This window comes from Equus przewalskii, chromosome 9 (genome assembly GCF_037783145.1).
Source record: "Equus przewalskii isolate Varuska chromosome 9, EquPr2, whole genome shotgun sequence".
Classification (NCBI taxonomy): Eukaryota; Metazoa; Chordata; class Mammalia; order Perissodactyla; family Equidae; genus Equus; species Equus przewalskii.
The window spans coordinates 50,123,459-50,244,919 of record NC_091839.1 but is presented as its reverse complement, the minus strand read 5'-3'; the positions used below and the strand labels follow the sequence as shown (position 1 = coordinate 50,244,919).

General features: G+C 36.6%; 3 protein-coding genes and 1 long non-coding RNA gene across 23 annotated transcripts; 3 read left to right on the top strand and 1 right to left on the bottom strand.

Annotated features, from left to right (window-relative positions):
* Nucleotides 1-2,976: 2,976 nt before the first annotated feature.
* USP45 (ubiquitin specific peptidase 45) lies at nucleotides 2,977-68,561 on the top strand. 8 transcript variants are annotated; one of them, XR_011522001.1, is made up of 19 exons: nucleotides 2,990-3,060; nucleotides 6,743-6,852; nucleotides 10,553-10,725; nucleotides 11,907-12,010; nucleotides 15,855-15,955; nucleotides 28,669-28,811; nucleotides 29,208-29,303; nucleotides 32,956-33,086; nucleotides 40,385-40,472; nucleotides 49,258-49,339; nucleotides 51,192-51,283; nucleotides 52,511-52,567; nucleotides 52,915-53,058; nucleotides 54,345-55,020; nucleotides 56,691-56,788; nucleotides 60,925-61,011; nucleotides 61,206-61,301; nucleotides 64,036-64,189; nucleotides 64,798-68,561. XR_011522001.1 is itself a non-coding variant. In XM_008519415.2 (18 exons), the coding sequence occupies exons 2-18, from the start codon at nucleotides 6,753-6,755 to the stop codon at nucleotides 64,926-64,928; spliced, it is 2,457 nt and encodes an 818-aa protein (XP_008517637.1). In that variant the 5' UTR covers nucleotides 2,977-3,060; nucleotides 6,743-6,752; the 3' UTR covers nucleotides 64,929-68,561. The 8 variants fall into 8 exon arrangements, 6 of the variants coding, with proteins under 6 accessions (XP_008517637.1, XP_070412837.1, XP_070412841.1 ...); XM_008519415.2 differs by lacking the exon at nucleotides 61,206-61,301 and having other exon boundaries at nucleotides 2,977-3,060; XM_070556736.1 differs by lacking the exon at nucleotides 61,206-61,301 and having other exon boundaries at nucleotides 10,556-10,725.
* An 894-nt stretch (nucleotides 68,562-69,455) lies between these two features.
* LOC139073356 (uncharacterized) lies at nucleotides 69,456-74,254 on the bottom strand. Its single transcript, XR_011522005.1, has 2 exons — nucleotides 71,477-74,254; nucleotides 69,456-69,598 (listed from the first exon to the last, which is right to left on the bottom strand). It is a non-coding gene; the product is annotated as an uncharacterized lncRNA (long non-coding RNA).
* On the top strand, nucleotides 74,218-95,206 carry PNISR (PNN interacting serine and arginine rich protein). 8 transcript variants are annotated; one of them, XM_008519411.2, is made up of 13 exons: nucleotides 74,218-75,079; nucleotides 79,777-79,856; nucleotides 81,146-81,260; nucleotides 82,719-82,907; nucleotides 84,284-84,507; nucleotides 86,113-86,284; nucleotides 86,957-87,147; nucleotides 89,061-89,198; nucleotides 90,375-90,474; nucleotides 91,206-91,259; nucleotides 92,332-92,502; nucleotides 93,541-94,627; nucleotides 94,870-95,206. In XM_008519411.2, exons 3-13 carry the CDS (start codon nucleotides 81,173-81,175, stop codon nucleotides 94,898-94,900), a joined length of 2,445 nt encoding a protein of 814 aa, XP_008517633.1. In that variant the 5' UTR covers nucleotides 74,218-75,079; nucleotides 79,777-79,856; nucleotides 81,146-81,172; the 3' UTR covers nucleotides 94,901-95,206. The 8 variants fall into 8 exon arrangements, 6 of the variants coding, with proteins under 6 accessions (XP_008517633.1, XP_008517632.1, XP_070412834.1 ...); XM_008519410.2 differs by having other exon boundaries at nucleotides 93,517-94,627; XM_070556732.1 differs by having other exon boundaries at nucleotides 74,294-75,079; nucleotides 81,141-81,260.
* Nucleotides 95,207-99,057: 3,851 nt separating this feature from the next.
* COQ3 (coenzyme Q3, methyltransferase) lies at nucleotides 99,058-117,187 on the top strand. 6 transcript variants are annotated; one of them, XM_070556744.1, is made up of 10 exons: nucleotides 99,238-99,372; nucleotides 101,820-101,918; nucleotides 103,949-104,376; nucleotides 104,854-104,950; nucleotides 106,320-106,446; nucleotides 108,616-108,768; nucleotides 110,713-110,812; nucleotides 112,510-112,752; nucleotides 115,498-115,657; nucleotides 116,833-117,187. In XM_070556744.1, the coding sequence occupies exons 3-10, from the start codon at nucleotides 104,374-104,376 to the stop codon at nucleotides 117,051-117,053; spliced, it is 1,104 nt and encodes a 367-aa protein (XP_070412845.1). In that variant the 5' UTR covers nucleotides 99,238-99,372; nucleotides 101,820-101,918; nucleotides 103,949-104,373; the 3' UTR covers nucleotides 117,054-117,187. The 6 variants fall into 6 exon arrangements, with proteins under 6 accessions (XP_008517635.1, XP_008517636.1, XP_070412842.1 ...); XM_070556741.1 differs by lacking the exon at nucleotides 103,949-104,376 and having other exon boundaries at nucleotides 99,233-99,372; nucleotides 99,795-101,918; XM_070556742.1 differs by lacking the exon at nucleotides 103,949-104,376 and having other exon boundaries at nucleotides 99,237-99,372.
* The last annotated feature ends 4,274 nt before the right edge of the window (nucleotides 117,188-121,461 follow it).

Sequence of the window (121,461 nt, the reverse complement as noted above, 5' to 3'; positions counted from 1 at the left end):
TCCTTTTGAAGGCTCTATGGGAGAATTTCTTTACTTACCTTTTGCGTCTACTAGAGGCTGCCTGCATTCCTTGGCTAGCGGCCGTTTTCCCCATCTTCAGAGCGAGCAGTTTAGTATCTTGAAAGCTTTCTCCAACTCTGACTTCTGCTTCTGTTGTCATATCTCCTTCTCTTTCTCTGACCCTTCCATCTTCCTTTTATAAGGACTTTTGTGGCTACATTGGGACCGCTCGGATAATTCAGGATAATCTCTCTATCTTAAGATCCTTAATTTAATCATATCTGCAAAGTCCTTTTGCCATGTAAGGTATCATATTCCCAGGTTCTGAGAATTAGAACATCTTTTTTGGAGGGCATTATTCAGCCTACCACATAAAGTTTCTTATTACCTTGTTTTTAATTTATTCTTGACTTAGTTCCCAAGTATAATGAAAGCTGTATTCAACCACATATTGATTCACAGTGAAAAATTAAAAATTAATTTCTAAATGGCATTATTAAAGTATGTGTCCAAGGAAAAATTTCATTAAGCAGTTTTCCATAATTTAATAAAATCACTTCAGATTTCCATATCAATGACATTACTTACAACTGTTTTTCCAAATCATGTGGAGCTTAACCACATCTCTGTGTAATTTCTTTTGTAGATTAACTTTGAACTAAGATGTCATTATATATTGTAGATTCCTGTAGTCTCCATGGCATCCCCAAACTGTTCAGAATATGCCTCATGAACCACAGGTAGTATGGACACTCATATGCAGACAACATACTTAGCCTCAATGAATCACATTTAATCTGATTTACACTTTTGCAAGAGCGTGTGTTACTAAACAATTCTTTTTCCAATGTTCATGACTAAGTGCTTGAGAGATATGTTTCTGTGGGATTTTTCCTTTTTCTGAAAAGACGACTGTGTCCTCCCATACCTAGCACAATGCCAAACTTGGTTAATTTGAGAGTCCTTAGAGCAAAAAAGACCTTGTCGAAAGAGAGTCTTCATCACTGCTCCTTGGACAAGCGTCCAAGTTCTTCCTTCAGAGAGAGTCAGCAAGGCTTACAGTGGGACCAAAGGGAGAGAAATAGTTTAACTCCTCTGGGGAAGTTCTACTAGTGCTGAGTTGATAGGAATCATTAATTCTCAAACAACTCATTTTATTTTTTGCCATAATGCCAGTGAAAGGCAATTGGAAAGAGGAGACCTATCCCATTTCTTTCTAAATCCACTTTAAGCCCCCAGATATTAGAGAAATCAAATGAAGAATTAGGAAATATATTGCCTTTCATGCAACTTTTTTTCAAAAGACTTTCTATCAAAATTTAAAATGAATGTCTGTTGACTCGGCATTTCCACTGGTAATAGTCCATCTGCTGAAAATATTTGCACAGGTACGCAGAGATAAATGCCACACAAACAGGGGACTGATTGGGAAAAAAGGATACATCCATTCACGCCAGTCCTAAACAACTAGTGAAGAGAATGAGGCTAAGGTGGAGATATGTCCAAGGCGTACGAAGCAAAAAAATCAAGCTATAGAATAGAATGTAGACTGTAATCTAATCTGTGTTCCCTTTTAGCAAAACGTAATCATATGAGAATATGGTACAAATTCATATTGCGTGTGCAAAGAAAAAAGACATGCAAACTTGAGCAAATCTAAATAACTTGCATACTAAGTTGTATTGCAGTAAAAGGTTTTTTTTTTTAAATGTATCACATATTGGAATCCAATTTATGGTAAAAAAAAAAAAAGGAGAGGATTGAATTAGAATATGGAAATTTAGGTTCTCTTCCTCATAAAAAAAAATTTAGGAACCATGCAAACTACCATACAATGCTGAAATTTTTCTTGAAAATGACAAAATTCCGGCGCTATCTTCATTTCCAGCAGATGTACCCTTAGCATGAACAAAATCTCCAGAGATGGCAATGTCCATTGCAAAACCTGGCTTAAGTTAGGGAAAACTGTCTAGCACTAAGTTTTTATTTCTGATATTCTTCAAATTTTTTATCTTTTCACTTAATTGAAAGTAAAATTTACTATTTGATGGATTCTTCAAAGGAAGGAAATAATTTTTAAATGGTATCCAGTATGTATATTTTTAATATTATTTAATGTTTAATGTTTAATATTATTGCAAAAACATTTGACAAAATATCAAATGAAAATACAAATTTGCTTACGATCAGCTGTGTATATATTTCAAATAATGCTAAATGTCTTAATTTTACCATCATTGTTCTGCCAGGAAATGTATGGAATACTTTGCTAAGCTGTAGGCTATATATATATCTCTTTTAAATTTTTATCCTGTATTTTTTAAGATACACTGTTTACTGTAAAAGTAATTGATATCTTTTGACTCGTAATCCAGGGGTCTATCCATAGGGTCACACCTGTCCGCTGGCTGAAGAGTTGTGAAACATCGCACCACTTGCAGCGCTTATCCGTAACTAGTGTTGCTTGCGATCTCATCAAACAAAATATTCTCAAATCAACTGCTTTCACTGAACATTTGCAACGTGAAGACCAGTTTAACAGATAATTGAGCTTCGAAGAGGTATAGGTGTAGGTCAAGAAATTTCCTATCTAGTAAGGAAGTGAGAACGACAAGTAAGACAACAGTATTGAAAAAATGAAAGGTAATACATGATGAACACCAGATGTGACTTTATTGAGTGTGGGGAAAGGGAGGAAAGTGGGAAGCTGTCCCGCCAGGCGCCCAGCAACAAGTGGGACTTAATCTCGACTCTGGGAAGACCTGAGCTGCGCACTCCAGGCCACTCCTCGGATCCAATTTGGAGTCCATTGCTATCATTCTAACACGAGCAGGGGCCTATCCAGATCTGCCAAAGTAGATAACGCAGGCGCGCCGCGGGCCGGCCCCGCCCCGTCCACGCCCCACTCCCAGGAGCGCGGCCCCGCGGGGGGTGGTCCTGAACCCGCCAGGACTTGGGGGCGGGCCACGAGGCCCCGCCCATGCCGCCCCGGGACGGCCGCGCAGGCGCAGTCGCTTCTGGTTGTAGACGCGGCGGCCCGGCCCGGCCCGGCCCGGCGGGGTGAGTCGGGGGTTCGCTGCTGGGGTCGCCGCAGAGTCTCCTGCTTCGTTACCGCGAGCCTGGCCCCTTGTGGCGTGACAAACCAGGGAGAGAGGCTCCCTACGCCCCCTCGCCTTCCCGATCCCTGGGGGCGCCGGGCGCTCACCGAGGGCCGCGTGAGCGCGACCGGGGCGGCCCGGTGCCTGATCGGCGGCGGGAGGAGCCGGGGTTGTCGCGGCGGGAAAGGGGACGCCGGGGAGGGGCCCGGGTCCGCCTCATCGTGACCGAGGCGCGGCGGCCCGACACCCTCTGGTGCTGTCTCCTTGCAACTCGTTTTCTCTTCCGAACCTTTGGATGTTTTTGTCAGTGACGGAAGGAAGCGTGTTCTGGCAGCATCGCGTACTTTTAGGTGCTTTGGAGGTCCCAATCCCCATCCACCACTCACTGGCTCCGGGACCTCTGCAAGTCACTTAACCTCTGTGTGTCTCAGTTTCTTCAAGGGTAAAGTGGGGAAAATAATAGTAACCTGTCTCATAAGACGGTTTGAGGATTAAGTGAGTTGGTGTCTTTAAAGTGCTTAGAACCGAGCGTCAGGCACAGCAAAAGTATGTAAGTGCTGTTCATCTTTTTGAGCCCGGCGTTTACAAGGAGAGTTGTGTCCCTCTCCTACCTCCGCCGAAAATAATTCTCAGGAGTCCAAGAGTAGGAGAAAAATACTTTTTCTTTTTTGAGAATATGGGCTTTTGTTTGCATAGTATGTTTAAAAAAAATTAAACATTTCCAAGCAACTTAGTTGCACATCCTGCGTTAGAGAAAAGACATGGTAGAGTAATGCTGAAGTTGAAAATGGAAAAGTTTTGTTTGGGAAACCACGTGAGAAAAATGACCAGAACTTATTTGTGCTGAAAAGGGTTCACATGGGGTCTGAGACTGCTATCCTTAGAAAGGTCAGTTTGCAAGGTTAACCTTTGTTTGGCATCTGGGAACAATATTGTTTATACCAAAGTTACCAGCCGACATCAAAATCCTGGGCCTGGGAGTCTAATGGGCTTCCCTGGGCAGAAAGGTCGCACAGACATTGCTGGATTTTCCTTATTGGGGGAAGAGTGTGCTCTATGTGACCCCTCCTGGGAGGGAGAGAATATAAGGAAGCCTGGGTATGGGTTCCTCCATGGTTTGCCTGTTTCTTTGTCCATTATGGTCAGGCTCTATGTCCATACTACATTGCTGTGATAAACGTTAGCCACGGAGTAGAACTATATGCTGAGTCCTGATGAATCTCCAAATGTAAACTGGTCTTGGAACCCCCTAGACACAATATTGATGATAGAAAGTATTTGAAGCTCTAATAATTGGACTGTTATTTTGTCCTTTTTGGCCTTAAAGGGGAATTGAAAAAGAAAACTGTCCAGATAAGTGATTGCTAGGTGGTGGGTTACTGTCCAAAATGATTCTGTGTGTTTAGACTTACTGCATGTCAGCAGAGTCCCTGGAAATTGACTCCACATTGCTGAGTTAAGTTGGAGTCATTGTTTTTGAAAAAAGGCACAAGTCTTTTACAAATTGCAGGTCAAATACCTGGTTCTTTTTGTTATTCTGCCAGCACTATCTATGTGTTAATGCTCATCTTTATCAAGAATTTCTGTGCAGTCAGGGAGAAAATATCAACAGTTTCTCATGGGCCGTTTTTCCTGGATTCTATTAGTTATGTCTATCTCTTTTCAGAACATCAAGTTAAAATAGTTTGAGGTAATTTTGTAAGTTCGCATGGAAAGATCAGATTTGCCATCTAAGTATGTCTCTTTTCTCTCAATAAAGTAGAAGGCTAGCTTATATTTGGAGGACTGGGAGATGGGGGCGTGGGAGGTTTGGGAGAGCGAAAAAGGTTTCCTGTGGCTGTGTGAGGAGTAGGTCAGCTGACCGGGAGGTAAGAAGATAATGGGGTGTCTTGATCCATTTGAGATTGTGATTATAAATTTAGTGGACCCAATCTGCTCTCTTACGAGACTTTCTCCAGCCTATTTGGAAGTGGATATCCATGGTTAATTCGGTGCATCTTGGATTGGGGTTCTGTTAGAGGCATGATACGGCAGCATTAAGGCTGTGCACACATACTCTCTTCTTTCTGGGTACATGATAAGGTTGCAGTCTTTGTACACCAATCCCCCATGTCTACTCGAAGTTAAATCTGGCCATATGACTTGCTTTGGCTAGTACAAATACGAGCAGACGTGACAGGTGTCACTTCTAAGTGAAGCTTGAAGAACCAGCACTCCATGTGCCACTTCCCCTTCTCCCTGCCCTGCAGTAGTGATCCTGGAAGCACTTGTGGAGATGCAGCCTCTTGTCAGCCTGGGCACTAAAGGAAAACAGGAGTGGCTGATCAAGCAAGTAGGAAGAACTCACAGTTGTGATCAGAGGATAGAATACTTGAATTAGTGATTTTGCAAGGTGGAACTGTAGGGGTAAGTGGGTGAGGAAGTTTGGAGGGAGAAGACAGTGAGAAATAAAATGGTCAAGGAACTCGAGACCTTGTGCATCTCTGTAACCCCGAAGGCCTCAACTGCAGTTTAGTTCATTACCCATGACCCTTGAACTTAAAGAAATGGCCCTTAAGATGGCAAACTCAGAAGCTCCCTTATGTGGAAAATGGTATGACTAAATCAAGATTCAGAATTTATTATTGAATTGAAAGATTCTTCCACCTTGATCAATAAATTATTAGCAAATAAACAAGTAACCATGAAAATTACAGTGTACTTTAGCCATGGAACAGGATGATATTAGATAGGATTTAGGCTAAGCTACTGTACAAGATGGGAAGAAAGGGTAAAGATTAAAAGATACTAAAGTGACGTAACCAATATAAAGTAAAAACCTTGATTGAATCCATCCTGATTCAAAATCAAGTATAGAAGGCACTTTTGGGTCAGCTGAAGAAATTAGAATGTGATGGGATATGAGATGATGTTAGGGAGTTATTGTTACTTTTCTTAGATGTGATTACACAGGAGAATGTCCTTATTCTTAAAAGATACGTGCTCTCTGCAACTTACTTTCAAATAGTTCAGCAAAAACAAACATACCCATATACATGTGTATATAAATGTCTATGTATACATTGTTATTTAGATAGAACAAATATAGCAAAATGTTCTAGATGTGGAATCTAGGTAGTATATAGGTAGTCATTATACGTTCTTTAACCTTTGTGAAAGTTTGAAATTTTTCATAATAAAAAAGTGGGAAAAAACCTGCAAAGAAATGCAATAGCTTAAAAAGATAGAAATTTATTTCTCTTTCAGTAGTGCAGGGCGAGGTCATATAGCACGGGTGGGGTGGCTCTACTGTGCTTGGCACATGGCTTCCATCCCTGGTCCATTGTGACTTTTCGAGATCCTACTATTTCCTAGCTAGGGGAGCACATGAACCAGAAGCAGCACTTACTCCATTAGGCAAACTTTAGTTTTTTCGTTCATCTAGACATCAGATATCTAAGGAGTAGTTGGTAAAAGTCAAATGTAATGTGCCATTTGTATATTAGTTTAATAAAGATTTCTTTGGTTTCAGCTAATGTTCTTCTCTTCTTCCTCCATTGATTTACTAGACCAATTAAAATTGAAGTCATTTCAATGTTAATATGTATTAAAATTTTAATTTTGAGGCTTAAAGTGTATTCATTTTTTTCCCCCAACCTTTTCAGTAAATAACAGATGCGGGTGAAGGAGCCATCCAAAGCTTTACCTGAGAAAGCCAAAAGAAGTAAAAGGCCTACGCTACCTCATGATGAAGACTCTTCAGATGACATTGCTGGTAAATTGTGATGTCTGTCATCCCAACAGCGTTGCAGAAAAGAAATGACAATATATGTTTTTAATTAATAAATCTTATGCTCTTTATTTTTCACCATTTTCTGCATGAACTTGAAAATCAGCTTGTCTAGTTCCAAAAAAATCCTAGTGGTATTTTTAGTGAGACTTTGTTTAGTTTATAAAGTAACTTAGAATTGGCATCCTCGTTGTTCTGTTTCTCATGACCTGTTAAAACCAAGCCTGCCGGCCACTGAGATTGGCAGATGACCCTGGGGAGCTGCCGGCTTCAGGGCTTGCTTTTCTCTTTAGCCTCTTGCCTTCCATTTTGGCCTCTGAGAATTTTCCTTATTTTCTTACCAGTTCAACTCGCCATTTAAAAAGATATTTTCAATATATTATTTCCATTTTTAAGTGTTTTTAACTTGGATATTTTCAGGATAGCTAGATTGCTGTATTGAAGGAAGTGTGAATTATACCTTTAAATATTTGTTCTATTTTGTTATATGGTTTTTTCAGGGATTCTGATTATTCTTATGTTAACTCGCCTTTGCCTGTCTTCCATAGTTATCATTTTTTCTCAAGTCCTCTAAAACTCCTATTTCCTTTTCATTTTGCTTGCTGTTTTCATTTTTATCCTTTACTGTCTTTTCAGCAGTGTCTGTTTCACCTTACGCTCTTTTTGCTTTGCCTTCATTTTTGTGGTTTTATTATTTTTTTCTTCCACTTCTTTGCTGGACTCTGCCGGTCACCTCCTACTGTTTTGCCACTTAATGCTTCTGTTTTGTGCTTTTATTTCATGGCAGTGACTGCTGTGCCATTTGTTTTTCCTTTTCCCTCCTTCCTTTTGCTTATATTAACAGCATAGAATTTGCGACTTTGATTACTCCTTCTTTTTTTTTTTTTTAAAGATTTTATTGTTTCCTTTTTCTCCCCAAAGCCCCCTGGTACATAGTTGTATATTTTTTGTTGTGGGTCCTTCTAGTTGTGGCATGTGGGATGCTGCCTCAGCGTAGTTTGCTGAGCAGTGCCATGTCCACACCCAGGATTCGAACCAACGAAACACTGGGCCGCCTGCAGCGGAGCGCGCAAACTTAACCACTCGGCCACCAGGCCAGCCCCTGATTACTCCTTCTTTGATGTCGGGTTGCTTTTCTTGGGCCAGTTAGTTGTAGAATATTTGTGGAAGCAGGAGGACCAGAGCACTCTTGAGCCCTAAGTGGAGTTTTGAGTTTGAGCTCATTTAGCCCTTACTTATTTCCAACCAACAGGATTATACAGCTCTGGGGTTTTTCAGAATCCAAAGTCTCTCTTCTCAAGTGTGACAGAGACGAGACTGTTTCCTGCAAACATGGCTTGCTTTTTTGTTTCTCCCTCAGTGAATGAGAAATTCCCTTCTTTTACTTCTTCTCAAAACAAAATTGGATGGAGGGGAGCTCCTGCCGCTGTAGCCGATTGAGCACAGAGACTTAGGTTTTGTTCCATGACTGCGAAGCACATGTTGTTCCCTGTGGCATCTATAGCTGCATGTTCTCTCTGTCTCCTTCTGTGGGCTCCCCTGTTTGATCTCCGCTGCTTTGAGGTGGGAGCCCTTCCACTTCGTTTGTGACTTGGGGCTTTAGCTGTTTCCTGGTTTCTCTGAAAATGAACTTTGTATTTTTGTTTCCTGTTCTTGTTGCTCTTAGATAATTTCTGGGAGGAGAAAAGGGGAAGTGTTGATTTTATGTCCCTATTTGTAAACTTTAAGACCTCCTTGTAAATTTTTTGTTAGTATTTAAATGGAAAACATGGAGATTTTTATTGTTTTTGATTTGTTAATGTGAAGCAACTATGGACTTTAGTACATTTTTATACTTTTCTTCAGGACTCTCTACAGGATGTATTTGTCAGATGAAATTTAGACAGTTACATGCTTAAACAAGTTCCAGAAAACTGCCAAAATTTACTTATTAACACAGAAGGAAATTGTTTTACATTCCTCCCCCCCCCAAAAAAAACATCGTGAATACTGCTTAAACTCTGGTTAGCTCTTGTAGGTAAACTTCAAACTTTTAATTTACTTATACTTATAAAAAGTCTACGTGGTTGAGACATTTAAAAGCTAGTAGATTTCATTTAGGGGCTTGGGACCTTTTTATCTTGAGTTCACTTATCTCTGAATTTATTAACAGTTTCAGTTTTATAAGTCTGAATTATAGAATCAGAGAATGGTTAAGTTGTACCCTGGCCAGATCCTACCCCAGAAACGGTAGAAGGTGTGTGGAATGATTTTCCCCTCAGAATTTTAAAATATAAAAACTCCAACAAAGCAGTGACATTTGGTAAGCCATTTCTCGGTCCTGTACCTGCGTAGTCATTTATCAGTCTTCCCCTGAACAGCTCTTTCTTTAATGGCTTGCATCCTTGCTTTTCAAATGTAGGACTTCAGAATGAGTCCTTTTATGACTATTCTTTTAACTTATTCATGGTGTAAAATTAGAAGTTTTAATCTTCCATCAGACTTACATATTATTTTTGTTGAAATTATATTTTACTATAAATAACTTGTCAGAATCATAGTCTTAGTCTTCAGGATGAAATGAAACTAATGCTTAGCCTCTCCCTAGTTAACTAGTAGGTGAAAAGGAGTGCTTTGCATTCGGAAAGGGAGGTGGAGAAGGTTGAAATGTAAACACTCCTGTTTCCCTCTTCAGGTTACTCAGTCTCTTTGTCGTTTGATTTTGGCAGGTAGTTACAGGTTTGGTGTTTGGGATATTTGAGGTGGAGAAATTGAAGTGTTCAGGTATTTGGGAGAAATGGAAGTGTCATTGTGCCCTCGGAAGAAGAATATGGTTATTTGAAGAATCAAAAACAATTTGCTCATTTTGGCCATTTGTCTCCACACAATGGGAATCTGTTATAAAAAATAATTAAAGACCATGCAAAATGGTTGGTATTTGGAAATATTCATTAAGGAGAGTTCTGAGAATTCTTGTTCCTGTAAATTATGCTATTTTTTGTTCTTCTCTCTCCTTCCTCCCGACAATGATGAAAACAGCATCATAGCAGAGCCAGTCGATGTGAAAAGATTTTACGTGTGTATCTTAATGGAAATACATTCAAAATGCTTGACACATAGGAGTAGCTGCTCAGTAAATAATATCCTTTATTTTATTTACTAAATTTTTTATTTTTGAACTAATTTTAGATTCACAGGAAAGTACAAATTATATACAAGGAGGTCTCATTCACCCTTCACCCAACCTCTCCTGATTTAACGTCTTGTATTTCTGTAGTACAATATCAAACCCAAGAAACTGACATTAGAACCATCCTTAGAGCTCATTCAGATTTCACCAGAAATACGTGCACTCGTGTGTGTGTAGCTCTGTGCAGTTTTGTTACATGTGAGCTTTCTATAACCACCACAGTCAGGGTACTTGACTGTACATCACCGTCTGAGTGCTACCCGTTTATAGCCACACCCCCTGCTCCCCATCCATAGCCCCTGGCAACCACTAATTTGTTCTCCACCTCCATAACTGTGTTATTTCACAAATGTTTTATAAATGGAATCGTGCAGTATGTATCCTTTTGAGTTTTGATTTTTGAATGTCTGTGCTTTTTAGTTACAGCATTTTAATGTTATTGTTGACTTTTGCTTACTGATGGTAGCACTTTGGTTTAGCAAAGAAAATGTTCAAATGTTGTTTTGTCTTATTCAGTAGGTTTCACTTGCCAACATGTAAATCTTGCTGTCAGCGTGAATCATGTGAAAAGAGCAATAGCTGAGAATCTGTGGTCAGTTTGCTCAGAATGTTTAAAAGAAAGAAGATTCTATGATGGACAGCCAGTGCTTCTTACTGATGTCTGGTTGTGCCTCAAGTGTGGTTTTCAGGTGAGAAAAGTGTTTTTTTATGTGTGAGTCTGTCTTGAATATTTTCCTTAAATGCCTACTGTGAGTTGGACTATGGGTAATGCTTAGAACTCAAGATAAATTTATTTCATGTTTAGACAGAGCTCTCCAAGCCTGAGATTAGAAATGTTTAAAGTAAAGTAAAAGGTGTGTTATGTTCAGAAAGTAACCATGACTGGTTTATAAATACTTTGAAAGGGACTCCAGCCTATTTACAGTAGTTCTCATATCTGGACCTGCCTTTACCGATTTGTGTTTACTTAGGAAATGGATCCTAGTTTTTTTCATCTTTTTAGATTCATTTCTCTCTCTCTGAAAAAGGATTCTTCTTCTTCTTTTATTTTTGCAAAATAATTTCTCTGAACAGCTTAGAAGCTATTGATACCTATAATAAAGGAATTTTTAAATAAAATCAAAAGTATACACATTTTTTTAAAATAAGAGGAACCTTTATTGTCGTGTGTAGAAAGTCCGGAAGTCGGGCCACTTCAGAATTAATTAATTCAATGGAAACAACATTAAAAACTGAGGTTTCTTCCATTTTTCTGCTGTGCCATCCTCAATGTCATGATTTCAGGATGGCCAAAGATGTTTCATGCATTATGTATCACACAGCAGTCCCCAAAGTTCAGAAAGAGGACAAAAAGTACATCCCTCCCCTGTGTTCTTTTTTAAAATGTGTAAAACTTTCCCAGAAACATCCATTAGACTACCCCTCACGTCACGTGGACTGGAATTGCATCTCATGTCTTTCCTCATGTGGAGAGGGAAATTACTGTGGCTGGGCTGAGTCTCGCCAGTTCTCGTGGGTTGGGTGGAGGTGTGTACAGTATAGGAAATGTGTGGATGGGGGAGGGGCAGTGCCGGCCAGGAGGATGCTCAGTGTCCTGCCATGCTCCCGACAGACCTTGTGTGCATTTTTAAATGAGAGGGAGATGAACTTGGCTCATGATTGTTTTAGGTAAACACTGTATAACAAAAACCAAGTTAGCTTCTTTTTCAAGAAATTGAATTCACTGAGAATCTATATTTCTTTCTGAAACTTTTCCCTCCTACTTGAAATGAAAAACAAAACTTTTTCAGTGTAAGTTTGAGTTACGATTTAAATAATATGAAACAAACTTATACGTAAGTCATACAAATAACATTCTGCTCATCTCTAGGGATGTGGTCAAAGCTCAGAAAGCCAGCATTCATTGAAGCACTTCAAGAGTCAGAGAACGGAGCTTCATTGTATTATAATTAATCTGAGCACATGGACTATATGGTAAGTTAGATTTTGTTAGGACTGGTGTCCGCAACAAAAAAATCTCTTTTTCTTCGAGCTTTACAAGGTAAAATATTTAAAGATGTTATACCAGCCTACGATTTTTAGCCTGAACACAACCTATGGGATAATTTAAGAAAATTAACGTTACACTTGAATATATAATTTAAATAAAAATTCAGTCATCCCTCTACTTTTCTTTAATATTTTCTTTGTACAATAAAGAAAAATTCTCGCTAGTTGATTTTTCATGATGAACTTGCTAATACAGAATCCCAGAGTTCTGGAGGAGGAGGGAGCTTCAAGCAGTCAACTGGTTTGGTGATTGTCTGCAGGGGAGGGGGAAAGCCTGGGCGTATGTAGTTTGTAGAAACTTCTCAGGTAATTCGGCTTCACCCTGGGCGGGAACCAGGTCCAGTTCCCTCATTTTATGTATAAGGACACTGAGTATCCTTTACCTTTTTGTGGTTACAAAGTAGAAATCCAGGCACTAAAGCAAGTCTTTGATTCCCTAGTGTCTTGCCAGTATACCAGACTGCTTCAGTTGTGGAAGTGGACATTGTATCGAAAAGCTTTCCTTCTGTAATTTACAACAAAAATTTTCTAACTGGAATCTACAGACTCGTAGGGTTCCTTGAAGGAATTTTCAGGGGCTTTCAAGTTTTTTTAAAGACAAATATTTTAACTTTGTGTTTTCATTTCAGGGGTCTAAAATTGATGTAAGGATATTTTGGTTTATATCCTCATCTTATGATTTAGTTCAGCCACAGGGTTGGGTGCTTGCTGCATTTGTGTTTTTGTTGTTGTTGGCCCCAAGTAATAGTACTGGGGAGAATGAGGACAGAACAGAGGGGATTTAATAGGTAAGTGATGCATTGAAGCCAAGGGAGAGCGTATGATGCCATAGTGTGGCAGCTCAATGAACATTTCTCTGTAGTCTGAAGAGAGCACTGATCTCAAACTATGGGGAGCATCAGAATCACCAGGAGGGCTTGTTAAAATAGATTGCTGGATCCCAGGCCTAGAGATTCTGATGTAGTAGTTCTGGGGTTAAGCCTAGGAATTTGCATTTCTAACAAGTTCCCAGGTGTTGCCAATGCTGCTGGTCTAGGGACCACAGTTTGAGGACTACTGAAATAGAAAAGGTGGTGGGAGCATTGAGTGTTACCTGGTAGGACAGGCTCATCTCCAGTGAATGTGTGTTGGAACTTCTGTGTAGCTCTTAGGACCATAACTGTGATATGAATCATGATTGAACTTCAGCAAAAAAGCCTTAGCTAGCATCATAAATTAGTCTTGTTAGTTTTAACTTAATTGATTTTGTAATTTTGTTTTTATATTTAATTGTATAATTTTTCTTTCATAGTTATATAGTTACAAAGATGAATTTATTGAGTTTTGTAGTAGATGTATTAGATTTATATTACAATGAAAATAAGTTACATTTGGAGGTCTGTAGAATTACTTTCCTCTTAAAAGGAAGAAATTCAAGTTTGTCATATGCATTTATAGAAATTTAAAGGTTGTGGCTATTTTCTTCTTCCCATCCAATTCTTAAACCTTAAAAAGTTTAACAATTTCAGTAGAAAACTTCAGTGGTTTGGATTAAAGAGAAGGCCAGCCCAAACTAAAGAAAAACGTGAAAAACCTAAAAAAGAAAGACGTATTGTAGATTTGATAATGTAATCATCGCTGACGAAGTGTTGCTAGATGGTGGATTTAATCCTGCTTTAACAGATGAGTATGCACAGTGGTTTCTTCTGACTTCACGTCAGATTCTCACAGGTGGAATTTGAAAAACCCACAGGTGCCAGTGGTCCCCTAGTAGGTCAGGGTTCTGTAGCTTTAATTTCCATAGGTGAGTCTTATGCCTAACTAGTTCGGACACTAACTGCGAAGAGGCACTGATTTAACACTTAAAGTTAACATATACATGAGTGCTTTTAAAGTTCTCAAAAGTTTGTTGAAAGAAGGTTAAACATTTCCCCTGTACTCGTAATACATTACTGATTTGTGAGCCCTCCTGTGTGTCAGTTTCTCATCTGTAAAAGGAACTATACTTCTCTAAAGCTGTTTATTTTTTAAATGATAATACTTTTTTGATTATTGTGAGGAATTAAACGAGAACATGCATGTAAAGCCCTTAGAACAGTGCCTAGCATGTAGTAAATGCTCAATGAAATTTTTTGGCTTTTTCCTAATGGAAACAAGTAGAATTAAGTTATCTTGAACTGTCCTCTTTTCTCCATATTCATTGCCATCATGAGGCTTTTATTTTTGTTTTCTTTTTGTACTCTTAAAGTTGTACAGTATATTTTATAACAAGTAAAAATTAAATTGCAATGTCAGTAAAAATTTCTTGGCATTTCAGTATTTTGCAAATGAGCAATTGTATTTTTATTATTTTTGGTGATAGTTACATCAGTAAATATTGAGCATCTATTATAATGTAAGTCTGGTAACTGTAAATTGTTTAAATTCCATCATGGTCTATTGGAAAAGATGTTTGGGGAGTGTTTTCTTGGACTCGTTTCTTTCACAGATTTATCTATGTATCTGTGTATTTCTGTGTGCAAGTGGTAGAGTGGGCACTCAGTAAATATTTGACTGAATTTTGAGTGCTATTTAGAAAAGGAACCCAAACCTACTTTACAGCCATTGATCCCAGGACTACTAATAGTTATAAGTAAGAAGATTGTGAATATAGAAGGTAGTATTGTTGTAACGCATACATTTATAGAACACAGTCAAACACACATTCTTATTGGATCATTGGATCTCATGAAGATAAAGGAAACAGATAATGATAATATATACAAGAAACCTTTACTAATACTGTATTCACTAATGAGTAAAATTAGTGGAGAGTAGTTTTCTGAAAAAGATGCGCTTTTGAAAATCCTAACACTCTCTTCCCAAATAAGCCCCAAGCAAAATAAACAGTATCTCGTCCAGTCTTCCCCCTCTCTATGATTGGAATCCCCATCGCTTAAGTATTCAAGCCAGAAGCCCGGCAGTTATTTTCTTCCCCTTTTTATCTTATTTTAGTTTTTAACCTTTTAGCAAAAGTAGACAAAATGGTATGGTGAATTCCTCTGTCCCCATCACCCAGCTTTAAACATCACCGACTCACAGCAAGTCTCGTTTCATCTAGACCAGGATTTCTCAAACTCAGCTTTCTGGTCATTTGGGCCGACAATTCTTTGTTGTGAGGGCACTGTCCTTTTCATTGTGGGATGTTTAGAAGCATTCCTGGCCTCTACCCACTGGAGGCCATTGGCAGCTTCCTCAGTTGTGACAACCAAAAATGTCTCCAAACATTGCCAAATGTCCCTCCTGGGGGGCAAAACTGCTCCTGTTTGAGAATCACTGACACACGCATGTGCTTCTCCCTTCCCATGGCAGGTTTTTTTTGACACTTTCCTCTCCCTTATCTTTTCTATCTAATTCATTACTATTTCTACCTGGAAATATATAAAATTGTTCATTTCTCTCCAAATCCACTCCTGCCCTGGTCTGCTTCTATTTCTGATGCCCTCCAATCTGACACTAGTCAGAGTGATGTTTTTAAAACGTAAATTGGGTGATTTCATTACCCTTCTTAAAAACCCCTCGTGGCATTCCATTACACTTAGGGTAAACTACAAAACTTTAATTTGAACGATAAAGCTCTGTATGAACTGTCCCCAGCTTATTTCTCTAGACTTACCTGGTGCCTCACCCTGTGTATCCCCCTTGCCCCATAACTTAAAGACAGAGTGGATAAATACCAACCTTATTACCTGATGTGCAAAATATTGAAGATACTTTCCTAATATTTGCCTAAATTTTATATTTTTTTCAGGTGTTATGAGTGTGATGAAAAATTATCAACGCATTGTAATAAGAAGGTTTTGGCTCAGATAGTTGATTTCCTCCAGAAACATATTTCTAAAACACAAACAAGTAAGTAAAGCAGCTGCTAAAGAAATTTGTATTAAAGAACAATATTTTATATTTCATATAAAGAATTCATGAATTCATAAAGAGTATCTTATATTTTACTGTGACCGCTCAGGACGAGTGCCATGCATTCTTAGGTAGCAATCTTGTGATGTTATCCTGAGTGGTATTTACATAACCAGTAATGAGAAGCTGGAGAGGGTAGTGACTAGACTGTGGGGTTTGGAGTCAAACAGTGCTGAGTTTGAATTTAGGTTCCACCTAAATTACTTACTCTTCATGTGGCTTTTTACTCCTTAGCTTCCTTACTTAAAAACTTAGGATGCTAATTCTATCGTATGGGATTGTTGTGAGGCTTAGAAATGTTTTCTAAAGATTTATAATTTATAAATAGCCTATGTAAAAATACTTGCATGGTGCTGGACACATATTTATGAAATGATATCTATTGCTTGTTACGTAGTTGTACCACAGTTCGGACACTAACTCCCTTGCCTTAGGCTAAGCTTGCAGATTAGGCTCAGTCCCACACGAGATTGCCCTCACTTCAGGGGTGCTCAGGCCTCCCGCATTTCTGACCAACTGGCTGCTGTGTACTCAGGGGTTCCCACTACCCTCCCTACATTCAATAATTTGTTAGAATGACTCACAGAACTCAGGAAAGTGCTATACTTAGAATTACAGTTTTATTACAGCAGAAAAAAAGATGCAAATCAGGACCAGCTAAAAGAAGAGTCACATAGGGCAAGATTTGGGAGGGTCCCAACCATGAAGCTGCTGTGTCTTCTTCCTGTGGAGTCAGGACGCAGCACCTTCCAGCACAGTGATGTGTGACAACACACACAGAGTGTTGTTAAATAGGCCAGCTCACTGGAGCTTTGATGGCCAGAGTTGTTTTGGGGTTTCGTTGCGTTGACATGACTGACTGAATCATTGGCCACACGTTTAACTCAGTCTCCAGCACCCTAACCCTCTAATCACACCGTTGATCTTTCGGGCTCAGCTAGCTCCCATCCTGAGTCATCTCATTAGCATAAACTGTCTAGGGGCCCACGATGAATAAAAAAGACACTTTGTTGTCTTTATTAACATAAACTATCAAGTGTGGTCTGAGGGGCCCACTGTGAATTAAAAAAAACACTCCTGTCACTCTGGAGATCCAAGGATTTAGAGGGTACTTCTCAGGAACTTGAGACAAAGGGCAGCCAAATCCTTTATTATGCAATAGTAATGTATTATATGTTATATACTTTTGTTAATTGTGTGTATTTTATGTTCTATGCTTTTTTTAATTAACATATAAGCAATATGTAATACATGTTAATATAAATTAAGAGTATACTAGGGAAGCAGTTTCTTCATTCAGAAATATTAAGTGCCTGCCACGTGCCAGGTTTCACACTTTATTCTATATGTAGCGGTAAGACAAAAACAGTTTTATCTTGCCCCCTTGGGGTTTAGAGATTAATGGGAGAGACAGACAAAAAATAAGCAAATATATAAGAACTCTGATAAGTGTTACAAAGAAAAAGAGCAGATTGCAGTGGTAGGTGGTAATCTAGTGGTGGCAGTGATAAGAAAGGCCAGTATGGCTGGAGTGTGGTTTGCTGGGAGGGAGTAGAATGAGATGAAGTCAAGAGGTAGGTGGGCAGATCACAAAGGACACTGTAAGGAATTCCATGGTAAGGAATTTTTATTTTACTTGAAGTTAATGGAAGCTATTAAAGTGTTTTAAGCAGGGGAGTAACAGTCATTTCATCTTTTTTTAATAGAGATTACTCTGATTGCTATATGGAGAATGACTCTTGGGGGTTAAGAGTGGAGGCGGGGAGGTCATTAAGAAGGTTAAAGGAGGTTATTGTGTTAGGGCAGGTGCGAGACTAGTAGAGGCACTGGTGGAAAGTGGGTGGATTAGATGTAATGAGTGAAGGAGAGTGGGAGGAATCAAATACAAACCTCAGGATTTTGATTAAGTAGGTGAATGGACATGATAATTTTGAAATGCCTGTGAAGCAGAATTGAACTGCTTAATCGGTGACCTGAGAAACTGAAAAATTACATAAAAATGTGGTTGTCAGTTGTGTTTTGTTTTTTTTTTGAGGAAGATTAGCCCTGAGCTAACATCTGTACCCATCTTCCTCTATTTTATGTGAGATGCCTGCCACAGCATGGCTTGAAAGCCGTGCTAGGTCTGCGCCCAGGATCTGAACCTGTGAACCCTGGGCTGCCAAAGTGGAGCACGTGAACTTAACCGCCAGGCCACCGGGCTGGCCCCAGTCAGTTGTATTGTCCATAGCCCAATATACCATTGTTTTTGTTACCTGTTGCTCTGAGGCAGTAATAGTGAAGAAATTGGAGGAGGAACTAGAAGAGGTAAACTCAGGTTCCTGGACAGCAGAAGAAATGATTAATTTCATCACTCATTCATTTATTTATTCAACAAATATTGAAATCTTACTCTGTCGCAAGCATAATAGTCACAGCTCCAGTTCTTCTCAAATGAACCAGGACAATATGGTGGTAATAGACATTAATACTTCAGGAACAGATGTTGTTCTTAATGCTGTCTCCTGAGAATTGTACATTAAATTTGTTTTGTTGGCCGTAATAAGAATATTCATAGGGAAAATGCCAAGGGTGGCAAAAGTACAATTGTAGAAATTATTTTCTCTGGAATTTTTGCCTTAGAGGTTTCTTGAGGTTAAGAACAAAGCCAGTCTACCTCCATTCAGTGTTACATATTTCTTGAGTATTTGTCATCACGAAGGATGTAAGGTAGGGCACATGGGATGGTGTGGTAGAAAGAGCATGGATTTGAGGCAGGGGGGTCTGGCATTCGAATCTGACTCCTTCCATCACCAGCTCTGTGACCTGGGGCCAATTAGGGTTTGTCTGGGCCTCATTTTCCCCAGCACTTTCTCCCTCTTTCCATGGTGCTTCAGGCAGTAGAGATTGATAAGACAGTTCCTGCCCTAAAGAAGTTTAATATCTTAAAGAGGGTGTGAGATGAAAAAGTAATGATAAGGAAAGCGGAATAGAATTTGTAGTTTGGGCGATGTTCACACCAAGGCCTTCAGCTATTCAAAGAGGGATGTAATGTTCAGTTGAAAGGAACCCAGAAGGAATCATGGCTGAGCTTTCCAGCCGACCCTTGAAGGGTGAGCTTTGGATGGGCAGAGGTGAGAGAGGAAATCGGTTCAGGTGGTGGGAGGCACCAGTGTGAGCTTTAATTGTGTTTATGGAACCATGGGTAGCACCTGGAATCATGGGAAACAGGTTCCTGAGGGAGTTTGAGGCTATGTAGAGCCTTTTTAGGGAGAGACGGTTCCGAGGTCAAGGCTTCCAGAAGTTCTAGGGCAAAATGTCATCATCTTTGTGTTCCAGGCTACAGGATCTCTCAGGCAAGTTTGATTTAAAATAAGATCCCTTGGCATTCTAGACGTACGTTTTTTGGGAAAGTAATCTGCCATGTTCCTTCTTGTATTAGGCTGTAGTATGTTTTTATAAAATAGTTTAAAAATCAAATATGAAAGTTGCTATTGAGGTTTGTAAGAATGCTTGATATGATTATGCAGCTATTTTAAATGATAATTGTGAAGACTGTAGAAATGTAAAAACAAGGGCTGGCCCGGTGGCACAGCAGTTAAGTGCGCGTGTCCGCTTTGGTGGCCCGGGGTTCACTGGTTTGGATCCCGAGTGCGGACATGGTACCGCTTGACAAGACATGCTGTGGTAGGCATCCCACATATAAAGTAGAGGAAGATGGGCACGGATGTTAGCTCAGGACCAGTCTTCCTCAGCAAAAAGAGGAGGATTGGCAGCAGATGTTAGCTCAGGGCTAATCTTCCTCAAAAAAAAAAAGTAAAAACGTATGTATGTATATGGTAATTCAAAAATAATATGAAACCGTATATATTGTGCTTTGGTGGGAAGATAAGAATGATTTAAAATATATATTAATAATTAATAATAATATATTTTACATTAAGTAAAAATAACTCCACTGAGAGGAAAGCTTGTATCTGTACTTTAAATATGTTTTTAAGTTGTGCAGTGGGTGAGCTAATGTCATATCTAATACATCTAGTTCAGTTCTCTGCATAGAATCTGGGCTGCTGCCCCATCCATTCTACAAACAAGTAGTTCCGTGAATCTCAGCTTTTGGTCTCAGTAGCCCTTTAGGTTAGGTAGGTTGGGTAGGCTATAGCTATCGATATTTATCATATTAGAAATTAAAACTAGACAGATTAAAATATTTATTAACTCACTGAAAAAGAGCAATAATTCCATGGCATGTTAACATAAATAACCTATTTTTAGGAAAGATAGCAAAACAACACAAACTTAAGTGACGTTGTTTTACATTTTCACAAATCTCTGTAATGTCTGCTTAATAGAAACAGCTGGATTCTCATCTCTACTTCTGCATTCAATCTGTTGTGGTACCACATGGCGTGTAACTTCTGGAAAACTGCGTTGTATAATTGAGAATGAAGTAAAAAATACAAATAACGTCTTTGGCTTATTATAAAATACTTTTGACCTTCAGGACCCCTGAAAGGAGGAGGGGGTCTTCAGATCCACTTTCAGAACTGCTGAGCCATCCATTTCTGTCTATTTTCTATTTTCAGCCTTACTTGCCCTAAGGCTCAGCTCAAGTCCTACTTCAAGGACACTTTCCCAGTCCTTTGTCTTATCTCTTTCTTCTATGCAGCCTACTTTAGAATTTAATAACACACGGCTTTGTGGTGTTTAGCTTTAGGATCTATATGAGTCTTATTTATAAAACTGTACCTTCCTTGAGGATTGTACCCTGGTTTATATTCTGTTTGATTCTCGTGTGGTCAGGCAGTAAATAATTGCTGAATTGAACTGAAATAGCATGTGACCAGTTTGTACTGAAAAAGTAGACAAGTTTTGCATTTTCACCAAAAAATCCTGAATATTAATGTCAAAATTATTTATTCATTCAGTTTCTAATATATTTGAGTTTCTGCTTTGTGCCATATGATGTGCTAGATATTGGAGATAGAGTAGTGAATGAGACAGGTCTGTTCCTCAGTGCCTGCTATTATTGATGTTTTGGTCCTGTGAGGGATATTGACAAGTCACACTTAATTATAATTGCTTGTTTAAATAGTGCTGTGATGGAGCAAGTACAGGGGTCTATGAGAACACTTTGGAGCAGTGTCTAACCCACCCTGGAGGAGCCAGGACGTTTTATTTATCCTGGAGGAGAAGACATTTAGAGCTGAAGGATATCTAGAAATTAGCTAGGCAAAGAAGGAAGGGGCATGTGTTCCAGGCGGAGGAAATAGCTCATGGACGAGGGAGCTTGGTAAGTTCTGGGAGTTTTATAGGGCTGCAAGGTTGAGTTTTCTGATGTTGAGGGGATGGTGAGAGGTGGGACTCTAGAGGTAAGTAAGAACAGGTATTGAAGGGCCTTGTGAGATGAGAGTCTATCCTACAGGCAGTGAGGAACCACTAATAGATTTGAAGCAGAGAAGTGGGTGATCAGTTTTGTATTTTTGGAAAAATCACTTGACTGTAGTACAGAGTTAGATAGGAATGTCTTTGTGTGATAACTGCCCATTCGTGTGGCATTATCAGTTTGTTACATGACCGAATAAAGATTTCTAAGGCATGTGGCATTTCTAACTCTAACGAGGAGTTAGTGGAGTTTTGAGAATAAACAGGGGAAGCATTTATTATTTGGTTCCAAGGTAGAGGAGTAGAGGAGCAGCAAGTTTTTCCTTTTTACTCACTCTTTAAAGATTAAACTTCTTTTCAGCTGTGGAAATGGGCAAATTACATTACTACTACATGACTGGTTTAGGTAATTGCATTAAACAGTTGAGGGGACCCCAGTGCAGGTTCCCAGAAGAATGCTTACAGCTGTGTAGATTTCACATCTGATGCTAGGATTTGCTTTAAAAAAAAAAACAACCCTCCACATCCTCCCCCTCAGACGCATACCAGAAAACTAAAAACAACAAACAAAATCCCTGTATAATGAAAAGGTCATCTATAACACAAGATTGATAAAGAGCCAGAAAACTTTCTTATGAGACCCACCCAGAAATATGTAATATTAAAAAGTAGGCCAGTGTTCTCTGAAAGGCTTGTCACTCTGATAGTCCTGTAAATGTCGTGTAAGTATTCTATAAACACTTATAGAATACAGGAATTCCTGGTGAAATAATATCATTGAATATTGGTTTGCTTTTTGTGAACTAGATTGATGATTGACAAAACCACATTCTTTTCTAAATCAATAAATTTGTCCCATAATTTTAATAGTGGTGGGGTGCCATTTTCAAGGAGCTTAAAGAGAGCATAAAACATTATATTCTGTTAAATCCATTCTTGGTGTAAAAAGACATGAGTTATGTTGGTTCTTTTAGTTTTGTTAAGTCTAAGTTTGCTGTATCTTTTTTTGAAATAAAGTAAATGGTACTTGGGATCTGAGGATAAATAATATTGTGCCCCTTTACAGTAACAGTTTGAATGTAATGTAATACTTTAACTTTTTTTTAGAGTAATACATTGTTCTGTTATAAAGTGACAGTTGTATCCCTAAGACATTTGCATTTTCAAAAATAGGTACTAGAAATAGTTATTTTCATGTACAAATGTGTTTAGGGACAAAAATATGTTGGACATTTTGAAAACAACTTACTGTTACCTATAGAGATTTAAATCCCAAGTTCCTTATGCGAACTACAGAACATAGAAAATTATTTGAGTGACTATTTTGTCAGTTCTCCCGAAGATGGCACTAACTAGTACCTTTCCAGAAGCATAGGGAGAAGTTAATTGCATACAATGGGTGAGTAGGCGATTAGGTCTTAATTCTTTTGAAAATCCTATGAGAAGGGCTCTTATAAACTATTTTAAAGCTACAAATTCATACACCAAAGACTTCTAGCAGTTGGTTACATCCAGCTTTTGCTTAAGAGTAGTGGCCTTTTCTTTCATATCACCACTAGCATTTCATTAGTGTCTTAAATTATCACACTTATTAACCTTATCCTCCATTATTATACAGACAGAGAGTAGATCATAATAGTTGTGTGTGGATTCTGAAGCCAAACTGCCTGGCTTTGAATCTACTCTCTCTGCCACCAACTAGCTGTGTGCCTGGATTTCATAGTTGTCTCTACAATGGGGATAATTATCAGAGGAGAGAAAGCTCTCAAATTCTTTCTTTAAATCAGCAAACTGCGGAATACTTTCCCCATGCCTATGGGAAACTCGGGGAGTGCCAGTATTCCTCTTCTGGTTGAACTAAGGCAGTTCACAGATGTTTATACCTTTGAGAAAAGAGAGACATTTACTATTACTTCACAACAAGTCTGCTATGGATTGTTTTCAGTTTTTTCCCATGATAAACAAGACTGCATCTCTGTGTACTTGCTCTTTTATTTCCATAGGTTAAATTTTTTGGAATTTCTGGCCAATTTATAAACATATCTTAAATTTTGATAACTGTTCTTAAACTGCTCTCCAGAAAGATTATACAAAGGGTATAGTTGACAAGAGTACCCATTTTTTGGTGTTAATTTTATTTATAGTTTTTTGGGTATTTTTCTTTTTTTGGCAATAGTGAAGTTTTTAATGTCATTGTTGCAGGTCTGTCAATCTTTTCTGTAGTGGTTTTTTAGCCTTTGCGGTCATGCTTTGAAAGTCTTTTGTGCTCCAAGATTATAAAGATATTCACCTAAAGTTTTCTGGTACATTAAGTTTTTGTTTTTGAATATTTATGGTTTAATATCTTTAAGCTTGTTTTAAAAAAGATAATTACAGGATCTTTGTATTGGAGTCATTTTTATGGTAGAAAAATTTGAGGTACTTAAGAATTACTTTTTAGATAGTGTTAGTCTTAGCCAAGTTGTTGAAAACGGTTCTTATTTTTATTTTTCCTTGTTTTTGCTTTGCTGGTGCAAGGCCTAAAGTATGTACAAAACCTATCAGGTCTATACAATTAACCAGCTGTTCTTCGAGTACTCAGATTATACTCTTAAAGGTAAACTACAGAGACATACAAACAGCTTTAAAAATTTTATCTAGAATGCCTGAAGTTTTCTCTCTTTGCATTCTGGGGTTTATGTTATTTTTTTTTACAAAAGTGCAATATCTGACGACAGTCTTGGTAATATAAAGGAGATAAATAAGGTGAGATAGAGTAAATGCGTTTTAAAAAAATAACCTTCTAATCCAAAGATTCTATGATTATTCTCTGTAATTATGGGCATTTTTTTCATGGGTTTGGGGAAAACTTGAGGAGAGCAAAACAAATGATTGATAATCAAAATTGCGTATAGTTTATCTTTTTTTGTTGTTGTTGTTATTGCTGTATCAGCTTTGTCCTTTTAATTGTACCAGGCTTCAAAACATCTTGAAGTTGGGTCCTTCATGAATTTAGTTCTGTGTTTATGAAGGAAGAGTTCTTAAAGTGGATATGACCTAAAATTACTGCCAGATTGAGAAAGCCTTGTTGTCTCTTAAAACAAAATGATCAATAGTCATTCTTCATTAGAAGTAATAAATTGTTTTTTATTTAACACACATACGTGTTTACATGTCAGACACCCTTGTTTTAAACTAGAATCTTAAGCTCAGCTGACAGTTTCTTAGTGAGCAAATGTATGTTTCTAAAAATTTTACTAAAATATGACCATGAATTTAAGGTTTAATATCTCTATGCTGTTCACTGTGTATCAATTCCTTCTACTCTAGTCATAGATCATAAGCAATTAAGTATAAATAATTATAGTGGTTCATATAGTACCTGGCACACAATGGGCATTTGATAAATCAATTGAATTTGAATTGTTACATTTTATAAATGTGCTATTTAGTAAAATGAAAAACTTGCACTGCATTTTTTAAACTCACACTTTAAATAAAACACTTTCAAATAGTTTTTAGAAAATGTCATTCTATTTCCTAGTTAAATTATCTGATCAATTTAATATTCAAGTCTAATAGCTTAATTAATTTTGAATATATTCTCACAGACTTACATGTAAAAGTCAACAAACAGACCCTTGCCACTTGTGTGAAGTGGCTATTTAACCATGAAATAAGCTATTTTTATTGTCATTGCCCTGTGGATACGTTCTTTCTGGCAGTGCTGTCCATATTTGGTGGCTGTGCATGGAGAGCCAGGTGGTGCTGAAAAGCATCGCACAGTGAAGCGTGGATATATCTAGGTTCGACATTTGTCATCCCTTACTGCTGAAGGGAAGGGTAAAATCTGTTTTTCCATATGTTTATGCTTTTTTTTCGCCTGCAGTTTTGTCCAGATGGTCTTATGAACATTGTTTACTTTAGGATGCTATCCCAGATGTTTTGAAAACTGATGAGTAAATGTGGTACACAGATACATAAATCATTTCCATGGTATGGTTTAGAAAATGCTATTCTTATAAGATTGAAATATAATTTATTTCTGGAAGTGTTTTCCCAAATGAATAATAAACATGTATTTATACGTATGTTATATTTTTATATATAGTTTATTTCCCCACCCATTCTTGTTTCTATGTTAATAAGCTAAAAAATATGGCAACGTTTATTAAGAATGTTAACTAAAGGAAATACTTTTGAGGAGTCATATTGGTTCAGGGTTCCATATACCCAAATCTGTAAGAATCTTGCCCTACTTTCTTTTGTAATTCTTCTCATCCTATATAAATTACTGAAGAGAAGTTAGGTAGTAAAATGACAATGGATTTGTAATCAAAAGATTATCATTATGATCTTGGGCAAATCACTTAATCAGTTGGAGACTGAGTTTTGTAAATGTAAATTCACAGTAACAGCCTTGCCCAAAAAGATGGAGTAATGCTTGGATAGAATTACTCTTTCATCTTAAGTCTCATAAAAATCACTAGGAAACCATCTAGTGGCAACAGCTGTAATGAGAGCCTGAACCTGCCAACTTGAGGCTCTAGTTGGGATCTCAGGTATAATTAAGAGATGACTGCTGTCATTTGCACACCCAGCCAGGATCCGGGTGGGACCTCCTCTTGTTTGTGCAGTGCTTCTCAAGCACGGACTGGCTTTTCTCCTTTGCTTTGCCATTCACTTGCAGGTTTGAATACTGTCTGGCCTTTTCCCACTTTTCCTTTTTTCCATGCCTGGCCTCTGCACTTCCAGGACCTTCTCCATTGATTTTTACCAACCTTTGCCCCCAAGCTCTAGTATGCAGTTTAATTCTTATCACTTATTTTAATATCTGGAGGACAAGAAAAGAGGTTTCTCTTGCTAGTTCTTATCTGTGTTTACTGGGAATTCTAGGGTTGGGAGTTAAAAACTACTCTTTAGTATCTGGACAATGGACATCCAGTAACAACAATAATGTTTAAAGAATAAACAAGCAGGAAAAAAGGAAAAAAAGGTAATAGGGTTTATGAAAAAATATTGCATCGCAGGGTAAGAGAAAAGTTGTTAAGACTTGAAAGAGAAATCTTTTCCATGTGATAGGTTTGCTTAATGAAACATCTTAGAAACCACCATTTTTCTTTCTGAGGTAAAATGTTTCCACATGTTAAAAAGAACAGCTAAGAAATTATGAAAGCCACAAAGTCAATATAAAAGGCAAAACTCATATTAGCAGTTCAGAAAATCCAATTCGAAACAAGAGATAAACTTGAGGAAAAAAACCGAGAAAGTACAGAAAATGAATAAAGAGAAGAAAAAAGTGAGAACAGATAAACAATGGACATGAAAGATAGCTCATGAAGATAGGGATTTTGGCACAAATAACAATTTTTGGAGGTCTCTCTGGGCTGTTTTTCACACACATACTGCTTACCATGCCAGGTGCTTTGCAAATAGTAGCTTGTTTAATCCTTATGAAAACCCCATGAGAAAATGTGTTAATTTCCTTTGATTGATACTGGAGCCCCATATCTAGATGGCTTTTCTTTGGCAAAAGTCACAGGTGCCAAGTCAAGCTGTATTTGAACCAACAGGGTGTGCATGACATCAGTCTGCCAGTACCCAAGACTAAAGTTTCTCTTTCTGGTGTTTGTTTTCTGCTCCTGTCCCTGGGAACAGGGCCATCTCTATCCTGTTCATCTCCTCTGATGCCGTTGTGCACAAGGGGGAGTGGGGTGAGGAGGGCATGTCTTAACTTCTTTCCTCTTAAGAACTCATCAGAGACATAGAGGGCTAAAATTGTACTGTATTTGCTGTTTAATCTTGTAGGTTTTCATTTATATTGAATTTTTATTATGTGTGTTCTCCCCAACATCACACTCCTGTGGAAGAAGGAACAGACATAAGAGACATTCTCTGATCTCCATCAGTCTGATTGGAGAGAGAGACAGCCAAATATTTAAAAGTTAATTAGCAATGCAAGGCAGCATATCAGTATTAGATGAATAAAACATACAATTCTGAAGAATTATAAAATGTGAATGTTGAAAGGAATTTAAAAAACATTCAGTTAAAACCAAAAGATTTGAGAACTTGGGAATTTCCTGTCAAACTTCAAGTTATGATGATTCAGAAAGTAGTCTGCTGTTAAATAGATATAGTCAACCATGTCAGTTTATGAATGTTGGGAACTGTTCTTCATTTTCACATTGTCGTTAGACATGATGAACTGATATTTTAATTTGCAAGTCTGCATTAATTATGCAAGTTGTTAAGCCCAAAACATGCACTTATGTACCATACACTTAGGTATTTTACTTTTTATATTATAATATAATTCTGTTAATTTTTTTTTTTTAAAGGAAGATTTTTTTTTTTTTTAAAGATTTTATTTTTCCTTTTTCTCCCCAAAGCCCCCCGGTACATAGTTTCATATTCTTCGTTGTGGGTCCTTCTAGTTGTGGCATGTGGGACGCTGCCTCAGCGTGGTTTGATGAGCAGTGCCGTGTCCGCACCCAGGATTCGAACCAACGAAACACTGGGCCGCCTGCAGCGGAGCGCGCAAACCCAACCACTCGGCCACGGGGCCAGCCCCTCTGTTAATTTTTTTTTAACTTTTTATTTTGACAATTTCAAACCGAGTGAAAAGCTGTAAGAACATTACCAAAAAATTTGCCGCTTTATGGTGATTTTCTAATTCCATCATTTCTTCTGTTCATTAGTTGGCATTCTCTTGTAAGGAAGAGTTTTCTCCCTTTTATTCTCATTTTAAAATCTATTTACTATTGATCCAGACATGTTCATTTTGTTGCGTGAGTAGTGATTTACTAGTGCCCTTCTTTATTTTGATATTGAGATTGGACCGGTGGGAACTTATTCAAAATGATGCCCCTGTATTTTGACATTTCACTTTTTTGAGCACTTATTTTCTGGCACAACAAAAATGTTATAGGCTCATTTGCCTCTTTGCTGCCCTAGGTTTAGAATCAGCCTTTCCTTCAAGGAATCTTCATTCCTTCTAATGAGGAATGGTATTTAGAAACCAAGATCTTGATCTTTTTTCTACTTTATCCTTTAATATTTTTTAATTCATCTGAAATTTATTCTGCAATGTAGTGTGAGATACAGATGTGTATATTAAATGAATTAAAATTATTTGCTTTAGCAGTAAGATACAAAACCAGAGGCATTGTGTTTGTATTCTTGTCCTTCAGGAACACTGATTCACCAGAAAAATCTCATTTAATTTTAAATAAGATATTTAAATTATGTCAGATGATACATACTTAATTTTACATCTCATGTCAGTTATGTTTTCTCTAACTTAGGTGCATTTTCTAGAGTCATAAAACTTTGTGAAGAAAAATGTGAAATAGATGAAAAGATGAAAGCAAGGAAGGGTAGCAGTGGACCGTCTGTAAAAGGAATTACGAATTTAGGAAATACTTGCTTTTTTAATGCAGTCATGCAGGTAAGAGCCATCAGAAAGCTTTGTAAAATGTAAAAGATTATTTTAATTAATTTGTATTTATTGGCACATCTATAGACTGTCAGATGACTGCTAAATGATCATCTAGAAATTTCTCTGTTTTCTTTTTGTTTGTTTCAGGCTATTGTTAGCCACTGTCATACACATACATGTGCCTTTTTTTCTACATTGCATCCGAAAGGTCTTCTCTGTATTTTTCCATGGTTACATCAGTAATAGTGACATTTATTAAATGTGAAATGTGTTCAATTAAATTTTTTAAAACTTTAAAACATTTTTTTGCTATGCTAGATGAAATTTGAAACTTTGAGAGAGTATTTATTCCATAAAATAAGAGGCATATTATAACTGAATCTGAACACTTTTGTTTTTGCTTAGAACTTGGCACAGTCTTACATTCTTACTGAACTGATGAATGAGAGCAAAGAAAATGGTACAAAACTGAAGATTTCTCCTTCCTCAGACTCTCAGCTGGTAAGAAGTGTAACTGTCTGGGTAATCACTCTTTTCAGATGGGCCACTGATGTTGCTGAACTCTCCCTCTCTTTCTCAGAACTATCAACTGTAGATATCAGCTATCTATCTCAGCACGAGAGATGGTAGTCAGAGGATTTGAAAAAAATAGTTCAAAAGCATTTAGTGAAAATAATCAGATTTAAAACTTCTAAAATCATAACTTTAAGATATGTTATTATTCAAACATGTTATGGGTCAAACAATGCAAAAGTTGTGAGGCCGCTTTCAAACAAACATACTAGAAAAAAACAAAAGGGGTTTGACTTTTGTTGAGCAAAATGACTAGGACCTGTTTTGTGGTTACTGGTGACATTTTCTTAAAATAGCATTTGTGTTTTTTAAAGAGAGATTTGTTTTTAATAGTGAGCGTCTAAAGGTTTTTTGGAGCCTAGTCTGATAATGGGTTTTTAAGCTAGTGAGAAATTTAAAAAAGAAGGAAAACAACCTCTAACATTCAGAAGCTGGCCTGGCACCCACAGTTAGGCCCTGTTTTTTCAAACAATCTCACAGAATACCAACCTAGGCTAGGTTACCCTAAGACAGAAATGAGCCAAAGCAAGGCTACTTCATAATTTTGTCTAAACACAGACAAAAACAAGATTACCACTTAGAAAACCCCAAACACCCTCTCTCTTGGCCAAAATAAGTGACTGCTACTTCTTTACTAGTTATAGCTTTATCCTCATTCTAGCCTCCACCTGCTAAAGGTGAGATTTATCGAGATACCCTATCGGAGAGTTAATTACCCCCACTTTTTTCTGACAGCATTCAATCAAGAGCAGAGCTCCACTTCCTTAGACTCTTCCCCCAAATTACCTGATCCTATGTGCATTCTTTCGAATACCCTCTTATTGAGACCGCCTGCCCCCATGTTCCCCATGGCGTGTGTTCTCCCTCAGTGCAACAAGTAATAAACCCACCTTGTTCAACTACAGGTGTGTTCCTGGTGGTCTTTGGCTGGAGGGCGTTGATACTAGTAATAATGATTTTAGTTAGAAATTAATTTAAGTGTGTGTTTCAGAGGGAGAGAGAGTGTATTTATAGCTCATGATCTAGCTTTTCAAAACATATAAGAAAGAGGCCTTCTAAAAATTCTTAGCCAATGTAGTAATTGATTTTTTCTTCCAAGGAGGCAGTTTTGAAGGACAATATTGTTGTATTTTTTTGTTGAAAAGGCGGCCTGTAAACTCAGTGCCTGTTCAGCCCCTTACAGGTTTTATGGTAGATCCCAGTACTCTCTTCTAAAGTGTAGTGAGGTAGTGAAGACTGCTTCAGTAAATGGAAGTTAATGCTTAGTCGTTTGAAAAGATTTCCTATTGAATATGATTGGGTGTTAAGTTTAAGTATTTCACACATGGAGCTGTGTCTCCAGATTACTGTATGGCATTTAGATGTAACTGATCACTTGAGGTTTGTGTCATTCTAAGAGGGAAGTTTTCAAACCCTAGGTCTTAGGTTTTAGGACATACAGTTGACGTAAGCTGTGGGACTGTTGGTGTAGATCACCACTCTTTCAATCTCCAGTTTTACTTTGTCCTTTGTAACCTGTATACCTTTTGTTTTTTTTCCTTACCTTCTTGTGCTGGCTCCAACCACCAGTAACTTGTTGAATAGAAGAGATGAGAGCAGACATTCTTGCCTTAATCCCCAAATTAGAGAAAAAACATTCAGTCTTTCACTGTTATTAAGAATGAAATTACCTAGGTTTTTCATAGATGTCCCTGATAAGGTTGAGGACATTCCCTTCTGTTCCTAGTTTTCTGAGAGTTTCATCATGAATGGATGTTGAATTTTGTCAAGTGCTTTTCCTGCATCTGTTGAGATTATCATGTGGTTTTTCTTTTGTTCTCTGTTAATGTGGTAAATTACCTTGATTTTTTCAAATGTTAAACCTGTCTTGTATTCCTGGGACAAACTCTCCTCAGTTATGATGTATTATTATTCTTATATGTTGCTGGATTCAGTTTGTTAGTATTTATATGCATATCAGCAGTGTGCTTACTTTAAAAAACTTTTTCGTAAACTATTCATAAGAAAAGAGTACCTTGTAAGTGTATAGCTGATTGAATTTTCACGGACTGAACACAATGAACTGAAACTAGCCATCAGTTTGCTCAAGATACAGAACACTACCAGCAGCTGGAAGCCCCCCTCAGGCTCTCTCTGTCCACTCCCTCCCGACCCCACAAGGATAGCCACTAACCTGGTTTCCAACAGGACAGATTAGTTTTACCTGTTTTAATATTGCACATAAATGAAATCATACAATATCACTCTTGTATTTGGCTTCTTTCTGTCAACACGTGTGTATGAGTCATCCGTAAAGCATTCTCATCAGCAAACTTACTTTTGTTTTCACAGTTTAAGTGTGTTTTTAAAAACTAGGGTTATTTACTCAAATTCTGAAGTTTTTTATTTTGTCTAAAAATGCTTTAGTTGGGAGTAGAGGATAGTATACCTTAGTGCTTAGGCTTTGAAACTGCCTTAGATGTTATTTATTTATTTTTTTGGTGAGGGGGATTTGCCCTGAGGTAACATCCAAGGCCAATCCTCCTTTTTTTGCTTGAGGAAGAGTAGCCCTGAGCTAATGTCCGTGCCAGTCGTCCTCCACTTTATATGTGGGAGGCTGCCACAGTATAGCTGGTGAGTGGAGCAGGTCTGTGCCCAGGATCCGAACCTGCGAACCCAGGCCACTGAAGCGGGGCACACAGACCTTTAAGCCCTTGGCCATGGGGCCAGCCCCTTAGATTTTATTTTTGACCCTTGAGGTAACTTTCAATTTACTTAACATAGCAAAAAGCACTTTTGATGTTCAAAAACTATGGAAAATTGTAACTTGTCCTTTCTGTGATTTTAGCCAGATGGTGGATTTTTAAGGATAGTTGGTATGTAATACATATGTAACAGGTATTTCATGAATATGTGAATTAGATAACATATTTGATAGTTACCTTAGAGGATAACATTTTGTAATGTCCGAGAATTATATTTGGGGTCTGTTTTTTATTTGTTTTCTGTAAGAAGAGGGGGTTACTGGTGAAGACAACATTTTAAAAAACAAAACTTTGTGGAGAAAAAAAATTCTAGAATAAAGTGTGTTGATCCTTCACACAATTTCAGCTGCTTTTGCCAAGCTTCATGTGACTCTCCTTTAATGATGGGAGATGATGTACAAATTTTGTGACGTAATATCCAATTCCTTATTTTTTTAGTGAAATATTCAGAGAAGAGAAGTGTTTGGAGTTTTGCTAATAAATATAATTTGTGATTATTTGTGGAGATGTACAAATAGCAAGTGGATGAGTAATTTTACTTTTAGGACCGCACATTAAGGGACAGTTACAAACAACTAAAGATTGGTAATTTCACTCTTCAGCTGATAGTTTCATTTAGTAAAAGGCAGAGGATATGAGAATACCTGTGTTTTTCAAGGTAAGGCATTTGATTCTGTTTTCCATTTTTATATATTCATTTTGTATATGAGGGAATGAAGTTTCTTACTACACTCGAGGCGATTTGGTTGTCATTTTAAACAAAGTATAACTCTTAGATTTTTAATAATATTTTAAAATTTTATATTTCTGACATAGAGTTGATCATGTTTTTAAAGGACCCATTAGTGGTGGAACTTTCAAGCCCCGGACCATTGACCTCAGCCTTGTTCCTGTTTCTTCACAGCATGAAGGAGACTGAAAAAGGACCGCTTTCTCCTAAAGTTCTTTTTAATCAGCTTTGTCAGAAGTGGGTGCATCTACTTTCTTAATATAAATAATCATGAGTTACAAAATCGAATGTATTTATCACTTAATATGAGTAGTTTCAGTCTTTCTCTAACATTACTGTTATTGCCTAGACTACCAAGAGAAAGAATTAACATTTGTTTAGTTGCAGCTCTGTGCTTTTTGTAAATTATATCTCATAATACTCTGAAAAAGAGATTGTTTATCCCTATTTTATGTATAAGGAAACTGAGACTCACAGAAGTTGAGTAGCTTACCTAGCTTCATGGTGACAAAGCCAGGATTCAAACCGGGGTCTGTCCTGGCTCAGAAGCCCATGGGAATACATGAAGTAAGAAAAGTATAGAATTATAAACTAAATGTGCTATAATCACTAATCTAGTTTCCTTGTTTTTAAAGATGAGCTATGAGGCAAATAGAGTTTAAGTGAATTTGTCAAGATATTCCAGTATGTTTAAAAACAAAATCTCTGTGTGCCTGGAAATAAAACACATACCATAAAGGAGCTGACTTGACTTTAGTGCATTAATTTATTCTTTCATCTAGAAAATGGAGAGCTTACTTGGTGACAGGTACTTGCTAGAATCCAGGAGTACACAACGTATAATGTGTTAAAAATGGACCCTGTCATGGAGTGCATAGACTCACACAGTCCACAATTACTAAAATATATAGAAACAAAATTCTTTCAACATAAACTTGTGTTTTTCGGTATCTACAGGCTTTAAAATTCCATTTCAATTCAAGCTAGTTATCCTGTGCCATGTATCATGTCCAATGTAGTATTGTTGACTATAGATACACTGTTGAACAGCAGACCTCTAGAGCGCATTCATCTTGCTTGAATGAAACTTTATGCCCATTGATTAGCAACTCCTCATATCCTCCTCACCCCCGGCAATTACCATTCCACTCTCTGATTCTATGAAGCTGACTCTTTTAGATTCCTTATATAAATGGAATCATGCAGTATTTGTCTTTCTGTGACTGGCTTATTTCACTTAGCATAATGTGCCATGGTATTTTAAATGTAGTCCAAAATATAGAGGGTTTATTATGTTTCACTGGGTTGGCAAATGCTATTTTTTCAAAGCCTGAGGAACAAAAAAGCCCTCAAAATAGTCTCAGACATGGATGCTTCATAGAGTTAAAAAATTTTTAGGACATTATGTGCTTTAGAAATTTCCTTGTGACTCTGCGAAAAATAATTTTGTTTTGTATCATTTCATTCTGGTTTTATAAAGATCTATAAAATTTTTAAAATTATTAAAATAAGTACTCATGGATAAAAATTCAAACTATTATCTGTTATTCTTTTCAAAAGTGATTATGCATACGCAGACATATGCAAATTATTTACAATTTGCTTGTCTTGCTTAATGTATTTTGTACATCTTTCTGTATTAGTACATGTGGATATAACTTATTTGATTTTACATATGTATATATGTGTGTGTATATATGCATGTGTGTATGTGTGTGTACATATTTATAGAATTGTACTTGTGAGAGTACATCTATAGGATAAATGGGATTACTGGATCAAACTATTTGAAAACATTCAAAAATTGCATTTTCTTTTGCTTTATTTTGTTTAAGAAGAGATATACATTTGAAAAAGTGATTTAAAAAAAAAATCAGGTGAAGATTTAAGCTCAGTTGGGTCTGTTTTGGTCTCTGTTCTATAGTGTTGATCTGTGTGTCTCTTCTTACCCCATTACTGCTCTGTCTGTGGTTTCATAGGAAGTCTTGGAATTGGATAGTGTGAGTTCTCGAATTTTCCTCTTTTTTTTTTTCTTTGAACTATTCTAGATTCTTTGCTTTTTTGTATGAATTTTAGAATCAGTTTGTCAACTGAGATTGCATTGAATGTGTAGATCAGTTTGGAGAGAAATGGCATCTTAACAATGTTGCATTTTCCTATGCGTGATTATGACATATCTTTTCAGTTATTTGATTTCTCTCATCAAAGTTTTGTGTGAACAAATCCTGCATATATTTTCTTAGATTTACCTTGAGAATTTCATGTTTTTTAATGCTGTTTATTGTAAATTGGTACTTTTAAAACAATTTCCAATTGTTCATTACTAATTTATGGAAATACAGTTGATTTTTGTATAGTGACCTTGTTTCTTGCTGCCTTGCTCAATTCACTTACTGGTTATAGCAGCTTTATGTAGAATCTTTGGTATTTCCTATGTAGACAATAATGTCATTGGTAAATAAAGACCATTTTATTCCTTCCTTTCCAATCTGTATTCTTTTATATCTTTTTATTACCTTATATCACTGTCAAGGACCTCTAGTATAATGGTGAAGTGTGGAGTGGGCATCCTTGCTTTGTTCTTGATATCAGGGGCAGAGCATGTAGTCTTTCATTCTTAAGTACGATAATAGCTGTAGGTTTTTCATAGATGCCTTTTATCAGGTTGAGGAAATTCTCATTCCTAGTTTCTTCTGAGAGTTCCTATCAAGAATGGGTATTGGTGGGGCCAGCTCGGTGGCTCATTGGTTAAGTTTGCATGTTTCACTTTGGTGGCCCGGGGTTCGCTGGTTCAGATCCTGGATGCAGACATGGCACCACTTGTCAAGCCATGCTGTGGTAGGCATCCCACATATAAAGTAGAGGAAGATGGGCATGGATGTTAGCTCAGGGCTAATCTTCCTTAAAAAAAAAAAAAAGAATAGATATTGGTACACCTTGATTCCTGGCCCACAGAAACCATGAGATAATAAATGCTTGTTACTTTTTAAGAAAAAAGAATGGATATTGGATTTTATCAAATGTTTTTTCTGTATTTATTGAAATAATCATGGCTTTTAAAAAAATCTGTTGAAAACAGTGAATTGTGTTAATGGATGTTCTGAGTAGCTTTAATGAAGTATATTTGACATACAATAAACTGTACATATTTAAAGTGTACTAATGTTTAGTTTTGACATATATGTACAGTTGTGATACCATGGCCACAATCAATATGATGAATCTATTCATTACCCCTAAAAGTTTTCTTGGGCCCGTCTCTGGACTCCCTCCCTTAAGCCTTGGCCCTGGGCTTCTGCCTACCTGTTTGTTGGGGTTTTTTTGTGTGAGGAAGATTGGCCCTGAGCTCACATCTATTGCCAGCCTTCCTCTTTTTGCTTGAGGAAGATTGTCCCTGAGCTGACATCTGTGCCAATCCTCCTCTATTTTGTATGTGGGATGCTGCCATACAGGGTTTGATGAGTGCTGTGTAGGTCCATGCCCAGGATCCTAACCCGTGAACCCTAGGCTACTGAAGCAGAGTGTGCGAACCCAACCACTATGGCACCAGGCTGGCCCCTCCACCCACCTTCTTTTTGTCACTATAGATTAGTTTCCATTTTTTAGAATTCTATATAAATGGAATCATACAACATGTACTCTGTTTTATCTGACTCTTTCACTTGGCCTAATTATTTTGAGATTCATCTGTGTTGTGTTTGCATTGATTGATTTTTCTAAGTTGAACCAATCTCTTGAAGTTTCTGTTATAGTCATATATTGCATAATAAAGTTTCAGTCAATGACAGACCTCATATATGACAGTAGCTCCATAAGATTAGTACCATATAGCCTAGGTGTGTAGTAGGCTATCCCATCTAGGCTTGTGTATGTACACTCTATGATGTTGGCACAATGACGAAATTGTCTAAAGATGCATTTCTCAGAAAGTATTACCGTCATTAAGTGATGCATGACGTAATGGTGATTGTCAGACACTTTGACCACTTGAGATGCTTGTTGGGAGCAAGTTCTTCAACTTTCTTCTGACCTTTTTTTTTTTTAAATACCTTGTTGTTTTGCAGTCGATTCACAAGAAGTTGCAGGAAGAGTACAGAGTTCTTGCGTACCCTTCATCCAGCTTCCCCCAGTGATAGTACCTTACATAACAACAGTGTGTTGTCAAAATCAGGAAATTGACATTAACACAATACCCTCAGTGCTAGTACAGATCTTTTTTGGATTTCATCAGTTTTTACATGCACTTTTCCTTAAAAGGTTCAGAGATGCTGTAGAGTGATTCTGTTTCTCCATTCTCATTCATGCCTGTCTTTTGCTTCCTTTACTCCTTCATGTTGCAAACTAATATTAATGTACTGAGCTTTCTTTGGGTTTCCTCCATGAGGAAATACATATGTATTTCTAGTTTTGTGATATTCTGTGGTGTGTCATGTACCTTAAGGACTGCCACCAAATTCTCAAGATAGAATGAAAGTACAGTGTTATTCCAGTATTCTGGGTATGTTCTTCAGTATTATCTTCTAATTTACTAATTCACTCTTCAACTGGCTATTGTGTTTATCTCTCTTTTATATTTTTTATCTGTGGTTTTGAATTGGCTATCTTCTCAATATCTACATGTTCTTATTGAATTTTTTCCTATTTTTCTTAATATTTAGGCTTTTCTTGGCAGTTATGCCTTTAAGTTTTTAGATATTCTCAACATTTTTATTGTAACGTCTTTTGGACAGTTCTATAAAACTTATTTGGAGTGAAGGATATTCATTTCAGTTTTGATTTTTTTAACATTAGATTACTCTATGTGTTTTATAATATTAGTTTGTAGATGCCTTTGGAGTAGATTTGTTTGTTTGTCCTCCCCTGTCTTTACGGCCTTTCCTGTTTCCTCCATCCCTCGTTGTTTCCCCTGCCACTCCCATCACCTCCTTTCCCATACCCAACTTCTCTCTGTCCCTAAAAATTTTAAGTTTTGAGATAGCCTCACCCCAACTCTCCAGGCTGGCCTTGGAGATCCAGTTCTCTTAATGGTTTATGGTTACTGTGCTGCATAGTTTTGGGGATGTACAGAGTGTGTAGAAGGCTTGGCTCAGCTTCGGGTCCCTAGGCTGTGTCTGTCTTCTGTTGTAGCTTTAGGCAACATTTGCCTAAGGGCTTCCTTTCAGGCTCTTGGTAAGGTCAACCATCCTTATTCAGTGAGCCTGGCTCAGGTTCCTGTCTGAGGTGAAGGACTTTGAGTTTTCTCTGCTCTTCAGGGCTAAACTCTTTCAGACCCAGAGCCCATCAAGTTTGTTTTTTTGTTTCCTACTCTTTTATATTCTATTTTTGCTCTGTAGGATTTATTTTATATTGAGTCCCACTTATGCCTTTTGTTTTCTCTTTTTATATTTTGTTGGTATGTTTGGAGTAAACAAAATTTTTGGATTATCACTGGACGGATTCATCTTCACCCAGAAAACATCTCTACAAATTCTCTCATTTTAAATTTCTTTTCCTTGACATTCTATTCCTACTTTATGAACATGCATACATTTTCCTCTTACAACTTAAGTTTTTGTTTGTTTTTTGCTGAGGAATATTAGCCCTGAACTAACATCTGTGCCAATCCTCTGCTATTTTTTTTGTGTGTGGGACACCTCCACAGTGTGGCTGGTGAGTGGAGTAGGTTCATGCCCAGGATCTGAACCCATGACCCTGGGCTGCGAAAGTGGAGCATGTGGAACTTTAACCACTCACCTACAGGGTCGGGCTCACAACTTGAGATTTTTTTAAAGTTTGCTCCTCTTTTCCACAGTAACATTTTTACTAAGGGACACTTCCTTTGAATGTTTAGTTTTCCCCTTATTTTGAATAGGGTGAGTCTTTTCATATATTTGCGGATTTTTTGCTTTTTATCTTTTAGGTTTGAAGGTCTCTTTTGGTATTGGCAGCTCAGATAGGCTCCTTTAGAGATTCTGTAAGTTGTGATACGATTTTTTCCCCCAGTCCTAGGTAAAAAGAAGCAAGTAAAAAAAAATTTAGGTTTATGAACTTTGCTTCAGTGGTTTAGAAGGTGGGAGGTGCTTTGCGCATGGTTGAGATGGGGCTGTAGGCAGAGACATGGTGGAGATAGTCTCTCCTTGGTTCAGGAATGATTTCCTTCCTGTGTGTCTGCTTGGAAAGCCATAAGCTGTCCCCTCCTACCTGCCACCTCGCTGGTAAGGGTCTCTGAAGGATTTCCATTTCCCCTTCCAGTCTTCTTCCACTTCACTGACCTTCCTTGATACCTACAGCACAGCACGAGTATAGTGTCATACAATTTCTGGGTTTCATGGACTCCAGCTGTGGAGGCCCAAATAGGGTTGGAATTTGTGTCCACCTTGGTTTCTGTCCTCACCTCTGATCTAGGAGGTGGGCACTATCCACTACATACAGAAAGGGAAGCCCACCATGGGAGTAAATGGAAGTGTTCTCAGTCTCAGGCTGCTTTTTGCTTCTTCTTAGGAAGACTGAGTAACTGAAATGAGGGTTCCTGTTACAGGCTAGATTCAGTACTAGTTGAGATAGCTTTTTAGCACCAAGGACTCACAGTAGTGCGTTACTAGAATGACTGTTTGTCATGAGATAAGTAGGAATAATACTTAAAGTACTGGACTAAAGGATCAAAAGACCTGGGTTTATGTCAGTGGCATTTAGCCTGTTCTTCACTTTTGTCAAGTGTAAAATGGAGTTCATATTAAGTTTGAATTCCTTAATAGGAACTGTCGTGTATATCAAATGATGTGTTGCACTGTAAACTTGTCTTGTACTATCATAAGATATTTTTAGTATTTTGGATTGTTTTGACAAAATTCTTTCTTCATCTTAGATCAGAGCACTTTATAAATTTAGTATTTATTGCATGTAAGACAAAAATATTCATTGTAGCTTTGGAGTTTATTGCAGAAAATTTTACTTTTTAAAATTACTGAAATCAACTAAATATTTGCTATGTCATTGTCTTCATGAATAGCACTTGATCCTTTTATTTAATTAATGTGGAGGAAATCTAATTGTCAAATCCTTAAAATAAATACATTCACACAGATCTCAGTTCATAGTTCTTTATTTTAATAGAAGTAATCTCTTGCTTTTCTTTTGGTCATTTAAGGTAGGAAAGTAATAGATCACAGTGGTTTGGGTTTGAATACTGTGATTTTGCTCGCCATGTGGCCTTGCAAATTATTTAAATAACCCCTTTGAGCCCTAATTTATAAGCTGGAGAAAATAGTACATTCTAAGCTTGTTTGAGGATTATGTGACTTAACATGTAAAGCTTAACATATGTCCTGTGCTTGGCATGTAGCAGTTGTTTAATAAATGATAGTCATATTCTCAGTGCACTAAGATCTCATCGTAATTGGAACAGTAATCACATTTTGTCTTTCTACTTAGTAGAAAAAGGACTAAACTGAATCTTTGACTGTGTGTTATTTCAAAGTGATTTTAAATAATAGTAGTATATTTTTAATGGAATGATTGTTCTTTTTTTTTTTTCCTGTTTTGTTTTTAAATCACAGGGCCCCTCGATTTAAAAGTTTCCAACAACAGGACAGTCAGGAGCTTCTGCACTATCTGCTGGATGCAGTGAGGACAGAAGAAACGAAGGTCAGGTTTCTTTTTGTTTGTCCCTCATACTCTTTAAAAGGGGAGTTCAAAACTCAAGGAATTAATTCTACCATAATTTTAATGTACGGTTGAGAAATAATTTGATTTTTTTTCTAACTATTCTATTTATTCTTCCCTTATTTTTTTGCCTCTTCTACTATAAGATTATTTTTTTCACCCTTTTACAACCCCATTGTTCTTAATTAGTTAATACTCTTTGGCTATAAATAACATCAATTCAAACTAGCTTAAATAAAGAAAAGGGAATCTATGAATCCAGGTGAAGGGGGATGTAGCTGGGGATACAGAGACAGGAAGTTTCTCAGGAAGCTTTCTCTTTATTTGTCTGGTTTCTCTGGCTCTCATAGATTTTCTGTGTTCAGCTCTTTGCAGACTGAGTAGTTTCTCTGCTCCTCTGTGTGAATGGTGGCACCTGACCACCGTAGTTTGCACGTTGCAGTTCTGCATATATAAAAACAAAACTGACTGTTTGTGAATCCCAATGCTAAATTCCCAAGGGAGAGAAACTTCATTTTCCCATGGTGGATTAGGATCCACTCAGGGATCAGTCACTTGTGACTAGGGGAGTGGGGTCCCAGCCTCCTGGACCAGGGAATATTTCTGAGAAAACAAGGAATGGCTTATGGACGGGATAGATTCCCCAAACAATGTTTATTGTAATCCTATCCCTTAATTATTTGTTGACTTTAATATTAAATGCAACTTTTTTGGTTGGGTCCTATGTAAATAGGATACAATTTTTCAGAGAGAATGCAAGATATTAAAGATATCAAATATGTAGCACATACCCTCCGTTTTCCCCCTTTCTCAGTCATAGCAGATATTGCTAATCACTCATAACAGTTCTGCTGAGTCTGGATTCAGCCTCAGAATCATTCTCAACATAGTACTATGGACAGCACCTGTCAATCGTACTTGTCATAACAGGCGAAATCCTGTTTTCTGTTCAAAGTGAATACACTTCTCTCCTTTTTTTCTTTTTTTTTTTTTTTTGCTGAGGAAGATTAGTCCTGAGCTAACATCTGTTGCTAATCTTCCTCTTTTTTATTTTGCTTGAGGAAGATTAGCCCTGAGCTAACATCCATGCCAATCTTCCTCTATTTCATACGTGGGTCTCCGCCACAGCATGGCTGATGAGTCATGTAGGTCTGGGCCCAGCATCTGAACTTCTTAGTCTATATATTAATATGTAGTGAAGCAACCATGTGAAAATGATGTGTTCATATGCTTGTGGTAGGTGTTGCTGTGTTACTAGGCAGGGTGGACTCTCCCCTCTCTCCCCTTTTTTCTTTAATCCTACTTTGTTTGAACTGTAACATTGTAGTGTTTCTTTATTCCTAATGGCCAGTTTTCAGTGAAGAGAGTTAGAGTTCTAATTTTTTCTTATAAATTTTCTTAAAGAATGAGTTCATCACTCCCTCCTGCTATCAAACACTGTATATTAATAATCCCATCCTTAATTGGCTGTTTATTGATTTTCATATTAAATTAGTTGAATTCAACTTTTGAAAGTGTTGCTGCTTTTCTGCCATCTCTCTGCTTTTGCATATTTTGATTATGAACCCCACCACCTTCTCTTTAGGTTTATGTCTTTGTCACCTCTCTTAGATTGTGAGTTCCTCAGGGAATGGTGCTGTATCTCTGTATCCCATGGGCCTTGCACATAGCAGGTGCTCAGTGAATGCTTGTTGAATAAGTTGTCTGTGCTTAACCTTTAAATGGACAATTTCTGTTGAGAATTTCAGTTTGGAAGAAAAAAAAATAAAGTCTTTTAAATAAGTTATACCAACTAGTTTCTTGGGGATTTACAATTATTTTGAATATGTTATAATTTGAATAAACTGATAAATTGACAGGATAATACTATATTATATTTTACCTATAATTTGTTTTAAAAAATCAATTAAGATTTATAATTGAGTTTTGGGGCCATTAGCACAATCCCCTTAAACTAATATTTAATCGCATTTTCTTAGATTTAGAAACTGATACTGAAAATTGAGATTCAAACTTAAGTCTTTATGACTCCCAAACTAGTAATCTTTTTAATTCTATACAATACTACTTATTAAAGTTTAGGTTTAATGCTTGGCCATCAGTGACTGGTAGAAATAATATTTTTTAAGCTTGCTATTTAAAATTTAACCATAATTATTTCACTGTTTGAAAAAGTATTAAATCTGCTTCAATAACTGTGATACTCTGGCTGAGGGGGTCAATACAAGGTAGCGTGGTGGGGAGAGAGGCTCTGTCTTCGTGTTATGATTAGTAAATAATTTTGAGTCTTCTGAGCCTATGGATCATATCGGAGTTACTTTAAGATTAATTCAGACTATCCATTGCTTGAATGAATTTTTTTCCCCTATGATTTGCAAGAATATGTTTACTACATGGTGGTCATGTATCATTGTAAATGGAATTAAAAATTACCTCTTTACATTGTTTTTCTCTATTGACATTACAAATAAAACAATAAAATCTATCCCCGTCATTTTTTAAAATTTCACTTCTGTTATTTGATGGCATTCTTTGTTACAATTAAATTATTGTTTTGTCATAATGGTGCTTTGGGATTCACAGTATCTTAAAAACTCAGGCAGTATAGCAGGAGACATTGGCTTTTGAAAGCTCTTATCTGTCTCTATTTGAGGGTTTTAGATGGTGTGGCCAAATTAAATGTCAAGTCTGTGGATCTGTTCAGTCTCGTAGGCAAGGACAGTCGTCCCGGTCAGTTACAGTGAGTAGCCGAGCAGGAGCCGCATTGTCTGGCCTGGGAACTCCACAGCTGTTAATCGTGCTGCTCTTGTGGTTTGTCACTGTCATGTGTTTTTTGATTGAAGAAAGGCTAGAGCATGATGCCCGCCACCAGAGTCTTTTAGTAATGATTAAAAACTACTGACCTCCTTTTATATTGGTTCATTAAAGTCTTTTTCTTATGACTGTAAAGTTGAGGAATATAACATGTTCTTGCTGAATAGGACACTACAGGGATCATTTGTGCAAAAATTGTACATTTTTTATGTGCACAATAAGTAAAATCGAATTTACTGTATGACTTTCTTTCATAGCTAGTCTTTTCAACTTATAAATACGTGTCTCTTCACTTTTTTCTTTTAATTTGAGCTGTCACTAAATTAATATTCCATTTTTATTGTGTTCTCAAAGATATATCACTTTAATACAATATTGGGTAGAATTATTTTAAAGGCAGAATATCTCAGCTAACTTAAACTGTGAGTTTTTTGCATCTTAGGTTTGCAAGAAGTTTAGGTTGGAGATTTGAAATAGTTGAACATTAATACTGCTCATTGATTAATGTGCTACCGTTGTTAGCAGCTCGCTAGCCAAAGTCTATCTTTTTTTTTAAACCTGAATGGTTCAAAGCACAGCTCTTGACAATGAGAGGGTTGTAGATGGACCTAAACCCTTTTTTTTTTTTTTTTACTTAACTTGATGAATTACCTATTAATTAACTCTTTTAACAGTTTAGAGCAGAGAATATAAATTTGTGGCTAGGATACAATAAAAAAGCAAAAGTCTAATAGTTTAAAAATTAATTTAAATGACTTCATTATTTTTGCTGTTTTTAAAGACTGATATCATAGCTTACATTTTAGAATATAGTAAAGGCTTATTAAATCATATGGAAAGTCATGTCTGAATTAGTAAAATGTTCAAATTGTAGAATAAGTTTACAGACTTCTGAGTTGAGTTAGAGGTCTTAATCTTTTGTAGCTAGAGAGGCTATTTTATAGTTATATTAAATGCTTACAGTGAACATTGGTATTTATTGGAATCTTTTGTTTAAGTCCATTAAATATTTCTCTTGTATGCAATTCACACCATTCTAACTTGCTTATTTTAGTTCAATAAATTCTTTTTTCAAGGTATTAAAGCCAATTTTAGCTAAGACAGTGTCTGAATTATATCAGTTTTCAAATTTTTTGAGTGTGAATTGGAGATTATTTCAATGTTTAATAGTTCCTGGGACACATTGTTTTATTTTGATTCCCTTCGCATGTAAGCATATTTCAGGACAGTGTGCCATGGTGGGGATTGCTGTCTGTTTACTTTTATACCACACTTTGTATGTATTTAAGTTTTTGAATCTGGCATTAGCTTTCAAAATAAACTTGAAGATAATAGTGAGTAGTTCTAGGAAATATAATGTGCTGATCATAGGCCAGTTAATACATGAAACTCAATTTCATAATTATTGGGGGAGGGTGTTAAACTTATAAAATGCATCATACATACAAAGAATGTGTACAAATATACATTCAGTTTAAAGCATAATATAAAGAAAAGTCTTTTACTGCTAGCACTCCTCCCTACCACCATCCCAGATTTAAAAAAGTAGAATGTTATTAAGACTGTAGAAGCTACTGTTCCTTTTTTTCCCAAACACTTCTTCCTCATCAGAGGTAACCACTACTTTGACTTTTACAGAAGTAATTTCATTGCTTTTTCTTATGGTTCTGAGAGCCACCTATGTATACTTAAACAATATATTGTTTAGTTTTGCAAAACTGGGTGGCAAGCACAAACCTATTGCCATTATTGGATGAAGGCTCTCAAAAGAAGGTGAGTTGAGAGAACAGCTGAAACATAGTCTGGCTTTGGCTTCCCAGAGTTTACATTAGCTCTTTCTGGGAAGTTAGTAGGCAGGATCATGAATGTGTTCTGAGTTAGGCGTGTCAAAGTCAAAACAACTGGCAGAGGTATAGGAGAGACCGAGTACTAGCTCTGTGGTCCAAAAAGGTTAGAGGCTGCTGTATGTTTTCTGCTTCTGAGTTCATCGTGACCCACCTCATAGCTCTCAGGGTAGGTCAAAGCAGAACAGTTCTAGGGGATAATGTGTATCCCCTGCTGATCCAGACAGCAGGGTATGGGGGGAGAATAAGGACATTTGCAGGTTATTCTCCATACATTCTGTTCTCAGAATAAAATGGCAGTGGGGTTCTTGGTGTTGACCATATGTCTATCTCATAAGTCTCCTTGCTCCAATCTCGGTTGGTTGTCTCCCACATTTGATGCACAGGCATCATTCTTGAATTCCTCCTAACTGTGCTCCTGGGAATTCCTTTGGCCTCTCTTATGTATTGGCCCTACTATTGCCTGTAAACCATGTTGTTGTCTTTCTTGGTTTATGTTCTTTGATGGTGTGTATATTTATATGTATATATATTTTTCCTTTATTGAAAAGGTAGCATATACTATATATACACCTTACTGCACTTTTTTCACTTAACATATCATAGCAATCTTTCCATATCAGAAGATAGGAAACTTCCTTATTTTTTTTAGCTCAGTGTTTTTAACCAGTCCCTTATTGATTATCCCTTATATGTTGTTTCTGGTATTTTTGCTTTTATAAACAATGCTATGATGAATAATATATGTATGTTATTTTGCATGTGTGTAAGTAGATCTGTATAAATACAGAAATGAGATTGCTGGATCAAATGATATATGCATTTGTAATTTTGATAGATATTACCAAGTTGTCCTCCATAGGCATGCAGCTTTCACTTCTATCAGCAACTTACTATAGCCTCACCAAAAAATTATTTTGTTAAACTTTCAAATTTTTCCCAATCTGATATGTAGACAAATGGTATCTCAAGGTAGTTTTAGTGTACATTCTCTCTTTTTGAATGAGGCTGCTATCTTTTCATCTCTTCTTATTCTTTGCCCATTTTTCTCCTGGATTTTGATCCTTTGCTGATTTATAAAGCTTTTTGTGTTCTAGGGAGAGAATACGTTTCCAAGTTTGTCATTTGTGCTTTGATTTTGCTTATAATATGGCAGTGGTTTTTATATAAATAAATTTTTAAACAAGTTTTGTTTCTGAACTTAATCCTTTTTTTTATGGCTTCTGGATATTGAGTCATAAACAGGCATTCTCACTCAAGGTTATAAAAAAATTTCCCCATGTTTTCTTCTAGTACTTTTATGATTCATTTTTAGATTTAAATCTTGATCTATTGATATTTATCCTGTTCCCAGGATATTTCCTTTTTTCCTCTTTGACTGTCCTACAGTTAGCCAAGCTGAATAGTATGCTTTTCCCACTAAATTGGTAGCACTCTAATTATTCTAGCTTTTCATTTGCGTTTATTTCCCAACTTCCCCTTGGTTCTGTTTTCTTATCTGTTTGAGTACTAGGATCATACTTTAAATTATGAAGGTTTTGATGCATTTTAAGAAGTCTAATAGGACCAGCTGTCTCTCACTTCACTTTCCCCCAGAGTTTTCATTGCTATTCTTGTTTATTTTTCCATGTCTAGTTTAGAGCTGATCTTCCCTTCAACCTTTCACATTCAAAAAAAAACCTCAAAAAACCCCAAACTATTGCTATTTTTACTGGAATTATGTTAAATGCATACATTTGAGGGGGAAGATTGGTATGTTTCTAATGTTAGGACCTATCCAAGAACATGATGTGTCTTTCCATTTGATCAAGTTTTCTTTTCTGTCTGTACCAGCAGTATTTTAAAGTTTTCCTCAGTTAGATCTTACACATTTCTTAGATTTATTCCTAGTAATTTTATCTTTTTAGCTGTTATTATAAATGGGGTGTTTACTTCCATATCTTCTAAGTGATTTTTGTTTGTGTGTATGAAGGCTGTTGACTTCATTATATTTATATACCCCATAATAAATTCTCTTATTATTTGTAGTAGTTTTTCATTTCAGTTGGTTTTTTTGGCTTTTCCAAGTAAGAAGTCATATTGTCTGCAAGTAGTTTTATTTCCTTTATAATTTTTATACCTCTGAGATTTATTTTTCTATTAAATACATTGGCTAAAACTTTAATAAAATGGTAAATAATAGTAGTGAATGGGGATATCAAGGGATTTGATATATCATATTAAATCTAGTAATGTGATGGCTTATATTGATAGATTTCCTAATATCTCTGCATTTCTAGAATAAAAAAACCTTCTTAGTCATACTGTTCTATTCTTTTAATGTGCTGCTGTATTCTGTTGCTGATCGTTTATTTAGAAATTTTCATAAGTGATATTGGTGTGTGTTGTGTGCACTCTCTGTCAGCTTCTGGTAGCAATATTATGCTTCAAGAAAATAGTTTGCAGGTGTCCCTTTTCCAATGCCCTGGAACATAGGTTTAGTGGCATTCCTCTGTGAAATTGTTAGGGCCCAGACGTTTTTGTAAGGAGTACTATTTAACAGCGTTCTCCCCCTCACCCCCCATGAAAGCTGGGAGATTTTCTGGGATTAATTTCCTGGAAAATTATCTATTTTTTTTCTGAATTTTCAAATGTAATTACATGAGAGTTGAGCAAAGTGGCTGCTGATCACTTTAAATGTCTTTAATTTTGTTGGTTTCTCTTTTTTCTTAGATGTGATGTATCCTTTTCATCCGTATCTTGATTAAGATTAGCTAGGGGTTTTATTCATACCCCACCTACAGTATCAGCTTTTGATTCCTCTATTAATTCTCTTCAGTTTCTACTTTATTAACTCTTTCCTTCTACTTTTGCTCAGTTTTGAGATCCTTTTTCTAAATTTATAAGTTGGCTGCTTAATTGATTTGTTTTTATTCTTTTCAATTGATTTAAATTTTTAAGGCTGTGAATTTTCTTCCGAACAGTGGGAAGTATCCTGGATTCTGATGTAGTGTTTTTATTATTCTCTGGGAAGTCTGCAGTTTGGGTTTAGTTTCTCTTTGACATAATTTTTTAACAACAGAATTATGTATCATTTTCACACCAGAAAGTCCAAGTCAAACAGTGGTTTCACATATGAACTGGTGAATAAAACTTTACTTTTAAAAAAAATCTTTTGAAGGATAATCAACAAGCTTTCTCCTCACCCCACTGTTAAAATGTGAATTAGAGAAGATTAAATTCATCCACTAATTAGGGGCATAATTAGTGTTAAAGATAATTTATTAGCTTAAATAAGTCTTTGTTCTTAGAATATATAGTTTTATTTCATTCTGAAAGTTTTCTGTGAAGTTGTATCTTTCCTAAAATATACACAAGAGATGTGGAATTGTAAACCTTGTCATTTACTAAGAGCTGCTAAGACTTTAATATATGATCATTATTGACAACTAAATTCAAATAAAATGATAATTAAGATTTGGGGTATTCTTCTTGCTGCGGGCATTAAATGATGTTCTGGACTTTAGTCATATGTGTATATAAATAAAATAATCTACATGGAGGTCACAGTGACAGTTTAATAGCTTCTTGTATATTCAGATTTTCTTCATAGACAAGAAATTGTATATGGTCTATTTGTTGCTTTTTGTCCTGGTTCAGGAATGCATCATTTTAGGAGCAGAGTAGGGGAGAGGGAGGGAGCGAGGAGAGAGGAGAAGAGAAGGGAGGAGAAGGAGGACTTAGTCTAAAGCTGTAAGAACAATGAGCCTGGCTTCTTGCCTTTTGTAGACTGAGGACAAGTCTTTAAACCCAAGAGAGAACCTAAGCATAGGAACTTTGATTCTTATTTGGGGGAGAATTTGGCATTAGAGAATTGTTTACTCATGAAATTTTAGAACTGGAAGAAGGCACGTATTTAATTCTTTAAAACTTTCAATCAATTTATTTTACAGCCTAGGGAACTGAGATCCGGAGTACCTTGCTGTTTGAAAGTCCTCCTGTTGTTAAGAGGATGAGGCTTGAGTTAAGTGTTACTAAACCGACTCTATTCAAAGGAACACAAAATACCGCTTTGAAAGAATCCATTCTGTATCGATTCTTATTAAATTCTTATTAACTTTGTTTTATAGAGAATACAAGCTAGCATTCTAAAAGCATTCAACAACCCAACTACTAAAACAGCTGATGATGAAACTAGAAAAAAAGTCAAAGGTATGTTGAGTGTTTCACTGTTAGAACTTTCTTCTGCAAAAAGTGTTAAAAGTTTCTTTTCAGGGGAAAAAGAACTGAGCATTATGTGAACTTAATTCTCTAGAGTAGTGGCCGTAGAGGGAGGGTGTACTTAACTCCAATGGCTGCAAGATAGTCTAGTGGGTCATAGAAAGAAAACATTAGAATCTATGTGAATTTTTAACAGTAAAACTAAGGGAGACTCGAAGGGTTGTTGACAGTAGCAGCCTCATCTGGAAGTTCATTTTCGTCATAGTGTATCATCTTGAAGTTGACGTGTGCTTGGATAAGTGGATTTATGGATATTATCTAGCTTTAACTGGATAAAATGCTTAAGTGCTCCAAAGATGCCTGCAAAGAAGCCATTTATTGAAGAGAGTGCTAGTGAGTCAAGCTACGTGTCTACTTTACTCTTGGTGTTGACTCTTCATCAGCCAAAATATGAGGCAAAAGCCATGATTATCTAATCAAAGCTGGTCATTTATAATTATCAATATGTAATTGTGGGTTTACATCCTATGTTACTAGCGATTTACCTTGTCCTAAATGTATATTCTGCCTTGAGGTATTAACTAATGATAGTATGAAGTCATCATTTTTAGAAGACATTTAAATATAATATTTGTATTTTATTTTTTCTCTTTACTAACTTCTATTTTTTTGTAGTGTTATGTGTACATACTACATGTCTATAATTTATGAACAGTTATGCATCCATTGTGATTGTATCTGCCAAAACTTATGTACAGTTAAGTGTTCAAGATTTTAAAAAATGTAGATTCTCGACTCTCTGTTCTTTTGTTTTGAGATAGCGCCATCTAGTGCATACTTAGAATAACTGCCTGGGTTTTCTTTCACCTTTTTCCAGTTTTATCTTTTCTATTTTTAATTCCTTGTACGATTTTTCTTAATGAAACATCTTACTTTACCATAATTTATAAACATTTCTAATCACAATTAATAAATGTTTACTGATATATCCAGATGTAAGTCTGCCCTGTCATTCAGTGCTTCAAATAATGTTTTAAAATGATTGTATATGTTGTTTATATGAAATTTGAAGGTAGATACCCAAAAAAGATAGAAGTTTGAAGGAGGAGTGAGTAGGTTTGTTAATACATTTTTCCCCATGGTTTAATATGGAGAATTTCAAACTTCTATTAAAATAGAGAGAATCATACAATGAAGCCCCACGTACCCATTACCCCACCTAAACTACCTTCAGTTCATGCTGTATTATGTTTCGTCTGTCTCCTTCCAACCCTAGATTATTTTGAAGCAAATCATAGCCATAATTTCCTTTGATTTATAAACATTTTCCAAACAGAGTAATTTTAACCTTTTTAATATAACTGAGCAGTTATATATGTAACTATTATTTATTGCCATGTTAATTCTTTACACTAGGCTATGTTTACTTGTCTTTTACTGCTCTGTTGTTTCCATAGTTATGGTCCTGACATCTGTAGCCCTTACAGCATAACCTCCTTTCCCATCCCTCTATCCACCTTTAGGTTGGGCCCAGGGGCTTTAAAGGGTTAATGGGAGCAGTCGACGTGTGGTATGAATAGTGGCTGTTGCTCAACTTCTTTTACCTCTTAAGTTTAAGAAGAGTTTGTTATTTCTTGGAGACTACTGTAGTTGATAGTCACATTTTCTCTGCAGCATTGTAAAGGAGAAAGACATTATAACATCAGATAGTAAAATGTATTAAACGTGGTACTGAACGTCTGCCTTGTTCAGATTTCTTTTGAATCAACAGAAAAAAAGCACGTTACATTGTTAGGTTGATGGTTGACATGTTCTTTTGCATTTAAAAGTGTTATTTTTACAGCATATGGAAGAGAAGGTGTGAAAATGAACTTCATAGATCAGATCTTTGTTGGTGAATTAACTAGCACGGTCATGTGTGAAGAATGTGCAAATGTAGGTAACGTTAGAATTCACTTTAACGTGGAATAGATTACAATCACATTGTTTTTGTTTCCTTTCACATATAATCATCAGCAACTTTTATTTTTGTGACTGATCACAACATAATAGTTTTTGAAAGTCTTTTGAAAATAGATCCTTCAATCCTAGGAAGTAAATTTTTAAGTAAATATGTTACTTTGTTTTTCCTTTCAACATACCCGTGAAGTTCTTTTAGCCTATTTTAATATGCTTGAATGTGTTAGCTATTTGTTTGGATAGAAACGAAAGAGAAACTTCTGTGAAGAGAGTAACTATATTATGTAACTATATATTGCCCTGAAATGTAATTCCAATAGAACTAACTTAATATAGTAACATAATGTATGGTGATCTACCACTTTTCATTTAAAGTTTACATTTATATGACTTGTTGAAGATTTTTTTTTTAAGTAGACAACTCATCTTTGAATTTAATGATAATTTTTATTTTGAATGCTATCTTTAATAACAACTTAAAGTATATATAAATTTTTCTAGGTTTTCAATTGCTTTGTAAGGAATATTTCTGAAAGTGTATGGCTTAGAGTATGATGGGTTTAAACTTGTGTCAGATTTTAATCTGTGTCCATTTTCCTGTGCCAGATTGTGGAGTACCTTTCTATCCTCTCTAGTCCTATAAAGTCAGGATTATATATTATATCTTCTTCTAGCCTGTCATATTGAAGCACAGAATGTGTCAACATGTATGACTTAAATTTCTAGTATATTCAGCATAGACGATTTCTGTCTCACAAGCTAGAGAGTATCTTTTAAAACAGAATTATCCTAAAGAATCCACAAAATACAGTCAAGCTCTCTGACTTTTTTCATGGCTTTTTCTTAACATATCATATTTTATTTAATTTATGACACTAATTTCACCAAAAATATTTATAAATGTTTGTCTTTAATCAATTGTATTAAACACAGTTTATTTTGAAGTTACTTTTAATATTACAGGTTAGTCATATTGACAATATTATAAAATTCAAGTGGGTTGCGTTTATTGACGTTTTGGGATATCTTGTTTGGATGAACAATATGTGCTGCTATATCCAATTAAATCACTTTTTGTTCAGAAACATCTTTTGACTTAAAGTTTTAAGTTGCCTGGGAAGTTTGGTTTCTTTGAGACTTTACAAAACTACATTGTCTATATTATAATTCTAACTGAAGTTCTCAATGTTTTTTTTTTTTAAGATCTCCATGGTGAAAGATCCTTTTATTGATATTTCACTTCCTATAATAGAAGAAAGGGTAAGGAGAAAAAAGCTTCATAATAAATCTTTTGTGAAGGGCATTTATTTATTCATATATTTAGATATTTGTTGAGCATATTGTCAGATACCTGAGAGTCATTATTTTATATATATATAATTGAGTTTGTACAGTGTATTTGATATTGTGTTTGTGTATATGTACATAAAGTATGATATAGTTCTTATTCTTAAGGAATTTAAACTCTTATGCTTTATATTTTGAGAATTAATGGTAAGGAAATTATCTCTATATATTTCAGATGAGATAGAAATTTTAAAAAGTAGATGATATCCAGAATTTATTTCCTAAAAAAGTTTTGTGTTATGTACATGGCATCCATATAGGTTTCAAAACCTGTACTTTTGGGAAGAGTGAGTAAATATAGAAGTTTACAGGAGACAGATAATGGTCAGTACAGTGGCACTTCTACTATAGAACATACTCATCATCCCAGAGCCAACAAGAAGCATCCTTCATCTAAAGAGAAGGTAAGATTATGTGCCTTTGTGAGCATCTGTTATTTTAAACTTTTTATTCAGAAAAATTTCAGAACTATATCAAAAGTAGAGAAGATGTTTAATAAACTCCTCTGTACCAATTTCTCAGCTTCATAATTAGCTCCTGGCTGATCATGTTTTATCTGTATCTATCCCACATTCTCCCTCTCCCCATCATGGATTATTTTGAAATAAATCCCAAACATATCATATACTTCACTGTGTATCTCTAAAAAGATAAATACTCTTTTTAAAGACATAACCACAGTACCATTATCATACCTAAAAATATTAATAACGTCTTAATAGCACCACCATCCAGTCATAATTTACATTTCTGCAGTTGTCTCATAAATATTTGGTTTTTGTTTTTGCTTTTTAAATTGTGTTTGAATTCAGGATCTAAAAAAGATCTATAGATTGCAGTTGATTGCCATGTCTCTTAAATCTTTTAATCTACAGATTCCCCCTCCCCCTTCTTTTTTCCTTTGCAATTTATTTGTTGAAGAAATTATTTTTTTTCAGCCATTTCTCAAATTGCCACATTCAATAGTAATTCATTTTGCTATTGCATCCACATGTTGTTAACAGGTGCCTCTGTCTGCTTTATTTTGTCTCTAAGTTAATTAGATCTAGAGGCCTAATTAGGTTTAAGTTTGATTATTTATTTAACTTTTGGCAAGAAACTTTTCAAGTAGTGGTGTATACTTCCATCAGGGAGGTGTGTGTCATATTGGGTCTCTCTCTTTCCGTGATGTTAGCAGCCATCAATGACCGTTGTCTAGACCCATTATTTCACTAGGGACATACATGGTTGTTGAATTATCCCATATAAATTTAGAGAAATCAATCTGAATTTGCACGTCATTTAAAAAAGCTTTTACATGACATGATGTATGCTAACATGGTAAATTGATATGGTATTAGATTTAACTTATTCTGTTAGAAGGTTCTTTAAGTGGCAAGACTACAGAGAATGTGTGGAGGTTCACACTTGAAAAGCCTCCCGCACAGCGCTGTTCCACAAAAGTCCTTTTACCGTCTCCACAAATCGGTAACCACTATTGTTGGTTTCTTGTGTAAAGGTTTACTTTTAAATTAGGACTATTCGCTAGTTATCTTCTGATGATTGTAGTTCAGTTAGATTTAGGAAATGGATTTCAGAGGTACTAGAAATATATTTGTTTAATAATTGTGGAACATTTAAATAGGACATTGGCATTTATTTTCAGTAAGGTCACGAGATTCTTTTCTCTGAAAACACTGTCAACTTACAGAATCAACTAATTCATGGCAGAAAACATATAAGAAAATTGTCATCTGGAGAAGATAAAGCTGTTGACATCCACTGGAAAAATGAAAACCTTGAAATGGATGGGGATTCTTCAGTGCTGGCAAGCATCGCAAATACTGAATCAACTCTGACTGGAAGCCCTACCGATGGCAGTGAAAAGGAAGCCAGCCATTCTGAAAGTAGTGTTGATGCTGACAGTGAAGCTTCAGAATCTGAAAGTGCTACTAAGCAGACTGTGTTGTTGAGATCCACTGGTGGATACACGGTGCACGCAATGGGACACCTTCACCATGTGTCCACAAGTGAACCACCCACCAGGGAGACTGACAGGGGTCATGAGGGAGTGGCGGAAGCTATGGCTGAACTTCGTTTGAGCAGCACTGTAACTGGCGATAGAGATTTTGAAAAGGAAAATCAGCCACTAAATGTTTCAAATAATTTATGTTTTTCAGAGGGGAAGCATATGGTGTCTCACAGCCCCCAAAATGCTTTTCAGACCCTCTCTCAGAGTTATATAACTACTTCTAAAGAATGTTCAGTTCAGTCCTGTCTCTACCAGTTTACGTCTATGGAATTACTAATGGGAAATAATAAGCTTCTATGTGAGAATTGCACTCTCACAAAGAAACAGAAGTATCAAAAGGAAAGCAGTTCTGCAGGTAAATATTAGCTTAATTTTTTTTCTTTTTTTTTAGTTTTCAATATTCAAGGATTATCTAATAGTCAGTGACTAGTGCATTATAGATCCCAAGTAGAGGAACCTAAGAACCTTGTCTCCATGCTTGAGCTGTTTGGAGTTACAGATTGTCTCATTCATATTTGTACCTCAGCACTGAAGACACTGACTGGACAGAGTAAATTTTCAATAGATTTTTGCTGAAATAAATTGAATAACAGGAAGTATCCATCTCTGCCTTGAAAATGCAAATCCACATAATCTTATTTCAGGGGACTAACTCTCTGAGATCTTTTCAGAAGAAATTTCCCCAAAACTTAACAGTGGTATCAACTAGTGATATTAATGATGAAATTAATGTGCTTACAAATCTCACCAATTTAGTGTAAAGTCATATCATAAGTTATAAGTTTGAAGATTTTAAATAATTCTTTGCTGTAAAGCTAATATAGTAACTATATTTAGTTGACCAGAGAAAAGTGGAAAAAAGAGGGTTTGTCAAGTAAGAAATTTTCAGTGGACCACTAGTCTTGATTAAATCAAGAGAATACTCTGATTCTTAGTGCCTGATTGTTTCAAAATGTAGATTTTATTATTATTCAGGTATGGTGAGGCCAACAGATCAGGAGACAACTGCCACTGAAAAGATACTTTGTTACTCACAGTTCCTAGGAGGAGGGGGCCACTAAGCAATGCCATGCAGGGCCACATGGGGAAGCACCAGGATTGGTCAAGAGGCAGAGGGAGCTGCAGGGGCGGGGGGCGGGGGGGCGGGGAGAACGTGGGCAAGAGCCTTTACTGTGGTTTCCAAGGGAAGGAATGGTCAAGGCAGGGTAAACAGGTTTAGGATTGACTAGTTTCGAATAATTTCAGTGGGCTCTGGGGTATAGGGGCAGTCTCTAGTTGTCTGGTACCTGGCCCGGGTGTGGTTAGGGCAGGTGGATAGTGGCCTAGAGTATAAGAGCCCAAGAAAGGAGGTGGCTGGGGTATGGGCTTTGAATTGGTTGGTTTGCATATGAAAGGCACACTTAAGTTGTTTACTGTCTCGGAATTAGCTAGCCCTGGGAGAGGCTGGCCCTCCAGTGTTAGCAGAGCCCCAGATGTCAAAGCATCAGACTAAAGACATGCTTAATACACTAGTAATTAAAGAAATGTCTAGATGGGAGAAGAAAGAAATACCAACTTACGTTAATCTAAGTTAAATATGCAATTGGCCATATTCAAATCCTATCACAAGTCCTTTGTAACAACTTTTTATTGAAATGCCCCATTATTTTCATAATATGTGATCTCCTTTCACTGCAGTGAGTAATGACCCAATTTTTTCAACTACAAGTATGTTTCTGGTGGTCTTTGACTGGAGGGCATTGACATAAGTCACTACTAGTCCATCTGCTTTCCAGCTTCCAAAATTTACTTGCAAGTGTCACCTCCCCTGTTTTCTGTCCTTCTAAATGTGTGCCTTTTTTAAAAATCCCTTTCATTTCAGTGGGCTTTTGGAAAGGAGTAGAGGCACCCTGTAACCAGAAATCTGATTTCTTTAACTTTTCAAAAATGTGGTATGACACTTTTATGTAAATGTTTACTATATTTTATGGTAGATAATGTATAAAATGGAATTTTACAAGTAAATGTATTTTGTATTTTATGCAGAAAAGAAAGCAGAAGGGGTTTATACAAATGCCAGGAAGCAGTTGCTCATTTCTGCTGTTCCAGCTATCCTAATTCTCCACCTTAAAAGATTCCACCAGGTGAAAGTCCCTGTTGTAGCACTGTAGTAATTTTCATCATAGGTTTTACAGAGCCCTAGATCTTGTAAAATTCTGTCAAGGATTAGATAGTAATTTATTGAATTTAAAAATTTATTATTTACTGCCTTTTCAGCTGTAACAGTTTACAAGACTTTTCTAATTAAATTGTCTAATTCACAATATTTGAAGATTAAGGTGGAAGGAACCCACGTAGGGTGTGTGTGTGTCTGTGTATATGAATGGAAAATAAGACTTATTAAGAATCCTTATTTAGAAGCAGGGAAAGAGCAAAGTACACATAGCTTTCTGAGCTCTCAGGATCCTGATGAGAGGAGTGCATGGGCTGGGCATGGTTGGCTAGGATTAAATGCAGAAAGGGTTGCAAAGCAGGCCCCACCCCTATAGGACTCTACAATGGGAGGGAACCTAAATATTTTTAATGTGACAGGTTTTTCTACAATTATTTATAGGTTTTGTTTTTTTTAAGGTATGCTTTTTGGTGAGGAAGATTGGCCCTGAGCTAACATCTGTTGCCAGTCTTCCTCTTTATCTTTCTCCCTAAAGCCCCAGTAGATAGCTGTATATCCTAATTGTAGGTAATTCTAGTTCTTCTATGTGGGATGCTGCCACAGCATGACTTGATAAGTGCTGTGTAGGTCCCTGCCCAAAATCCAAACCAGTGAACCCTGGGCCACCAAAGTGGAGCACCTGGGCTTAACCACTATGCCACCAGGCTGGCCCCATATTTATAGTTTTCTTTTTCTTTCTTTCTTTCTTTTTTTTTTTTTTTGAGGAAGATTAGCCCTGAGCTAACATCTGCTGCCAATTATCCTCTTTTTGCTGAGGAAGACTGGCTCTGAGCTAACATCTATGCCCATCTTCCTCTATTTTATGTGGGACCTCTGCCACAGCAGCTTGACAAGTGGTATGTAGGTCTGCAGCTGGGATCTGAACCAGTGAACCCTGGGCTGCCGAAGTGAAACATGCAAACTTAACCGCTGTACCACTGGGCTAGACCCCTCCATATTTATAGTTTTAATCCAATGCCTTATCTCATCTTTTTCTTTTCTTCCCCAAAGCCCCAGCACATAGTTGTATATCCTAGTTGTAAGTCATTCTAGTTCTTCTATATGGGATGCCACCACAGCATGGCTTGATGAGCAGTGTGTAGGTCCACACCCAGCATCCGAACCGACGAACCCCAGGCTGCTGAAGCAGAGTGTGTGAACTTAACTACTGGGCAATAGGGCTGGCCCCTCCATTTTTTTTTTTTTTTTTTGCATTTGATAAAATGATTTTAAAGTTTCTCTTGGAATAATGAATAAGTGAAAATATCAAAACATTTTTGAAAAAGAAGTGGTGATTTTTTGATACCAGTTTTAAACTAAAACTATAATAATTAAAACAGTATGGTCAGAATTGTTTATAAATAAAATAGCGTAATTTAAAGCTCTTTATGGTAAAGGAAGAATCTCAAATCAGTTGGGAAGGGAGCTGGATTATTCAGTAAAGGACTTAGAAAAAATAGCTGTTTGAGGAAATAAAAATTTAGAGCTTCCCTTTATACTATGTATCAATACTATTTTCAGATAATTTTTTTAATTGTCTGAAACATTATCAAAAGACCAGAAGAAGACTTCAATGAATGTTAACCTGACCTCTGTGTGGAAAGTTTTCTAAATATAAAACCCGTGAAAGAAATCTTAAGGGAAGATTGAGAGCTTTGGTTATATATCTGCAATATTTCATGTGGGCCACAGATAGGCAGGAAGAGATTTTTCTCTACACCCCCATCCCTGTCCACAGAAAGATTAGATTAAGTTCTTGAGTTTCTATCACCACGGTTATAGAAACTCGGGAATGAAAAGGGCACGGAGAGTAGAAGCAGATGTATCCTGTCTCATTACATCAGAATGTCTAATGGAAGCTGTATGCCTGCAGTGACTCTGTGTGAACAAGATAGGGTCACGCCAGATCTGAGAAACTAATTCCATGATGTACCACAGTTATTTTGTATTTGGTACTTGCATCCCTATTTAGGAACAACTTACAGGAAGAATGAATGCCCTTAAAGGGAAATATTTACAGACATTTTGATCCCGTCTTGCTCTCAAGCTAATGTAATGTCAGCAAAGCCACATTCTCATTCCCAGGGACTTGGAATTATAGGGAGCAGAGTCTCTAAGCAATGTCTCTACTTCTAGTTTTTTAGTGTCCCTTATTTCTCTATAGTAACTTTGGAGCTGTATATCAGAAACATCTACAACACTGAAAAGCAAATCTCAAACAGGCTAGAGATCTTTGTCATGAGTACAGTAAATGATTAATATCCTAAATATGTAAAGAGCTCTCAAAGATCAATAATAAAAATATCAAGACCCTAATAGTAAAATCGTAAAGAACATGCATTGACAATTCATAGAAGAAGTAAAAATTCCAAGAAAGTATGAAAAAAAGTCCATCCTTTCCAGCAAAACAAATGCAAAATAAAATGACAGTGAGATTCCTTTTCTAACCTGTCCAAATTGGCAGAGATCCGGTAGTGTTGATAAGGATGAAATGAAATATAGGCATTCTCATGTGCCAGCAGTGGGAGTGTAAGTTGGTAACGCCTAGGAAGTAATTTAATAATATATATCAAGAACATTAAGTGATGTTTTGAATAAAACATTTTTGAAGACAAGTAATTCCTTTTGGCTAATTCCACTTCTAAGAACCTATTGCAAGGAAATAGAGATATACACAAAAATGTGTATCCCAGTCATTGTAGATTACGTCAGATGTGAGGCCTAGTGTAAGTGTCCAATGTGCCGGACATCAGATTTATATTTTAATGACATGGGGAAAATACTTAGGATATATCATTCAGTTAAAAGAAAAAGAAAAAAAAGTCAGGAGACTGCACATGACCAAATATAAGGCAAGATATTTTCCAAAAATGATCGCCTAGAAAAAGAGATTCATCTTAAATTAAAGCCCATTATGAAGTCTCTACTGTTATGGCATAATTTCTCAACAGCAAAGTCCTGTTTGGGGAGAACGCATTGGCCTGAAATGACCTCACACAGTGCTGATGCTGGATGCTTATAGAGAAAAAAGGAGGCAGACTAATCAAATACAGATCAAATAACTATTCCAGGGAGATGACCTCATCATTTCATGTCAGATAGCCTTCTAAAGATCACTTGGAAAAACAAATCAGTGGTTGGGTATATTTTGGTCAAAAAATAAGGTTTTTTTCTTTAAAGAAAGATAAGAAATAGGCAACAGATCTACAGTAAAATTATGTGATTGGTAAGCAAATGAAAAGACTAGTCATTGAAGTAAGTCATGAAAGCCTCGCATGAAAGGTTGTATCTATTCGTTTTTGTATAGCGAACAGTTCAGATTTAAGTATCTTCTCATTCCAATAGAGTCCTTTTCTGTTTGTGGGTTTCCTATCCAATAACTTTATAGTCTGTCAGCTAGTTTTTATTATCATTACGTAGTGCAAAGTGTACATTTTTCAAGGTCTGCCTTTGGAAATTAAAAATAGAGAAAGAAGTAGAGCTTATTTAGAAGCATACTAAAACATGAGGTTTCATTTTGATTTATAATACATAGCATTTACTTTTATTGATAAAATGATTTGAGTGTTCAGGCTTTTTTCTTTTTAATGAATGAATATCATTGAATTTTAGAACTGAAAAGGACCTAATCTAATTCATGCAGCCCACTTTCTGCCTTGATCTAGATGAGTTTGCCTCGAGTTAACTGTTACTCAGTCATTGAGTCAGGCCTAGAACACCAGGTTCCTGACTCTTTAGTTGAATCTATTTTCATGATAATATGTGTGTCAGTAGCTTAGCTTTTATCACATTGACTTTATTTTTACCTAACTGTTGAAAAGCCACAGTGAAGGTGATTATTATCATATTGTTTGTGGTAAAAATGCCTGTGTAAATGAATGATCTTTGAAATAATAGTTTATGAAACCTAATTAAAAACTTAGTCATATATCAGTTTTGGACTATTCATTAGTCATGTTTTGATATCTATGAAAAAATTAACTTTTAGGATTCCTCTCTTGGTTTTAACTGACAAACATGATTTAAATTAATTGTTGCATTGAAAAATTTTGTTTTGGTCTTTTTAAGGCTGGCTTGAGTCTTCGCAAAGTAAACAGACATGTAGATTTTCCACTGATGCTTGATTTAGCACCATTCTGTTCTGCCACTTGTAAGGTACAGTATATTATTAAGATATTTGACCTGCAAATAATATGCTTAAAAGTATCCTGTGTATTGTTTATTAGGCCATGCTTTTCTTTCTTTAAATAAGCTTCTCTTCTGAAAGGGAATTTTATAGTTAGTGAAGTTAAATCAGTAACGTGGAACATTTGACACACTGAATATGACTTTTGTCCTTTGGGAGACAGAGTAAAGAAAAGTTGAACAGATGTGTAAAGTATGAGGCATGGTGGTCATCAGAGCTGCTTGTAAATGCTACTAGAAGCAGATAGTTGCTGAGAGAGGTAAGCAGATTTTGTGCCCTCTCCTGTTCCTTGTAAATGATGTTCCTAATTAGCAGTAGTTTTAGCATTTATAGAGTTATTTATCTTTTGCAAATCAATATGCTAGTGCATTGTTTTTCTTGCCATTTCCTGTACACTACTGAGAACAGTGCATTTGTCAGCTGAGGATGATACTTTAAAATTGCTAATACTTTCATAATTAGGTATAGAAAGCAGACTGGTTTATAATTGCTTATACTTACATGTAAGAACTGTGTGGGTGAAATCAATGACCTTGTCCTTCTTGAGAGAACCAAACAGTTATGGGATAACATATTGTCCTGTTCATGATTCCTTGTTAGCAGTCTGGGTTTTGTGGTATTAATAGAATGCTTATTGAACTTAATATTTTCAATCCATTGATCAGTCAAAACAAAAATATCTTAAATCCAGGGCTGACCCTGTGGCCTGGTGGTTAGATTACTGTGCTCCACTTTGGCATCCTAATTTGGGACCCAGGGCCTGGACCTTCACCACTGGTTGGTGGCCATGCTGTGGTGGCAACCCACATACAAAATAGAGGAAGACTGGCACAGATGGTAGCTCAGGGCGAATCTTCCTCAAGCAGAAAGAGGAAGATTGGCAACAGATATTAGCTCAGAGTGGATCTGCCTCAGAAAAAAAAAAACCCAGAAAAACTTAAATGCAATTTGTCAGTGAATCCAGTTCATCTGCTGTGGAATACCAGCAATATCTGTCAATTGTTAATACTCAGTATTCATATAATTTGATATTGTGGTAAACAAAATGTAATTTAACAAGCTCTGTATTAAATTTATGAAAACATATTTTTTAAATTATGTATTATGGAGAATTTCCAACATACACAAAAGTAGACCAGTGCAATGATACCCTTCACCCATCACCTAGCCCTAAAACCTTAGATACATGGCCAGTTCTGCGCCATCCACATGCTCATCTACTTCCTCCTCCCATATTACTTTGAAACAAATATCGGACATAATTTCATTCATAAATATTTCTCTGTGAATCTCTAAAAGATAAGAAGCGCTCCCCTCCTTTTTTTTAATATAACCACAATACCACTTTCACACTAAAAAAATTAAGAATTCTTTCATATCATCTAGTTTATGTATTTCCAATTGTCTCATAAATGAAGTTTTTAAAATGAATTAATATCCAAGTAAGGGCTATACATTATGATTGGACAATGTCTCCTTTAATATATGGTTCCCCTCTCCCATCTCTCCCCCTTTGCAGTTTATTTGTTGAAGAAACTGGGTCATCTTTCTGGTAGTTTCCCATAGTTTAGATTTTGGTGATTTTTCCTCTATCCTGTTTATTTCCTACAAATAGGTAGTTGGATCTAGAGAGGCTTGAAGAGATTCAGGTTTGGTATTCCTTTTTTTTTTTTTTTTTTTTTTCTCCTGGTAAGGCTGTTTCATAGGGACTGTTCTGTTCTTTCATCAGGTGCCATATAATGCCAATTATCTTTTTGTGATATTAGCCACCAGTGGTACTCAATGCGAGATCTGTGAGTTCATTAAGAATTACAGGGTAATGATATTCTATCCCTGTCATTCCTTCTTCATTTTTTAGCTAGAATATTTCTACATAAAGAGAAATTCCTTTCATCTATTTAGTTATCTTATGGTATATAGTTCTTATAGAAAAGGTGGAATAAATGCTCTATGCTTTCCCTGCCTCCCTTTTAAACCAGTTTTAAGAATAATGAATTAATTCACTAGCATCCTCAAACTCTGATCAATTAATTTATCATTATGAATTCATGGATTTAAACACATTAGATATGTTTCAATTTATTACACTTTTCTTTTTATTCATGCTCTTAATATATCAGTCTAATGGGTCCATAGTTGGCAATTGAAAGCCTTGTCAGTTGGGCTCCTGGGTTAAATTTTAAATGTAAATTTTTAAAATTTTGTTTAACACTTACATTTGAGTTTGGAACTACATATTTTATGTATCAAATGTACAATACAAGATAAATTCAGACAAGTGTAGCTTTTCTCCATATCCATTCTGTTTTTCTCTCTCCTTCTAAATAACCTTTTAAAAAAACTGGTTTCTTCTGTTATTTTTTAAAATATAAGCAGACAGGTATGTATATATACATCTCCCCTCTTAAATAATCATAGCTTCCAATGCCTACCCTTTTTTCTATCTTATTCTTAACATTATATCCTGGAGATTATTTCATAGCAGTATTTAGAAGCTCTCCATTTTTCAAGCAGTATAATACTCTGTTATATGGATGTTTCAGAGTTTATTCAACCAGTCCCCAGTTTATGAACATTTGGGTCTATTCCAGTTTTTTGATATTATAAATAATTCTACAATTAGTACTGTGTGGTGCATGTCTTTTTACATTTTGTTCATATACCTGTGAGATAGACTCCTAGAAACAGGATTGATAAATCTAAGGGTAATACATATATGACTTAGCTAGATAACATGAGATATCCCTCCACAGGGGCTACGCCCCTTTGCATTCCCACATGCAATGTATATGAGTACTCTTTTCCCCACAGCTCAGCCAAGAGAACACTGTCAAGCTTTTGCATTTTCCCAGTCCAATACATTGGAAGAGTATCTCAGTGTAGTTTGAATATGCATTTCTGTTATTTTAAGCAGGATGTACATTTGACTTAATTTTCCTTACAATAGTATTTCACTCAATATTACTAATTTGGGTTTTTTCTTTGTCTCAAAGAATGTAAATGTGGGAGATAAAGTTCTCTATGGTCTCTATGGTGTAGTGGAACATAGCGGCTCGATGAGAGGAGGCCACTACACCGCTTACGTGAAAGTGAGGACACCCTCCAGGAGATTATTGGAACATATCACTGGGAAGAGAAATGTACCTGGTATGCCATCCTAATTTTGTTTTATTTTTAAAAACGAATTTATTCTTCCTTTTCTGGAAGAGGTAAATTATTTCATGGATACCTCAAGTGGATTCACTTGTTGATGTCAAGTGAGAAATACCTTTAAGAGTACTTAGGTCATCTCAGAGAATCTTAAATATCATAAGACTGTCCCTTCTAGGTGATGTGAAGTGACACACAGTTTTTCAAGATATTAAGTCCTTGTTTATTGCAGTGGAGTAGCATTTTATTTACCAATACCAAAAGTTTTTGAAGATATACCAGGTCCTCAGAATAGACTTGGAGTTGAAAATTTGCTGACTTTGCTTATAGACTAGCAAACTAACTTTATTTTTTCCTTTTCTTTTAGTGAAAATGATTCTTTTCCTTGAACAAATATTTACAAGGCTATCTAATTTTTCACTAGATATTTAAAGTAAAATGATACTAGTACTAATGCTTTGAAAGATTAGTTCATTTAGGTAGGTGTTTAACCCAAGAAGAAACAGACTTATACAATAACATCTGGCACTAGATAAATATAGTTTGTGATGAATATGTTGTTTAAGAACATACTTATAAAATTTTACTTCTTTCTGTTTTGTTAGGTTTGAAAGAACCTGATAGTGAGTCGGCAGGCCAGTGGGTCCATGTTAGTGATACTTATGTGCAGGTGGTTCCAGAATCAAGAGCACTTAGTGCACAAGCGTACCTTCTTTTTTATGAAAGAATATTATAATGATTTGTTAATTATTCATGGTAATGATTATTTAGATCACTTTTATTTAAATGCTGCAGTGGTAACCATAATATGCAATGTGCCTTCGTAGTCTTTTCTCTTCTGTAGGAATAGCATGTCCCTCAAATGCTCCTGAACATTTTTACCATTTTGGTAAATGCTTTTAAAGTAAATTAAATTTACTGAGTGCTTTCAAATGTATATTCTTAAACTAAATGTAAACACATGTTTTTAAAAAATTATTTATCCCTGGAAAAACTAGAATTTACAGCAGTAGAGGAAATTCTTTTATGATGTGGCTTATTATTACAAGCATTCAGAAATGATGCTGACTAAATCAAATGGTTCCTTAAAACAGTGTTTCCCAAACGTGAGTCACATACCACCTTTCTGATCTCATATACATGTATGTATACCTCCTGTGCCATTGTTTACTTATTGTTTTTAACCTTATTTTTTAGCCTTATTTTTTTAACCATAGGCTTGTTTTGAGTATATTCCACATTTTATCTGCTAGTTATATTTTTTCTAATAAATATATAAGTATTAAAAATAAATTGTTCATCTATGTAGCACTCCACTTAAAAAATCATCTCAGGGCTATCCAGTGGTAGACGTGCACTGCTGTGTGGGAAACATTGCTATAACATGTATTTACACAATTGGCATAGTGACCTTGTCTTGTTTTGTATGATTCAACCATATAAAAAGACACCACTGTAACTTCAGTAATACAGGTTTACAAATATTATATTGATTAGCTTATTGCTTTGAGGTTTTGAGAACTAGAAAAATATTGAAATACTTCATCAACATATTATTTACAGCCTATTCTTGGTGGAGTTGAGGATAATTTGCAAATGATTAGCCAAGGTCAAAATATAGTGATAGAGAATTGTAACATGCAGAATTGGTAAGTAGAAGTTGTTCATCCCTATGGGACCATAGGGTATTTTGAGATATAAATTACCAAATTATATTTGTAAATGTTATAGAATTATATTCTAATTATACTTAACAGGGAAAGATAATACATTTTCTAGTTCAGTAGGTCAGTAAATGTTAATCATGTTTTCGGGGTTTTGAGATCACTTTTTCTTTGTCTTCATCAAGCAGTATTAATAAGTTCAAGTGAGTTTAGATTTTATTTTAGGGGCATAAAGTTGGCATTTCTGATTTTCTTTTTAAAGAATTAAATACTAGCAAAAATATGATATCTTTTACTGCTAGAATACAAATTATTAAGCTGCCAAAACTTGGCATGAAAATATTACTACTACTTAGGCTTAAATTTAAAAAAAATAATGGCTACTTCAGTGTCACATTATTGAATCAAAACATGTAACTGCAAGGTTCAAGCATCCTAATCATTAGTTCCAACTAAAGACACTAAAGGCAGATACTGGCTACGTGCCTAGTCCCAGTTCATTCTCTGGGGAAGGAAGGGTAAGAAGCGTGGCTGAAGACAATGTGTGGAAATATTTAACCTTCTTAACACACATGTATATACAACATTTTCAAGGTTACCAGTGCTGCCTTTTGATATGTGAATAAATGGAATTGTGATGAGTGTTAAAAAAGGTAATAACATACAAAATGCAGAGCTTAAAAATATCATTGCACAAATTCTGTTTTTAAGCTGTTGAAATTTCAATAGTAGTATTTTTCTTGATTTTTAACAGTGAAATGATGGAGACACATATCTGTGTAAGTTAATCTGCAAACTCAGGTTTTGTCCTGTGAAAGGTAATTTAAAGTGTTTAATTGTAATCTATTAACACTGAAATTTTCAGTACCAGAGCAGTGAATCTTTTTGAAAAATACTAGTTAAATCTCTTTATTCAAGTCAGACTTCTTGGTAATGACAATTACCGTCCCCTCTCACAACTGTAAATATTACGTCACCTCATTTCTCTCCTAGATAAGATACTATTAAAAGGCATGCACTTTTCACTGGATGGTCACCTGCTTCTTGTTTCATTGATAGATAGATGAAAGAAAGAAAGAGAGAAAGAGAAAGAGGGAAGGGAAGAAAAAAGGAAGGGAAAGAAACAAGAGTATTCTTTTCTGTTGCCTCTTGGCTTATGCTTTACACAGTTATAGTCAGAGACGGCGAGTGATAGTGAGGGCAAGAATCAAGGAAAGTGCCTAGGTCCTCTTTTCACTGATCAGATGCCAGGAAAGGCACCAGTGCTATAGTTATCAAATAGGACATCTTTTAAGCTTTATTCTGAGTACCAGTTAAGAGTGATTTTTTGTTGAGTGAGTGACACATTGTAGCTCCAGATCATTACCTCAGTGCTCAAGGACTGCAGTAGTTTTTATGCTCAACTTCACATTTTCTCATTAAGTCTATATTTATTGAATACCTGCTAAGGGTCAGGCACTATGCTGACATTATTTTAACATGTTTTAAAATGGAGAGGCCTATATAAGTTTTAGACATTATACCAGAAGTAACATGCAAATAAGATACTTTTATTTTCATTTCCACAATGTTAAATGAGCTAATTCTGAAATCTGGTTTTTTTTATGGCCTAGAGTTTATGAATGCTTTTCCATGTCTTCTGGTAATGGAATAAATTTGATTTTTTGGATGCCTAAGAGTTTCCTAAGATAGCTTTCTCTATTACAATAGAGAAAGCATGTTAAGTTACACATGGTCTGCATTTAAATTTTTGTTTTTGACTATTTCCAAAGCACATTTGCAGGGGTACTAAATTGTGAAGCTACTGTAATAACAGTAGTTTCCAGATGACCTCAGGAAACAGGATGAACAGATGAGAATGTTTACAGATCCTCAAAACAACTACATAGTGTTTAGCCAAATGAATTTAAGAAGTAAAACAGAGAAGTTTCTCTAGCTTTATTTAGAAACTGGTTTACAGGGTATGTCTAACCCCAGTTTCCTAGTTTTTCCATATTTAAAATGGTAAAATTTTATTATGTGCCAATTATGTGAATATTTTTGACATATCCAATGTATGTCTATGTTTAAGATTTTGTCATTTAATGTCTTTAAAACTGATGTGAATACCACCTTTTTGGGAGGCCAAGGAGAATGGTTCTTGCTGTCAGTTCTAAGAGCAGTTGATACTTGTTTTCTTGTTTTAAATGTGCCAACAGAACTATTTTACTATAATATATTTAAAAGCTCTTAGCTTGCATGTGTGATGATTTTAGCCAGTGATTTTATACAATAACTGAAAAAATTTTCTCAAAATTAAGCTGTGAAATGTTTCAACTTCATATAATTTTTGTAGTACAAAAGAATATCCTGCCTACTCTTCTTAAATTCATATTCATAATTTATTTGCATGTTAGCTGATCAAATAAGCCTAAACCAAATATGTTATGTGCAATAAAATAAAGCCTTTATATATATCTAGAATATTAAGAAAGACTATTTTTAGATATTTAAAATGTTTTGGTCCATGTAGAAATCATCAAATCTGTTTAAAAGATAGATGACTATATTTTTAATTTTGAGTAACATTGGTTATCATTCCTACTGTTTTATCTTTACTTTTTATTGCAGTGTTTTTAGAAAATAGCTATGTAACTTATTGAGCATTATTTTGATATTACTGTATAAACATGCATAATAAATATTAAATTCTTATTTATGTTTCAGCACTGGTCCTGGAGTTTTTGCAATGCACATTATTAACAGAATATTTCATCTATCAACAGTGTATTTGTTTACTTAGCTATATTCAAAATATCCTTCATATTTTAGAAATTCATTATTTCAGAACAAAAATCTTATTATGGGCCACTTTCACTCAGATTTCAGTATCTACGAAGGATGTGTCTTCATCCTTTCAGATGTGTCTCAAAATGTTCTAGTTATTTAGGCAGGATAATTTATTAGGAAATATTTTGTTTACCTGTTTGTTTCTATTTACCCTCTTTTGGATCATGAAGCTCCTTGAGGTTATGATTAAAGTTATAGACCATGTTTCATTTGTTCAATAATGTGATAAGTATTTATTGAATACCTGCTGTGTAGGTAGGTAAGCATTGGGGATACAGCACTGAAGACAGAAATCTCTTTAAGAAGTGAGGAAATAGACATTCTAAGAAGTGAAGAGTAAGGAAAAGATGTATCAAATGGTAAATGATATGGAGAGAAATCAAGGAACATAACCCACAGAGCCATATAGGAATTAAGGTCCGGGGATGAGGGATGTTCTAGGGATAAAAGGTGTCATGATATTAATCCCGATAGTCCCAAAGGGAAGCTATGAGTGTTGGGGAAAGAGGAAAGTTTTAATTCTGGGGCCCTCTCTTCAACCTGCTAATGGCAATATAGAGGCTGGGAAGGGAAATCTTGACATTTGTATCTTCTCAGAAAAATATATGCCCCAGATTTTTGTATGTAAGTTCAGAGGTTCATGGACCCCCAAAGCCATTTTCACACCTTTTTAAAATTGCACTCAAGCAGAAATATCCAAAATGTGTGTATTCCCATATGTATTAGAATAGGCTGGGTCTTTCTGCAGTAACAAATAACTCCACATCCCAATGACTTAACAGTTTATTTCTTGCTCACCCAGAGTCCACTGTGAGTCCGGGTAGTCTGCAGAGGCAACTGTTTTCCAACTGGTGACTTTGTAATCCAGGCTGATTGTCTTGTGGCTCTATCATTTCAACACCAGGCCTCCTCACTGTGGCAGAGGAAGAGAGCAATAAAAGGTCTGCACCAACAATTAAATTCTTCATCTTGGATGTGTCACCCATGACCCATTGGCCAAAAGTAGTCATCTGGCCCTGCCTACTTGCAGTGAGGGATGGGTAGGATGGATAGGAAAGAGTAAGTGTCCCATGGGCTCAGAAGAAAAAAGAGAATGAGATATGTGAGTGCACTAGAAATTTCTCACAATCTACCCTCGGGTCAGCAAATACTCGGCTCTCTCTCTCTTCTACACATGGAACATAGTGACTCCCTTTTCAAGGGATTCGGCTCCAAAGTCCCATCCAGGCAAAGTTTTATTCTTTAAGACCAGGCTCTTTGGAAGTGCTATGTCAGGTCTGGATATTGCTCCCAGGAACCAAAAGGATGTGTTCTGTTTTCCACACACTTAACATACCATGGTGGAACCATAACCATGATAAACATTGTCCTCCAGAAAGAGGGAGAAAAATGGAGATATTGTCAGGGTCTCTTACCCTGGGCATGGGGAATGTGCCTAGTTTGACCTTTTTTCTCTTCTGTAAGAATTCCCTTCTCCACTGTTCTCTGTGACCCAGACTCCACCCTCTGGAAAGATCTTTTTTTTATTATTATTATCTTCCTTGTCTACATCTGAGTGGCTGTTGAGAAATATGCTATCCTTGGGAGTTGCACAGCTTCCCCCCCCACACCCCATCCCCCGAGAAAGATTAGCTCTGAGCTAACATCTGCCACCAATCCTCCGCCTCTTGCTGAGGAAGATTGGCCCTGAGTGAACATCCGTGCCCATCTTCCTCTGTTTTACACGTGGGAGGCCTGCCACAGAATGGCCTGATAAGCGATGCATAGGTCTGCGCCTGGGATCCGAACGGCGAACCCCAGGCAGCTGAAGCGAGTGCGCAAACTTAACTGCTACACCACTAGGTGGGCCCTGCACAGCTTTTTTTTCCAGTCTGTTTCCTAGATAATTAGGCACTGAAGTTGATTCTTTTTAAAGTATGGAATAATTACAAGTTCCTTTAGGCAAGATTTATGGTTTCTTTTTCAGTACAACTCTTAAAAACTTAGTAGGCTTCTTATCTGTTTCAAGTCAAATTTACATGCTAGTAACCATACCACTTTTTTGAGATAGGTAGTTCTTGGGTTCGCTATATTTCTTTGATTTCCTACTTTCACACCTCTCTCCTGACTTTATGGCAGGTACTTTCTGTCTATAAGCTTTGATGATAGAGCAATCTTCTTAACCACATTTTTATTCTCAGGCATTTTTTTCCCAAGCGAGGAAATTAAAGGTTCTACATCCTTAATTTATCTATTGAAAAGTTTTCCAAAGTAAGTATGAAGTCTACTCCCTTAGTTATGATCTTTGCTGCAAGTCTGAGTTTTAATGATTCTTTGTCACTTAAAGGCTTTCTCAAGTTTATCTCCTATTGCTTGGATTTGAAAAACAGAACTATGTGAGTCTCAGACTTTCTGGTCACCTCTGTTCCCTCATTTCAGCTTTTACAAATCAACCGTTCCTTTCTGAGCTCCATTCTTTCTTGTAATATCTTGCCAAATGCATCCATTAGGCACACAACACGCAGTGTCTTATTTTTCAACCTCTTCCCATAGTTCGAAATTCAAGGTACATTTTCTGCCTCCAGGTTTTCGTGGGTGATACATCAAATGTTTTGCCACTGCATAATGTGAAGTGCCATGTTTCTAGCCTCCAGTGTTAGTTTTCCATGTGTGTGAACCAACCTCTAAGCTAATACCACACATTTTAGGTTCTTTGAGCAGCACCCAAATCCCATTACCACTATCTGTATTTGTCAGGATAGGTTAGGCTTATGCTGTATTAACAAATGACTCTTGAATCTCAGCAGCTTACCTTGTGATCATTGCAATGTCTTTTGCTGATTTGGGGCTCTTTCTGGCCACTCTTTCCCATGAAACAACTCAGTGATCCAGGCTGACAGAGAATTTACCAGTCTGTAGCTGCATTATTGAAACATATGGCCTTCTTGGTCGATGGGACAGTGCATCAGGTCTTGTAAGTTTAGGTCCAGAAATGACAGTCATCACTTAACCCACAGCCCATTGGCTAGAACTAATTCACAAAGTCTTCCCTAACTTTAAGGGGGCTTACAAATACCATCTTCTGTGTGCTCTAAGTTGGTAGAGAATCAGATATTGGTGAACAGGAATCATGTCTGCTACATCACACACATGAATTAAGTACAGAAACAGTAGTTTGAATCATGAAAGACTTTAGGTAAGAATATGCTGGTAGTGAACACACTAGGTTTACCTTACTTTCTCCAGTCTGGCCTAAATGGCCATTACCTGCATAGACTAGTTTGGTCCACTGTTCAATAACTGAAGTAATTGTTATTTTATATCCTTCTTATACTTCATTATATACTCTTGCTACCCGCTAGGAGATGCTTAAGTAACAATATTACTTAAGAATTAAAAGAGTTGTAATTTATAATAACTTGTAGCATATTAGCTTTAAATAATTTTTTAGCCTCCATTGTATTTTGACTGTGGTAAAATATATAACATAAAATTTACCATTATAATCATTTTTAGGTGTACAAATTCCGTGGCATTAAGTACATTCACAATGTTGTACAAAGATCACCATTCATTTCTAGAACTCTTTCCTCATCCCAAACAGAAACTCTGTACCCATTAAATATTTCCCCATCCCCCTTTTTCCTCCAACCCCCAGCAACTGCATTCTATTTTCTGTCTTTATAAATTTGCCTATCCTAGGTACCTCATATCAGTGAAATTATACAGTATCGGTCCTTTTGTGTCTGTCTTTTTTTACTTAGCATAATCTTCTCAAGGTTCATGTTGTAGCATGTATCGGAATTTCATTTTTAAGGCTGAGTAATATTCTACTGTATGTATATACCACAGTTTTAAATAATTTTTATTCTTAAATTTTAAGGCGATATGATATGGAACTTAATAACACTGTAAAGTTTCACATCTTGAGAAGCATACTTCCTAATTCAGTATCTTTTCCACATTTCATTTAACTTTTTTCCATTTTACCTTGAGGATAATGTTTCCATAATAATACAAAGTACTAACTTGAACAGATCCTCTCCATGAATTTTCTGCTTCAAACACTCTGCAAACAGGGGAATTTAATAAAAAATTTAACTTACAGAGTCCCCTGATTGTTAGTTATAAGCAGCAGACTGCCAAGACTGGCAAGATGCTGGCTGCTACAGCACTTTCGGGTCAAGGAGCAGGATGACCAGACTGTAGCAGATCATGTGCAGGACAGCTGCTCAAAAAGACACTCAGCCACAATGACACGTTCTATGAAAGTTTGTTGTTGAAATAGTATACATGCCTGTTGTCTCCTTCATGTCATAATGTTCAGGGAAATCCTAGACGACAGTGGTGATGGAAAGGGAAATGGGACTGTATAACTCGTTTCCTGGCCTGGCAAACAGTGATTGCTGAGATTGTCTCGTTAAACTGGCACAAGGAACAAAACGTGAGGCATTTAATAATTCTCTCCATTTGGCAACAGGGTTCCAAAATGACTGGCCTCTACTGGGGTCATTATTGTTCAAAATATTAACTCAATTGTTTGATGAACGCAAAAATTTCTGTGTGCTACGCAGTTTGCTGGCCAGTCGGAGAGCAGAGACCAGGAAAAAAAACCCTACCAAAAAATTGCTTCAACTTTATGGGGGGGAAAAAAGCAAACGATTACAAGATGATTATAGGAAGTAGGAACGTATGCAAGTTTCACTGAGGTAATCAGGTTTAACAGAGAAAACAGAATGTTTCTCTGATCAGACTGTTGTTCAGAGAAATAAACTTGAAAATCAGGCCCTATGCAAAAAACTTGGAAAACGAAGAAAATCACGAAGCAAAATCCGAGATAACCACTGATAACATGTGATATATATGTCCTTCTAATTTTTGTTCCATAAAGTGATCTAAAAAATCATATTACACTGTTGTGCAGTCTTTTTTGGTGCTGAATAGAAATGAGGGAAAGGGTCAAAGGAACGGAACTTTCCTCTGCCTCCAGTAGGTGCTTCATGCAATCACGTCATGGTGTTGCCGGGTGCAGTTGGTGAACATTTCTCCCAAGAGGAAGTTTTATTTCGAGGGCCACTTGGATTTGACGCCCCGCCGAACTTCAGCTATTGAGGACTTTCCTCTAATGCTGATGCAGAAGTATGTGTTTTAAGTGTTTTTTCAAGGAAGATTTAATTTCATGCAAACGGCATCTATCTTCTCACATCTATTTGTATTTATCTTCTTTATCCATCTAGCTATACTCTTACTGTTGTATTTCTACTATAACTTGCTACTTGCTTTGCACAATCCCCAAGTAAACAATTTAGATACTTGGTGTATTCTTTCTTCAGTCACGCAAAAGTTTCATGTTACTCTCTAGAAGGGCACTTTCCAAGATTTAGTTGAGAAATAAATACTGTATCTTTGGAGCATTGTTGTTTTCCTTGTAACTTGTAGCTCTTAGCCTGGAAATCGATACTTTTAATACTTGAACCCGGTTCATATTAAAACACCGTGGAATCCAAGTATTCTACTCGAAGAATTGCATTGCCTAGATCCTTTCGGGAGGCCATCTTGTAGTTGAGAAAAGGAGCAGCCGGACGGGAACTGAACTTACCCGCCACTTTTCCCTAAAGGTCACGGGAAAGAACGAAATACCGGGACTGGCGGGGTGAGGTACAGCTGAGCAAGTGTTCCCTGAAGGGGGCGCGATGCTTTGAGGTTAACAAAGAGCGACAGCTGCCAGGTCAGCTAAGGTCTCCGCTATCACTGCCATCTAGACTTGCCGCCTGCCTGACGTCCGGTCTCCCGAAGCGGAGCCCAGCGCGGCGCTCAGGGAGACGCAGCCTGCAACCTTCCAGACCTTCCCACCAGAGACTCTGGTTTGCCTGAACTGCCGCTGCGGGCGCACCGAGCGCCCGCCAGAGTTGGTTCCGTTTGACCCATGGGCCCCTCCATAGTCTGAAAGTAGCGCCGCGAACTCAGCCCGCTTTTTCCGAAAGCATTCTTAGGGAAGAACATACCTCCCCTTGCAGGAGGATCACGCCTGGAGGGCGCTGGGTACAGAACACTTAAGCTCTTGGCTTTCTGCCCGCTGTAAAGATGAAACTGGGTCGGGCATAGCGCTGGCAGCAGCAAGACGTAAAGTACAGGAATGTTCAGACACTCGCTTGGTGGTCATTACAAAGTGGAGGTGGGTTTGCCCATAACAAACATGGCGTGGAAAGACGTTAACCGGGTACAGTCACGTGCTCGAACACCAGGATGGGGGACAGTATGGCTTCAGATGACAAGCGGATGTTATTATTATTCACTTCCGGGTGAGACCACTCAGGCGCCATCTTGTCTTGTTCGTGAAGAAGTGGAAGCATCGGAAGGGTTGGAGAGGTATTACAGGAACGGTGGCGACAACGGTGTTCCGGAACCAGAGTGGGTAAGTGGTAGAGAACAATTACGCGCGGGGACTTGCCGGGCCACTACAGCCTTCTTGGTTTCCGTGGCGAAGGTAACATAACTGAAACACGTAGGCTGCGTACGCCGCTTGGCGCGACTGCTGAAACCTCGTTTCCTTAAAGCGGCGGCGTCCGCCGGACTTGGTGAATCTGAGCGGTGCTCTCGGTGAAAAGAAAATGTTCTTATTAAAGAGAGTGCTCGTGACCCCTTGCTCCAACTATGAGAGTTTCCTCTCGAATGAGAAGGGACTAATTGTTGGGCTCCTGACCGGCCGTTAAGCACTGCGCGTGCGCAGTGGGAACCCCCGTATGGGGTGGGGGTGCAGGGGGCCCGAGGAGGTGGGGGCCGGGACCTGGGCCTTATGCGCCGTACGCCTCCTACTACGCAGGCGCAGCTAAGGGCCAATGCATCCTGTTAACCACAGTTAGGTTCCTAGTTTGTATTTTTGTTGTGTTTTTATTCAGTGATGAACATTATGTGTTAAGTTTCACGAAGGAACGAGGTAGCATCCAGTATTTAGGTTGTATTATCCTGTGGTGGATATTGTCATGTGAATATTTTGGGCGCTTGACAAATTTTGATTCTCGGTGGTTAATTCAGGGAAGAGTAAAATAAACTTGGAGTTTCTGATTGGAGTGCAGCAAGGCAAAAGCAACGAAAACAAACCAGGACACTAAAGACTCACCTGTGGGACTGCTCTGTAAGGTGTCGTGGTGCTATAGGGAAAGTAACAGTAAGTCAGTTTCCTTAAGATGTTCTTGAGACTGTATTTAAAAACTTTTTATTAATAGACTATTTTTTTAGAAGAGTTTGATTTACAGCAAAATTGAGCAGATAGTACAGAGTTGTCGGATAAACCTCACACACACACCTTACACACACGCAGTTTCTCCTGTTATTAACATAAAGTTAGTATGGTATATTTGTTACAATTTATGGACCAATATTGACATATTATTATTAAATAAAGTCCATAGTTTACTCACATTTCCTAAGTTTTAACCTAATGTCCTTTTCCCCTTCCAGGATCCCATTTAGGGTACCATATGACATTTAGTTGTCATGTGTCCTTAGTCTTCTCGTAGTTGGTGACAAATTCTCAGGCTTTCCTTGATTTTGATGACTGTGACAGGCTGAATTATGTCCCTCCAAAATTCCCATGTTGAAGCCCTAACTTCAGTACTTCAGAATGTGACTGTATTTGGACATTGGGTCGTTAGGGTAGGTCCTAATCCATTATGACTGGTGTCTTTATACGAGGAGAAATCAGGACACAGAGGGGACACCATGGAAAGGCAAGGAGGAGACAGCTGTCTACAAGCCAGGGAGAGAGGCCTCAGAATGAAACCAACGCTCCTGACATTTTGATCTTGGATTTCTAGCCTTTAGAACTATGAGGAAATAAATTTCTGTTGTTTAAGCTACCCAGTCTGTGGGACTTTGTCGTGGCAGCCCTAGCAAACTGCTACAGTGACCTTGATAGTTCTGAGCACTGGTCAGGTATATTGTAGGGTGTCCTGCTATTGGAAGTTCTCTACTATTTTTCTCATTATAAAACTGGTATTAAGGGTTTTAGGGAGGAAGATCACAGAGGTAAAGTGCCTTTTTCATCACATCCTATCAGGGGTACATGCTGTGAACGTGACTTATCACGTTGATACTGACGTCGATCACCTGCTTGAGCTATTTTCAGGTTTCTCTACTGTAAAGTTACTCTGCCCTACCCACCCCCTCCTTTCCATACTGCGCTCATTGGAAGGAAGTCCCTTTGCACAGTCCACACTTCAGGAGTGGAGAGTTCTGCTCTCCCTCCTTTAGGGTGGAGTATCTGCATAATTTATTTGGAAGTCTTCTGCATGGGAGATTTGTCTCTTCCCTCCCTTTTATTTAATCATTTATATTAGTATGAACTCATAGATGTTTATGGCATAATTTATGTGATAATCCAATATAGTCATCCCTTGGTATCCGAGGGGGATTGGTTCCAGGACCCCCACAGATAATATAATCTGCAGATGCTCAAGTCCATTAGTCCAACCGTCCATATCTCCCAGATTTATCCAACAGCAGATGGTAAATATTAGTATGTCCGTGATCCGCAGTTGCTTCAGTTTGCAGATGTGGAACCCGAGGGGAGGGAGGGCTGGCTGTACTACTTTGTTTTGTTGCTCAAGTTGTTCCAGCTTTGGATGTTAGGACCCCTTTCCAGTTGTCTGCTGTGCCCCTTTGACTTGCCCCCATCCTTTTTTGAGCACTTTTTTACTTCCTGGTACTGCAAGATGCTCCAGGCTCATATTGTATATTTCTTACCTCAGTTCTAAGAATCAGCTATTTCTCTAAAGATTCCTTTTTTGGGTGAATGGTGTTAGAACCAAAGTATGTGTGCTTGGGGTGTCATTTCCTTTAGACTCTCTCTCTACATTTATTTTTCAGTTATCACCTTTTTTTGATGTCTATAACCAACGTATCCAATTCTCCAGTATTTTTTTAATACCTAGCTTGAGCTACAAGCTGCAGAGTATTTCATTATACACTAAAATGCATGTCACATCAAGTAGTAAAGTTTTTTACCATATTTCAAATGAGTATAAGACTCACTTTTACTAGTGCCATTTAGGTGCCATTTCCACCTAACCTGAAGTGAGCAAATGAATTGTTTTTGACGTTGAAGTCAGTCCCCTGGTGTATGGGACTGAAATGGCAGGGGAGAAGAGGATTATTGCATTTTGTGGTTTCTAAACTGTTTGATGTGAGAAACATTTCACTACGTGCATCAAAGAATGGGTGTATTTCTTTCTCTTTGATTTTGCAATTGATCCTTCAGGACTTTAAAACAAACACTGCATTCTCATCCTCATTCATCTCTTTGCCACACAGTCTATGAGATGACTTTTACAAATGTTAATGATTGTCATTTAAGCAAGTAATTTTAAGACCCTCAAAGCAAGGAATGTTCTAATATAGAGTTGTCTAAGAAATGGATAAGATAAACGATGGTCTATGGTCATTACTGGTTGTGTTAGTTTCTTAGGGATACTGTAACAAATTACCACAGAGTGGCCTAAAACAACAGAAATTTATTCTTTCACAGTTCTCCAGGCTAGAAGTCTGAAATAAAGTTTTCAGCAGGGCCATGCTCTGCTGCGCTCCCGCTCTCGGGTTCTCTCTCTCTGCTCCAGGGGAGGAGGCTTCCTTGCTGTTTCCCAGCTCCTGGTGGTTCCCAGCAATCTTTGGCTTTCCTTGGCTGTAGACACATCACTCCAGTTTCTGCTTCTGTGGTCACGTGGCCTTGTCTCTGTGTGTGTGTGTGTGTGTATGTGTCTTCTTATAAGGACACCAGTTGTATTGGATTAGGACCCACCATAATCGAGTATGACCACAGTTTAACTTGAATACATGTTTAACTTGAGTACATCTGCAGAGATCGTATTTCCAAAGCCTTGGTGGTGATATTGACCACTATTTATTGAAGCTTCCTGTGCTGAGTTTTCATATGTTTCTCATTTAATTTTCACAATAACTCTATGACGTAGACACTTATTATATCCTCCATTTTACAGATGAGAAAACAAAGGATTAGAAAATAGTTATTTTGCCCACATTGACACAGCTAGTGAGTGGTATAGGTAGGCATCATGAACCAAAGCTTGTGCTCTGAAGTCTAGGTGACAAGTGAGGGTCAGAAAACTTAAAAGGAGAACTGAAAAAGTTGTCCTTGACAGCCAGTAAATGTGAGTAAGTAAAAGAAACTTTGTTTAGAGTTATTTCTAGAAAAGGAAGTCCATGTATTGGAAATGATGGTAGGGAGTCAGTACACATGATTTTGATCATTAAAGTGGTTTTACTAAGTGCACATCTACTTGCAGCTCCAGTAGGCACTGCATAGAGCTAATTATAATGCCTACATTGTATCAGTTTACAACCTACAACAGAAAAATCTATACATTGTACTCTGATATGCCATTAGAGCTTTAGAAAGCAGCAAGCTGTGCTTATGCCAGCTTTTTGGTTCTCATAAATATAGGTCAACAGCTTCCTTATCATTAACCTTTAAAAGTAAACAGAAAGAAGGAGCTACAGACCATTCATTTATTCATTTGGTGTTTAGTGAGTGCTGTGTGCAAGAAGCTGTCCTGTACTTTGTGCAAGGTAGAAAGACAAACATATTCATGTTTTTATCAACAGCTCTTGATCTAATAGGAAGAAAATGAAACGTTTGAGGGGCAAACTGTTCTCACCTTGCTCATGTTAATTTTTAAACTTAGAATTCCGTAGAAAAATCTGAATTAATGCATTTTATTACTTTATTTGTACCGTTTAAGTTAATACCAGGTGGATGAGATCTTCTTTTCAAATGTTTGTTGTTCCTTTTTTTCTCAGCATATATGACAATCCCTAAATTGTTTGACATTGTTTTGTATTAATGAACTGTTCAAGTAAATAAAAAAGATATTTTGAAAGAAAAAAATGTTGAAAAGCTTTGCTTTCTCATTTCCGTTGTACCTGTTTCCCTTAACTTTATAATGGTAAATACTTTCTCATTTTAAAGTTAGTGGAAGAAAAAGTTCCAGATTAATTTTGAGATGACCACACTTTCATGTTGCATCTCTAGAATTTATTTTTAGTATTTCTAATAACTTCATAAACTAAGAGCAAACACATACTCTTTTTTTTCAGGGCGTAAGTAATCTTGCTGCTATGCTTCCGAGCTGCAGTCTGAGTCAACCGAAATTTTAAACAGAAGGTGAACCTCTGAGGTCAGTCAAAATGCAGTTAGTGTTTCTTCTTTATTTATTTATCTTTTAATTAAAGTTGTAAGTGAAGTTACTTTTCAAGGGCTCTAAATAGTCATTTAGCTTTTAAAGGGCTTTAAAGGTATAGTTGGAAAAGAGAGAAAAAGGGGGAGGAGAAAGTAAGTCTGGAAAAAGTACAAAGGTATTAGACTTATCGGAATTTTTTTTTTTTTTTGATTTTTTTTTTCCTTTTTCTCCCCAAAGCCCCCCGGTACATAGTTGTATTTTCTCCGTTGTGGATCCTTCTAGTTGTGGCATGTGGGACGCTGCCTCAGCGTGGTTTGATGAGCAGTGCCATGTCCGCGCCCAGGATTCGAACCAACGAAACACTGGGCCGCCTGCAGCGGAGCGCGCGAACTTAACCACTCGGCCACGGGGCCAGCCCCACTTGTAGGAATTTTTAACTTTTTATTGTGAAAGTTTTCACACTAGTTTACAGGAAGGTAAACTAGTGTGGTGAACCCCCCATACCCATCACCTGGGTTTAATAGTTATTAACAAATGTTCTATCCCTTCTGCTTTTCTATACTGTTTACATGTTAAGAAACCTGGTCTTGTAGACCATCTCACCTTTTGGATTTGTCTGATTGTTTCTTTTGATACTGTGTACCTCGTTCCTTTGTCCCCTGTAATACCTTTGCACTGGAAATGAGATCCAAAAGCTCAGTTGGATTCTAAACATTTTTGGTGAAAATCTTCATGGTGATTCTGGGAACATAATATTGTCTATCTTGAGAAGACACCTAATAATCTGTAGACGTAATATTTGAGCAATCTTTGAATTTGTGATTTCCCACCAATTTTTCTTCTGAGATTGCCTGAATAAATTGTTTTCTTAGGTTTGGCAATGTGGCAGCTTTCTAAATCTGTTCGACCATGTGCATTCATTAACTAATTATTTGTAAGGAAGAGTTTTTCATCATGAGCTAGAGCTATTTGGTTACCCTCTTCTTTGGTTCGGGGAGATTAAGTCACTTTTTTTCTTATGGTCTTTAAAATAATTACATTTCTAGAGATTTATATTTGGAAAAATTAGATTTCCCCCCCATTTCTGAGCTAAATTGATTAGAGTATGGTTGCCACCACACTCTGACACCAGCGTTGTCCACTTGCCTCTGGCAACCTATTGACCAGAATTTTAGAGCTCTGGTTGCATAAGTGTATCATCATATAACAATTTCTGATGTGTGAGCCTTTAGAATTAAAAAACACTCATTCTTATTTTTAAACTATGTTTGTTTTGTTGAGGATAGAAAATTAAATATATTTTTAAAGTCAAGATGTGGGATCAAGGAGGACAGCCTTGGCAGCAGTGGCCCCTGAACCAGCAACAGTGGATGCAGTCATTCCAGCATCAGCAGGATCCAAGTAAGGAGACAGATTGAACTGGGAGGTGGGGGAGGGGAGATGTAGAGAGATGAATGGGAGATAGGTGATGGGATTAGGGAGATGGAATTTATTGGATCATTTTTATGGTCAGAATTTAGTCTTTTCTCCTAAATAGTCTTGCCATAGCACACATGTTAGGGAATGAATTTCCCTTTGGTAGACTTCCTCACAGAGTAGAAAGCTTTATGAAGATTTTACATATTTAAAACTGATTTAGTTCTTGTTTTTCTAAAGAAAGAGGAAAGTCTTTCTTAAATGTGTTGCTTAAATAAAACGTACTTCTATTGTTAATTTTGAATCTTACAGTTCTCTGTAGATCATAGTCAACTGATAATATGCTATATCATTTAAAAATTTCTCTTTATTATGGAATATTTCAAGCATATACAGAGGAAAAAAAGAGTTTAGGGAGCTCCCATTTATTACTTAGCTTTAATAGTTACTGACCCATGGCCAGTTTGGTATTTCATTGATATGACCCCTTCCATTGCCCTGCCGTTATTGGGTTAATCTGATCTTATTTCCTTTTTTAATAGCTACATAGTATTCTGTTATATCACTGTACTGTAATTTAATCCACCTTTGGATGACTGTTTATAGCTTTTTACTTTTTGAAATATAATTTTGTATACATATCATTATTCACTTGTCCAGTTATTTTCATAGGAAAAACTCTGAGAACTAGGTTTGTTAGATGACAGTTGCACGTTTGAAAAGTTTTAGATACACATTGCCAAGTTTAACTTTGTGTGGGTTATGCCAATTTATCTTTCTACAAAAATGTGTGAGAATACCTATTTAATCTTTACTAAACTGAGATGTGAAAAACTGTACCTTATTCTACTTTGTTTCCTTTATTAATAATATTAGATCTTCAAAATGTTAACTGCAGATATTTAAGGAGGATCTTTAAGATAGCGGAGACAATGAATTTTGAGTAAAGAATGGCTAAGAAGGTGTTGAGGAGATATATTTTGACAAGAGAAAGGAGGCTTAGCTCAGGAAGAGTGACTGTGAAGAGGAACAGGGATAGCTAGCTATATTCGTGCAGTCTACTAGATCCGCTGTGGGCCTGCGTAGGACCTGTTTGAGGAAGAAATGAGTGATTTTGATCATTTGTTGTTACGGTGGTTAAAAAAAGACGAATAAGACTTTGAAAACTCAGTTAACTAACGTGCAGGGGGTAAATTTCCTTTGAGCTTAATAGAAATTAGTGAAGAGTGTTTTTGTGGAGTCTTTCTGAAAGTCTTAAGTAGTTCATATTATTTTGTAGCCTGAAAATGGGTTATTTTCTAAGCGTCTTTTCAGCCACAACATTCTCTGTAATATTTAAAGTCTCTAGTGAGGAATAACTGAGATGCTTCTTTTACATAGAAGCACTATTCTTTTAGCTCCTGTGTTCTGAATGCTAAATTCTGCTATGTTAAATTATTTTAGGTCAGATTGACTGGGCTGCATTGGCTCAAGCTTGGATTGCCCAAAGAGAAGCTTCAGGACAGCAAAGCATGGTGGAACAACCACCAGGAATGATGCCAAATGGACAAGATATGTCTACAATGGAATCTGGTCCAAACAATCATGGGAATTTTCAAGGAGATTCAAACTTTAACAGAATGTGGCAACCAGGTTTGTTGTTTATATTTTTTAAATTTTAGGGCTGCTTTTAAAATAAAATGAGGATTAAAATTAAATTGTTTAATTTGCTTATTAGTTTTATGACTTCTTGAAATTAATGCTCCTTAAAGAATAGGCGGTTTCAATTAGATTTGACCTTGAAATTTTGTGGTTAAAATTATTCTGTACTCAGTCTGCTAGCATTGTGGCACTCAGTTTGATTTTTTTCTTGGTTCTTCATTCCTAGGCTGACAGGGGCTGGGAACACTGGAAACTTCACTTGGCATCTAGGGAGGAGAGCATTCTATGTCTCTCTGTTGCAACCTCTGGCCTTTTCAGAAGCAGCACTGGCAGAGCAAAACATGTCTAGTCTCTAATTAAAGAAAAATTGTGTCACTATGTGACAAATTAGTCTGTCAAATATACTCTGCCCCTACCATCCGCCCATCTTTTTCTCCCCTCTTTCTTCACATAGTGAAGATCTTCCATCAGTTTTTCTGTTTTATTTTTTGTTTGTTTGCTTTTTTACTTCACAGTATAATTTAGATTCCTTGATGCTAGTTCAGTTTTCTATGACTTGTGTTATTATTTTTAATAGTCATTTCAAATTATTTATAGAGGAATCTTACATTTGAGTATGCTGATGGTGAAGTCATATCTCCCTTTCCCTTTTAATACTTACTATTGTTTCTCAATGTAAGAATGGAAAACTCAGGAAATAATCCTCTAACATCGCTTTTAAAAGAATAACAAACATTCTAATCTTTGATACTGTGAGGTAGTTCATTTCTAGTTTTCTTGAAGCTACGCCAAATTTCCCCAAGTTTGAAAATGTTTTGGTTCCCAAGTTCAAGTTATACATGACTCACGTTGGCATCCCCACTCCCCCAACTTTATTCTACTGGCTTTCTTTGTGACCCTGGCAAGTGACTTAACCTCTGTGTCAATTTCCTCTCCTGAAATTGGCAAAAATAATACCTGATTTCTCCCTACCTCACAGGGATGTTGTGAGGATAAATGTGTTCATGGAAGCAAGAAATTATATAAAATGGTCAAGGTATTATTTTTATGGTGTTGTTACTGAACAGAAATAGAAAATTCAACAAAAAATTGCTCTGGATTTTGTTACATTCATTAAAAATAATTTTGGGCATTTGGTTTCCATTTCTTTAGCATATGAATTAGACTGGACTTAGCTCATTTGAATTATTTATTGGATTAATTCTTTTCTTATTTTTAAGATATAGAAAAGGAATTTGACCAAGAAGTCATAAATTTTTAAATCTATTTCTTTACTGAAGAATCTAGCTTTCTTGAGATCTGAAAAAATTTGTGTTGATTTTGTTATAACGCCCTGTTGAATGTTTTTATGCCTAAATCCTAAATAGAATGGGGAATGCATCAGCAACCCCCACACCCCCCTCCAGATCAGCCATGGATGCCACCAACACCAGGCCCAATGGACATTGTTCCTCCTTCCGAAGACAGCAACAGTCAGGACAGTGGGGAATTTGCCCCTGACAACAGGCATATATTTAACCAGAACAATCACAACTTTGGTGGACCACCCGATAATTTTGCAGTGGGGCCAGTGAACCAGTTTGACTATCAGGTGAAAGATATTTTGTTGCTTTAATATTGTAGATGTGCACGTAATCCATTCTTTGGAAGTGTCTCATCAAGAGTACCTAAGATATGTGTTTCACTTTTCAGTCTTGTACAGATAAGCGCATATTATGTCTCAGAAAAGTTATCAATTTTTGAGTATTAAGATTAGTAGATTTTTATTTTCTGGTTTTTGATTTGTTTAGGAAAATGGTATAAAGGATTGTTAGGGAAAACTTTGGATAAAATGAAAAATGTGTAAATGCAATAGCTATATGATGTTTTGTTTTCTAATTTCAAAATGGCACATTTAAATATTAAATAAAGTTTAGAAAATGCACAGTAGTTGAATACATTATTTATCAATAGTAGATTATGGTTAAGACAAGAATAAAATACATGAAGATCAATGCACGGTAGTTGAATACCTTATTTATCAATAGTAGATGATGGTTAAGACAAGAATAAAATACATGAAGATCAATGCACGGTAGTTGAATACCTTATTTATCAATAGTAGATGATGGTTAAGACAAGAATAAAATACATGAAGATCATAGATCATCTTCCTAAATGCAATTCCTTCTGCTGTGTAGAGTTAGGACTCTGTCTAGTGTTGTCATTTTTTTCCCATTCTGATGTGACATGTTAATGGACTTGTACATATTTCCTTTGTAGCATCTAATTCATTCCTAGGGACATAGAACTCTATGGGGAATAATGTCATCATGTGGGGCTTTATTTTCTCTGAGCACTCTGGTAGGGTCTACCGTTAAATTATAGTGCTAGGAGTCATTTTGAAATAACTGATTGCAGTTGTTGCCTTATAAACTGAGCTATCACAATTTAAAATTTTGAAAAAACCCATACATTTCACTGGTTATATGGATAATGGACATAAATGTAAATAATATTTACCCTGAGACAGTGATCCTCTTCTTCATACATATTCAGATACTTGTATCCTCATACTTGGTATACAGATATGACAGTTTTTGTTTGGTTTTGAACAAATGTGGTGTCAGGGAGCCTCTCTTTATACCACGTTGGCATAGATCCCCATGCTAACAAGACCAAGAGCTCTGTTGGCAACTGGCTTGGAAAAGCCTCTGAAAATGGCAAAGTTGCAAAAAATATTTAAAATGATTTGGTAACTTTTATCTTTGCTTAAAATAGATATTTTTTGCAAGATTAGAGAAAACTTAAGTTCACTAGAATTAGGAAGTTGGAGTTGATAAAAATTTTTCCTGTTTTTTCTAGTTACAGAAAAATTGGCATTTATTTGATTTCTTGGTAGCGGAAGGATTAGTTTTTAAAGAGATTCAGAATGAAAAAGTTCATATATATATCCTTTTCTATACTTCTTGAAAATATTGTATCAGCTGGGTTTTAGATGGCTCTTTGCATTTGTGTAGGCAGAAAATCTTTATCTTTCTTAAGAAAAGTAAGCCTAGGTGCTTGGGGCTACAGAAATATCAGTGGATATTAGAACCATGGAATTCTTGGATTTGCTGCACACATGGATTTCTACTGTCCCAGTTCATAACACACGTGTGTCCCAGAGAGTTTATTGTATTAACGTGAAGAAAAATAAACTGCCATACTCTTTCAGCATGGGGCTGCTTTTGGTCCACCGCAAGGTGGATTTCATCCTCCTTATTGGCAACCAGGACCTCCAGGACCTCCGGCACCTCCCCAGAATCGAAGAGAAAGGCCATCATCATTCAGGGATCGGCAGCGTTCACCTATTGCACTTCCTGTGAAGCAGGAGCCTCCACAAATTGGTAGCTATTTAAGTTTAGTAAACTTACATAATTATGCTACTTTATATCTGGAAATCCAAATCCAGCACTTAATGGACCAGAGTCTTTCCTTTTTACCACAAAGTAGACATCTTAGGAAGATTCTTTTAACTTACGGAATAATACTTGTTTAAATGAATTCTCAGTGTGAAAATGGACTGTGCTTTGGTTTGACTTTGTTGTGTTTTCCTATTTTAGGAAGCAGCATAGTGTAAGAGTTTGCCTCCGAGTTAGTCCACATCACTGCTTAGTGGCTTTATAACGTTGAGCACATCACTTCGTCTCTTTGAGTCTGTTTCCTCACTTGTAAAAGAGATTGAGTAACAGTAGTGATCCTTTAGGGCTTCTTTAGGATTCAGTGAGATAATGGTTTAACATACTTTCATAGTGTGCTGGCACGCTGGAAGCATTAAGACAGCCTTCACTGTTGCTGTTAAAAGTGATGATTTTAAAGAAAAGCCTGTGTTTAACAGGTTCTTTTTATTACCACTGCCTTGCTGGAGAAAGAAAATATTTGCTAGAAGCTCTCACATGGCACCAGAGTTCTTTTTTTTAATTCACTCACAAAGTTTATAGAAATTCAACAGTAAGGAACTCATGCATTTATGATTTTTACTTAACTGACTGGTAAATATTTTTTCCCATGTGAAACAGATGCAGTAAAACGCAGAACTCTTCCAGCTTGGATCCGAGAAGGTCTTGAAAAAATGGAACGTGAAAAGCAGAAGAAGTTGGAGAAAGAAAGAATGGAACAACAACGTTCACAATTGTCCAAAAAAGAAAAGAAGGCCACAGAAGATGCTGAAGGAGGAGATGGCCCTCGTTTACCTCAGAGAAGTAAATTTGTAAGTAGAATCCCCTGACATAAAACTCCGTGTGATATCTATATGGAAAGTTTATTGAAATAAATAGGTATTTTAGCCTGTAGAAAAATATTAATGTTCCTGAGATTACTTTCACTGAATATATTATGGATTATGTTTTTACATATGTGTTACTGAGGGTAGAGTAAGGAGAAAGGGGGCAGCAAGTTCATAAAACATTTCATTCCAGAGAGAAATTATTCAGTGGGATGGTGGATAGGTATTACCATGACTAACAAATGTGTGTTCTTTTGCTGTGGTCCAGCTAACTCTCTAGAGTGGATTATAAAACAAAACTAAGTTAAAATGGCAGTAGAGAAACACATCTGCCCTTTTTGAACATTGAAATATATACTTATAACAGAGGATGTAATAACTTTCCTAATTTTTGACAGCACTGAAAGTACATAGTTTTAAATATATAAATCTTCATCACTTGGATGGCATGAGTGGCTTACTAGTTTTTTAATTTAGCCACAATGTGCTCCTGGCTGGTATGACAGCCACAGCACGGGCCAGTGTGTGACTCAGGAAATGGATCTTGCTCTCAAGGCCATTTTCTGCTTCAGAAATAAGTCTCAACAACAGCAAGGTAGTAGATTTAAGCAGACATTGGTTTTATTTAAATTCCGTAAATTAATTTTTAACAAAAGAACCATGTCAAAGAGTATTTTTGTTCTGAGTGTTAGGAACATAAGAAAAAACAGACTACCACTGTTAAAATTGACCTTTTTCCCCCCAATTTTTAAGTTATTATGTGAAATATTGAATTTCCAGATTTGATATTTTTGAGTGTCAGAAAAATTGTTTGGAGATTATCCTCCATTTCCTCCCATATGCGTTTGTGTTACGTGTGTTCTTCCCCTGGTTCAAATAGCCTTTCTAGGGGCTGGCCCAGTGGCGCAGCAGTTAAGTTTGCACGTTCTGCATTGGTGGCCCAGAGTTTGCTGGTTCGAATCCCACGTGCTGACCTACGTACAGCTTGTCAAGCTGTCCTGTGGCAGGTGTCCCACATAAAATAGAAGAAGATGGGCATGGATGTTAGCCCAGGGCCAGGGTTCCTCAGCAAAAAGAGTATGATTGGCAACAGATGTTAGCTCAGGGCCATTCTTCCTCACCAGAAAAAAACAAAAAAAAGCAAATTTCAGTAACTTTCAGGGCCAGCTGAGATTTAGAAACTGACTGTAGATTTTTGATGTTATGTCACAAGATTTTAGGTAACTAGCTTAAATTTATAGCTGTAAAAGTTAGACTTAATAATATGACTGTGGTCCATTTATCCAAAGTTCTACAAGCCACTCATTTCAGGACCATCATATAAATAATAGGTAGTGATTAAATCAGTCTCTGGGTGTGATGTGTTTCTGGTTATTTATAAAATAAGGTCATAATTGACTAAGAAGACAAGAAAATTGAAGAATAATGAAAACAGTTGATTCTCATATGCTATTTTGTAGTCATACATTTCCTCTCAGGTAGCACTTTAAATTACCAAATAAGATTTAGAGAGAAATTCCATCTTTATATATCAGTTTCATAGATTTTTTAATTTGAGATTTTAAAGTAGAATATGTAAGGAGCCAGCCCCATGGCCTAGTGGTTTTCAGCATGTTCTGCTTTGGCGGCCCAGGTTAGTGAGTTTGAATCCCGGGTGTGGACCTACACCACTCCTCAGCCATGCTGTGGTAGTGACCCATGTACAAAAAGAGGAAGATCGGCACAGGTGTTAGCTCAGGGCTAATCTTCCTCAAGCAAAAGAAGAGGAAGATTAGCAGCAGATGTTAGCTCAGAGCGAGTCTTCCTCAGCAAAAAAAAAAAAAAGAAAGAATATTTAAGATAATGATTTTACATTATAAGCATGAATTTGGACTACCTGTACTGTTAACTTTTTTTAGGATAGTGATGAGGAAGATGAAGACACTGAAAATGTTGAGGCTGCAAGCAGTGGAAAAGTCACCAGAAGTCCATCTCCAGTTCCTCAAGAAGAGCAGAGTGAACCTGAGATGACTGAAGAAGAGAAAGAGTACCAAATGGTAGAATATTCAATTTCTTAACATGTACAGGATTTTTAAAAAAATTTTTGTTGAGGTGTAATTGACATGCAACATTTTATTATAGGATTTATTTTGTTTATATATTTTTTAAACTATTGGTTGGCTGTCTTAACACATTTAAACTGAGAACTCATGAAATAATTATAAAATGGATGTTAATATGTAGGTTTGCTGGGCAACAATGTCTGCAAAATCCAGGTAACTCTTATAATACAAAATCACAGCTTATAAAAGTTAGAAAGCACATTTCCTAATACCATGGTTGTAATTAAACAATGTTTTACTATATGAGACCCAAGGGAACATTTGTTGATCTGTTATTTTCCAAAGTGTTTTCTCAATACTGAGAAAGATTAAAAGATGTCATAGAAAAATAAGTCTAGGAAGCACTGAGTTAAGCACAAATAGAATTCTTTACTGCAAGACCTCTTAAAGCCTTTCATTTCTGTAATGTTTATTGTCATTTTCTAAGATTGGGAATGTAATATGCTGCGTTTCTCATATTGAAAGACTAATGATCTTTGGAATGTATTTGGAAGGGCTGATTCATTGTAATAGATGAGGAATCTGGAGTCCACAGAGGCTAAGGGACTAGTAGTCCACATTTGAAACAGCTCTGGGTAGCCAAACCAGTGCTGGAATCCAGCTCTTACTTCAGGTCTATTGTACTCTGTATTACACTAGTCAAGAAAAAGAGGACTTCATCTCACAGAATGGAATAACTGCTTTTTCCTTGTTGTTTTCCCCCTCAACTTTTACCTTCAGCTGAGGGTTAATGTAAGTTCCTAAGTGACTTAGGAAACTGCTGTTGTGCTGCTTAATAATATTATTAAATGAAGGGATACTCCTTTGAACTGGAAACATCTGTGGGAATTTTTCTTAGGGACTTTTTAAAAATGTTTGTCTCTAGAAGTAGAATTCACTGTCTCTACAGATAAATTCATATTTTTTCTTTAATCTATATGATTTTGAAATTTGTTAAAGTTTTGATACTTTAGAATAATTTCAAGATATTTTATGCCTTAGAATGGTTGATCTGATCTCTAAAAATGTTTTATAAAATGGGCTTGCCTTTTAATTTTTTTGAAAATGTCAAACTATATTAGTAACTATTATAATTAAATTAGAAACACCATATAAAATATCCTTCTATAGATGTTGCTGACAAAAATGCTTCTGACTGAAATTCTACTGGATGTCACAGATGAAGAAATTTATTACGTAGCCAAAGATGCACATCGGAAAGCAACAAAAGGTATATATTGTGGGTGTTCTTGGTTTTGTTTTTCTGGGGGTGTTTTGGTTTTGGTGGCTATTCTGGACTTTTTATTGTCCTTGTTGAATTACTAGCAGATATTTGAATATTCTCTTCTTGCATGTTTTAACTCTTTGGGAAAAGTTAGGTTTGTAGACACCATATTAAAACTATAAAAATATTTTTGTTTTATCCAACATACCTGAGTACAAATGAGCAGTTATTGCTGTTGTTCTATAAACTGTATGATGGAAACTTCTTGATGTTCAATTTATTTCACCTGATTTTTTTTTTATAGATACCACGGTATTGGTGTATGACTTCTAATACAATTTAGTTTGACTAATGAATTATAAGCCTTCAGTTTTCACACTTTATCACTTATAATTCTTACAGAAGCAAGTGATTCTTCCCCACACCCTCCCTATTTTTAGTACCTCTTAAATTTATTGAAAGCAAAATTTAAGTTATGGGCCATACTTCAAAAATTAAAATGCTGATGTACTGGTTGACAGTTTTCCTCATTATAAACCAATTTCAGCTCACATCAGAATTAGAATTTCAAGGCCAGACATGCTACTGGTTTAAAGTGAATGTTGTGTTTTTAATGTTTCTTCTCTCCCCAAAAAGCAGCAATAGTAGTAGATTTAACAATACCATAGACTCTCATGACTATGAAATCGTGGCTATTTGTGTTAACATGTTGTTCCTGTTGTTGATGTGATACAAAGCTCCTGCAAAACAGCTGGCACAGTCCAGTGCACTGGCTTCCCTCACTGGACTCGGTAAGTGTTCTCCTTATTTGTGAGAGGGCCTTAAAGGGAAACTCACACTTACCTTGTCTCTCTACATGTTCTGTTTTGAAACTGTACTATTCCTACTCAGTTTATAAAACCTAGGTCTTAGGGTTATATCAGTCTCTGGTAGGTTTGCCTATTTTTTTGACTAAAGCATTCACAGTGGAATTATAATAAATATGGTGACTAATTCATAGTTTATTGGAGCAAGTTGTAATAATTTGTAACTTAGCCACGATAGTATTTAAGCTGGCTTTCAAAATTATTGCATACACGCCTTCGGGAAGAACTATCCACTGATGCTTTTAAGGATCTTTATTTAGATTGTATTGCAGCAAATCAAGTTTTAACATAGAGGAAAGGGTTTATCTTACCATACTATAATAGTAGTGATGTGTTCCTAATTTGCTATTTGCATGATATATTATCAAATATATGAAAGCTTGAATTTGTCTTTTTCACATCTTCATTTCCAATTAATCTTTGTGAGGATCAACAGAAATGGGTATAACCAAATGCCCATGTGATTTTGTTATGACTACTATTTAGATCACTTCAGGGTGGGGAGTAGTTTTAGCGCCATACTGTTTCTGTACCAGAGAGAATTACAGTATTCTGATTTTTTTTAGGGAAAAAATACTTAGCATACTAACTGGGATTTCTAAGCTTTGGGCAATGAAAGAGTTAATTCTAGAAATATTTTCAGGATCAGCATAAATGTTTTAGAGGTAGTTGATGTGATTGTGCTTTAGTGAGGCTTTCCTGTCCTGTTAAAAGATTTGTTGGTTAGCATGGACAGGAAAGCAAAACCATTATCGTGATTCCTTTATGGTGGGAAATATGAAATAGTCCAGAAAGAGTAAGATACTAGGTATCAATTTTCATGAGGGTTCTATGAACTCAGTAAGTGTTGGAATTTATACTCCTCCCCACCCCGAATAAACATGTTCTTCCCAGAAAAGGCAGTGAAAAAAGAAATGAGCTTTCTTCTCGGACCTTAAAAAGTTTTTAGGGCATAGAATAATTTTTCCATATGATAGACTGGGCTTTATGCACACAGGTGGACTGGGTGGTTATGGATCAGGAGACAGTGAAGATGAGAGGAGTGACAGGGGCTCTGAGTCATCTGACACTGATGATGAGGAATTACGGCACCGAATCCGGCAAAAACAGGAAGCTTTTTGGAGAAAAGAAAAAGAACAGCAGCTGTTACATGATAAACAGATGGAAGGTATATCTTTTACTCACTTAATTTTTGTTCAGTTTCGTTTGTATTTCTTTTTCTATTTCAACCAACATAAAAATAGCAAAGGATAGAATTGAGGGTAGATTATAAATAATATGTGATATGACTGAAACTAAGGTTTTGGGCTCATTTGCAATTTTTATCAAACTTAAAATCAAAATTATTTGTAGTATTCAAGATATCTGGTTTATAAAAGGTAAACTGTGTTTTGTTTTCTTTGGGGAGACATTAATTTCAGTGGCTCTAAGCTGTTTAGTGTAGTTTTATTTCTTATTAAAGTTAAAATGAAAGACGACTTTTGAAATTGGGGAAGTAATTTGTAAAACTGTTGAAAAGTGATTTGCAGCTAGGATATTTAGTTTGGAGCTAGCGTATTTAATAGAAGGAGGACTTTTTTAGAAGTTTTTTATGTAAAATAGTGTACATGAGTACAGTTCTTAACAGTTTATTTACATAATGATACTGGAATAATGAAGGAGAATATTCAGTATTTCTTTCTTGAAAAAATCTTATTTGGAATATTTGAAAGGTAATTATGAAAAGTTAGCAGTTGAAAACTCCCTGTAAGTTCCTTATTTATCTTTAAGTTGCCTTATTGGCCAAAAGGGAAATCTTTCTTACTTGCTTCACATGTACCTCTATGATTTGATGCTCTATTGCTGTGCTGTCCAGGAGGGTAGCTAACTAGAGTAGCTATTGAGCACCTAAAGTGTAGCTAGCCCAAATTGAGATGTGCTGTAGGTGTAAAATACACACTATGTTTCAAAGACTTTACATGGGGGAAAAAAGCAGAATTTTTGATGTATTGGGTTAATAAAATATTAAAGTTAATTTCACCTGTTTCTTTTTACTTTTTTAAGGTAGCTACTAGAAAATTTTAAGTTGCTTATGTGGTTTGCATTCTATTTCTATTGAACAGTGCTGCTCTATTGTTACAGTCTGATAGCTTGAAATTTGGTAGGATGGGAATTTTTGCATCGTACATTTGACTCTTCTTAGTATTTTTGTCTTTTTCTGTTTCAGAAGAAAAGCAACAAACAGAAAGGGTTACAAAAGAGATGAATGAATTTATCCATAAAGAGCAAAATAGTTTATCACTACTAGAAGCAAGAGAAGCAGACGGTGATGTGGTTAATGAAAAGAAAAGAACTCCAAATGAAACTACATCAGTTTTAGAACCAAAAAAAGAGCATAAAGAAAAAGAGAAACAAGGAAGGAGTAGATCCGGAAGTTCTAGTAGTGGCAGTTCCAGTAGCAATAGCAGAACTAGTAGCACAAGTAGTACTGTCTCTAGCTCTTCATACAGCTCTAGCTCAGGGAGTAGTCGCACTTCTTCTCGATCTTCTTCTCCTAAAAGGAAAAAGAGGCATAGTAGGAGTAGATCTCCAACAATTAAAGCTAGACGTAGTAGGAGTAGAAGTTACTCTCGTAGAATTAAAATAGAGAGTAATAGGGCTAGAGTAAAGATTAGAGATAGGAGGAGATCTAATAGAAATAGCATTGAAAGAGAAAGACGAAGAAATCGGAGTCCTTCCCGAGAGAGACGTAGAAGTAGAAGTCGCTCAAGGGATAGGCGAACCAATCGGTCCAGTCGCAGTAGGAGTCGAGATAGGCGTAAAATTGATGATCAACGTGGAAATCTTAGTGGGAGCAGTCATAAGCACAAAGGTGAGGCTAAAGAACAAGAGAGGAAAAAGGAGAGGAGTCGAAGTATAGATAAAGATAGGAAAAAGAAAGACAAAGAAAGGGAGCGTGAACAGGATAAGAGAAAAGAGAAACAAAAAAGGGAAGAAAAAGATTTTAAGTTCAGTAGTCAGGATGATAGGTTAAAAAGGAAACGAGAAAGTGAAAGAACATTCTCTAGGAGTGGTTCTATATCTGTTAAAATCATCAGACATGATTCTAGACAAGATAGTAAGAAGAGTACTACCAAAGATAGTAAAAAACATTCAGGCTCTGATTCTAGTGGAAGGAGCAGTTCTGAATCTCCAGGAAGTAGCAAAGAAAAGAAGGCTAAGAAGCCTAAACATAGTCGATCGCGATCCATGGAGAAATCTCAAAGGTCTGGTAAGAAGGCAAGCCGCAAACACAAGTCTAAGTCCCGATCAAGGTAGTATACTTTTTAAAGTATTTTGTCTGATTTTTTAAAAAATTTGACTGAATTATTCAAAGTTGAAAGTGTCCTTTCTCTCTCTCTCTCTCTTTAATAAACTCAGTTTGGTACTTGATAAATGATCATAGTCTTAAGTAATTTTAGAAATCCTATATAATATTATTTATTTAAAAATTGCAGATTCTTGAGTTTAAAATACATTTTTATTTTTAAATTTTGTCTTTTCCCTTTTTTTTCAGATCAACAACCCCTCCCCGTCGTAAACGCTGAGGAATGATGTGGCAAGAATGCCATGATGTTAAAAAAATTCCATGAGTTTTAAGGGCTTGTCTCATTATAGAGGCACATTGTGGCTGTGTAGGTGAAACCAGAATCTTTTTTTTTTTAATCTGTAAATAGGTGTACTTTTTCCAAATGCTGCTCCAAGTTACTTAATAGGATTTCTTTGTATTACATTTTTTCAAAAAATAGTGCATAAGACTATAAACACGCCATTCTCTTTCAGCTGTAATGTTCTTAAAATTATTCTTGAATGTACTGTGATGTCAATAAAGCTCTTTAGTTCATTTTTGTTAACCTCTTGCACCTTAATTTTATGATTTTAATCTAAGGAACGTACTTTTATAAAAAGGCAGCTGGAGTTTTGTATTACAGGTTTTAAAGGTATTTCCTCTCATCTCCCCCAAAGAAAATAGTTTTAACTTCATAGTTTGTCAACGTTTGTAAATTGTACCCATGGATTTTTGTCAAATTCCAACTTTAAGGGTGTGGAAGAGGGCCAAGAAATTTAGAAGCATTTGACAGCTTTCTAAACATTTCTTCCTATTTCGGGGATTTTCAAGTAATCTATTCTCTGTGTGTATAAAGCATAGTTCACTCCTGTAAAATGAAATTGCTGGAATCAATCAAGCCAGTGCACCATTAGCTATTTATAAGGAACAATTGTGTTTGACACTAATAGTCAAGTCTGGAACTATATTCTGCAGTTACCCACTTCTGTTTTCGAAGCATATTTTAAACACTTTGAGGTTATAGAAGTAAGACTCACAATTCAATGTATTTATTTATATTTTTAAAGTATAATATGACCTCAGCTCAGTGGAGGAATGCTGTGTTATGCAGGTTTGTGTCAATTTCATAACATTAAAATGGTCTGGTTTCGTCACTTTCTTAAAATTATGATCAGTGAGTGGTCTAGCAATTTAAGGCAGTTATAATGAGTGAAATGAGGCTCTGCGGGCATTTTAATGCTCAACTGCTTTTGGGGTCCGCTTTTATATGATTATTCACTTATACTGCGATGGTCAGATAAATCTCTAAAATAAATGCTTTTAAATTTTCATTTAAAAGGAAAAGAGCAGGTGCAGGTCACAGAAAAGTTTTAAAGTATGCCTTCTTACCAGCAATAGTTCATTTTAAAATAAGCCAGATTTTTGCCAAGATCAGTGTTTCCTAAAAATGAAGGTAGAAATAGATTTGTATAGTGTACTCTCGTACCTCTACATGGGTTCTTAAATAATTTTGAGCAGTTATGCATTTATCTAGAGGAAATCAACTGTGAATAAATGCATGTTTACCAAAATGGTTGTTTTACAGTGCATTTAGTTCTGATATTTATAAAGTTGACATTTCACAGAATAACTTTTAAATAGTTTGGAATTCTATATAGTTTAGACATCAGTCACATCTGGACCCAAAATAAAGGAAAATGTGCAATATTTTTTATGTAGGTGAGCTAACACAGTGTACCTAATTACAGAATTAATTATCTGGTTGATTTGTAATAGATAAGTTGTATAACATTTTCATATCTTAAAATGTTTTTTAGATCAATCTTCAAGTGAAATAATATTTTCAAAATAAAATTCTACAGAAAAGTTCTGCTGGCTATGTTATGCACATTTTTGGGCAAGATAAAACTAGAGCCAAAAGTAGTAGTTGACAGTTTTATTTACTCGGCCATAATATGCAAGCTTCTTATTTAAATCTATAGATATTTTTTAAAACACCATCATAATGTACATGATCATTAGTAGATACATCAGTGTTATAATTAGATATTTGGGTTTTTCAGGTTTTGGTGGATAATTTAGAGAATTCATCATTTCATTGACATGTAATGAACTATGTTTACCTTGAGTGGTAAAGTTTTATAAAATAAGGCTTCCATGATTTGAGATGTGAATGCTAAAACTTAGACATAAATTAGTTAGATGTCTAATTTGGTTATAAAATTTTTTCTAAAATGACTCCACCAGAAAATTAATAGATTCAATTTCTGAGACAATCATTGGTCTGAACTGGTCAGTAAAAATTGTCTTAAGGGGTTCTCTTTTAAGATATTTCTAGTGTATTAATCATACTTGTTTTTGTGGAATTGGGGGTAAACCACACCATTAAATAAAATGTAATTTGGAAGAGGTAATTATAAAGATTTGTTCAGGCCCCAAAATACAAATAAAGATTGGTGTGGAATCTCGGTGTATATGTTTTTTGCCATTGTAAAATGTCTTTTTAAGAATGTTTTTAATGGTATAATACACACTAGATGAACTTCCCAAACGTCTATTTTTAGTGTCTGAGTTATTGTTTCTTCAAAGAAACAGTTGAAATGTAATAAGTTAGTAGATGAGATTTTTTATTTTATGTGGGAATTTTTACATAGGAATTGTATAAGGTCCAAAGTCCGTGGATACTGTCCCATGGAAACCTTTACATTTAAACTGTTTCTTTATATTAAAATCTATTTTAATTTATGGAAGTTTCTAAAATGTGCTAAGCATGCTTTAATGGAAATAGTATTAGATTCATTGGATCATCCTGGCTCTGCTACTTGATTATTTTGGGCAAATCACTGGGCCTCAGTTTCTTCAATTGTTTAAGGGTGGAATTAGATTATCCCTGAGGTCTTGAACACTTCTAGGCCTTAAGTTCTTCAGTTTTAAGTGAAATTTGATTGTAATGTATGAACCTAAATGAGAATATGGGCTTTGTATTAGCCCTTAAAATAGCTCATGTGTGAGGAGTTACATTTATACATAAAGGTTGATCAAGTGTCATCCATAGTTTTCTCCTATTAACACATAGAGGTTAAATCTGCCACATTCTGATTGTGGTGTTATAAGTTAAGATAAAATTATCCTAAGTTACCAGTTTATGTGGAATTTTGTAAACATGAAAACTTACCAGTTAAACTCTGACTGGATAGTAGTACATTATTTCAAAGGGATAAAACTGTTAGCTTGAATAGAAAAAGTGTGTATAAAATTTTAAAATTGCATTTCAAAATATTAAATTGGTTTTTAGTTTTATAGTAAAATAAATTGTAGACTCTAGTTTAGAACACATTTATGGGTGAGACCATAGCAATCGTCTGGGAAATAACTCCAACAGTGGCCATATACAACATTACAACTGCTAGTCCTTCCAACACAACTCAGCTTTAAGTATCATTGGCAAAACCTTTTGTTGATATTTGTAGAGAAAAATACTATGAGCTAGTTTTGCTTACCTGGGCCAAACCAGTGGGTAATCAGAGGCTTTTTTTCCTGTTGGTATTGAGGCAAATCACTGATTGCCTTTGTTGTTGAATTGAAAATGTAGTGGAAAGACTGAAGCCTAGTGAGGTCGTATATTCGAAGGAAGTACGTTTAAATAAAAAACTTACAACTTTAATCATACTTGCACTTTGCTTTTTCCTTGGGTCTCTCAGTCCAACAAATATTTGTAATGCATGCCAAATGTTCTTTTGTGCAGAGCTTTCTGCCTTCAGTTGGAGAGATGGTCATGTATCTTGAGAGGAGCTCTGAAGAGGACGTAACTGAAAAGCCACAGCCCTTAGGAGGAGGCCAGTGTTTTACTAAGAAGCCATAAGTCAGAGACCAGTCCTAAGCAGTAAATTTGACTAATTCAAGGAACCCTTTATGAATTTGACCCGGCCTGTTGAAAATGTACAGTGATTTTTTTGTCTTTAATGTTAGAAATTTATCATTGTGCTTACCCAAGGAAAGGCTTTTTATACATCTAGAAGTAAAATGTTACTGATCACCATTCTAGCTCGAAATGCCCAGCCTGAGTGATTAACAGTCTCCTACTACATCCTTGTCCAGAGTATTATCAGGTCACTTGTAAATAAATTTTCAATTTAGACTTCAGGCCCTCTGTGACATTTGAGTGCCTTGAAGGGGGAAACAATTTTACCCTTCGGGAAGAGGTGCTTCCATGCTTTTGTGATTCTAAGTTAGGGTCAGTGTCTCACGAGTATAAATGTCCTTGGGAGACATGTTAAATATGAAGTAATCAGAGTAACGGGAATAAAAGCTAGATCACGTAGTGCGAAGTATTAGCATGACTGATGGCTACTTTGGCCACGAGGTTTGAGGTGGTCGCATAGGAACAGGCATAATAGAGGACCCTGAAGTTCGTTTATAATAGGAACGTTCTGTAGGTTAGCTGCATGCAGTGTGACAGATACTAAGCGTGAAGAGTGACTATAGCCGCACAATATAACACCCGTTATTAATACAACCGTGATCAGGCTGGCTCCAGATGGTGCAAGAGCGATCTCGGAACCTGTGTGTCGGGGGATCTTTTGCGGGAGGGACCGGAAAAGGGGTGGGTCCTTTCTGTCGCAATGTGGGGAAGCCGCAAGCTGATCTCCTCCGGGAGTCGTTTTTTAGGAGTGCGAAGGTCTGGGTGCCGGGTCGCACAGGCTGACTGTCCGCGCTCCACCGCGTCGGCAGGTGAGTGTGTGTAGGGGGAGGTCCCTCGCACGCTGCCCGCCGTGCGGACCCGCTGTTCTGCGCAGGCGCAGGCTGCCGCTGAGCTCCTCGGGGTCTGCGCCAGTCCTGTGCTTTCGGTCTGGCCTCGGTGTCGTCGGTTGAGCGCTGGGCCTGGGTTCCCGCCCTCGCCTTCCCAGAGGCGGGGACAAATAGCTGAGGGCGAGCGGTCCTGGACGCAGGCCGCCGCCGCCGTGTCTGCAGCGACCGTCGTCTGAGGAGCTGGGCGGAGTCTCAAGGTCGCGGGCTGTCTTGGTCTGCGCGGCGGGAAGGACCCCACCGCGGCCTCCCGGCGGCGGGGAGCCTTGTGTTTATGTTTAGTGTACACACGGCTTGCCTCTTTCCAGAAAGCATCTAGGGCAGCTATACTACTTTTTGATTAATAGGCTAATTCAGGAGACAGTATGGGCAAATACGATCGAGAAAATAACGCACTGAACCTGACACAGACGACAGTTTGATGACTTCACTCCCAACATTAACCAGAAAGATAAGTTCATCCTTTATGTGAAACTCACTTAACGAATGCTGTATGTCAGGCCCTGGGAATTTTTAAATCAATGACGCCTCAAAGGTCTTTTTCAGGGCCGGCCGCTGGCCGAGTGGTTGAGTTCGCACACTCCCCTTGGGGGCCGGGATTTCGCGGGTTGGGATCCTCGGCGGGGACGTGGTGCCGCTCGTGAGGCGTGCTGAGGGGGCGTCCACACAGCAGAACCAGACGGACCTGCGTCTGGAATATACAACCATGTACTGGGCGGCTTTGGGGAGGAGGAGGAGAAGAAGAAAAAAGATTGGCAGCTGTTGTTAGCTCAGGTGCCAGTGTTAGGATAGAACTATGATCAAGATATAATAAGCAAAAAAAAAAAAAAGAGGAAAACTTAAAGGCCCACCTATAGAGGTGATAAGCTTCGTACTCTCTTACTGTGCAGCCAATAAAAATTATTTCAATCAACATGTGTCCACATGGAAAAATTATTAGGATATAGTGTAAGGAAAGTACGTTACAAATCAGTATGTGTTATGAACTAAAAGGTATAGATATGGATGGAGATATAGAGAATAGAGATGCATCAAAATTTTAGCAGTGAATATGTGATGGAGTAGGCGATCTGTCATTTAATCATTCTCGGAATTTTTTTTCAGTAAACATGTCTTTTAGAATCAGAAATTTAGGAAAAATACAATGTGAATATTTGCACATTTGGGGACTGAACATAGAAGGAGCACCTAATACATATTTGAGATCAGGGAAATTTCTTAAACAAGGTGTTTGGGGAGCTGTCTTGAAGGCGTTGGCCAGTTTTAGCAGCTGTCGGAGTGGCCGGGGGACAAGCTTGACTATCTGTGATGAGGTTTCTTTCTGGGAAATTGCACAGCGTTCCTTGAAAAGTAGGGTGTGCGTAGAGAGCTGGAGATGAGGGCGGGTGGTGGCAGGGAATGAGACAGGAGACATTTTAGGCCATTACAAGTCCACAAAAGGCCACATTCACCTCCTGAGATTGACTTTATCTTGAGGGTAGTGGGAAATTCTGAAGGAGCAACATAATCAGACTGGTGTTTAAGAAGTAGTACTTGGCAGCTGTGTAGAAAGTGGGACGGAAGCAGGCACAACTATGCTCAGGGAGGGTAGAGTAATCCAGACAGTCAGTGATTGCTGGGACTCAGGTGTGGGCAGGGCAGAGGGCCTGTTCACCGTCAGCCTGGTACTTGATAGGTACTGGATAAATGACTTTTGAACAAATAAGGTGAAATTTCCCCCATTCCTTTGAAATCTCAAATACTGGAATGATCACAGATCCAAGGTAGAGAAGGAACTAGTAAGATCCTATTTATTAATACAAACTCAATTAGTTTCTCTCAGTTGTAATGAAGTGATTTTTAAAGCTCTTGAGAATTCTGGCAATACTAATGACTAGTGGACTAATTTTCCAGAAACAGGAGCAGTCAGAGGGCGATAGTGGTCATCACTGAGTAGGGAGCAGGGACTGTGTTAAAATCTGAGGCTCAGTTTCATAATAATACCTTATATATCCTTAGCTATGTATCACAGTTTACATAATTCTCTAATATATATAATTTACCTACCTAAAGTCATAAAGGAGGTGATATTTGAACTGGGTCTTAAAAGGTAGTACAGATAGAAATGGTGGAAGAGAGAATAACATGAGCAAAAGCCTAGAAGCACAAACTTTTTTCTTTTGAGAACTTTGAATTGGATTTGGGGCAGACTGGGAAGAACCTATTAAAAAGTAAAACAAAATTTTAAAAAGCAAAAAGCTTGGGAGACAAATGTTCAGAGACTATGAAAAGACAAGGCATGAAATATGAATGACTTAGTCCATTTGAACTACTATGTAACAAAATACCACAGACTGGGTGGCTTATAAACAACAGAAATTTATTTCTCCTAGGTCTAGAAATTGGGAAGTCCAAGATTCTGTGTCTGGTGAGAGCCCACTTCCGGGTTCGTAGATGGAACTTTGTTGCTGTGCCCTCACATGGTAGAAGGGGTGAGCTAGCTCTTTGATGTCTCTTTTATAAGGGCGCTAAACCCAAACATGAGGGCTCCACCTTCATAACCTAGTCACTTCCCAAAGGCCCCACCTCCTAATAGCATCACCTTGGGATTTAGGATTTTAACATGAATTTGAGGGGGGACACAAATATTCAGACCATAGCACCATTAAATTTAAGAAAGGACACTTAACCTCACTCATGATAAATTAAAATTATAGAGATACCATTTGATATCACTTGTACCTTTTGGACTAGCAAAGATAAAAATGTTTGAAAATACATCGCATCGGTGACTATCAATGTATTATCAGTGTGGGGAAACCAGCACTAGAAACTATTGTAATTTCCCAAGGAATTGCAAATTAGTTCAAAATCCATGAGTGGCGATGACAAATTTATAAGTGCACATGTCCGTTGGCATGACAGTTCTTGGGATTTTACCTCAGGTGCTCTCAAAGGTGTATGAAATTACCTATGTAATTCAATGTTGTATGTTTGGAATAGCAAAAAATTAGAAATAAATGTCCACTAATAGGAGACTGCTTAAATAACTTATGAGATAGCCATACAATGGATTATCATGCAACCCTAAAAGAAAAGTAAGTTCTTTATACTCTGTTATGAAAAAATCTCCAAGACACCTTGATGGGTGGAAAAAGCAAAGTATGGAAGAATGTATATATTGTGATACATTTTGTATAAAATAAGAGAAATTGATACCCCAAAATGATGTATGTATAAAATATCTCTCTAGCAGCTTACATACCAATCTAGTAACAATAGTTGCCTCCAGTGAGGGAAACAAGATAGCTGGAGTCAGGGGTAGGAGAGGTACTTTCTAGTGCTTTAAAAAACTCTTATTTTGAAATAATTTAAGACTCACAAGAAGTTGTAAAGATAGTACAGAGAATTTCCATATGCCCTGCACCCAACTCAGTGATATCTTGCCTAACCATAATACTTTGTAAAAGCCAGGAAACTGACGTTTGTATTATACTGTTAACTAAACTAGGGAGCTTATTTGGATTTCACCCTGTTTGCATGCACACGTGTTGTGTGTGTATGTTACCACATGTAGAGATTTGTGTAATAACCATCACAATCAAGATGTGGAACTGTTCCATGATCGTAAAGAAATTTCCTGATACTATTCCTTTATACTCAGACCCTACCCCCAACCTTGGCAATCACTGGATCTGTTCTCCATTACTATAGTTTTGCCATTTCAAGAGTGTTAATTAAATGGAATTGTATGAACCTTTTGAATTTTTTTTCCCCCACTCATCATAAATACCCTTGAAATTCATCCAAATTGTTGCATATATCCATAGTTCATTCCTTTTGATGTCTCAGCAGTATTTCATGATATAGATATACCACAGTTTGCTTAACCATTCGCCTATTGTAGGATATTTTGGTTGTTTCCAGTTTTTAGCTATTATGAATAAAGCTGCTATGAACATTTATATGCAGGTTTTAGTGTGGACATAAGTTTTCATTTCTCTGGGATAAGTGCCCAGGAATGTAATTGCTGGGTTGTATGATAAGTATACGTGTACCTTTATTGGAAACTGATAAACTGCTTTCCATAGTATCTGTGCCATTTTACATTCCCACTAGCAATATGTAAGAGATTTGGTTGCTTCATATCCTGGTCCACACTTGGTAATGTTAGGATGGTTAAATTTTGGCCAGTTTGATAGATATGTAGTGGCTTTTATTTGCATTTCTCTAATGGCTATTGATATTTAACATCTCGCATGCTTATTTACGTCTGTATATCCTCTTTGATGAAATGTCTGTTCATGTCTTTTTATATCCATTTTATAATACCCACACTCATTTTATAATTGGATTAGGATTGCTTGTTTTTTTGTGTGTGGGAGTTGATGTTTTGTTTGTTTTTTACTGTTGAGTTTAAAGAATATCCTTATATATATTCCAGTTATAAGTTCTCCGTGGGATATATGTTTTGCAAATATTTCCTCCCAGTCTGTGACTTGTCTTTTCTTTTTCTTAACAGGATCTTCTGCAGAGCAAAAATTTTTAATTTTGATTAAGTCCAATGTAATCATTATTTCCTTTTATGGATTGTGCTTTTGCTGTCCGATGTAAGAACTCTGTGCCTAACTATAAGTCGTGAAGATCATCTCCTATGTTTTCTTCTAAAAGTTTTATAGTTTTGCATTTAAATCAGTGGTCCATTTTGAGTTCATTTTTGTGTAAGTTATCAGATTTAGATCGAAGTTTTCTTTGTTATCTGTGACATCCAGTTGTTTCAACACCATTTATTGAAAAGACTGTTCTTCCGACATTGAACTGCTTTGCACCATTGTCAAAAAATCAGTTGGGTGAACTGTTTTTTTAATCTCTAGACTCTCTTCTGTTGTGTTGATATTTGTATCTGTCCCTCTTCCAATACCACACTGTCTTGATTACTATAGCTCTATGGTAAGTCTTAAAATTAGCTATTGTGATTCCTGTAACTTTATTCTTCTTTTTCAATATTGTTTTAGCTATTCTATTTCTTTTGCCTTTTCATATAAATTTTGGAATCAGCTCATCTGTATCTACAAGAAAAAGCTATTGGGATTTTGCTAGAAATTGTATTAAACTTATAGATCAATTTGGGGAGAATTGATGTTGAGTCTTCCAATCCATTAATACGGTATGTCTCACCATTTATTAGGCTGCCTTTCATTTCTTGTATCAGTGTTTTATACAAATTTTTAACATACAGGCACTGTACATGTTTTGTTAGATTTACTCAACACTGAAAGTATTTCATTCTTTTTTAGACTGATTTTGCATGATATATATAGCATTTTAAATTGTGCCTTCCAATTTTTCATTGTTTGTATGTAGGAACAATTGACTTTTGTGTGTGTTGACCTTATAATCTGTGACCTTGCTTAACTCATTTATTAGTTCCAGGGGCTTTTTTTTTTAAGATTCCTTGGAATTTTCTGCATAGACAATCATGTCATCTGCAAAGAAGGACAGTTTAATTTCTTCCTTTCCATTGGTATGCCTTTTATTTCCTTTTCTTACCATATTGCATTTGCTAAAATTTTTAGTAGTATCTTGAATAGATGTCATGAGACTACATTCTTGCCATGTTCCTGATTTTAGAGATAAAGCAAGTGTGTTGTTGATTTGAGACCTTTCCTCTTTTCTGATATGAATATTTAGTGCTATAAATTTCCCTTTAAGTACTGCTTTAGCTATGTCCACAGATTTATATATATAGTATATTTAAATTTATTTCAATTTTATTTCCCTGAGACTATCTTTGACTTGTGGATTGTTTACAAGTGTGTTGTTTAATTTCCAAGTGTTTTCTTCTTTTCATGTTATTTTTCTGTTATTTATTTCTAGAGTCCATTGTAGCAGAGAAAATACTTTATGATGTCACTTCTCTTAAAGTTGTGAAAGTTTGTTTTTTATTCCAGGATATGGTCTATTATTATGAATGCTCCATACGTTCTTGAAAGAATGTATATTCTGTTTTTGTTTTAGTGGAGTGTTTTATAAATTTTAATTAGATCTTATTGATTGATGGTGTTGTTTAGTTCTTCTGTGTCCTTACTGATTTTTGTCTCGTTGTTCTATCAATTACTGAGAGAGGGGTGTTGAAGCTCCCAACTATAGTTGTAGATTTGTTAATTTCTCCTCTCAGTTCTGTCAATTTTTGCTTTATGTGTTTTGAAATTTTGTTGTTTGGTGAATACACATTTAGAATTGCTTTGTCTTCTTGGTGCATTGTCCCTTTTATCATAATGTAATATCCCTGGTAATTTTCTTTCCTCTAAGGTCTAATTTGTCTAAATGTTTATTGAAAAACTAAATGTTCTACAGCAGAGTAACTAGTTTATAAAAGCAGGTCCCTATGTAAGTTGGTACATATAGACTGGATGAGTGTTTATTTTAGTATGTTTTACATATGTATGTGTATATTTTTTCCTCTGTAAAGGGCTGTGAGCATATGTATAAACCCACTTCATGTAGCTAACATGGAAGTGACAGAATTTGACCTAGTTGTGACAAATAATCTCAGAATTAATATTACCCTAGTTTAAAAGGTAATGTTTTAATTTGAATTCCTTTTTTTATGATTTTGTGTGGCATAATGTGGGTGCAAACACTAATGGCATGGAAAACTTTTACATATTCATTACTTGTTTTTGCTAATTATAATTTCAGAAATGTTTGATTAGAGTTAGATGGCAGAATGCAAGACCTTTATTTTATTCTAAAATATAAAATAAAGAAAAAAATATTTTGTTTATCAATTTTACTAAAAGTTGCTATATAAAATAGTTTCTTCAGTTACATGCATATCAGGGATTCATACTGTGCAATGCTTTCTCTAAATATTTAATTTTTTTTTTCAGTTTATTCAGAGAACCAGCTCAGTTGGACTCTACCAATTAAACCGTGGATTTTCAGTGAATATAGAATCATGTGGTTTAAATCCTGTAAAATGACTTTTGTCTGTTTTAATAGAATGAAAAGTTACAGGTAAGTTTATTCATTACTGTGACAAAAATTTACATAATTATGTGCAATAATAGTTTAGTATTGATTGTGTTTAATAAACCCTGTCAGTATGTAATAGCTCATGTGGTTTGATTAGGGTAGTTTTTATTTATTTAAATTTCTTATTTTTTTCACAACTTTTAAATTTGGAAAATTTAAAACCCACAGGAAACTTGTAATACACTGTACATCCAGTGCATATCTGTCTTCCATATTCAGAGAGAGTTTTTATTTTAATAAAAGACATGTTACTTGGAGAAGTACTTTTTACTTCCTCATAATATCCTTATGAGGATATTATAATACCATGCTTAAAATCATAAATGATTTGAGTGCAACATAAATACGGTAAGGTGGATAAGTATACATTCTAGGTAGTAAGACTGAATCAAAGTAATGTCGTTCTGTATTTGTATTTTATAAATTAATTTTTACCCTTCTGAGAAATATTGCATAAAGTATGAGCTCTGTTTTCCAAGTGCATGCTTTTACTTCTTGTAAATGGGTTAGCTCCTTTAAGATTGAGTCTATGTGAAATCGTTCTTAGCCAACTGAGCAACTACCTACTGTTATCTACTGTAAGTTAATCCTTGATTACTGAGGCTTTGCATGAAGCATGGAAATGAAGGGTAATGTTCACAAGATAATATTAAAGAAGAGTGACGTTTAACTCCTGAAAGGATAAGTAATCAATATAGAGTGTACTCTATGTAGCTAAAAAAAATGGTAAATATTTGAATGGCATTACCTATTCTAATGTAACAACCTTATTCTCTTTTACCCAAGAACCTTTAGAGGATTTTCTTACCAAGTACTTTGACCTGGAACTCAGTGTAGTGTCTCTCTGATCCCTGTGTAGTCCCTGTTTGATCCCATTTGATTAAAAAAAATTTTTTTTAGATGAATTATGTACTTTTCTGGGCCTTCTCCTTCAGGTTATTCATTTGACAAATGTTTCCTAAGCACCAGCTGTGTTCCAGGAACTGTGCTAGTCACTAGGAATAAAATGGTAAGCGAGACAGTGCAGGCCTTGCCCTCACAGTGCTGATGTGCTAGTAGGGAGACATGATCAAATAATCACAGAGCCCATGAAGAAGCACAAAGTTGTGTAGGAGTTAAAATAGGGAAATATGTCTCAGTTTTGAGAGTCAGGGAAGACTTTTTAGATGACGTTCCATTTAAACCTAAGACCTGAAGAAGGAAAAGGAATTAATTAGGTGTATAGAGGAGGAAAGGGAGAATGAGAGAAGAATGTTCCAGGCAGGGGGAGCAACATACACAAAGTACCTGAGGAAGGAGCAAGCCTGGTCAGTTCAAAGCATGGAAAGAACGCCCTTGTGGAGGAGGAGGCGAGTAGTGGAAAATGAATTTGGAGAGGGAAGAAATTAGGGACCAAATAATTCAGAGCATTGTAGGCCATGCTGAGGATTTTGGTCTTTTTCCTGATGTCACTGGGAAGCCATGGAAGCATTTTAAGTGGCAAATAGCATGATCATATTTATATTTCAGAACAGTCACTCTGGGTGCATTGTGGAGAACAGATTGGATGGGAACGAGGTTGGAAGCAGGCAGACTAATTAAAAGGCTAGGACATGGTTCAAGCAAGAGATGATGGGAGCTTGGATAGGCTGATAGCCGTAGAAATGGAGAGAAGAAGATGGAGGCACCTGGGTTCAAATCCTGGCTCCACTGCTTACTTAATGTCTCTGAGCCTACTTTTTCTTAAGTGTGTAATAGGAACAATAATAATACCTACCTTCTGGAGTTACCAGGAGGATTAAATGAGATGACTTATGACACATGGAGTTCTTAAACAGTACCTGCCATTTAGTAAATGCTCAATAAATGGTTACTGCTACTACTGCAGCTATCAATATTAGATGTGACCCACAAGGCCAAGTTTTATAAAGCTCGTTTTTTGTTGTAACTTACTTTAAAAGCAAATTAATTTTGTTTCAACTGTAAATAGGTACATATATATTTATATGCAGTGTGGTTATAAGAAAACTTGGTTTTAAAGCATCAAAAATGAACAATACATGTATTTAGAATCTAATAAATTGTAAATTAGAATATCTTTCTGCATAATCTATCCCATATTACATTTTTTAAAGTGGCAGTTTTTGCCTGGTTCTTCATTTGACCTTGTAGGTACCCTTGGACAAGACTGTACAGCACTTCTGGAACCACTGTAGACAGCAGTGAGGTGAAAACCTTCCTGGCCCTGGCTCACAGGTGGTGGGATGAGCAAGGAGTGTATGCGCCTCTTCATTCTATGAACGACCTGAGGGTGCCATTCATTAGGTAACCTTTAGAGAGTCTAAGTCTTTTAAAATGCAGCTATTTTCAATATTCATCTTTTTAGGAGTTCATTTTTCCTCTTGGTTTATACCTAGGTTCAAAATGCTGCATTTTAAGTTTGCTTTAGAAATTGGGAAGATTCTTTTAGATGTCCATTGTTTGAAACCATTAATTTTTTAAATAATATTGCCTAATTTCTAGGCTGCTTTCCTAAATTAACTTGAAATATTCCAGTCAGCTTAACTGGAATTAAATCCTTACAAAAAGGAACTAGGGTCCTATGGCATCAAGGTCAATTTATAGCGACTTTGACCTTTAGGCAGTTCTGATAAAGGGAATACTACTGAGACAGTTCAGTTCAATAAATATTTATGAGAACTTAGCTTGTACAGAACTTGGAGGCTAGATTCTGTGAAAACTACTATGATATTCGTCATTCGAAACACAGTCCACGTACTACAGGGACTTGTAGTTTGCTGTGGGAGAGAAAGGCAAGGGTTCATCAGACTTCATTTATCAAGAAATTGTTCATTCGTTCTTCTGTCCGTTTATTTATTTATTCACTAAACATTTTTCAGCAGCTGATATGGGCAAGGCACTGTAATAGACACAGAAAATCAGACTCAGATGCCCTCAAGAAACTTTCTGATTGGTTTCAGCTGGTTCATCCAGAATCAGCACAGCAAAAGTAAATATTGGTACCTTTTGATTACCACTGAGTTAGTAGATCACTGAAACACTATGGCAGAGAAAAGCAGAAATGTCATTCTATTAAGCTAGATCAGTGGTTCTCAAGGTGTAGGCCCTGGACTAGCAACATCAGTATCACCTGGGAATCATTGGAAATGCAAAATTCTCAGGTCTCACCCTGGTGCTCCTACTTTGGGGAGTCAGCAGTCTGGTTTAGCAAACCTTCCAGGTGATTCAGATTCACCCTCAGCTTGAGAACTACTCAGTTCAAACTACTGTGACACCATTATTTAGACATCACACTAAAACAGATCACCCAGGGCAATGCAAGTTATGGCTAGAAGTTTAGATTTTCTTCTGAGCATAATTGGAAGCTATGAAAGGGAAGTGGTATGATCTAAATTATGATTTAAAGGAATCATTTTGGCCGATCTGTGAAGAATGGATTGGACTTCATTTGAAATGGGCCCTTTCTGTATATTATAACATTTTAAAGTTATCTACTTAACCACTATCTAGGTTATTCTTAGAAATCAATTAATTTTAACAGCAATAAAAGATATCCTTATTGTATGGAACATTTATTTTAATATAAGGTATAATTAAAATTCATATACTCTAGCTTAAAATTTAATTTACAGTGCCATTAGGTATATATCAGTGTGTGTATATGTGTGCTTATATTTGCATATGTGGTAAATTATTGCTATGATTATCTTAGAATTAAGTTTACTTGATTTGAATGCCTGTTTACATGATCTTGGAAACATCACTAACTTAGAAGATTAAAAGAGGCTTAATTTAGAAAGGAACATAGGTAAATTCTGAATATATGGATCTCCAATCTGCTTCTTCTAAGCCCTGCAGAATAACCTATTTGTTGCTGACATGAAATGGTCTAGCAAGTTCTGACAAAGTAGCTAATAGATGTCTCAGGTATATGATATCTCAAGCCAATAAAATTAGGTTAATCTAAGATAGATTATCTTTAAAGTTTTTCTTTAGATTATTACTGAAGTAATAATTGTCATAATTATTACTAGATTATTTCAAGAGCTTTACTTTAAGCCTTCTGCTTTGGACTACTTAAAATATCTTATAAATTATACATAGTATAGTAAGTTATTAATGCTGAAAATACCCCTAAATCAATAATCCATTTAAAATGAGTTTAATATTTCCTTGAAAATTATATACTTTTAAAACTTTATTGATAAAATTAATAATTTGTTCTTATATGCTTTGAATTTTTTTAAGAGACAATCTTTTGAAAACAGTTGCTAATCACCAGCCAGGAAAACCTTTGTCTGGGATGAAGATTCTTGATGTTGGCTGTGGTGGTGGATTGTTAACTGAAGTAAGTCATTTACAACTTTCCTGCCATTTTTAACTGGGAAGAAAAATTGATAAGAAGTGAGCGTATGCTTATTTATCCTTTAACAAATAGTATTGTTCATTAGAAAAAAGAAATGTATGGGGCCAGCCCGGTGGCGCAGCAGTTAAGCGCACACGTTCTGCTTCTCAGCAGCCTGGGGTTCGCCAGTATGGTTCCTGGGTGCGGACATGGCACTGCTTGGCAAAAGCCATGCTGTGGTAGGCGTCCCACGTATAAAGTAGAGGAAGATGGGCATGGATGTTAGCTCAGGGCCAGTCTTCCTCAGCAAAAAGAGGAGGATTGGCAGTAGTTAGCTCAGGGCTAATCTTCCTAAAAAAAAGAAATGTATAATATTTTTCTGATTATAAAAGTAATCCATGCTTTTTACTTTCTTAAAAATGTATATATAAAAATTTCAGAAAATTATAGTGAAGGATTTTTTTCTTTAACAGAAAAATGGGGCACTGGTTATTCGAATAGCTTTGAAAATTTTGTTGTCTTTTCTATGCCAAGAGATTAGGCAGTTTCCACTGGTTTAAATGCAGTGATGAGCCATCCTTTTGCATTTGCTTCAATATCAAAACTTAACAGAGTTTTGCCTACTTGTGGGGCTTTCCCCTTCTTAAGTACTTTAGAGTACTTGGAAGAATACTCATTCTCCCTGTGAAGAATATTTGCTTGAGTTTATGGTAAATTTATGCCCTGCAGCTCTATTTTGTATTCTTCTATCAACACAATAACTTTTTGTTTCAACGCTGCATTATAATCTGATCTTTGAAAGATATTTTAAGCAACAGTATAGGAAACAAGTGTAAGCTAATGTTCACTGGGATGTGGTACTGTCAAGGTCCGTAACAGCCACCTTGACAGTGAGGCTACCGGTGGTCTTTGATGCAAAGCTAAGTTTCCACATGCACAGAAAACGTGTCCTTCATATGGCGGTGGGCTGGTTGCTTTTGACATCAATTATAAAATTTTAAGAAATATAAAATATGTGAAAATGCATCACTTGGAATCAAGAATATGTAGTGTATCAAATTATAAATGAGCACAGTTTTACTATACATGTTCTACAATCTTCTCAGTGTATTATTACAGGTCTCATGTCATTAAAGTTAAAATAATTTGATTTATACTTTTAACTTATTGACTAAGAGTTATAAAATAAATGCTATGCAAGTTTTGATCAAAATTAAGGCTGTGTTAAAAACTTGGGCATGTCATGGGAAATGATTGAATATAAAAGCTGAAAGAAGAGTTAGCTATGAAGAGTCATTTCTAATCACAGAACTATCAAGAAAAAATCATTCTTTAGAAAATTTGAATGTCAGCAATTTTTGCTATTTTTATAATGACATGTTACATTTATTACACTTTAAATATGTTAATACTATACTATGTGCATGTAAATGTATCCAGAGAATGTAGACAAAATTTTTTTCAAGTGGTTCTTGATACATTTTTTGTAGTTGTGATTATTGTTCTTTTAGGTTTTTTATTATGGAAATTTTCAAACGTGAACAAACTAGAGAAAATGGTATAATGAACTTCCATGTGCCCATAAATGATCTCTGATAATCATCCCCTGGTGGTTAATCTTGGTTCGTTTTTGATAAGCTTTTTATTGCTAACGTGTGTTCTGTTTTCTTCCTGAGGGTAACGGTTTTTTATGCCATTAGCCTCTAGGGCGGCTTGGGGCTTCAGTTATTGGAATTGATCCTGTGGCTGAGAACATTGAAACAGCGCAGCGCCATAAATCATTTGATCCGGTTCTGGATAAGAGGATAGAGTACAGAGCCTGTGCCCTGGAAGAGATTGTGGAAGAAACTGCAGAAACGTTTGATGCTGTCATAGCTTCTGAAGTTGTAGAGCATGTGACTGATCTAGAAACATTTATACAGTGCTGCTGGCAAGTGTTGAAAGTAAGACTTATGGACTTAACTTGTTTGTTTTTTCTTTTAAGTGTGTGTTTGTATCTATAGCAATAAATCTTTCATAATACTGGAAACCAGGAACCCAGGATTAGGGGACAGCATCTCTGCTGGAGGTTACTTCTGCCTCTCAGCTTGCCCTCTGGGGTTTTCCAGCTCCAGTATCTTGATATCCAGGGATCTTGAAAGATGTTGGTGCTGAACGTTATAATACAAACAATAGATTTATAGCGATATTTTTCCATTGGTATAGTCTGGATTAAATACCTAATACACATTGAATGACAATTGCTAAGAAATTGATTTGGATTAATACCTAAAAATCAACACTTAACATTTGTTAAGTAACTGTGATAAGTATAACAGTTTTCAGCTGATAAAAGATTGCTTCATACATATGATCTCACCTACAACCAGTGAGGAAAGTAAGGCAGGCATTGTTGTGACCTCCTTTGACCCAATGAAAATTAGAATTTGAGAGATGTCAAAGGTCACTTGGTCTTTAAGTCAAAGGTCAGTAGACACTTAAGTGGTGCTTAAGGCTACATCTTTTGATTCCAAGTCTGGTTCTTCCCAGACTTCACTACTGTGCTTATATAATTTGCCATATGTAGTCCTCTGAAGGTGGTTCCAAACTTGCTTTTAATAAATATCCTTAAAGTATTATTATTATTGTCACTATATGGATGCTGCTGTTTATGTATTCAAGAGATAACACCCTCAAGTCAAGAGCTAAAAGAATGAAATGCTTAGCCTTACCTAAATAGAGCTTTTTAAAAATACTCCTTTTTAAAAAATAATTTTAGATTGATAGAAGAGTTGCAAAGATAGTATAGCATGTTCCCAAATATATACTCTTCACCCAATTTCCCCTACTGTTAACGTTTTATAGAACAAGGGTAGGAGCTAGGGTGAGGCAAGTGAGGCACGTAGGGCACGAAATTGAAGGAGGCACGCAATCTGCGGAGCCCTCTCCATTTGCACGTGGTGGAGGGTGCGTGCGTGCGTCCTTCAGATTCAAGCCCTCCGTGCCTCACTTGCCTCACCGTAGTCTCAGCCCTGTACATGACCCATAGTACAGTCCTCAAAACGAAGAAATTAACCTTGACATTATGCTGTTAACTACACTGCAGAGCTCGTTAAATTCCATTAGTTTTTCCACTAGTGTCATGTTTCTGTTGCAGGATCCAATCCAGGATCCCACACTGCATCTAGTTGCCATGTCTCCTTACTCTCTTTCAGTTTGTAGCAGTTTCATGGTGTTTCCCCTTAAATGAGTTTTGTTGGGCTTATCTCCTATTTTCCAGGCAAAACGCCTTAATTATTACTTTCGTGTTGTGTGTCCGTCAGTATGTATGAATGAGATTCTTTCACACATATGGCAAATGCTGGCATTATGGAATTTAAAACTAACTTTTGCTTTAATGGAAAGCCTATTTTTAAAACACAAATGACCATTGCTCACCAATATTTTTTAGAGTAAGATTTTGCAGAACACAGATTAGATATTCATAAGTGGTTTTCTCCCCTAGTTCTTTTTTCTTTTCTTTTTTTTTTTTAAGATTTTATTTTTCCTCTTTCTCCCTAAAGCCTTCCGGTACATAGTTGTATATTTTTGGTTGTGGGTCCTTCTAGTTGTGACACGTGGGACGCCGCCTCAGCATGGCTCGTTGAGCAGTGCCATGTCCACACCCAGGATCCAAACCTGCGAAACCCTTGGCCGCCAAAGCAGAGTGTGTAAACTTAACCACTTGGCCACAGGGTAGCTCCTTTTCTCCTAGTACTATTGAGATATAATTGACACATAAGTGATTCTTAATAAGATATTTTAGAATACTAGAGGTTTATAGAGAAAAGTTACAATGTGTGATGAAACAGTGTCTGATATTTTAGTTTTTAATTTAAGGATACATTCCAATATTTCAGGGCCCCTCTTATCTTTTTTATTTTTGATTTGGGTGGTACTTGATGTATTCTCTCTCTCTTTATATATATATATATATATATATGATTATTTTGGGGGGAATCTTTGGCATGTTATCCCCTTCAGGCTAATGAGAACATGTAAAAGAGGGAGGAGACATTAACATCCTTGCCATTTGTGGAAGTAAATATAGGAAACACCATAGTAGTCGCTAAAAAATGGCAGAATAAACAGTCCCATAAATGGTTTGCATTCATCTAAGTGCTTATCTTGAGCTCTTCATATTTTTTATACTAATGAGATGAAAACAAAACAAAAAACTTTCAAACTTTAATCATTAATGTTTTTGTCAGAGAACTTACTGGCACTGCTCGCCTGCACAAGATGGGAGCAGTGTGCTGGACCAAACAAGTCAGACAGGTCTAGCCCCCAAAGAGAAAACAGCATTGACATGTGGGAACATCAGTGTGACATGGAGCAAGGAAGAGCAGCCTGATCTCATTTCTGTATTTTTATTATAAAGTATTTGATATGTACAGAAGAATGTATAATATAAATGTGAAGTAGTATATGATTTACAAGTTGTAAGCACTGTTGCGTAAACTCAGTGAGTGCATCTGTAGTGGACTACCTTTAACAATGAATTTTCCAAGAGAAAAAATACTATTTTGGCCAATTATATTTTATTCATACTTATGTATCTTAATTGCACTGAGACTATTGAAGGAAGGAGGAGGGTGGGGGAAGCCAAGCCTTTACCTGACTGACATTCCTGACGTTTAATATTTTACTTCTATACATATTTTTTTTAGCCCGGTGCTTCTTTATTCATTACTACAATCAACAAGACACAGCTGTCCTATGCCTTGGGAATTGTTTTTGCAGAGCAAATTGCAGGTATTGTACCAAAAGGTACTCATACATGGGAGAAGTTTGTTTCACCGGAAATGCTCGAGAGCATTCTGGAATCAAGTAAGTATTAAGAATTTTTCCAACTTTCAAGGCCTAACTGAACTTTTAATGGACCTATGATTATTAATCACACAACCTAGCACTTCACTAATAGGCCACTATTCTTTGGATGTTGGTTTCCTCTCCTTAGCTAGATCATAAACTCCTTGAAGGTAGGTGTACGTGTTAGACACCACTTCCCTCTCAGCTGTGGCACCTAACCCTCGGCCACGCAAATCACAGGTGATCAGTGAATACTTTTTGGCTGTTTAGTCCCCACTTGTTTAAGGATGAAGAACAAACATCTATTATTCACACATCCTGTTTGTCCTATTGAAAGCCTGCTTGTGTCAGCTTATCTTACATATTATTTTTCCTGATCCCTCTATTTTTGGACGTATTTTGAACTTCAGTGTCACTTTTTAAGCATTTTATGCTAGTTATAGCATGCCTTATATTATGGTTATTTTGGTATTTTTAACCTCCTTTCCGGCTTGAAGGCAAGCCCATGTCTCCTTTTTGTACTCCCTGTAAAGCCTAGCTCTGCCTTACACATCATGAGCACTTGATTTATGTGTTGAGTTCCTGCCGAATAATAACATCTGTCAGATTGTTTGGCATTTGGTATTCCTGTTGAGTACTTAGACTCATGGATATCTCAAGCTTTTTGTTCATCTAACAGTGTATCAATAAACTTGATTTTACTTGGAATATTATCAGTCTGATGCAATATAGTAAGTTCTAAAAATTTCTGCAAGTAACCTTGTTGAAAATAGAGTAGAAAAAATATTTTAAAGATGCTTTATAGGAACAATCACTTGTTGGCAGGTATATCCTAATACATCTAAGATTTATTGAATACTTGCCAAATTTCAAACACTGCTGCTTTACACACATACCTCATCTAATCCTAACACCTCTATGATATATGTTCTGTAGATGTGAGAAAGCTGAGAGGTTCAGAAAGATTAAGTGATGCCCAGGGTCACCATCTGTTAGGTGCCAGGGCTGGGATCTGACCCCGGAAGTCCACCTTAGAGTTTAGGTTCTACGCTGCAGCAAAGAATGATCTGTACATGGTGACAGAGTAATTTTGCCTACTGAGTTAGGAATCCTTTTTTAATATGGAGAGCTGCATGAGACTTTCGGCACTTGAACTATTTATTAAATCTACTCTTTCTGATTTTCATTTTCAGATGGTCTGTCTGTTCAAACGGTGGCAGGAATGTTCTACAACCCCTTCTCCCGGTACTGGCATTGGAGTGAGAACACCAGCCTTAACTATGCAGCTCATGCTGTGAAATCCGGGGCTCAGGAACACCAGGTGCCTGCGGAGTCTGTTCTAAAGGAGGAAACCGAAGAGCTCCAAGCTACAGCCTCCACCATCGCAGGTGTGCGCGAAGAGGTGAAGAAATGAATTGTTTCTAAGGACTGTAGTAATATGACTTGAATGTCTGATGTTTACAAATATGAAAAATAGGTAATTTATCTTTTGAGAGAGGATCATGAAGAAAAGAAAGTCAATAAAAAGAGCTAAAACCTTGGATAAAAGTTTTTGTTATTTCATCTAATAGCTACTTTCAGGGGATTATTCTACAGATAAGAAAGTTTTGTCAAGGGGGCCAGCCTGGTTGCATAGTGGTTGGGTTCACGTGCTGCACTTTGGCAGTCTGGGGTTTGCAGGTTCGGATCCCAGGTGTGGACCTATGTACTGCTCATCAAGCCATGGTGTGGCAGCGTCCCACATACAAAATGGAGGAGGATTGGCACAAGTGTTGGCTCGGAGACAATCTTCCTCAAGTGGAAAGAGGAAGATTGGCTACAAATGTTAGCTCAAGCCAATATTCCTCACCAAAAAAAAAACGTTTTGTCAAGGTGTTGTGTGATCTAGGAATTTAAGTTCCTCAGCCTTAGTTATATAAATAGGGTGCTCATATTTCACTTCATCTTACATATGTGTGTGTGTGTGTGTGTGTGTGTATATATATATATATGTATGTGTGGTATAATATGATTTAATTTAAAGGAATCTGTATTGTCCTTTATTTAGTTTTAGTTAAAGGCAGTTATGCTTCTGACTGATGAAAACTAAATATAGTTTTATACCACTTTTATTTGGGAAGATAAAAAACATTTTTTCTTTTAAATTTTAGTTTCCTGGAAAGCAAATGGAATGTTAAATATATATTAGATTTGAATTCAAACATTAAAATCAAGAATTTCAGATTATGTTGGACATACTTCTCTATATAGTCCCATAATGTTGTATGGTGCCTTTTTTTTAAGTAGAAAGGATTTTTTTAAACTCAATTTAAAAGTTCAGTTATAGAAATTTCCTTTCTAGATAGTGGTTTTATAATTAAAGAGACTGACTTGAAATATATTTTTATGCCTCTTGAAGTACATGAGTCTCTGGCTTTTTCTGAAAGCCCAGATGCTGTATAAGGACAAACACAGAGGGTGTTGACCACACGTGACACATGTGACTTGAATGCACATGACCACGTAGGATCCGAGTTGCTTTCTGGCTTTTTCACTACAAGCTCATGTGTTTTCTGTCTTCCTTTGTCAGTGTCTGTCAGCTTGGGCTCCTCAGGCAAACGCTTCCATCTTAGTTTATCATTTGCTTGTTCTCAGTGGCATTGCGGGGAGGAAACAAATTTAAAGAATTAAAAGAGAAATTTTAACAACAGTTGCTAATCTCTAGGGGGATAAAGATTAGGAGCTCCTACTGGCTTCCATTTGAAAGTTTGATTCTTAGTGTAAATTCTAATAGTTTTTTTTTTTTTTTGAGGACGTTTAGCCCTGAGTTATCATCTGTTGTCAATCCTCCTGCTTTTTTTTTTTTTTTTTTTTGCTGAGGAAGACTAGCCCTGAGCTAACATCCTTGCCCATCTTCCTCTACTTTATATGTGGGTCGCCTGCCACAGCATGGCTTGCCAAGCGGTGCCATGTCCGCACCCAGGATCCCAACCAGCGAACCCCAGGCCACCGAAGTGGAACGTGCGAACTTAACTGCTGTGCCACCGGGCTGGCCCCATATTTGGTATTCAAATTATCCCAGATTTGGCCACTAGGAACCCCTCTTGTGTCCTTTCAGGTCCCTGTAATTTTTTGAGCACTTCTTACTTTCTAATACCACAAGGTGCTCCAGGCTCAATTCTTACTTGTCCTGATCCAGTCCTGGAATTCAAGGCGCCTTAATTTCTCTTACTGGAGAACGGTATTTAGAAACCAAGATCTGAGCACTAAGTCCCCTCATAACTACTTCTAGGCCCTCTCAGCAGACATAGCTAGGAAATATATGAATGCACATACATACACACATCTATATTTACTTCTCTGTGTGTGTGTGTGTCTGTGCACAGGTAACTGAATTCATACTGATACCTCTGATTCCAATCCAACGTTAAGGAAGGAGTTTATTCCAACATTCCTCCTTTCTTTGTAACTCCTTTCCCTGATGGTGAGAAACCTGGCTCTCATTATCCACACTATGTTTACTTATTTGCTCAATCCTAGAATACTCACAAAGGAGCTTCACAATTGCTAACCCATACCCCACTGAGGAACAAATTTACTTTAGTCTTAGCATATCTAGTTAAAATATTGTTTTCCAAGGTTACGTTAGGTTAGTTCTTTTCTTCCCCATCCTCTTCAGTCTCGTTATGTTCTTCATTTGTAATACAGTCGGGCTCATATTTCTGCTTGTATTTTTTTTGTTTGTATTTCTTTTGGGGTTCTCCCTTCCCCACATCCTGGCTAATTTAAATTATTTACTTTTAAAATATGTGCTACTAACATGGTTCTAAAAGTCAGAACTATACAAAAAGTTATACTCAGAGACATGTCACGCCCACATATCCCTTCTGCTCTCTTCCCGTATCCCCCGTTCTCTTCACTCCACTCCTACTCACTCACCGTGCGTAACCAATCTCATTATTTTTCTAGTTTATCATGTATGTATGTGCACATGTGTTTTGCTCAAATGGACAGACGTGCATATTTTCTTATTTCCTCCCTTGCTTACATGAAAGGTAGCAAACTGGAGGTAGTGTTTTGCATTTTGTCTCAAGTCTCACATTCTTACGTTCTGCTGTTGGAGCCCTTGCTCAGGTCTCCCTCCAGTCAAGGCATTCACCCTCTCACCACTAGCCGGCTTCCCTCCTCCCCCTACTTAGTTCAGCCTACTTTGCCTTTAGCCCTCAGCCCAAGCCTTGCCTCCTCTGGGAAGGTTTTTTTGACAGAAAGAGAGATGGAGAGAGAATATCAACTTGTTCAAGCTACCACTGTTTGGATTTTCTATCACAGCCAAATCAAATCTTAATTTGTTGCAGTTTGCCTTACCTAACATCTAGGCCTAGAGCCAACATTACCACTCAGTGAGTAGGGATAAATGACCTCTTGACTAGGGCAAATGCTTCTTTTGATGACAAATCCCGTATTTGTCTTGTGTGTAGCACTTAGCGCAATCATAGGTTCAGATTTGGTTTTGTGCGTATTTGGTTAGGATCTCTCTCACGGAAGCACCGTGTGGGCTGGGACTGTTGTTCTGTCTCACTCACTGTTAATCCCCTGACCCAGCTCAGTGCCTGTCACTTGATGTTTGTTTGCTGAGTGAGAAAATGAATGAATGAATGGAGAGCTGGTAATATATTTCTGCAAAATTCCAATAAATCCAAGTGATTTGGATATCCAGCAGGTTATTACAGGTTATTTTAAAAGGATAGGTTGCTTACATTTACTTCACTGTGGGACTACCACCTTCATAGAAACCCAAATAAATTAAATTTTTCTTGAGGTTCTGAAAAGTGTTTAATCTGCCTATCTTTAACAATTCTCAATTTCCCTTATCTTTTTCTAAAAATGTGGTCTGTTTTCATCTTTCTGAATGTTAACCCATGCCATCTCCAATGCCTTTTTTGTGGGCTTCTCCAAAGCCCACTAGTGACTTCTCAGTGACCCTCTTGACCACCTGCCTCTGTAAATAGACATGGCCAAGGCTGATGGGTGTCCCCTAAATCTCTTCTTCTCTGTGTAGCAGTGGAACCCCTTATTTTAGCTACATTTCTCAACCTTCCTTGCAGGTTGATGTGGCCATGTAACTTCATTATGGCCAATGAGATGTGAGTGGAAATGGTATGTGTGATGTCCAGGAAGTGTCATGAAACAGAGTGCCCTTTTCCTTCCCTTTCCTCCCTCCTGCTGGCTGAAACGGGGACGTGATGACTCAAGCTGGAGCAGTCATCTCAGACTTTGAGCGGCAGCAACAAGATAGTGGAGCCTCATATGTGGATTACTCCGTTAGCCTGAGGCTGCCTACCTCCAGACTTTCATGAAAGAAAGAGAGAGGGAGGGACAGACAGAGAGATGGAGAGAGAATATCAACTTGTTCAAGCTACCACTGTTTGGATTTTCTATCACAGCCAATTCAAATCTTAATTTGTTGTAGTTTGCCTTACCTAACATCTAGGCCTAGAGCCAACATTACCACTCAGTGAGTAGGGATAAATGACCTGAACAGACACTTATTGAATGGTAGATCCCACACCCTGGAGCGCAGTGACTTAGGGATCCCTGCATGAGGGGCCCACTTCAGGTCTAGGGAGTCAGAACTGCAGGGGAAGAGGGAACAAGCTAATAGAAACTTTCCCCAAGGGAAAAGTCAGACAAATCCAAAATATGAGACATTCTATGAGTTAACTGACCTAAACTGGGGTGTAGGTTAGGAGTGACCAATGCAATGAGAGAACCTTAACTGGATTCTGGGTAGAACATCAAAGCAACAACAAAACAGCTTAAAATATTTTTGAGACAATTGCATA

Bases quoted from the DNA above. Each gene is read 5' to 3' on its own strand.
- USP45 (XM_008519415.2), top strand. From the start codon at position 6,753: ATGCGGGTGAAGGAGCCATCCAAAGCTTTACCTGAGAAAGCCAAAAGA. The intron at 10,726-11,906 runs GTGAGAAAAGTG...GCTCATCTCTAG, and splicing joins GCCTCAAGTGTGGTTTTCAG to GGATGTGGTCAAAGCTCAGA. The intron at 15,956-28,668 runs GTAAGTAAAGCA...TCTCTAACTTAG, and splicing joins TATTTCTAAAACACAAACAA to GTGCATTTTCTAGAGTCATA.
- PNISR (XM_008519410.2), top strand. From the start codon at position 81,173: ATGTGGGATCAAGGAGGACAGCCTTGGCAGCAGTGGCCCCTGAACCAG. The intron at 82,908-84,283 runs GTTTGTTGTTTA...AATCCTAAATAG, and splicing joins TAACAGAATGTGGCAACCAG to AATGGGGAATGCATCAGCAA. The intron at 87,148-89,060 runs GTAAGTAGAATC...AACTTTTTTTAG, and splicing joins TACCTCAGAGAAGTAAATTT to GATAGTGATGAGGAAGATGA.
- COQ3 (XM_008519413.2), top strand. From the start codon at position 99,264: ATGTGGGGAAGCCGCAAGCTGATCTCCTCCGGGAGTCGTTTTTTAGGA. The intron at 101,919-106,319 runs GTGAGCTAGCTC...TTTTTTTTTCAG, and splicing joins GCCCTCACATGGTAGAAGGG to TTTATTCAGAGAACCAGCTC. The intron at 110,813-112,509 runs GTAAGTCATTTA...TTATGCCATTAG, and splicing joins GTGGTGGATTGTTAACTGAA to CCTCTAGGGCGGCTTGGGGC.